The sequence below is a fragment of the Palaemon carinicauda genome, chromosome 10 (genome assembly GCF_036898095.1).
Source record: "Palaemon carinicauda isolate YSFRI2023 chromosome 10, ASM3689809v2, whole genome shotgun sequence".
Taxonomy (NCBI): domain Eukaryota; kingdom Metazoa; phylum Arthropoda; class Malacostraca; order Decapoda; family Palaemonidae; genus Palaemon; species Palaemon carinicauda.
The window spans coordinates 134,993,880-135,116,379 of record NC_090734.1 but is presented as its reverse complement, the minus strand read 5'-3'; the positions used below and the strand labels follow the sequence as shown (position 1 = coordinate 135,116,379).

The 122,500-nt window shown below is 43.1% G+C and overlaps 4 protein-coding genes across 9 annotated transcripts in view; 2 read left to right on the top strand and 2 right to left on the bottom strand.

The window, feature by feature from the left end:
- Positions 1–5,322, top strand: part of LOC137648804 (uncharacterized) — a 17,769-nt gene extending 12,447 nt beyond the window's left edge. Inside the window, exons 3-4 of the mRNA XM_068381958.1 lie at positions 3,566–3,843; positions 4,177–5,322. Coding sequence (XP_068238059.1) covers positions 3,566–3,843; positions 4,177–4,999 — 1,101 coding nt within the window. The 3' untranslated portion in view covers positions 5,000–5,322. The remainder of the gene's footprint in view (positions 1–3,565; positions 3,844–4,176) is intronic.
- A 10,914-nt stretch (positions 5,323–16,236) lies between these two features.
- Positions 16,237–60,843, bottom strand: LOC137648801 (zinc finger protein 845-like). 3 transcript variants are annotated; one of them, XM_068381951.1, is made up of 3 exons: positions 60,742–60,825; positions 42,437–42,481; positions 16,237–22,284 (listed from the first exon to the last, which is right to left on the bottom strand). In XM_068381951.1, the coding sequence occupies exon 3, from the start codon at positions 22,253–22,255 to the stop codon at positions 17,297–17,299; it is 4,959 nt and encodes a 1,652-aa protein (XP_068238052.1). In that variant the 5' UTR covers positions 22,256–22,284; positions 42,437–42,481; positions 60,742–60,825; the 3' UTR covers positions 16,237–17,296. The 3 variants fall into 3 exon arrangements, with proteins under 3 accessions (XP_068238052.1, XP_068238051.1, XP_068238053.1); XM_068381950.1 differs by lacking the exon at positions 42,437–42,481 and having other exon boundaries at positions 60,742–60,843; XM_068381952.1 differs by lacking the exons at positions 42,437–42,481; positions 60,742–60,825 and adding an exon at positions 60,397–60,523.
- Positions 60,844–61,071: 228 nt separating this feature from the next.
- Positions 61,072–80,597, top strand: LOC137648802 (queuosine-tRNA galactosyltransferase-like). Of its 2 annotated transcripts, none has more exons than XM_068381954.1 (8): positions 61,072–61,206; positions 61,436–61,652; positions 66,099–66,163; positions 66,455–66,520; positions 72,797–72,960; positions 75,669–75,785; positions 78,396–78,672; positions 79,446–80,597. In XM_068381954.1, exons 1-8 carry the CDS (start codon positions 61,186–61,188, stop codon positions 79,524–79,526), a joined length of 1,008 nt encoding a protein of 335 aa, XP_068238055.1. In that variant the 5' UTR covers positions 61,072–61,185; the 3' UTR covers positions 79,527–80,597. The 2 variants fall into 2 exon arrangements, with proteins under 2 accessions (XP_068238055.1, XP_068238054.1); XM_068381953.1 differs by having other exon boundaries at positions 75,669–75,821.
- Positions 80,598–81,331: 734 nt separating this feature from the next.
- Positions 81,332–122,500, bottom strand: part of LOC137648803 (esterase OVCA2) — a 162,439-nt gene continuing 121,270 nt past the window's right edge. For all 3 annotated transcript variants that reach the window (XM_068381957.1, XM_068381955.1, XM_068381956.1), the window contains exons 2-5: positions 110,742–110,858; positions 99,073–99,238; positions 97,478–97,723; positions 81,332–86,978 (exon numbers count right to left, since the gene is read on the bottom strand). In XM_068381957.1, the coding sequence (XP_068238058.1) occupies positions 86,814–86,978; positions 97,478–97,723; positions 99,073–99,238; positions 110,742–110,836 (672 nt within the window). In that variant the 5' untranslated portion in view covers positions 110,837–110,858 and the 3' untranslated portion in view covers positions 81,332–86,813. The remainder of the gene's footprint in view (positions 86,979–97,477; positions 97,724–99,072; positions 99,239–110,741; positions 110,859–122,500) is intronic.

Genomic DNA, 122,500 nt, shown 5'->3' with positions numbered 1-122,500 from the left:
TTCATTATCTGCCCATCGGTTTATGAGAAGAAGATTACTCAGTGTTTCAAGCGGTCTTGATTGTAAGGTGACATATCATTCGCAATATGGCTTTTTTTTTTAAATAAAAGAAAGATGATTGCTGTAATATAGCTCTCTTGGATCAAGAGGACAATAGCTATAAAGTTCAATGATTCAGTAACAAAATCTTGAGTTAAATATTTGGTTGCCTGCGACATACCTGAGAAGTTGCAATGAGGACACTGCTTTAAAACTATATGTATGGAGGCCAATCTTCGTCCTACGGGTGAATAACATTTAGTCTCAGGTATCATACTTGTTTCATTCTTGAGGGATGGTCAGGACTCTGGGAGGCTAATCTCTTCCCACACACGTTAGGACTTGCGCGGCGAGTCAGCAAATTGCAACGGGACAGGACAGGATTTTCAACATGCTGAAAGGATGGCGAGCCAAGACAAGCCCGACGAGACTGGCTTTTTTCCCCCCTTACACCATAAAGACTGGACCGATGCGGGACAATCCCTTGAAATTGACGGGCCAGCTTAAGGCCTACTCCTTTAGGGGTCAGATGCTAGACTAAGTGCCAGAGGTAGGCTACTCATCTCTGGGATTCTATAGCAACCTGATACAGAATCTGTTATGAGGTCTAAGACCTGGCCCATTTGAAAGACTTCTGCGAAAGACTTTAAAAAGCTGGAAATTTCCCAAGAAGTTTCTTAAATACTTCAGACCTTCTTACTGTCTCCATAGCCCTAAGGAATGCATACTTCCAAATTCAGTTCACTGAAACTTTGAAGTGCCTTTTTTTATTTTCTTCCTGGGAAGGATCTTTTTTTTTTTTTTATGCTGTTTTGATTGTCTTTAGAGGAAAACTTCTCTTACAGCTTGTTCCATTATTTGTGAGTTTCCTTAGTATCAATGCAAGATCTTTTTTGGCAGTTAAATGTTATTTGTTGTATTGTCTTCAGATTAGGAAAAGTAGACTTCTTCCTTGCGAGAAAGTTTGTCCCCCTTGGAAATTAACCCTCGGATTGCATTTTGACTGAGGTCCTTCAATCTTTTCTATGGAGACCCTTGGTAGAGTTTCTTTAAGAGTCCATGCAAGTTCGATTTAGCTCGAACCAAGAGTATGAGAGCTGCATTTTCTATAATTACTGGAAGAGGCTTATTTTTGTAATTAGTTCCCAATTTTGTGACACTCTTGATCAGTGACAAAATTTGTATACTTACTAGCATCATTGCTAAATGAGACTACTCTTTATCATGACGACTAGGTCCCGTGTCATGTAGGGGCACAGAGGCTCTACCTAAACAAAGATTTTGTAGACCTCTTTACAGAATCTCTAAGGACAAAGAAAATCTTGGATCAAATTTCATTCTTGCATTGTGAAGTGATCGGTAGAGCTTACAGGGAACAAGAGGATGGCTCATCAGTCTCTGCCTCTCCCAGGGCTCATGAAGTTTGAGAAATGGGTACTACTTTAACCTTCAGAAAGAACCATTCGGTTGCTTTAGTTGAAGGCAGGCATATGGAAGACTGTCAACCACTTTACGTAGCACCTTCTTCGATATTGTGACCACAGGTTCCTGGATAAATCTTCATAAGACCAGTGATGGCTACTGTACCTAGGAAGTGGCATAGGAAGCCTCTCCTTTCGGGACATAAGAGCATAGTTTTTTAAATATTCAAATCTTAAGGTTTCAAGAGTAAGAAAGAGTGCAAAACTTTACGGAGCTTGAACAGACACTGATGCAGGGGAGCACGCCAGTGATTTGTAGTAATTTTACTTCATAGGTAGTGTAGAATATCCCCCCACACCTTACAATTCTTTGAAAGGAGCTTTGTTCCTACTGAAGATAGGTATTTATGTAACTCCTGAGCTGTAACGCAGTAGACCGTTCAACCATGGTTCTCTGGATGCAAGGTTCCTTTGCTCTGCGCTCCTTACTAGACTGAGAATCACTATCTTGGATTGCTAGCCAGCCATTTGTAAGAGACTACATCTTTACGATTCTACTAAAAGGTAGTGTTTCTATGTGCATAGAAAGTCACTTTTATGGAATTCTTAATTTTTGTTTCACTTCCTGCCACCATTTTTAAAGTAAATTTAACTTTGTGATAACCTGCAAAGCTGACTGGAGAGAATTATTTTTTTATAATATTGGTTTTATTTATCTGCAGTTAGATTATTCTTCCTCTATAAATCTTATCCATATATAGGGGTTAATGCCGATTGTACACCTTGCCGAGGGTTCAATAGGAATGACCTGGGGCATTGTAAGCCTATAAGGTTTAACGGCCACTCTTAAATGGCAGAGGCAAGGGATAGTGATGTTCCCTTTAAGCAGGACAATCCCAAGAGACTGACCATATAATTGTACAGTACACATGATCAGCACAGAAGCCCCCTCTCAACCCAAGCTAGAACCCAAGGAGGGCCATGCAATGTCTGCTGATGACTTGGCAGATAGACTGAGCTCCCCCCCCTTATCCATAACTTGCAGGATGGTGGGGTTGAATCGGCCAAAGGAACAAATAGATTGAGCAGGACTCTTAATGCCAGTCTAGCGATCACCAGTCTGAGGATGTTGTCACATTGGCCACCACACCGCTTTATATTTTTCCCCGCAGTATATCCTGCATGGTCTCCATAATTCAGTGCAGGCTATTAATTGAAAAGGCTATCACCATTTTCTCCTCAGCTGCTAAATAGCTACAGCATTGGGACACTGCCTCAAATCTTATATCTATTCTCTACTTAGGAATCTTTATATGCAGTACATGCATGTCTACATTCATAAATTTGAAATATTTATATTTTTTATTCTTAGTATTGCGGCTCGGTGAAGAGGTAAATTACCTGCATATCTGAATTTATGGTTTATGTTGGGTTTTACCTCAGTTACTTACTATGTTATTAAAAGTACCAGCACAAGATTTAGCTGAAATTTATAAATTATAAACTGCAGTTGACCAATTAAGGATCTTGTCTTAAAAAATTTATAAATGGTATGGAAGTCTTATCCTTCTGCGGGAGCTCATGTTATGTATCTAGATAAATTTGTTGGTGACAAGTTTTCACTTAGTCTTGAATATTAACTGGTGCTGAGCAACCTTAAGATTTTTCCAGTGTCAGGTATCTAGATCACAATTCTATTAGGCAAACTAATCCTTAATGTGAAAGTTTTTGTCTAGCTTTTACCCACTTGAAGGAATAATTTTTATTTTAGGGTAAAAAAGTAATTTTTATTTTAGGGTAAAAGTAAAGTTTCTAAAAATTCCACTATAGTCAATTTCTTTTATAGAGGCAGATTTGCACCGACTCGCTGCGGTGCCCTTTTATCTCGGGAAAAGGTTCCTGATCGCTTATTGGTTAGAATTATCTCGTCCAACCAATCAGCGATCTGGGAAACTTTTCATCGCTAAAGGGGCACCCCTGCGAGTCGGTGCTAATCTGCATCGCTAAAAGAAATTGACTATAGTAGCCTATTCTAAAAACCTGCATGAAAGTACTAGATTAATTGTACATTATTGCTAAGCCTTCGAAATTTCCAAATTGATCAGGCTGCAAGATTAAAGGTAGCAGAGATGGGACAATACCAATCCATGGGGCAGGAAACTTATGATGACGATGAAGCTTCAGTGTCTGATGAAGATAACTTGGAAATGGATGATCACCACGTTAACCTTGGAGATGGAATGGATGCCTCATCTTTATATGGTTTAGAAATGAGTGATAGTGAGGGTGTGACTAGTGATTTCTACCAAAGTTTTATGGTGGCAGAAATGGCAGATATTCTAATGGATTCTCCTCTAAACACGGAGGATGATGTCGAGGGACGGTAAGTATTTTCTCATTTTTACTAGTTTAGTAAAGTATTCCACTTAGCACATGAGGAATTAGCTTTTGTAATTTCAATATTTACTAGTCTGTTCATTGGAGAATAATTACATAGAACATTATTGGATAAGTGAAGAAACTGTAGATACTGATTGGAAAGTTTCTTAATTTTTTTAAGTCATTCTTTTGTATTAATTAAAATCAGAACATTTGAGAAATTAATGTAAGCCAGCGTTTTCTCCAATTTGAAAGTTTCTTATTAGTTATAAAATTTTTGTAAATTTGGATGGCTTATTTTTATTACAATGTAAGACTAATAGTTTGTATTTTTCAGGTTTTTCTTGTGCAAGAAGTGTCTAAAGAAGTATGTGGTGTGCAAGAATATATGTAAATCACTTTCTTCGATTAGTCAACTCACATCGGACATGGTTCCTTGCAGTACTACATGTTTGCAGAGGTTGAGCGCATGCTGCTTTAAAAAGTTTACAGTAACCAAATCTGCTCTTCAAGGTGGATTGTCAAACTTGTTTCAGGGTAAGCAAACTACGGGTCAAAGCTCTTCAACTCATGCCGCGATATCTGCAACTCAGACTGCACCAGATTTAGGTACTAAGTCTACTGTAGCTTACAGAAATCCACTTAACCTAGGTGGTTCTACCAAATTCAGTCAAGGATCTGGGCCCAACCTTTTCCAGAATCTGAAAAATCCATTCAGTCAAGGTTCTGGGCCCAACATTTTTCAGAATCTGAAAAATCCATTCGGTCAAGGATCTGGGCCAAACCTTTTTCAGAATCTGAAAAATCCATTTCAGCAGCCTTTTCCATGGGCAGTACCCAGTTTTCATGAATTAAATCCATTCCAAGGCTTTCCCAAACCTAATTTTTTTGGGAATGAAAATTCGCAAACAGTGGTAATAACTTCAACTGTGCAAGTATTGGTGTCAACTTGCCAATATACAACTGACACCCCAGTAACATCCATCCCTGAAGAATCTGTTAGTTTTCCAGTTTCTCCAGATCCCAGTACTGTTCTTCCAGTACTTTCTCCACATCCAACTACTCCTACCATTGGTTTCATTACAGAAATTCCAGAAATGCCCACTTCGGTTTATGTTCCTGAACAAATTGTTAATACTTATATTCCTCCAAAGCATTAATATATTCTTTCTCTCAAGTGCAGTAGCTTTGTGAAATAAATTAGAAGTATTGGGCATTGTACAGCATTTTAAAGTTAACCATTAGTTTTTGAAATAGACTGAACTAGCTTTTTGTAACCTTTTGAAGGTAGTGTTTTAGGTAACCAATGAAATGTAGCCTAGTGAAGCTAAGTTTAATTTTTTTTTCATAAGTGCTTTTACTTCCACTGTAATACTTGTGAATTGTAAATTCAGTAACAATTGATAATGCAAGATTATAAATACAAAATTTAAATATTGCTAGACCTTGTATAAATAAAGCTGTATATTTGCAGAAGTCTTTATTGCCAGTTTTTTCTCCCCTTAGAACAATATAAATTTGAAACTAAAAAGCTTTATAATGGCTAGTGGTGTGATCTGACTAATATTGCCAACTGTCTAATAGCTGCATTTGGAAGCTGAATATTTTTGTAAGCTTTACCTTGGTATCAGACTATAAAAAATACTTCTAATATAAACTGAAAGAGTACTTGCAAGTCTGAAGGTTGTGTAGTTAAGTTTATTAAAGTTTTTCATAAATTTTAAATAGTGAAAGCTGGAAATATTGCCAAACCGAACTTGTAACTTTAAGCAGGCTGCGTATTGAAGCATTAGCTCTTAAGTTTTAGGTGTTTATGATCACTATACCCTTGTTAATAATTTGAAATTACAGTGAGACTTTGCTTTTAATGATTCAATTGGAGCCACTGTTAATGTATTTTGTACCAGTTGTACTATAGAATGGTTTCTAGTGAGAATTTTTCTTGGATATTAAGTAAAATGTTTTTAGTTGCAATTCTGTCGGCTTAAAGTAGTTTTTCTTAAGTACTGCTTTGAAACCTTTCTTCTGTACAGTGAGGACATTTAGCAAAATACTTTAAACCAAAGTTTTAAAGTTTTGTTCATTGAACCCTAAACGCTGCTTTTGTAAAACTTTCACGAAGTTATGAGCAAGTGTACTAAAATTTAGTATTGCTAATTACTCGATTAACCATGTTTAACACTATAGATTAGTTTGAAAATGTCATTTGATCTTACTCCAATGCACTAACTTTGCAGAAATTATGAACCAAAAATATCTTAACTTACTGGTAAAGTAGATCAAACTCCAAACTAACACTGTCAACCTCCTTATGGTCAGACCATGGTAGTCTTTGGCATCCAAGCTAGGCCCATACTAGGTGGATAGCGCTGAATGGCCTTTGATGCCCCAGTGCTTGGCTTAATGCCTAAAATCTTATTTTCAATTCAACCATACTAGGTGGAATTGGTATGTTGTCACAGGAGAACCTATATAGATATCAGATTTATGTATTGTCAATGTATTAGTTTTTAAGAATTTTTTGCATAAGAAATGATTGTTCCTACGCAGATATAAACCTGCTTCCTTTTAAAAGTTAGTCGGGTGACTGATAGTAACAATCTAGATTATAAAGGTTCTGGCAACTGCCACCCAATATCCCTGATGGTCCTGGTCTGGCAATTGTTGAAGAGACTATTTTTCTAAACTCTGAACCAGCTTTTTAAGTTTTTATGCATTTCTGAGCGTGCCCTTCCCTCTTGATATTCTCCCTTTTTCTCGTTGCAGAATGAGTGGTCTTGCTAAAATGCCAATGTCAAGGTCTGCCGTATAGTCCTTGGAACCTTCATGGGTAAGATTGATCCTCGGTTATTAGTGCAGAAGGCACAACTGCACTTAGGATTCCCCATGTGATGGGTGCAAGGAGTAGTCTCCTTCAGTGAGAGATTTTCAGCATGGAAAAAGACAAAGCGTGACAATTCTCCCTTGGTTTAATTAAGAATTTGCCTTAAGAATACAGAAACACTACTCTGTATCTACGGCAACCTTGGTTCTCTAGGCCAATTGTCAAAGGTAGACCACCCTCCTAGAGAAGTCAGGAAGCCTATGCTCAAACAGGATTTCAGATCTCTAGTTTTTGGTATACGGTTTAGCTAGCTCCGATCAAAGCTCTCCAAATGTCTGGGAAGCACCCTGTTACACAATCTCCCTCTGCTGCTCTTGAGTATTGACTCCTATGACGAGGACTTACTCTGGGTTCTCTGCATGCTCCTCGGAGCTAGTAGTAGTAGTTTCTTGGGCTATAGCATAGTTGATCATCCAGCTTTGGCTATAAAATTTAAGGGTAAGGTTCAATCAGAGGCACATTGCCACAGAAATAGACCAAAGAACCATTGCCTATCTTGTCAGGACCTAGTCCTCGGATGAGAGGGACCCTCATCCTGACAATGCCCAGTGACCCCTTACCCCTCACTTTAATGGAGAGGGAGAGCACTTTTTACTCCGTTGGCGCTCTCGATAGGCTTGGCACCAAAGAGGGCATGACTTCCTCCTGAGACTACAGACTTTCCATATTGCCAATTCACCAGGCCTTGGTGATGAGTGACTCTTGGTCTTCCAACAAGCCTGTCCAAATTAATTCTTCCTGTCTCGTCTAAACAAAGACGAAGTAAGAGTACATGATGGAGGGAGTACTAACTTCTAGTCTAACCTTAGACCATGAGGAGCAATCCTAACTGCAGGGATACCAGCGGAAAGGCAATTGCAACGACCATTGGTGTAATTGGCCTCTTGAGGTGGTAGCAATGTAAAGTTCTACAGGCCTCTTCTTGGTTGGTTGGATCATTGGTCTGGTAAGCTATGTATATATGTTGTGGTGTCCCAAAATCTTGCATATTCGTATACATAAGTAGTGTTCACCTATTCAGGTGTGAGGGCACTGGAGTACTTGGTACAACCGGCCACATAAGTGTAGAGTAACATAATACTGAAGCGTAGGGATCCAATGGCCAACAATTTCGTTGAGCATATGGCTTATGAGATGCCGAGAAACGCTCCTCCAGATGGAGTAGATGTGGTAACTTGAAAAGGCTTTACTTTTCTTTCTTAAAGAGGGCAGCAACTTTTAAACCAGAACCCCATGCAGTGCTGCCTAAACTTATGGACTCTTCCCATAGTGAGTCGCCCATCAGAGGCAAAACATACAGTTGTTAGATAAAGAGCTTGACTAACCAGAACCAGTCCTTTCACCAAAGACCATCAAGCGGACAGTTAAGGGTGACAACCCCAATGCCACCACCTGTTGGGGGATACCTTTAGTCTGTGGAGAGGTGGCAATATCACAGGGGAGAGCCTTGGATGGTGGTGGCTCTTTGCATCTGATAAACATCACATGTACAAACACACTCCCTTGAAGAGGTCAAACGTGGGACAACCAAGCAGTTGAGAAGGTATAAAGACTTCTCCAGGGTTCAACAGCAACCTGTTTCTAGTGCAGGTGTTGTCAGGAGGTTGGAGACCAGTCATTGTTCTGACCAACCTGAAATTTTTCTTATGCAAACCTACTTGTAAGATTAGAAACCCACGTCACGGTCATACAAGCAATAAAAATCTATGTAATTGTCTACAGATCTGAAGGATGCATACTTCAAAATTCAGCATAGCAATTCCAGACAGTTCTGGGAACAAAGAGGTCTTTAATTCAGGTTCTCTGCTAAGGAGACACCTATAGTGTTTACACTGGTCTTATGAGAATCGGACTCTGCTACCTCGACAACTATTGTTGGCAGTGTCTCGACTCATGTTCCTAAAGGACGTCTTCCAAGAGTTTGTTGGGATCTAGATATATTTTTCAAGTCTGTTCTCGCCCCAAATCAAAATCTTCGTCTTCTTGGGAATGAGTATATTCTGTACAAGGAAATTTTCCCAGGACAGGATAGAGGTTGAGGAAAGTCCCAACCCCCTTCTTGTCACAGGAATCACTCGCAGTGAAGAACTGGTGCAGACACTGCTCTGGCATCTGTCATACCTGGAATGTGTGTTTCCATACACAAGGTTCCACCTTCATTCCATACAGTGGAATCTGCAGTCCAGTTAAAAGCAGAGATCACTCTCCAAAAGATCTAGTCAAGATAATTAAGTCCAAAAGGACAGGTTGGTGACTAGAGAGGAACCTGGTGGAAGGATCCGTTACAGGTTCTTTCACCTGGGAACTAATGTTCTCTGACATGTCGAGGGAAGGGTGGGGAGCCCACATCATAACTCATCACATCAGGTCTATGGACAGAGGATGTAGAGATTTTGTATAATTATTTTTTGAGCTGAAAGAGGCTTAACTGGCGCTGACCCATCTCGGGACGCAGTCAAAGGTCGCTGTAAGAGTTGAGGGACAACATAACACAAGCGACTTGCATCAACAAGCAAAGGTGCCAGTTTCTCTCCTCCTTTGCCAATGAGCATGCACTAAGTCTGAGAACAACTGAGTAACCCTGTCCGCTGGATTTATCCCAAGGAAACTTAATGTTGTCAGAGAATCTAGTGTCTTTGCAATAAAGTTGCGAGCTTAGAATGGTCTTTAGGGAACTCCCGACATTGTGGGGTTCCCTGATAGACATGTTTGCTACTCGGCTCTCAACAGCAAATTCTGTGTACAGTACTGCTCGCCAGTGGCAGACCAAGCAGCAGCAATGGACGTATTTAATCGCCCATGGGACAGTGTCTACGTTTATGCCTTTCGCCGTTCAAGGAAAGATATCAGCAGAGCCATCATTATGCCCTATCTCCAGATCACACTGGCAGCACCGAAATGTCCTCTTGCAGTACTTTGTCTTAGGACGGCCACATTTGAAGTATCCAGCATTTTGGAGAATAAAAGCTTAACCAAATGCAAAACTACTCTTGGATACCGAAAGTCTTGAACAGCAGTCTACCAAGAAAATTGGCCGGTCTTCACTGGTTGGTGTTGTAGGATGAAAGATTCTGTTCTTGAAGCCTATGTTCCACTGGTTGCAAACATTGTGTACTTGCAGGATGAGAAGCTCCTCTCAGTTTGAGCCAAGTCTTCTAAAATGGGGAGACTTGCTAATCAGCTTTGACTAGTTTGGAGCAATCTTGTCCTCCTTTGAAAATCAAACCCCCAGCTTGGAATGTGACCAGGGTCCTTCAATAATTTTGTAAGGACAGTTACGAAAGCCACTGACACGGATCTCGCTTAAAGACAAGGGTATCGGTTAGCTCTAGCTTTCTCCTAAAGTAGAACTGCATGTCCTATCATCCAGTATGACATTCTTGGCAGTAGAGCAAGAATCATGACAACCTGCTTCTGTATTCTGTAAAGGCAGTGAGGTTCTACATTAAAAGAGCTACTGTATGTCATGTTGGGTGGGTCAACTCATAACCTACCAACTCTTTTGAGTGCAGGCAGGATAGGCAGACTGAATCTCTGGATTTATGGATACTGGAGGTACTAAATGTCTGACTGAAGGATGGGTGGGTATCTAGATGTACATATCCATCAGGGTCACCGAGCATAAAGTTTTAACTGATGGCAGACCATACTGTGGTTGCAGTCTTTGTCTCGAATAGTTAAGGAAGTGGAAGGTCTGTTCTTGGGCCCCAAAAGGAACTTTTGAGCAGAAATAGTAGTGTACAAATCTGGCTTAAGTGTCGAAGGTCCCTGATTGAGAAGACTTTGAGACTGAATCATTCTGCATTTGGATTTGTCATATTCAGTCAAGCCGAAGCATACATTTGCATGCAACCAGTGGTCGAAAACTGGAAGCTGTTCAGGTTGGTTCTGGAAGCGATCTCTGGGTTGACAAGGTAAACTAGTGTCCAAGTTTTCCCTCAGTGAATCTGGTGTCAATGCTGCAATTGCTGAATCTATGGACAAAAGTTCCATTTCTGCTATAAATTCAATCAGCCTGGCCATAAGGTGTCCCTCGGGTTGGTGAAATAGGACTTGGTCTAAGCCAAACAACCGAGAGGAAGAAGCAATGACAGCATTGTGGACTGGTTGAACCTTTGAGGGACAGCAAAGCACCAATCCATAGGTGTATATGCTCCCAACAGGCATTACGGGTACCTCCGGAGGTCAATGCACTTACAATTGAGCGCTAAACAACTATTGTAATTATAGACAATGTCCTGAGGTTCTGCCTTTGTAGGTGAACAAACTACAGTATAGCCAGGAGCTGTAGGGTTAAGGATTCTTTAAATTATTTTAAGAGTCCCTCCTCCCCACAAGGCATTCGCCAGTCAACAGAACAGGGCAAGACCCAGTAGAGGATGGAGTAAACAAGCATTGGTTGTCATTCGAAGGCTCAACTACTAATGGCTCTCATGCTTATGAGGCTAAGGGGAACAGTTCCTTAGTCTTTCGTCGAGCAGATAGAAGGGCATGGTACCTCACAGCGAGAATCGTAGCACGAGGTTATCCTTAAGCCCCTTCCACACAAGGGACAAATGCAAGGAGGGGCCCACTCTGATATGCTTGCAATTCTCTCGCTTTGTAACAGCGTTACCAGACCAAACAGTCCAAGGCAGGCGAACCTACGACTTGAACCACAAGCCGAACAGAGGGGTAGAGTACAGAGTAATATCTGACAGCTTGGACAAGAGTCAGGCATTCATCCAGTGCCTCGACAACAGTACGGGGACTTCGATAGTTTGCTTGTGGTTTCCTCATAATGACAATCGTCTACACTTGTAATTGCCATCCGTGACAAAATTGGTAAGTGTCTGCCTGCTGTGCATTTGCCCCTTGTATGGAAGGGGTTTTAGTTCAGGAGGATCCTTGCCAACAACAGTAAGAATACAATGTGGCACCTGTTCTTATACGATTGCTGAGATCGGTCCTGAAAAGTACCCTGTAATGCATGAAAGAGTTGGCAAGATCTTGGCATCTGGAAAATTCAAGGAGCATGGGAAGGTCTTAGGTACTGGACCACTCTGAGCAAGGGAAGTTAGGTGATCTCAAGTGTTGGAAGATCTCTGGGCTGGAAACTCTTGGAAAGAACCGAGACAAGTGTAATGATCGCCTAAAAAGGAGCACAAGTTCAGATAATGTGGTTCTTGAAAGCCTGGTTCCCAAACACATGGTTTTGGATTGCGCACACGGGCGATCCCAAAAGAAAACTATTAATGTGGATAATGGTATAAGGTGACTTGACTTGTAGCGAGACAAAGCAATCCGATTGTTCCCGTTTAGATGAAATCTAAATGGAAGACCACTAAGAACCTCTGTGCCCGTACAAGCGATGAGAACAGTCGGATTCCTCTTCCACCATAATCATAGACTGGAAAGGCTGAAGTGAAGCACATGCCAGAAGTTCTGTGATCCAAAATCACTGAAGAACAGAAGCAAGGGGACCAATCAGTATCTAAGCGAATAGAAGACTGATCACTTAGTGATTGGCCACTATGGAGCCTGAATTTTCTATAGCTAGCATAGTTTTGTCTTCACAGGACAGAAGCAAGTCATCCTGATCCCTTGCTAGTTGCTCTTGTAGAGAGTAGATGGGGTGGGTGCCGAAGCTCCGATCAGTGGACATCATCTTTTCCCGGATGGGCGACATAGTGACCCACAGATGTCAACGAACTTAAGTTTGCAGGAACTTTGTCAATTGCAGACTTTGTCTGGATTCTCGACGTCTGGTGAGACTAGACCGGAATAGAGTTCTATTGGGTAGACAACGTCCTGAGACACTTTTCCCTCTCTCAAAACGGAGGGTGTCTCAATGTAACTAGGAAGTTCCTCCTCTAAGAGTATCCGTGGACCAAACTGAGAACAAAACAAGGCAATGCTATGCAGAGGAATAAGGGACAATTGAACAGTGATTAGGGCCCTTTGCCCATAGTTCTTGTGTCCTATAAAGGTAAAGGAGCACTAGGTGAATAAGCCTCTGCACAGTGACGGGAAAGAGTGGCACCGAGTGGTACGCAGTTATGTCGAGCGAGTGCCTGTCCCTAGGTAGAGAGGAGCCTTGCCAACAATCTCGAGTACGTTATGTGGCATCCCGGTCCTTGTATGAGCACTGAGAAGTTATCCGTTCCAATTCCCTATTGCGGGAAGACGTGGGAAGGTCTCGGCGAGTAGAAAAGGCTTATGTCAAGGAACAGACTTGGTGCATGGAAGGATCCCAGTGGATTGCAAGATCTTGGAGTGGAATGCGAACACAGTGATGTGATGTGATATGAGTTCACTGGTGAATCGGTAGTTATGATCACAAAAAGTACAAGCGAAACTTTTCCGAACGAGCACTGATGAACCATGTGGAGATGGAGCATGTAGAGCCCAATCTCATGGTGACTGATAAAGGTATTGATCACGGGGTGCTCCTGGATCACCTTCCTGCCCGAGCTAGCGTGAGGAAAAATCTCATTGCTTATACAGCAATAAGACCAAACATGGGTTCCTCTTCCACCACGGTTGAATACTCTGTTCTTCGGGGCTGATATCTGCGGGGAAGACCCTGACGTGTCCTTTGAACGTGCAGGAGAAGGTTCATCCTTCATGCCGACAATCAATGTGTTCTTGGTAACAGGCACGGAAGCGCCTGCATCGCATACTGATCTACCTTCCCAGTATGTACCATTTCTCCCTTGCGTACATGGGGAGAGCATACTGTATTATGCCCCCTTCCCAGTGTGGTTGCATTCTTGGTATGCACCATTCCTAACTCGCATACGAGGGGAGAGATCAGTGGGAGTCAAACTAAATTCTGGCTGATCAGTCTTATTGGACATGGACAACGATTTCCTCTACGGACCAAAAGGAGCAGCGTTGACAGGTCGAGTCAAGGCCATTCTGTAAAGTACGATACCGAGAGCAGTGCGTGCTCATATTTATTCCCACCGTGCAATAGCCTTTTGCAGGTACTGCTTCTCTCTTTCCATGAGACAGATCGGATGATTGCAAAGGAAAGGGGAAGTAAGGCAGTGCCCTTCATCGTGACCAAGGGTGCACACGAGCACCTGTACCATGTACCGAGACACCTTCTCGGGAGGGGTTGGTTCTTAGTAATGTACTGTACACTTGAAGTTTGCCTTCACGGAATTGTGCAAGTCGATGACAATGTTCCCACAGGCAAATATACCGCAGAGGTCCTAGAAGCGTCTGTACCACTAAGTGATACACCCTTAGCTTCTTTCCAGGGTTGGGAAGACACTACAAGGAAGATGATGGCACCCTTCCTCTCAATACACTGAGTCAAACCCCCTTCCTTTGACGGAGCATTAGCCATATACATGTTCTTATGAACTTCCTTAAGATCATTCAGTCGCCAACATCGTAATGTCGCACTAGTGAGGGAATGAACAGCAAGAGACACGTGTTGTGAATAATGGTAGGTTTGCAAAGAAATAGTCATCACAGTTTATTGAGAAATAAACTGCATATCCTTGTCTTCCTGTAATATCCAACACCATGGTCATGCCAAAATCACAAATTTTAAAAATAATTCATACCTCTCCTAGCAATACAAACCTTCATTATTCAATATGGATATACTGTACAGCATTTAGGCACGTTAGCGGGTATGGCTGATGAGGAATCGTCGAGGATCTGGCACCCAATGTAGCATATCCTACTCGGCCCTGTATTGGGACGACAGGCTGTGGCTTGAAGCAGGGAATCACCAACTCCGGCCGTGCTTACGTTCAGATGTCCATCGTTGCCCTTTTGATGTTTATTTCTTTTATGCTAATTGTTTTTCTATTTCAGAATGAGTGCGGAGCAAGTGGAGGACTTGTCCTGGTGTGGAAGTACGTCCGTGTGGGAATTTCATGAGTCGTGTGGAAGTTGTTCCTCATTCTTTGTGTCTGTGCAGGGACATTGATGCTCCTCAGAAACTCCTTGTGCTGTTTGTAGAGGAAGTGGTTGTCCTCCAAATTGGAGAAATTTCACATATAAAAAGAAGAAATCACTGAACACTGATTATGCGAAAATGTTTATTCAATTAAAAGGCAAAAGATTAAAACAGCCAGGCTATGAAGCAGCAGAAAAGTATGCACTGTGACCAAAACCAAGGCTGTCATGTGGGTGAGGACTACCCTCCACCTTCCAGCAACTACAACCACCTGGATAAGTTTAAAGGTCATTCTCAGCTTCACCAAAATCATACTCCTACATAGGACAGTGGTTTGTATTCATATAGGACCAAAATATTTTCCTTATTGTTACAGTATTACATATATCTTGACTATTATATTTATAAATTTAGGGTTTAGATATAACATACAGTATATAAAATATGAAATTTGCATAGAGTTAATTATGGAAACTTGTGGCAATGATAGACTGCTATATAACAAGCAGCAGATGACCCAAATTCTGCATTCATGAGACTTCTAACTCCAGCTACGGAATAATGAGGGAGTACCCAAATTTACATTATCAACTGAAAACTAAATTTAATTGTAAAAGGAGTTTGTTTTTTGGGGGTTAGCATCGGGAAGGGTAGATTGATTATTACAGTATTGGGGACACTATAGCTACCATGATTGTACCTAATTGTATCTCACTCATGTTGATAAAGCAAGGTCTCGTGAAATTTGATACGGATATTTTGTAACAAAGTTCCTACCTTTTGTACAGAATAATCATTAAGTAGAACCCTGTAGTTCTGAGATAATGGCTCAACTTGTTATAGCTAAGTCTTCCATACATAAGACAAAGATTTTTAATAAATAACTCTAACTAACAATGTCTATTATGCAAACCTTGTAATGTCTAAAATTTTATCATTAATCTTTACTGTATTTGTTCCTACAGCTGAGGGGAAAAAAGAAGAGCCTTGAGCCCCGTGAGCAGTGAGGAACCCCTCCCAAAATACACACACCATTTACACCTGTATCTATCTTCTACAGTCTCAAAGGCTAAAACAGCTTCACATGTGAAGAACATTCTTCACTTTTATGCATATATTTTTGATTGGCTGTCTAAATGGGCAAATCTATTTTTTATATAAAATAGCATTATTAAGAAGGGATTTTGATAAAGAATAGGTAATAAGCTAAAACTCCATTTCAAGATGATCGAGGACTGTTGCTCAATTTTTTAAATGTAATTTTCAACAAATTCTTTCCACAAGTTGTTAGAGCGAGAAAAATGCTTGGCTACCAGATATTACAATTCATACAAAATGGTTCCTTAAACTTAATTTGCAATGAAACAGTAATAATTCTTAATTATCCATATAATCAGAGAATCCATATTTACATTGTAACAATGCATTACTTTTTTCTATTTAAATCCCTTGCACACAGTTATGACACTCATGACTTTGACCATCTAACAAAAGAGGAACAAGTTATAATTAAGTAATTTTCAGAAATATTCCTTTGGATTTTCCCAGTATTCAGTCCATTAATGCAAACTAGGTAACACACAAACTATGACAGCCTTTGAAGAAATAAAAAGTAAGGATTAAACAATGTATTCACATACCACAGAAAATTTATAAATTTTGTCTTGAATATCTGCTTAACATCATGAGAAAAGAACAGTTTGAAGGAAGACCTTTCTTTACAGTTGTCCTTTTACACTTAGGACAACTTTAATCACAGTATTTTAAAACTAAAGCTTCTTGTAGTACCTCACCAAGTGATTAACAAAGTTAAATAACTTAAAATATGTAACAGTAACCTAAATTTATCCACCTGAATAAGAACCGGTATTTAATGCCATTACAAAATATCAAAATTAATGATCCGGCCTAACTTGCCCTTTCGCTACATGGAAGTTTTTTTTTTAATAATTCAAGGAACCTTACAAACTTGACCCTTCACTACCATAAAGCTTTTCATAATTGAGTTATAAACTCCAAACTTTACAAGCACAAATGCTTTGCTGTTTTAAGTTTTTATATAAAGGCATTGATATCAAAATGTGCAAATATATATGCACTGTATATGCATGTTTTGTTTAAAAAGCTACTGTATTCAAATTCTGTTCAAGATGCATATGATGATAAAAATCTATACAACAGGAATCTCACTCTTGCTAAGTATGACCGACATACTGACAATTACGGTAGCCTTCAAAAATACGTTACTCCACTGAGCAAAATGACTAAAAAAAAATTAACAATATTTCTATTGTTGATAACTTAACTATTCATTTAATAAATATGTAAAGTTTTTACATGGTATAATATTTACCATCACTTTTATACATAAAGAAAGATATGACATAAGTATATACAATATAAATAGATCCATCTAGTCAATACTTTTTGAAGAATGACTGATACAGATTTCAGAAAGGTAAAATAATATAGATATTTCAATTATTACTCTCAACAAAATCTATTACTGTAACAAAATTTGAAATATTAAAAATATAGGTTGAATAGTGTAACACAAATTTTTTAAATACAGTACATATAATGTACTACGCTTGATACTTTTAATAGCACACTAATGGCTTGCAAATTTGTAAGCAATCTTCATTACAATGATCATTTGAGATCTATGAAATTTTACATGCACTGTGACTGCAATTCTTCTATGAACTCACCAGCAGGAAGAGTGGTTGGTGATGACTGGATAAGAGTTAGAGAGGATTCTTCCTCTTCAGAGCCTGTAGGAACTCCTTCAACTAACTGGTATTGGGTCACGCCACCAACGGTCTGTTGGAGTAGCAACTGACCATCAGCAGTCTGCAGTAATACCTCGGATCCATTAAGTATAGTTGTGGAATCGGGAAGGTTATCTTGAACTATGCTACTTGAAGCATGTACTACTCCATCATTTTGTTCATCCTGGTCTTGACTGTCCTCCAAAAGATGTTTCAGTGGGGTAGAGTTCTCCACAACAATCTGAATATCCCCATGCCCTGGCTGCTGAAGTAGTTGTTGAATGCTTTCATCCATATTCACCAGAATGGGCATACTTTCCCCTTCTTCATTTTCTTCATGCTCTACTTTTATCATTTCTTTAGAAAGCTTTGCAGTACTTTCCTCTTCTTGAACTATGACATACTGCAGTTCACCTTCATTGCTTGTCAACTGTAAAACATTCCCATTACCTACTCTCTCTCCGCTTGAACCTTGCTCACCAGGATTATTCTCTTCCACCTCATCAGCATTCTGCAGTCCATCAGCCATTTGTAAAATAACAGCTTCCTGGCACAAAGGGGTGGATATCAAGTGGTCCCTCATTTCATCTTCTCTCTGTGTTGCTAAAAGACAACCAGGACATTGCCATACATCTGCTGCAGCTAAAGTTTTCCCATCAGCAGCTGCTTTATCAGTGAAAATATGCAAACGCAACAATGTTGTAATATCGTCCCAACTTAGAGTTGACATTTGGTCAATAAAGGCACTAGTAGTTGCAGCAGATTCTGAACTAATAACAGTTGTGCCATCAGCTCCAGCTGATGCTGATGAAGTGGTCTTTACTGCAAATCCCTCGGCATTAACGCCATGGGCAGCATGCTCCTCTAAATGACGTAGCAATGAAGTACGTACCACAAACATCTTGCCACATCCTGAACATCGCCAACGTTTAACCACAATGTGCGAGAGATAATCCAATATTCCATGCTCTGAATGTATATGGCGTATAATCTGCTGACGAGAGAAAGATGTGTGCTGACAAATTCCACATTCATATGGTTTTTCTTGAGTGTGAATTAACACGTGTCGATCTAATGATGCCTCTGTCTTAAAATTATTTCCACAAATCAAACATGGGAATGATGTCCCTTTAGTGTGAGTAGTCATATGGCGAATCTGATCGGATTCTAAACCAAATTTACGATCACATATCGGGCACAAGTACGAAAGTTCATTATGACGACGAGCAACGTGGTTGCGTAATATGGCCTCTGTACGAAACATCTTATGACAATCATCCACGGGGCAAATATTAGGCGTATTTGCATTATGAGTAACCATGTGAGCTTTCAAGTTAGCTTGTTTAACAAATGACTGTCCACAAATATTACAACTATGGGGATTTGTTTCACAATGGTTCACCATTAAGTGATTTGTTAAAGATTCCTTCGACATATACACATGACCACAAGAATTGCAAGGGTACTCTCTGCGATGAGTCTTCTTGTGTGCAACAAGTTCCTGCTGGGTTGAAAATTGTTTCCGACAGTACGAACATGTAAGCTGATTCCCTGAATGACACCGAAGTATGTGATCATTCAAAGGCCGCTGACGTTTAAATTGTTTTTCACATATGAGGCATGAATAAGCTCTTTCGGAGGAATGAGTGATTAAGTGGTCATCATAGCGATGACGCTCGATAAAAGACTTCTCACACAGATTACACTGATAACGAACGGTATTCTCGCCACCGTGCTCTGCTCTTTGATGTTTTTTATAATAACCCTGAGAAAAACATTCTAAACCACACTGCTCGCATTTCCAACGATTCTGACACTTCTCTACATGTTCATTGTAATATCCAATAGACTTGAATTCCCTTTTGCAAATGGGACAAAACTGTCCTTCTTTAAAATAATGACTCTTGTAATGTTCTCGTAAATTGCTTTCCATGCCAAACTTTATCTTACAATCGGCACACTCATAAGTTTTAACACTTATGTGTTTCCATAAATGATCTTCTAATGCATATATATCATCATATATACTATCACAATACTCACAACTCACTTTATGTTTCTTTGGGTTTTTGTTTCCCATTTTCAAAAATTCTTCATAATGGCGATTCTTCATGTGTTTCCGCAGAAGAGTTCCTTGAGCGTAAGCTTTCCCACATACATTGCACTTATGGGGTAATTCCCCTTTGTGACTAAGCATGTGTGTCTTCAGGAACTTTGTGGTTAAAACTTTATTGCAAACAGGACAGTTCATCTTTTTGGGCAAATCTTTTACCTTGTGCCCCCTGAGAGGGTTGAGCATATCCATTTCCTCGAGACCACCTTCCCTCGTCTGCTGCAAATGTAATGTGACATCTTCTGAAGGAATGATAGTACTCTCACTCTCCACCTTACTTTCTTCTTTAACATTAACTGTCCCATCGCAGCCTATCTCCAAAACTCTGGAATCAACACCAGAATTATCATTCTGACTTTCTGGGTCAGATTCTTTGCCAGATTTGAGGGTGCCCTTCTTATTTTCTTTTCCTGCATCCCTGGAAGAAACATCTGCTGAACTAAAAGTGTGATCAGAAGTATGAACATTCTTAGTGTGCTCTTCCAAAGCCTCTTCTTTCATGAAACCTAAATGACACACTTCACAAGAAAAAGCAACATGAGTTTTGCTGTGAAATCTCAACATAGGCACACAAGTAAAAGCTTCTCCACAAAACCGACACCTGAATGTTTTCTCTGCATGATGAAACAATAGATGGTGTTCCTCTAAGTCCGTGGGATCCTGGAAACCTTTCTTACATTTTAGACAATGATATAGTACAACAGTGGAAGCCTTGTGAACTTTAACCATGTGACGATCATAAGTACTTAAACAATGACTCTTGTACTTACAAAACTTACAAGTGTATTCCTGATTATCATGAACTTTCTTATGATGAGTTTTAATAGCTCTTATCCCAAAAATCTTTTCCTGACACAATGGACACTCAAATAACCTATTACTCTTTATCTTATCAACTAATCTATATTTTTTGGCTTTACGAATGGGACCTAATTTACGACTAACATTATTCATTAATTTACGACTGTGAACATTACTCGCAAGTCTGGTATTTTTCTTGTTGGATGACTGGTGTGCTATCTCTACATGAAGCTTTAGGGAACTTCCTAATACAAATTCCTCTTCACATTGGTTACAATGCAACGTTGGATCTTTATCGTGCTCGTTACGTAAATGTCGCTCTAGGGGACGATAACTGTTAAATGCAAGACTACACTCTTCGCACTGTACTGGATTGTATCGGAGATGCATTAGCACGTGACTGTCCCGACCTTTTGCCGTTGGAAATTTTCTATTGCATTCGCCACAACCGTAAGGTTTATCATTAGCGGATGGAATACTCTCCTTGTGATCTGCCTGAGCATGCAACCGTGCCAACTCCTTGTTTGGAAATACTTTTTGACAAAGCTTGCATCTAAACTTTTCTAGATGTTCTTGAATTTCCTCTTTTGATTTGCCTCGAACTAAACTATCAAAGGACAAAGAATTTTCCACAACTCCCAAATCATCATGAGTGCTCACTACATAATGAAGAGTGTCATCGTTACTGTGTGTTATGGTGACCTCCAAGTTTGGCACAACAGAATTCAGGACTTCAATGTCTGCTACTTCTATGGATGGTTTTGAAGTTAATGGCTCTCTGCATTTCTTAATTTGGTTCACCGGTAAATCTTTTTTATTCTGATCTGATTTTTTATCATTCACCATTATTAATTCTCTCTTAATTGCCTGACGGTCTCCAATGTCATCTAGGGACCAGTCAATTTGTTCTTCCTTAATATCAAGTTCATCTTCATTCAAGTTAAATTCCTTCAAATCTATATCATCTTCAGTTCTTCCAACATTATTTGTATCCATAAAGTCAATCACTTTGATGAGATCATCTTCAACATGACCCATTGGATCAATGTTATTAATCAAAGATGTTTCATCATTAGAATCTATCCCTAAAATTTCCTCCACAACTTCGGCCAAGTTAAGTTTACCATTATCCTTAACTGTAGTTTGAAGCAGATTTTCTTGACCTGCTGTATCTGTTAGCTGGATAATGCACATTCTATTCAATGCATCCTCACTCTTATAACTTCCTACATAGGTTATGTTGGGATCAAGGATGCGTTTCTTCCTTCCTCCTCTTCTCTTGGCAGTCTTAGGCTCTTCTTTATCCTCATCTATAATGTAAAAATCCCTCTCCCCTTTCAAAACCTCTAGAAAAGTATTAAATTTCTCCGAACGTTTTCTCTTCTGACGTTCATGTACCATTAGTGGTGGGCGATCAGAATTTTCTTCATTGTGCCGACCATTGACCTTTTTTGATTGACCTGAATTTTCTCCAATCTGACGATTGACTGACTTTCTCGGTCGACCTCTTTTCCTCTTAATAATCACTTGTGAAGAATCTAAGGTTTCCTTCATATTTAGAATACCAGAGCTCAAATCTCTTAATTCTCCTAAACTGATATTTTTATACTGTCTTTCCAACTCTTCCCTGATACTTTCATTTGCTGAAGTTTCTCCAACTGTGATGGAAATAGTTGCTGGTCCATTAGGAACAATTTTTGATGAATCCTTGATTTTATTCAAAACATGACTATTGATATCTGTTGCCATTTTCTGTAACCTATCCTTTTCATCAAACAAATTCAAACACTGCTTACACATTATATCAGTAGCTCGAAGCTCTCGATTCAGTGCTGATTCCACAATTTCTTTTAAAGGGGTTAGTTGTGTGATGCTCGCTTGGATGAAAATTTGCTGATCTTCACTACGGAACTTCTCCCTACATACAACACACTTCAAGGGCTCCATACTCCTCCTCCTCCTATTAGAAAAAAGTCCTGCAAAGTAGATACTCAATATAAATTGAAACTCCCAAATATGTTATTTTCATTAGTAAAATAAATTTTTGAATATACTTACCCGATAATCATGTAGCTGTCAACTCCGTTGCCCGACAGAATTCTACGGAAGGGATACGCCAGCGATCGCTATACAAGAGGGGGGTGTACTCACAAGCGCCACCTGTGGCCAGGTACTGCAGTACTTCTTGTTGACACCACCTCAATTTTTCCTCGGTCCACTGGTTCTATGGGGAGGAAGGGTGGGTCAATTAAATCATGATTATCGGGTAAGTATATTCAAAAATTTATTTTACTAATGAAAATAAAATTTTTCAATATTAATCTTACCCGATAATCATGTAGCTGATTCACACCCAGGGAGGTGGGTGAAAACCAGTGTACATGTATATCAAGAAGCTAAGTATCCCGTATTTCATATTATCAGTTATTCAAAATAACAATGAAATTACAAGTACCTGGTAAGGAAGTCGACTTGAGCCATTACTCTGCCTTAAATAAGTTCGTCTTCCTTACTAAGCGCAGCGTTCCTCTTAGGAGGCTGAACAACTCTAAGGTGCTGAAGTATCAAGGGCTGCAACCCATACTAAAGGACCTCATCACAACCTTTAACCTCGGCGCTTCTCAAGAAAGAATTGACCACCCGCCAAATCAACAAGGATGTGGAAGGCTTCTTAGCCGACCGTACAACCCATAAAAAGTATTCAAGAGAAAGGTTAAAAGGTTATGGGATTATGGGAATGTAGTGGCTGAGCCCTCGCCTACTACTGCATTCGTTGCTACGAATGGTCCCAGGGTGTAGCAGTACTCGTAAAGAGACTGGACATCTTTGAGATAGAATGATGCGAACACTGACTTGCTTCTCCAATAGGTTGCATCCATAACACTCTGCAGAGAACGGTTCTGTTTGAAGGCCACTGAAGTAGCCACAGCTCCCACTTCATGTGTCCTTACCTTCAGCAAAGCAAGGTCTTCTTCCTTCAGATGAGAATGTGCTTCCCTAATCAGAAGCCTGAATAGTAAGAAACTGAGTTCTTAGACCTTGGAAAAGAAGGTTTCTTGAAAGCACACCATAAGGCTTCTGATTGTCCTCGTAAAGGTTAAGACCTTTTAAGATAGTACCTAAGAGCTCTAACTGGGCAAAGTACTCTCTCCAGTTCATTCCCCACCAAGTTGGACAGGCTTGGGATCTCGAACGACTTAGGCCAAGGACGTGAAGGAAGCTCGTTTAGCAAAAACCGAGCTGCAAGGAACATGTAGCCGTTTCAGATGTGAAAACAATGATCCTGCTGAAGGCGTGGATCTCACTTACTCTTTTAGCTGTTGTCAAGCACACGAGGAAAAGAGTTTTTAATGTGAGGTCCTAAAAAGAGGCTGATTGGAGAGGTTCAAATCTTGATGACATAAGGAACCTTAGGACCACGTCTAGATTCCAGCTTGGAGTGGACAACCGACGTTCCTTTGAGGTCTCAAAAGACCTAGGGAGGTCCTGTAGATCTTTGTTGGTGGAAAGATCCAAGCCTCTGTGGCGGAAAACCGCTGCCAACATACTTCTGTAACCCTTGAGAGTAGGAGCTGAAAGGGATCTTACTTTCCTTAGATGTAACAGGAAGTCAGCAATCTGGGTTACAGTGGTACTGGTTGAGGAAACTGCATTGGTCTTGTACCAGCTACGGAAGACTTCCCCTTGAGACTGATAGATTCTGAGAGTGGATGTTCTCCTTGCTCTGGCAATCGCTCTGGCTGCCTCCTTCGAAAAGCCCCTAGCTCTTGAGAGTCTTTCGAAAGTCTGAAGGCAGTCAGACAAAGAGCGTGGAGGTTTGGGTGTACCTTCTTTACGTGAGGTTGACGTAGAAGGTTCACTCCTAGAGGAAGAGTCCTGGGAATGTCGACCAGCCATTGCAGTACCTCTATGAACCATTCTCTCGCGGGCCAGAGCGGAGCCAACCAACGTCAGCCGTGTCCCTTTGCGAGAGGAGAACTTCTGAAGTACCCTGTTGACAATCTTGAACGGCGGGAATGCATACAGGTCGAGATGGGACCAATCCAGCAGAAAAGCATCCACGTGAACTGCTGCTGGGTCTGGAATCGGAGAACAATACAACAGGAGTCTCTAGGTTATCGAGGTAGCGAACAGATCTATGGTTGGCTGACCCCACAGGGCCCAAAGTCTGCTGCAAACATTCTTGTGAAGGGTCCACTCTGTGGGGATGACCTGACCCTTCCGGCTGAGGTGATCTGCCATGACATTCATACCGCCCTGAATGAACCTCGTTACCAGCGTGAGCTTTCGATCTTTTGACCAGATGAGGAGGTCCCTTGCGATCTAGAACAACTTCCACGAAAGAGTCCCTTCCTGCTTGAAGATGTAAGCCAGGGCTGTGGTGTTGTCAGTGTCCACCTCCACCACCTTGTTAAGCTGGAGGGACTTGAAGTTTATCAAGGCCAGAAGAACCGCCAACAACTCCTTGCAATTGATGTGAAGTGTCCTTTGTTCCTGATTCCATGTTCCCGAGCATTCTGTCCGTCCAAAGTCGCACCCCAGTCCGTGTCTGATGCGTCCGAGAGGAGACGGCGGTCGGGTTTCTGAACAGCCAGAGGTAGACTTCCTTGAGAAGAAAGCTGTTCTTACACCACGCGAGAGAAGACCTCCTCTCTTCGGAAACAGGAACTGAGACCGTCTCTAGCGTCATGTCCTTTATCCAGTGAGCAGCTAGATGATACTGAAGGGGGGGGGAGGTGGAGTCTCCCTAACACGATGAACAGGGCCAGCGATGAAAGTGTCCCTGTTAGACTCATCCACTACCTGACTGAGCATCGGTTCCTTCTCAGCATGCTCTGGATGCATTCTAGGGCTTGGAAGATCCTTGGGGCCGACGGAAAAGCCCGAAAAGCTCGACTCTGAAGATCCATACCCAGGTAGACAATGGTCTGGGATGGGACGAGCTGAGACTCCTCAAAATTGACCAGGAGGCCCAGTTCCTTGGTCAGATCCATAGTCCATCTGAGAATCTCCAGACAGAGACGACTTGTGGGAGCTCTTAAAAGCCAGTCGTCTGACGGAGCCGGACACAAGATCATGGTACTGCTGCACAGTCTGTGAACTGTCAACCATGGGGAAGCGAGGAAGTACAGTGACAACCCGAAGCTGTCTAGACTGTCTGGGTCGTACAGACAACTCCTTATCGGGTTGCTGAGGTTGCCGCACTGCGTCACAACAAGTCACTTCTGCTGGTTGTTGAACGTCTTCCCAGTGACACACTGACTCCGTAAACAAAAAATCCTCTAACAAGGACTAAGCTTGGACTGCATGTCTTGCAACACAGATCAAGGTCTATGGGAGCAGGTGTGGTAACAGACGGGGTTAGCGACTGAAGTGGAACCATTACCTTCCCTGGAAGCATGTTATTCTTAAATAAAAGTCCATAGGGGGCTACGCAGCTAAAGGCTCCTCTCCAAATGATAGAGTCCTCAAGGGAATATCAGAAGGAGGGAGAAAAGCACTTTCTCATCTACAGGGACCATATCCGAGAAAAGCTAAGTTCTCTCAGTGAGGGTTTCACTGGTGCAAAAGCAGCAGACTAGAAGGCAACGTTATGAAACTGCTTGACAGTCTAGTGAGTTGGCAACAACCAAAGAAGTGTGACTGAGAAGCATGCGGTAAGGTATGCAGAGCATGCTGTATGCAGAGCATGCTGTATGCAGAGCATGCTGTATGTAGAGCATGCTGTAAGGTAAGCAGAGCATGTTGCATGGCGTGTAACATTTCTCAGAAATTCCATGACCAGTGCTAGATTGAGAAATATCGCATTACTGTCTATTGAAAGTGCACGTGCCGAGGGAATTGATTTAGACTGTTTTGTTGATGAATTTGATAGCCGGCTAATCGTAGAATTAAGCTGCACTAAATATACGTACTATAATCTACTTCACCTCAGGAAGGGGAAACTCGCCCTGTTGGCAACACTGCATTACTTCATGCATGCTTGCATGGGGTTTTAATATCAACATAAAATTTACATTACATTCATAACTCATGATTCATTTTTGTTTTGAAGATATTTTTGCCATATTTTGCGATTTTGTTAAAAATATATTGCAAGGAAAACATATATATTTTTTTATTTAAGTAATACGAATAACCTCCATTATCATAATGTTTGTGTAGGCATACATGTATATGATTACAAAAGCAAGTTATGAAAGTAATGAGGTGTTATTATTGTCATTAGTTATTTCAAAGTTGAATGGGAAGAGGCTCAAGTTGAGGAGAAAGTGGCAGATGCATGCGTTGAGGTGGCTGACTCATAGCATGAGGTTCCTGCCTCAAGAGTTGCGCTTGCCTCAAGGGTTGAGGTGGCTGCGCAGAGAGAGGCTCTTGACTCACGAGTTGAGGTTCTTGAGGTGTGAGCTGCGAGAGTTGAGGTAGCGGCTGCGCAGAACGCAGTTCCTGTCTCACGAGTTGAGGTTCCTGAGGAGCTAGCCTCAAGAGTTGAGGCTCTCGCCTGAGGAAAGTTGAGGTAGCAGCTGCGAGAGCTGAGGTGGCTGCCTCAAGGATGGTAGAGGTTGTCATACCTCAAGAGGTTGTTGCCTCGAAGATGGTCTAACTGCAAGAAAATCCTGTCTCAAGGCATAAGACTCCTGCTCCCATTGTTGAGGTTGCCTTAAGGAAGGTTGAGGTTGCTGCACAACGCTGGTAATTGGCAACTCCGAACGCGGTAAGGTAGCTTGAGGAACCTCAACTTCGTACGCCTGACAGACTGGACTGCGGTGAGGCGGAGCGCTCGCAGGAGAAGGTGTAACCTTCTCAGCCTGAAACTCACGCATTAAGACCGCAAGCTGCGACTACATGGACTGCAGCAAAGTCATCTTGGGATCAACAGACGATAAGGTCTGTTGAGGCAAAGCCTTAACAGAAGATGAGGTCTGTTGAGGCATCGCCTTACCTCTCTTAGGAGGTGTGCAGTCACCTGATGACTGCGGAGAGTCAGAGCTAACCCAATGACTGCATCCGGGTTGTTGAACTCTAGAGGTCTGGACTTTACGTTTAAGAGGTCTTAAGACCTGAGTCCAGCGTTTTCTCCCCGAAATTTCTTCTGCAGACGAGCAAAATAAGGGCTCAATCGTCTGCGGGTGGGAGTGACGGTCTCTGTAAGACACGCCCGCAACCACCGAGGATACTTCTGTGCGCCGATCAAGGCCTGCCGAACCCTTTTGCCCTTCGACATTGCTTCTACCCTGGGCTTGGGAGCTTGCAAGAGGTCCCGGACTGGGAGGACGACTGGCACGCACAGAAGAACCCTCACGCACAACACTGACACACTTTGCGCTAATCACTTATCACTTTTGATTTTCTGTTTGCACTTATTTCACTGAACTCGAAACTTTAAGTGGTTTGTACCTGAAACACGCAATTCTATCCTTCCTTAAAAGTTAGTAATTGCGAAAACAGAATTACAATGTAACAGAAAAATCTAATGAAAGATAAATAATTCAGTGGCTGGAAAGAGACTAAACACTAGATCAAATAAACAACGTTTAAAATCTCTCACCGCATAAAGCTTGAGAACAAGAATAAAACTCTAGAAACGTTTACCTTCTTCCCCTAAAGAGACTAGGGAGAAGAGCAAAAACGATAACCACGTTACTCGCTTGAACGAAACGTTTATCCAGCTCTCTCTCCCTCCGTCTCTATCTCTCTCTCTCTCTCTCTCTCTAGACTTAGAACCTGAGAGAAGAGCCCAATCATATATATCGTTAAAACATATTATTGTTAAAGGAAAAAAACTGAAAAATTTCCCAAATAAAAAGTTCCTTTATTAGAATTAAAACCATTAATCTAAGAAAGAATGAACAAAACGCTAGAAACGGTTACTCTTACTGCAACGTGACACCGTGAAAATTCTCTCTCTATCGTAACGATAGAGCGCAAGTTGAACGTTCTGAACGTCAACAACTGCAGAGACAATACAAAACGTTAGTTCAACTTTGAAAACAGTACGAGACTATCAAAGAAATTCTTTCAAAAACATTAAAATAGCATAATATGTTAACAGGTAAAACCGAAATGACGGGCTCAATGTTAATTAACTTCGATACCAAGAAAAGACCGCCTACTATTAGGAAAGGTCGAATATAAACAAATATAAAAATTAATTTTAATAAGTTTATAATAAAAGGAAGTTAATCGAAGAGGCCTATAAAAGGCGGAGAGATATAAAATAAATCTAAAACTTTTGTTAAGCAAAATTAAGAAAGAGAGTCTATACTCTCTTAGACACCAACACTTCCGTCTAAGGGAAGGGTCGGCCATTTAAAAGTGAAAGAGAGTTCATACTCTCTTCGTCACCATAATTAATCAAATTAATTCCAAAAGCTAGCTAAGTTAATGATAAAACTTCCTGAATAGCGAAAGCTAAATTCTAGAGCAAATACATCACCAAATCGTGAGCAAAAAACTCCAAAATTATAAGCGTATCCATGAACGTCTTGCCGGAAGCACGACAGAGGAAAAATTGAGGTGGTGTCAACAAGAAGTACTGCAGTACCTGGCCACAGGTGGCGCTTGTGAGTACACCCCCCTCTTGTATAGCGATCGCTGGCGTATCCCTTCCGTAGAATTCTGTCGGGCAACGGAGTTGACAGCTACATGATTATCGGGTAAGATTAATATTGAAAATCAAACCATAAATAGAATCAATAAAATTTATCTCAATCAAGCATATCTTTTTAGAAACCTTGCTCATTACACTACTGAAAATTAGCTACAATACAAGTAACTTACAACAATAATTCTGCATGCAAAATCTAAATTTTTTTTTAGTAATTTGTATCTTTCCTGACCACAAATAAAAAAAATTTAAAAAGTAATTTGTATTTTCCCCGAGTCCTTTAATATGAGTATGCTTTCAGCATAGGTGGAATTCTGCTGTTAAAAATTTATTGGTCAGTAGATACTGGCAGACCACTGCCAAAGGGACTCCAGTTTGTAAACTGTAGTTGTTGTTTAAATTACTAACAATAGAAAAGTGACCCAGTAGTGAAGCTTACCTGCAACAACATCCATACCAGCAACATAACAGTATGACTGTTGCACCCCAAAAAAGGAAAGGAAGATGAAGAAAAGGCGGGCATTTTCACTTTCATACTAGACTGACTTCGGAATCACTATCTTAGATGTAATGCTTCTTGTCCTGTGAGGGAGCTAGGACTACCTGTTTAGTAGCATCCAGGGGTCCTATGCTAAAGGTATCTAGTGACTTATGGGTGCATTCAAGTAAATAGTGGGCCATGAAGGTGGTCATTTTGTACCCCTGTGAGACCGCACGTATGATTTTTTCACGAAGATATAGCGTTTCCCCTGTAAGAAAAAGGAAGGTAAGCCGGTCTGGTCCCAGCTAGGCACCTTTATAAGGAAGAGCTAAAGAAGCACTGGATTCATGGCTGCTTGCATTCAACATACTGCTCACTAACTCCTGAACCCAGCCAATGGAGATCTTCTATTGTGCAGAATGACTAGCGACACTGGAAAAGATACAGTATTTAGTTTCCTAGTCGAAGGCTTCGCCTGTGCTATCCTGTGCCGTTAAAGACCCATTGTTCTCTCGAGGGAGAGTCCCACCATCAAAAAAATGTTATTTTTATTAATAAAATAAATTTTTGAATATACTTACCCGGTGATCATATAAGCTGCAACTCTGTTGCTCGACAGAAAAACCTACGGTCAAAATACGCCAGCGATCGCTATGCAGGTGGGGGTGTACATCAACAGCGCCATCTGTCGAGCAGGTACTTAGTACTCCAAGTAAACAAAGAACCAATTTTCTCCTCGGTCCACTGGGTCTCTATTGGAGAGGAAGGGAGGGTCCTTTAATATATGATCACCGGGTAAGTATATTCAAAAATTTATTTTATTAATAAAAATAACATTTTTCAATATTAAACTTAGCCGGTGATCATATAAGCTGATTCACACCCAGGGGGGTGGGTAGAGACCAGCATTACATGTTTACATTATTATGAGCTAAGTATTTTGTATTTCATTTTAGCAGTTATTCAAAATAACAAACATAAAATAAATAAGTACCTGGTAAGGAAGTCGACTTGAACAATTACTCTGCCTTTTTAAGTACGTCTTCCTTACGGAGCCTCGCGATCCTCTTAGGATGCTGAGCGACCCCTAGGATCTGAAGTATCAAGGGTTGCAACCCATACAACAGGACCTCATCAAAACCTCTAATCTAGGCGCTTCTCAAGAAATGACTTTGACCACCCGCCAAATCAAGTAGGATGCGAAAGGCTTCTTAGCCTTCCGGACAACCCAAAAACAATAATAAAACATTTCAAGAGAAAGATTAAAAAAGTTATGGAATTAGGGAATTGTAGTGGTTGAGCCCTCACCCACTACTGCACTCGTTGCTACGAATGGTCCCAGTGTGTAGCAGTTCTCGTAAAGAGACTGGACATTCTTAAGATAAAAAGACGCGAACACTGATTTGCTTTTCCAATAGGTTGCGTCGATTATACTTTGCAGAGATCTATTTTGTTTAAAGGCCACGGAAGTTGAGACAGCTCTAACTTCGTGTGTCCTTACCTTCAGCAAAGCTTGGTCTTCCTCATTCAGATGGGAATGAGCTTCTCGTATTAACAGTCTGATAAAATAGGATAAAGCATTCTTTGACATAGGCAAAGATGGATTCTTAACTGAACACCATAAAGCTTCAGACGGGCCTCGTAAAGGTTTTTAAATAGAACTTAAGAGCTCTTACAGGACATAAGACTCTTTCTAGTTCATTTCCAACCATACGATAAGTTGGAATATCGAACGATATTGGCCAAGGCCGAGAAGGCAGCTCGTGTTTGGCTAGAAAACCAAGTTGTAGAACATGTAGCCGTTTCGGATGAGAATCCAATGTTCTTGCTGAAGGCATGAATCTCACTGACTCTTTTAGCTGTGGCTAAGCATACCAGGAAAAGAGTCTTTAAGGTGAGATCTTTCAGGGAGGCTGATTGTAGCGGTTCGAACCTGTCTGACATAAGGAATCTTAGTACCACGTCTAAATTCCAACCAGGTGTAACCAAACGACGCTCCTTCGTGGTCTCAAAAGACTTAAGGAGGTCCTGTAGATCTTTATTGTTAGAAAGATCTAAGCCTCTGTGACGGAAGACTGATGCCAACATGCTTCTGTAACCCTTGATAGTGGGAGCTGAAAGAGATCGTTCTTTCCTCAGATATAAGAGGAAGTCAGCTATTTGAGTTACAGAGGTACTGGTCGAGGATACGGATACTGACTTGCACCAGTTTCGGAAGATTTCCCACTTCGATTGGTAGACTCTAAGGGTGGATGTTCTCCTTGCTCTAGCAATCGCTCTGGCTGCCTCCTTCGAAAAGCCTCTAGCTCTCGAGAGTCTTTCGATAGTCTGAAGGCAGTCAGACGAAGAGCGTGGAGGCCTTGGTGTACCTTCTTTACGCGTGGCTGACGTAGAAGGTCCACCCTTAGGGGAAGTGTTCTGGGAACGTCTACTAGCCATCGAAGTACCTCGGTGAACCATTCTCTCGCGGGCCAGAGGGAAGCAACTAGCGTCAACCTTGTCCCTTCGTGAGAGGCGAACTTCTGCAGTACCTTGTTGACAATCTTGAACGGAGGGAATGCATATAGATCTAGATGTGACCAATCTAGTAGAAAGGCATCTATATGAACTGCTGCTGGGTCCGGGATTGGTGAGCAAAATATTGGGAGCCTCTTGGTCATCGAGGTTGCGAAGAGATCTATGGTTGGCTGGCCCCAGGTGGCCCAAAGTCTCTTGCATACATCCTTGTGGAGGGTCCATTCTGTTGGAATTATTTGTCCCTTCCGACTGAGACAATCTGCCATGACATTCAAGTTGCCTTGGATGAACCTCGTTACTAGTGATATGTCTAGACCTTTTGACCAGGTGAGGAGGTCCCTTGCGATCTCGTACAATGTCAGAGAGTAGGTCCCTCCTTGCTTGGAGATGTACGCCAAAGCCGTGGTGTTGTCCGAGTTCACCTCCACCACTTTGCCTTGAAGGAGAGACCTGAAGCTTTTCCAGGTCAGACGTACTGCCAGTAGCTCCTTGCAGTTGAAATGCATTGTCCTTTGACTCGAGTTCCATAATCCCGAGCATTCCCTACCGTCTAATGTCGCACCCCAGCCTACGTCCGATGCGTCCGAGAAGAGAACGTGGTTGGGAGTCTGAACAGTCAGGGGAAGACCCTCTCTAAGGTTGATATAGTCCTTTCACCAAGTCAGACAAGACTTTATCTTTCCGGAAACCGGGATCGAGACCGCTTCTAGCGTCTTGTCCTTTTTCCAGTGAAAAGCTAGATGGTATAGAAGAGGACGGAGGTGTAGTCTTCCTAGTGACACAAATTGATCCACGGATGACAGTGTCCCTACCAGACTCATCCACAGCCTGCCTGGGCAGCGTTCCTTCTTCAGCATCTTCTGGATGGATAGCAGGGCTGGGGGCTGATCGTCTTGTTCAGCAACGTCCTCATCAGAGGGTTCCTCATCCGAAACTGATGAGGAAACGGCAACGGAGTGGCAACGTCTGACTCGCTGAATCCGGTCGCACTGGTGGATGCGTGACGGAGCCGGACGCAATATCATGGAACTGCTGCACAGTCTGTGAACTGTCAACAACCATGGGTGCGCGAGGAAGTACAGCGTCAACCCGAAACTGTCTAGACTGTCTGGGTTGTGCAGTCAACACCCTACCGGGTTGCTGAGGTTGACGCACTGCATCACAACAAGTCACCTCTGCTGGTTGTTGAACGTCCTGAACGTCAACAACCACCTCCGAGCGTCGCTTAACGTCAACGTGCGACTGGCAACCCACACTGGGTCGCATCGGTGGAGGAACCACCTCAACTGGCAGACGCGAGTAGGTTACCTCAGCGTCAACAGGGCGCACAACCGACCGGTTGGAAGGTTGTTGGCCAGAAGGAGGAACCACCTCAACTGGCAGACGCGAGTAGGTTACCTCAGCGTCAACAGGGCGCACAACCAACCGGTTGGAAGGTTGTTGGCCAGAAGGTTCTTCTCCGCATTTAAGTCCTCTATCAAGGACGCAAGCTTGGACTGCATGTCTTGCAGCAAAGCCCATTTAGGGTCTACGGGAGCAGGTGTGGCAACAGACGGGGTTAGCGACTGAGGCGGAACCATTTACCATCCCTGAAAGCCTTGTTATGTGTGACATAATAGTACAGCAAAACTTCAAAGGCTCGACAAAAGTTGAGAAGTTGACCTGTAAACAACTTGGAGCGTCTCCTGGCTAGGCGCCAGGGCGAGTCTACCAGAATTGAGAAGTCTATCTGGGCAGAGGCATGAACTCCCAAGCCGAGAACTTCTCTCGTGTCCTATCAGACTCTCGCTCTATAAGCCAGTTTAAAAGAAGGGAAATCAAAGGCTGTATCCCTAAAACTCCTCCTGGTGCAAAAAACCAGTCGCCTAGCCAACGTAACGCTCTCTAGGAGAGCGAGAGAGCACTAGCTTAAAAACAACGGCTTCGAAGTAGCTAGGCCTAGAGTAAGTTCTGACGTTTAGGCGAACGAGGAGCAGCAGTTACAAGATCCGGACGAAGATCCTTAAAAAATCATCATGATTTAATTAAAGTCCATAGGAGGCTAAGCAGCTTAAGGCTCCTCTCCAAATGACAGAGTCCTCAAGGGATTATCTCAGTGAGTCTCTCACTGGTGCATTAGTAGCAGACCAGAAGGCAACGTCATGTAACTGCTTGACAGTCTGTGAACTGTCAACAACTGAACTGTCAACCACAACAGGTGCGTGAGGACATACAGTGTTCACTCGAGACTGCTTTGACTGTCTATACTGAGCAGTCAAAACAACTCTAGAATGCGGAGGTTGACGCACCGCGTCAAAACAAAACAACTTAGACTGTTGTTGTACCTCGCGAACGTCAACGGAAGGTTCCGTGCGTTACTGAACGTCAACATGCGGCTGGCAGGGTACACTGGAACGCATGGGTGGCGGGACTCTCTCAGCTGGAGTGCTGGTTGTAGGCTAGAGGTTGGTGCAGTGTCAACCTTCTCCGCACGAAAGTCCCGCATCAATGACGTTAACTGAGACTGCATGGTCTGCAGCAAAGACCACTTAGGGTCTACAGGAGCAGGTGCGGCAACAGACGGTGTGACTGCCTGATGCGGTACCGCTTTGCCTCTCTTAGGAGGTGAGCAGTCGTCGGAAGACTGCAGCGAGTCCGAACTGACCCAGTGGCTACAACTGGGCCGTTGGACTTGCGCGGAAGGGACCGACTTGCGCTTAATAAGCTGCGAGACCTTGGTCCATGGTTTCTTACGAGAAACCTCTTCCGCAGACGAGAAATAAATGGGCTCTCTCGTCTTTGTGTGGGTGGGGCGATCTTGGGTAGATACGCCCGAAACCACGGAGGGAAACGTCTGTTCGTTGATCAAGGCCTGACGAACCCATAAGTCGTTCGACATTACTTCTCCCCTGGGCTTGGGAGCTTGCAAGAGGTCCCGGACTAGTTGAACGACAGGCACGAACAGACGAACCCTCGGACGCAACACTGTAACACTTTGCGCATATCACTTTATCACTTCGATTTTCTGTTTTGCACTTATTTCACTGAAATCGAAACTTTTACTGATTTCTACCTGAAACACGCAATTCTACCCTCATTAAAAGGTAGTAATTGCGAAATCAGTCGTATAATGCAGCTCATTAATACTAGCAAAAAACAGAAAACATATATAAAGATAAAAAAAAATCAGTGGCTGGGAAAGAGACTAAACACTAGTTCAAATAAACTACGTTTACAATCTCTCACCGCACATAGCCTGGGGACAAGAATAAAACCCTAGAAACGTTTTACCTTCTTCCCCGTACAGCGACTAGGGACGAGAGTAACACGAGAAAAACGTTACCCGCTTGAACGGAACGTTTTCTCTCCTCTCTCTCCCTCCGTCTCTATCTCTCTCTCTCTTTCTCTATTGATTTTGCACCTAGGAGAAGAGCCCAATTATATATCGTCAAAAAAAACATGTTATTTGACTAAAGGAAAAAACTGAAAGGTTTTCCAAATAAAAAGTTCCTTTAAATTAGAATTTAAAACATTTAAGCTAAGAAAGAATGAACGAAACGTCAGAATCGATTTACTCTTACTGCAAAGTGAAACCGTGATACACTCTCTCTCTATCGTAACGATAGAGCGCATGTTGAACGTCCTGAACGTCAACAACTGCGTAGCATAAAAAACTAAACGTTAGTTCATCTTTGAAAACAGTACGAAGACTATCAAAGAAATTCTTTCATAAAACATTAAATTTAAAAAGTTTTAAATTCTTTAAAGGCTAAATACGATATAACGGGCTCAACGTTGATTAACTTTGGTTCCAAGTTAGGACCGCCTACTATCAGGAAAGGTCGCATATAAACAAAACATAAAAATTATCTTTATATGTTTATAATAAATGGAAAGTTAATCGAAGAGGCCTAATAAAGGCGGAGAGATATAAAATATATAGATCTATAACGTGTTAAGCAAAATTACTAAAAACCTAAACACACTTCCGTCTAAGGGAAGGGTCGGCCATTTAAAAGTGAAAGAGAGTCCATACTCTCTTTGTCACCCTAATTAAATCTATCCAAAACGAGTTCAAGTTTTGAGATGAAGATAAAACACCTGCATAGCGAAAGCTCAAAACTAGAATAGTGTACTTCACCAAATAGTTGTGAAAACAAATCCAGTTAGTAACAGCGTATTAGTAGGTCTTGCCGGTAGCCCGACAGAGAGAAAATTGGTTCTTTGTTTACTTGGAGTACTAAGTACCTGCTCGACAGATGGCGCTGTTGATGTACACCCCCACCTGCATAGTGATCGCTGGCGTATTTTGACCGTAGGTTTTTCTGTCGAGCAACAGAGTTGCAGCTTATATGATCACCGGCTAAGTTTAATATTGAAAAAGGTGAAGCATGCCATTACATCCGACCCGCGGTCCAGCCAGTACATCGGGAGGAGGCTCGTCCTGGAAGCTGCTTCCATGTTGGAAGACTTGGAAGTTGTGATGATGGTGGGCTCCCAGAGTCTTTCCATCGATTTTCCTAGAGTCAGGGTCATACCCTTGGTATCAATAGGCGAAGGAGGAGGGTTAGCTTCCACGAGTGCATAAAATCTCTTCTGTCAAGAGGTTGCCGGTATCAGATCAGATCTCGCAAATAACATTTTGACCGTTTTGTCCACAGAGAGGGGCAGAAAGAATGAAGGAGACGAGCCACTAATTTTACCTTCATTGCAGACTCGCATCTATTGTTACCTAGACAAGATGCTTACTGTCACACATGGGAGCTGGGCTTGCTCCATTACTAGTTGAACAGCCATCCAAAGACCAAGCAAAAAGGTGTCAAGGGACTTGTGGGTATAATCCCGTAGATTTAAGGCCGTGTTATGGTCTGGTGTTAACACATACAAACTTTCAACACCTGGATGATACAGTAGCAAGATTCCTCTTTGCGAGCTCCGGTCCCTGTTGGTACCTCGACCCTCTCGACGACTGAGGCGCATGCTATACGGATCGTCTCACAAAGTCCCTCTTTCTTTGTCCCGACAGTGCTAAGGAAGAGTTGCTTACACTATGGTCTAAGGTGTTGTCTTCTTCAGATAGCACTGCAAAGCCCTCATGGGACACCAAAGCATATCCTCTTGATTGTCACCCAATTCTTCTCATAGAAAGGGGATGGAGAAGGACTTGAACCTGAGATCGTTCCCCAACAGGTTCTGAGCACAAAACTATAGAAGACCTTATTCAACCCCCTCAGCATATGAGACTAAGGCAGAGACTGTGCAACTTGCTTACTCTCTTCGTCAATGCTAAGGCAGCAAAATACAGTCTTGAGAGTCAGAACTCTGACTGACAACCTCAAATTTTCTCAAAGGTTTGAACAGGTAAGTGTAAGGGCCTTAGCATCCAGGTCATGTCCCACTCCGGGGGCCTGAGGTCCCGGGGTGCGCAAGACTGCTCAAAGCTCCTCACAAGAATAAACAATTCCCATGAGAAGTCTACAGTATACCCTTCAGTCAAAGACCACACTCAAGACTGTGTTGTAGCGTATGACAGAAGCAACTTAGAGGAACTTCTTTCGGTGAAGGAAGACTAGAAAATCTGCGATCTGCGCTAGAGATGTTCCAAAGTATTCATTCTACGACACTAATTGCAGAAGATACCTCACTTACCCTGGTAGAGAGCTGTAAAGGACTATCACAGGCACCCAGACATCTGAAATACCTTGCGAAAAGTCTTTCACTCCCGCGACTTCACGGATTGGTGGTACCTCTGAAGGTGAAGCTAACAGAGAAGCGAGTGCCACTAGGGTAGTTCTCGAGACCTTAACGAAGTAGAGCTAACAGATCTGGACACCACTTGGTATGTGGGCATCTGAGAGCCACTAGGGTCACCCTGAATCCTGGTGCAATCAACACTCAGTTGATTAGCGATGGATCAAACTGAACAGAGGAAAGACGTAAGCATCCAGGTGATTTCATGGGTATTGGAAGACGACTTCTTACACAGCCGATGGGTGTGGAACAAGGAAGAAAAAACATGGGGAGCTTCCTGTTCAGCTGCATGGCAAACATTAATCCCTCGGAAAACCCCACAGAACCAGAAGCCTCTCTGCTACGCAGGAATGTATGGACCACTCTGACCTTACACCCTGCCCATGGTGACTGAGTGCGTCTTTTAGTAAATTCCTCTTGCCCAGAATGTACCTGGCTGATAACACTTCATTGTGGATTGCCACCACATGCTTCTACTTCGTCAGCTCAGAGTGGGTGCGTCCCTCTTAATGAGAGAATGCCTTGACGAAGTCATTGTGCTTCAACAGGGAATATCGTATCCATGTTGAAGCATTGTGACTGGCAAGAGGGCTCTCGAACTTGGGGAAATTGCTCCCCCCGTTTGAATCTAACTTTCCCTCTCTCATCTATTTCTTCTCATTTTACTTTGACCTCCTAATTTTATGAACTTTCTTTTGTCTTGCTGTCCTAACTCTGAGTAATAGTTCCCTTATCTCATGTACGTGTATATGTATATAAGTATATATTTTTTTTTTCTTTTTATTTATTAATTTATTATTTTTCTTTAAATAATGTGGATATTTCCACATTCGATATTACATATACTGCCTGCTTAGATGAATGGGAGAAGGGATCACAGTTGGGAGGTATTTGCATTCAAAGCTATATGTAGCAGAACCATTCTCAAGGGTTGGGTCATCAGAATCCGGGGGAGGATCCAATCCTTGAGGTAGGACTCGCAGCTTCTAGCTGGAAGCCCATCATTACAGATATGGGGAGGATGAATTTCATGCTGTATTTTCTTTGTCTCAGTTCTAATGAGCAGGTTTAGCTTACACCTGTGCATCTAAATCTGTTTTGGTGCTATCCCACTAGTATGGTATGAAGTGAACCATCTAAGAAGTACCGGTATACTCGGAGTCAATAGTGGAGAATGCAAATTGCCTCTCCGACATATGATACTTTCTTAATATTCTCAAGCAGGTAAAAAAAATAAAACTTGACTATGGACCCTTCAAAAGCTGACTCCCAATCCCCTGGCTACTTTGACTCCCCCTTCCTGCCCCCCCACTGTTGACAACCGCTGCTAATTTAATTATAGAAAATTCTGTTGATGACCTTGGTACTAGAAAGGACCATTCTACTGATATTCCAAAATCGAGTAACCTGGGTAACACAAGGTAACTTCAAATTCTTCAAGTTACCCAAATTCCAATAGAGACAATGATAAACTATATAAAGAATTTGAGTGTTATGGATAAATAAAAGAAATAAAAATGACACTTCAAGATACAAAATGAGATTCATGGATATCTTACAATAGTCACTACGAAGCACTTAATACAATATGTAATACAGTACCAATAACATTAAAATTAACAACTTGAATATAATGGCTGCTCTTAACAATAAGGTACCAAAGGATATGGATGTTTATAGACCTGCCGACTGGTTTAATTATGCCTTCGATAAAGCCAAAACTACCAATGTGGATTGTAGCTATGGGGGTATCAAGGAATTAAAGTATGTCAAAATATGACAAATTCGGAGATAATTTGTATTTTTTCTAACCATACAAACCTTAGCTATTTACATTGGGTTTACTTTCGGCGTAGCTGAAATTGACGAGCCAATAGATTTTAACGAGGGTTAACTACCCCCGCGCTAGTTAGCGGGGGTAGGGGAAGCTCCCCCCCCCACACACCGGTGATTTGTCTCACTTCACTTAGAGGTAGGACTTGACTTGGGGGACAGGGCTGGCGGGCAAATATGTGTAAATAGCTAAGGATTGTATGGTTAGGAAAAATACAAATTATCTCCGAATTTGTCATTTGTTCCGTAACCGAAATACAAACCACGCCATTTACATTGGGTGACTTACCCCTTAGGAAGGATGGAAAGTCCCCAGCCTTACTGGCTTTGGCTTTACCCGGGGACTCCGACTCCGAGTGAGTAGCACTCGAGAAAAGGAGTCCCTGCACCTCACAAGTTCCTTGCGGAGGAACGTGTGGCCTACGTAAGTTGTGTGTGGAGGAAAGAACTGACTCGTCCTAGGAAGTTGACCTTGAGTCCTTTAGATAGGAATCTAGGCTAGGACGTTCCCAATACCACCTCGTCAGGGTATGGGGGATGCGACAGTATTAAGCTTAATACTAGGAACACAAGGGAGCATGGTTTACCTGGAGAGTTTGAGGTCAGCTATGCGGAGACCAGGATGCTGCTTTCCCCAAGAGAGGGGAGGATGAAGAAAGAAGTAAGGGCGGCCAGGAGATCGCCGGGACTCAGGGGAGCGCTGACGCGCTGGAGATCGCTGACGCGCAGGAGATCGCTGACGCGCTGGAGATCGCTGACGCACTGGAGATCGCTGACGCGCTGGAGATCGCTGACGCGTTGGAGATCGCTGATGCGCTGGAGATCGCTGGCGCAGGAGGACGACGTGTAGACTGCTGCGCAGGAGCAGGTGGCGCGATGCGCAAAGGCAAACGCTCGCGAACGGGCTCAGGAAGAGAAGGCGCGTGGGCGTGCCGAAACTCTGGATGTACGCGCAGGAGACCGTGTGCGTTGCTGCGCAGGAGAAGGATGACGAGCAGGAACGTGTGGGCGAGGAGGAGTTAAATCCTTGCCCGCGTCTAGATCCGGAGATCTAAGGCGCGTGGGCGAGCGTGGCCGCGTGTCAGGAACTGGATGCGCAGGTACGCGCTGACGAGCAGGAGATCTTGTGCGCTTAAGTGACCGTTGGCGCTCTGGGCGCGTAACAGGAACAGGAGGTTGTATGTTGTCCAAAGGAGAGCGCTGGCGACCAGGGGGGCGTTGACCATCAGGAGAGCGCTGGAAAGCGGGGGGCGTTGACCATCAGGAGAGCGCTGGCGACCAGGGGGGCGTTGACCATCAGGAGAGCGCTGGCAAGCGGGGGGCGTTGACCATCAGGAGAGCGCTGGCGATCAGGAGAGCGCTGGCGAGCAGGAGAGCGCTGACGAACAGGAGAGCGCTGGCTAGGTGAGTCAGGAGACTGCAAAGATGGAGAGCGCTTACGCGCTACTGCGCGTGTACGCGCAAGGGAACCCTAACGCGCGAGGGAAGCTCCCACACCGTGGGAGACATCCCTTTGCCCCGAAGGAACCGATGCCCGTCGGCTGACGAGTTCAGGAGTCTGCTAGCCATCTGCGCAGGAGGTGGAAGGTCTGGCAGGTGTAGGAGATCGCGAACGATCACCGGAAAGGTCTAAGGACATGGCTGCTACAGTCTGCTCCCGGCGAGGAGGCTCCTTATCGGAGGACGGAGGAGGAGATGACTCGAAGAGGCGCCTCTTGACTCCCTTATAGGGAGACGGGAGGCCCCTGCGACGAAGAGGACGACGAGGCTTACGGCGAAGGCGGCCACGAGGGAGGTCATCAGGATCGTCGGTCCTCCAAAGAGGAGTCTCAGTCAGAGCGCTCCCCCGAGGGGGAGATGTAGCCGCAGGAGAGACCGTGGGACCCACCTTCCCCTTCGAAGGATGTTCGGAAGGGGGAGGAGAGCCTTCAGCAACGTCCGCAACATCAGGAGCCGCAGAGGTTTGACCAGACCCGTCGGAAGCCCCTGCCACCACGACGTCGACAATAGACAGAGGATCTACCTCTGCTATCACCGGCGACTGCTTGACAGCGGCCCCCAACTGGATAAGGTCAAACAGGGCTTCCTTGGAGGGCAGGCCCTTAAGCCCCAAGGAAGCCCAAAGCTGAAAAAGATCATCGTTAGAAACAGAGTTATCAACGTTATCAAAATCCTCTCCCGGGGGAGGAGGGGGAGCCGCCCCGCTATGGGAGGCGACGCCCTCTCCCGCACCCCGAGTTCGGGAAACAGAACAAGGGTCTGCGCTACCACTCGGAGGCCTCTCACGAGAGGCCGGTCGAGTGGGAGCTTCGGAGGAGGTTTCGGCGGCGGAAGAAGAGTCCCTGGAGCTTTCCTCCTTCAAGGCAACCCCTGAAGGAGAACGGTCTCTCTTGGACTTCTTCTTACGCCGGCGGGCAAACCTCTCCCACTGGGAGGCAGACCACTCCCTACACTCACTGCACGAATTTTCCCTGTCACACCGTTGGCCTTGACACTGCGGGCAAAGGGTGTGAGGATCGGTATCCACCGCCGACATGAAGGTACCGCAGGGGCGGCCGGCAATTCCAGGGCAGTTGCGCATGATGAATACCAAAGGGCGAGGCCAACTTCCAAACACACAGCTAAGGAAAAGCAAAGAAAAAGATTAAGGCTGTCAACAACGAGGACAATAGACAGACACCGTCTGCACATCGTCCGAGCCAAAAGTGAAGTGAGACAAATCACCGTGTGTGGGGGGGAGGGGTAGCAAGCTACCCCTTCCCCTAGCCCCGCTAACTAGCGCGGGGGTAGTTAACCCTCGTTAAAATCTATTAGCTCGTCAATTTCAGCTACGCCGAAAGTAAACCCAATGTAAATAGCGTGGTTTGTATTTCGGTTACGGAACAAATACAAATTAATTCAGAAAAAAGTAGGAACTACTGCACTGGAGATATATCACGTTTTGGAAAAAAATAGTTACCTTATCCATACCAAATCATGCACACAATCCATAATACTGTCCAATCTGAAAACAAGTAATGATGAAATTACATTAGATGTAGTAGCTATGGAAGGGGAGTAGTTTTCAACAAAGATCTGTATGAATTTACAGAAGATACTGGCCATGTAACCAATAAATGTGTGGAAAGTACTCAAAGTCCCAGGTACAGGAATGATTATCCTTACTTTCCAGGATGCTGATGTACCTTTCCAAGTTATTATTGAAAATGAAATGATTAAAAGTTCGACCATTCAAACAGAAGCCAATGCAATGATTTAATAGTTTTAAATTTGGACATCCGTCTAAAGTTTGCAAAAATTAAAAAATATGTGGTATCTACTCCAAATTTTACCATGGAGAATGTACACTTGGGGCTAGGTGTTAAGTTGCAACGTGAATCATAAATCCACTGATAGGAACTGTGAGTTGTATAAGTTGGAAGAAGCTGCCCTCAACAAATCCAGTTTAGAACATACAGTATAAGTCTAGGACATGCCAAAAGACTATAAAATAAATCAAATAGCTATGCAAAGGCACCAAAATCAAACCCACCTAGTACTGCCAATAGTTCTAGAAAAAGAAATATTCCATATAATGATAAAATGCTGCATAACGTGGTAAGTATATTGCCTCCTGAGGCTTTGCCATGGTGTAATTAACACAATAAAACCTTTGTACCCCATTACAAAAAATAGCACAAACTCTCTACGGCTATGTACTTGCCTGATTTGATGGAGGTTCCACTTAAAACCAACTTACCTAGTGCACCTGTAAATGGGGAAGATGCAAAAACCTAGAAACTCGCCACCTATTAATCGAAAAAGAGAGAAACCTTCATCTCCCCCCCCATAAGAAACAAAGTTATGACATCAAATAAATTTGATGTTTTGTCTGTTGATGTTTCTGATCAACTGGAAGATAACTTGAATAATCAGAAATTCAAGTTGAGGTACACCATTTGCCTAAACAAATAGATCAAAAGGAAACACAGAAAAAGACAAATATAAAACCCAATGTATCAAGACCCTCTCTAAAGAAACCTCTGGGAAATAGTGTTAGATCAAAAATTGCCAATGGGGAGACTTCATCCAAAGGGTCTGCCAGAAAATAAACCGTAGTTTTTGTCCTCCATTTTGCAATGGAATTGTCAGGGTTTAAGGGCGAACAATGAAGAACTTAAGCTTCTTATTCATGAGCACTCCCCATAATTATGTCTACAGGTGGGTAGTAGGTTGGCCAGGGTACCAGCCACCGTTGAGATACTACCGCTAGAGAGTTATAGGGTCTTTTGACTGGCCAAACAGTACAGTACTACATTGGATCCTTCTCTCTGGTTATGGTTCATTTTTCCTTTGCTTAAACATACACACACACAAAGAATAGTCTGGCCTATTCTTTACATATTCTCCTCTGTCCTCATACACCTGACAACACAGATTACCAAACAATTCTTCTTCACCCAAGGGGTTACTGCACTTTAATTGTTCAGTGGTCACTTTCCTCTAGGTAAGGGTAGAAAAGACTCTTTAGCTATAGTAAACAACTCTTCTAGGAGAGGGACACTCCAAAATCAAACCTTTGTTCTCTAGTCTTGGGTAGTGCCATAGCCTCTGTCCCATGGTCTTCCGCTGTCTTGGGTTAGAGTTCTCTTGCTTGAGGGTACACTTGGGCACACTATTCTACCTTATTTCTCTTCCTCTTGTTTGGTTAAAGTTTTTAGTTTAAACAGGAGATATGACAAATTCTTAGATAATTTGTATTTTTCCTAACCATACAAACCTTAGCTATTCAAATAGGGTATTACTTTCGGCGTAGCTGAAATGACGAGCCATTAGAATTTTAGCTACCCCTCCCCCCTCACACACCGGTGAACTAGTTCACTTTGCTTAGAGGTAGGACTTATCCCGGGGGACAGGGCTGGCAGGCCAGTTTGATTAAATAGCTAAGGTTTGTATGGTTAGGAAAAATACAAATTATCTACGAATATGTCATTTGTTCCGTAACCGAAATACAAACCACGCTATTTAAATAGGGTGACTTAACCCTTAGGAAGGGTGGTAAGTCCCAGCCGTACTGGCTTTGGCTTTTTGCCCGGGGACTCAGTATCTGAGTATGTAGAGTCCCTGCACCTCGCAAGTACCTTGCTCTGCAAGGATCGCGGTCTACGTAAGCTTGTGTGTAAAGGAATGAAGTGTGACTCGTCCTAGGAAGTTGACCTGGAGTCCTTTAGATGGAATTTTAGGTTAGGACGTTCCCAATACCACCTCGTAAGGGTATGGGGGATGCGACAGTATCATCTTAATACTAGGAACACAAGGAAGCATGGTTTACCTGCAGTGGTTTGAGGTCAGCTGTGCAGAGAACCTAGGATGCTGCTTTCCCCAAGAGAGGGGAGGATGAAGAAAAGAATAAGGGCCAGGCATACCTTTTCATTCATGCAGACTAAAACCGGGTAACAATGCCCTCAACCTTCTGCTATCTGTCCATTAAGGAGCCTGAGGTTTAGACCAGCTGTTGTGCAGCCACCACAGGGCCGATAGAGAATGTATCGAGCCTCCTGTGGGTCACGTCTTGCAGGTAGTGGGCTATGAAGGTCGTTTGACGCTTCCAAACCCCTGCTTGTAGAACCTGCATCAATGAGTAGTTTCTCTTGAATGCCAGGGATGTAGCAATGCCCCTGACATCATATGCTCTAGGGCGACGTGACGGAGGAGGGTCTGGATTCAGGGAATGGTGGATGACCCTGCAAATCCATGCTATATAGTATTCTTAGTGACCCTCCTCTTCGTCCTTCCTGTGCTCACAAACAATGCTTGCAATCGAGGACGAACTGCAACTGTTCTTTTAAGATAGAGCCTCAGACTCCTTACTCGGCACAGTAGGAGATGGTCTGGGTCATCTGTTACAGAACGGAGACTCGAAATCCGGAAGGAGTCGAACCGGGGGTCTGGCACTCCTGGATTTTGAGTCTTAGCTACAAACTCAGGGACGAACCTGAACATTACCTCCCCTCATCCCCTTGAATGGGCGATGTCATACGAGAGACCATGAAGTTCGCTGACTCGCTTGGCCGAGGCCAAAGCAAGTAGGAACACCGTCTTCCAAGTCAAGTGGTGATCTGAAGCCTGGCGTAATGGTTCGAACGGAGGTCTCTTAAGAGACCTGAGGACTCGAACCACGTTCCATGGAGGAGGTCTCACTTCCGACTGAGGGCAGGTAAGTTCATAACTTCGTATGAGTAGAGAAAGTTCCAGCGAGGAGGAAATGTCCATTCCTTTTAGCCTGAAGGCAAGATTTAAGGCTTAGCGATAGCCTTTCACTGCCGAGACTGAAAGGCGCATTTCTTCCCGCAAATACACAAGAAACTCCGCTATTGCTGGAATAGTGGCATCGAGTGGAGAGATACCCCTTCCACGACACCAACAACAGAAGACTATCCACATCGCCTGATAGACTCCTGCAGATGACTTTCGGAGGTGTCGAGACATCCTTTCCGCAACTTGTTGCGAAAAGCCTCTCTCTGTGAGGAGATGCTGGATAGTCTCTAGGCGTGAAGCCGCAGCAATGCTACGGCTTTGAGGAAGATGTTGGTGTGTGGTTGCTTGAGTAGCTCGTGTCGAGGAGGGAGTTCTCTCGGGAATTCCGTCAGGAGCTGCAGAAGGTCCGGGAACCACTCTGCGTGATGCCATAGCGGAGCTATTAAGGTCATTAACAGGTTGACCGATATTCTGGTCTTGTTGAGCACCCTTCTCATCAGACAGAACGGGGGAAAGGCGTACACGTCGATGTTGTCCCACCGTTGTTGGAAGGCATCTTGCCAGAGTGCCTTGGGGTCCGGGACTGGGGAGCAGTACAGCGGAAGATTGAAATTCAAGGCTGTCGCGAACAGATCCACCGTCGGGGAACCCCACAAAGTCAGGACTTTGTTGGCTACTAGAGGATCCAAAGACCACTCGGTACTCACTATCTGGGATGCTCTGCTCAGACTGTCGGCGAGCACATTCCTTTTGCCCAGAATGAAGCGAGCCGATAGTGGAATCAAATGGACTTCAGTCCATCTCAGTATCTCTACTGCAAGATGGGATAGCTGTTGTGAAAAGGTACCTCCCTGCTTGTTGATGTAAGCCACTGCCGTGGTGTTGTCGCTCATCACCACCACGGAGTGACCCGCCAGGTACTGTCGGAACTGTTGAAGTGCCAGATAGAAGGCCTTCATCTCTAGCAGGTTTATGTGGAGGCACTTTTCTGATTCTGACCATAGGCCTGAGGTCCTGTGGTTCAGAATGTGGGCCCCCACCCTTCTTTTGAGGCGTCCGAGAACAGCATCAAATCCGGGGGGAGGACGAAAAGAGCCACTCCCTTTCGGAGGTTTTCGTCTGTCACCCACCATTGAAGGTCCGTCCGTTCCGCAGGATCCATAGGGACCAAAATGTCCGGGGAATCGGATCCTTGATTCCACCAAGACTTGAACCGCCATTGCAGGGATCTCATCCTGAGGCGCCAATTTGAAACTAGACGGGCCAGAGAGGAAAGGTGACCGAGGAGACATAACCACGATTGGGCTGGGAGTTCTTCTCGTCTGAGGAAAGGATCTGCGACCCTCCTCAGCCTTGCTATACTGTCGTCTGATGGAAAGGTTTTGTGGAGATTGGTGTCCAAGATTATGCCTAGATATACCAGTTGTTGAGATGGAAGCAGAGAAGACTTCTCGAGATTTACCATGATCCCTAGATCTTGGCAAAGTCCCAGAATCTTGTCCCGGTGTCGAAGAAGGGTCAACTCCGAGTCTGCCAGGATCAGCCAGTCGTCCAGATAACGCAGATCAGGGTGAACACTCTGGTGAAAACCTGAGGTGCTGTGGAGAGACCGAAACACAGCACCTTGAACTGGTAGATCTTGTTGTCTAGGCTGAATCTTAAGTACTTCCTTGAAGGCGGATGGATTGGGATCTGGAAGTACGCGTCCTTCAGATCCAGTGTACACATGAAGTCTCGCGGTCTCACTGCAAGTCTGACCGTGTCTGCTGTCTCCATGCTGAACGGAGTTTGTTTGACAAACTAGTTCAGAGCTGAGAGGTCGATGACTGGTCTCCAGCCTCCAGATGCCTTCTTTACAAGAAAAGAGTCAACTGAAGAAGCCTGGGGACCTGTTGACGAACTCTTGGAGAGCATCCTTCTTTAGCATGGTCTCGACTTCTGCCCGTAGGGCTAGCCCCTTTGCCGATCCCATGGCTTAGGAGCTCAACGACACTAGATTCACTGTCAGGGGAGGTAGAGATGTTATGAACGAGACAGGATATCCTTGACTGATTACAGAAACCGTCCAGGAATCGGCCCCGAGTTGCTGCCACCTGATTGCGCAACTCTGCAGGCATCCCCCCACTGGTGGACATGCAGGGGGATTGACAATCCTAGTGTTTGCGGCCTCGGCCGCTCCCCCTAGGATTCATGCCTCCCCTGGAGGACTTTTTGCCTCTCTTGTCTTTGACAGGAAAGGCCTGCTGTTTAGAAAAGGTGATTCATCAACTCCCTCAACCTTCCCTTTTATTTGGAGATTTGAATGGTAGATATCCTTTATGGGGTGATATTTTAGCAAATACACGGGGCAGTATTATATCATCAATTGTGGAAAATGATGTGGGACTCCTTAATACAGGAGAGCCCACACACTTTCATGTTCAGACGAGTGCTCTGTCATGTATTGACCTTTCAATTGTACGCTCCAACTGCTTTCTCGATTTTGAATGAAGAACGTTAGATGATTGGCATACTAGTGATAATGCTCCAATTATTACAGTATAAATACGAACAATAATCCACCTTTACAAAGATTGTCATGATGGAACTTTAACAAGGCAGACTGGAACAAATTTTGGGAGCTATGTGAAATTGATGGAAATGCCGAACAGTTTTAAAGTGTAGATGATGCCACAGATTTACTGAATGGAACTCTACATACTGCAGGAGTCAATTCAATTCCCAAAACCACAGGGTTATTCAAATGGCGACCAGTCCCCTGGTGGTTTTCAGAACTAACTGCCTTGCACAGAGCCACAAGAAAATCTTTCTTTCGGTTGAGTAGACACCATACAGAGAACTTAATAATATATAACAAATGTAGAGCACAATTCCATTGTGTAATGAAAGAAGCTAGGCACCAGTCTTGCAGATCATTTGTTTCCCCTGTCAATAGTAGAACACTACAGTCTTCTACATAGAGGAAAGGGAAAAAGATAGCTGGCAAATTTACCCCCAACTCATTATCTGTGATGAAGGTAAATAGTCAGTATGTGACTGGAGCAATTGAGGTTAGCAATGCTTTGGCTGAACATTTCTCCACTATATCATGCAAGTGTGGAACAGCTTCTGGTTATCACTACAGAAGCATTGAAGAATGGAAACTGCTAAATTTTACAACAGAAAAGGAGGAATCTTGCAATGCTCTGTTTACCAAAAGGGAATTTGATTTTGAATGCTACATGCAATGATACAGCCTCTGGACCCAATGGAATTCCATATGCAATGATTAAACATGTACCTGTTAATACTAAGTTATTTATTTTAAGCACTATTAACAGACTATGGCATGACCTTAATTACTCAAGTATTTGGGAACTAGTAATTATTTTAGCCATTTTTAAAACCTCGTAAGGATAAGTTCTTAGCAGCAAACTATGGACCAATTGCATTGACATCTTGTTTATGTAAGATCATGGAGAATACGGTTAATGCAAGACTGGCGAGGTACCTGGAGAAGAAAGGCATTTTATCACCTATCCAGTGTGGATTTAGAAAATGCACTCAAGGACTGATGTGTTGGTACAACCTAAGTCCTCTATTTGTGAAGCCTTTGCATCCAAACAGCACCATGTAACAGTCTTTTTTTTATCTTAAAAAGGCATATGATACTGCATGGAGATATAGAATACATAAAACCATTCATGAAATGGAACTGAGAGGAGAGCTACCATTGCTTATTCAAGCATTTGTTCCCCATAAATGTTTTCAAGTTAACGTGTGCTAAATGTAACCATATTTTCATTAGCCATTAATGGGATATCCTCTGTTATTCCCAAAGATATTCTCTCAAGTCTTTGTAGATGATCTCTCCATATCATTTGCTGGAACTAGAATGTCGATAGTTGAGAGAAAACTACTACACTCAATTGACAAAATTATTCAGTGGGCTGATATGAATGGATTCAAGTTTTCGAAAAGCGAAACTGTTGTTATCTATTTCTGTCGTATTTGTGGAGTACAACCAAACCCGGATATATACATCAGAGGTCAACGGATCACATGTGTAAGTGAAGCTAGATTTCTAGGGTTGATCTTTGAATGTAGGCTTACATGAGTTCTTAACTTAAAGGCATTAAAAGTTAAGTGTCTTGAGGCTCTGAATATTTTAAAAGTTTTGTCCCATACATCATGGGGAGTAGATTTTAAAATTATAAAAGGCCTTAATGTTTCCAAAAATTAGTTATGGGTGTGAAATATACTCCTCAGCCACCCAAGCTAAAGATACTAGATTTTATAGACCATGCTGGTATCAGATTGCCCACAGGAGGTTTAGAATTTTGCTTAACCAAAGTCTCCTTGTTGATTCTGGAGAATTACCTTTAAACCTTTACCGAAATTCTTCTATTGTTTGGTATTATTATTATTATTATCAAGATGCTATAAGCCCAAGGGCTTCAACAGGAAAAATAGCCCAGTGAGGAAAGGAAATAAGGAAATATTAAGCAATGTGAAAAATATTGAAGAATTAAAATAATATATTTTTAAAACAGCAACATCAACACAGATATTGCATATATAAACTATAATAAGGCTTATGTCAGCCTGTTCAACAAAAACATTTGCTGCAAGTTTGAACCTTTGAAGTTCTACCAATTCAACTACTCGATTAGGAAGATCATTCCACAACTTGGTCACAGCTAGAATAAAACTTCTAGAATACAGTGTGGTATTGAGCCTGACTATTAAAATTAACTGCATACCTAGTATTATGAACAGGATGGAACTGTTCAGGAAGATCTGAATGTAAAGGATGGTCAGAATTATAAAAATCTTATGCAACTGCATAATGAACTAATTGAACGACAGTGACAGATTAATATCTAGATCAGCGATAAGAAATTAATGGACCGTAGTTCCTGTCCAACAAATTAAGATGAGAATCAGCAGCTGAAGACTAGACAGGAGAACAATACTTGAAACAAGATAAAATGAAAGAATTAAAACACTTCTTCAGAATTTATTGATCACCGAAAATCTTAAAAGACTTTCTCAATTAATTGACCGTAGTTCCTGTCCAACAAATTAAGATGAGAATCAGCAGCTGAAGACCAGACAGGAGAACAATACTTGAAACAAGATAAAATGAAAGAATTAAAACACTTCTTCAGAATTTATTGATCACCGAAAATCTTAAAAGACTTTCTCAATAAGACAATTTTTTGTGCAATTGAAGATGATACAGACCTAATGTGTTTCTCAAAAGTAAATTTGCTGTAAAGAATCACACCTGAAATCTTAAAAGTTATACAGTGTTAAAGAAACATTATCAATGCTGAGATCCAGATGTTGAGGGGCCCCTGTCCTTGTCCTATTTAAAATTATACTTTGAGTTTTGTTAGGATTCAACTGCATGCCCCATAATCTGCACCATGCAATAATTTTAGCTAGATATCTATTAAGAGATTCAGCAACTGCAGATCTACATTCAGGAGATGGAATTGATGCAAAAAGTGTAGCATCATAGGCTTAAGCAACAAGCTTGTTTTCTATGCCCAATCACATGTCATGTGCATAGAGTATGAAAAGAAATGGGCCAAAAACACGATATCATATTCCTATACTCACTATGATGCCCATCAACCACTCTTTGTGATCTATTACTTAAAAATTCAATAATGCTAAGAAATGACCCAAACTCTCCCAACTGTTTGAGTTTGAAAACAAGGCCCTCTTGATTAACACGGTCAAAGGCAGCAATAAAATCAAGACCAATCATACGAACTTCCTGACCACTATCAAAGATTTCTGTAAAGCATTGGAGATTGTAAGAAGGGTATCACATGCTAGTTATTTGCTTTCTTTTAAAAAGATGGGAGTTCTCATGGAGATTGCCGGGATAATTTCTAGTCGTTTTATCCCGAATGAGGAAAACCCCCAACGGTTGACTCATGTCGGAAAAACTTCACTGAGTCAGCTAGAATTTTACCACTCATCTAAGGAACGAGGAGGGAACCCAGTTGCAACCGAGTGAATGTTCTTGTAAACACTTGCGGGTTGAGCGTAGGTTAGAGCCTTGCACTCTGTACTGGAAAACCAATTCTGAAAGGATACCTTTACGTACATCCCTGGAGGATAACTTCAGTGATAACCAGTGGTCAAAGTCACTGAATGACTAGTCAATGGAAGGAGAAAAGAGGCTTGACATGTTACTACACATAGTGGATTTAGGGCCGCCTGGCGATTGGATTTTAGGGTCTTCTTCTTATCCCTTTATTTTATGACATCCTCCCCCAGTAAATGACAAATTCAGAGATAATTCGTATTTTTCCTAACCATACAAACCTTAGCTTATATACATAGGGTTTACTTTCGACGTAGGTGAAAATGACGAGCCAATAGATTTTTAACAAGGGTTACCTACCCCCCCGCTAGTTAGCAAGGGGGTAGGGGAAGGGGTAGCTTGCTACCCCTCCCCCCCACACACCGGTGAATTGTCTCACTTCACTTAGAGGTAGGACTTGTCTTGGGGGACAGGGCTGGCGGGCAAATATGTGTAAATAGCTAAGGTTTGTATGGTTGGGAAAAATACAAATTATCTCCGAATTTGTCATTTGTTCCGTAAAAGAAATACAAACCACGCTATTTACATAGGGTGACTTACCCCCATAGGAAGGGTGGAAAGTCCCCAGCCTTACTGGCTTTGGCTTTACCCGGGGACTCAGAATCCGAGTGAGTAGCACTCGAGAAAAAGAGTCCCTGCACCTCACAAGTTCCTTGCTCCGCAAGGAACGTGTGGCCTACATAAGTTTGTGCATGGAGGAAGAGTGTGACTCGTCCTAGGAAGTTGACCTGGAGTCCTTTAGATGGAATTCTAGGCTAGGACGTTCCCAATACCACCTCGTCAGGGTATGGGGGACGCGACAGTATTAACTTAATACTAGGAACACAAGGGAGCATGGTTTACCTGCAGAGGTTGAGGTCAGCTATGCAGAGACCAGGATACTGCTTTCCCCAAGAGAGGGGAGGATGAAGAAAGTAGTAAGGCCCAGACATACTCTTTCATTCACGCAGACTAAGACCGGGTAACAATGCCCTCAACCTTCTGCTACTTGTCCACTAAGGAGCCTGAGGTTAGACCAGCTGTTGTGCAGCCACCACGGGGCCGATAGAAAAGGTATCAAGGCTCCTGTGGGTCACGTCCTGCAGGTAGTGGGCTGTGAAGGTCATTTGACGCTTCCAGACCCCAGCTTGTAGCACCTGCGTCACAGAGAAGTTTCTCTTAAAGGCCAGGGATGTAGCGATGCCCCTAACGTTGTGTGCCCTAGGGCGACGTGATGGAGGAGGGTCAGGATTCAAGGCGTGATGAATAACCCTTCGAATCCAAGCCGAGATGGTGTTCTTGGTGACCCTCCTCTTAGTCCTTCCCGTGCTTACAAACAACGCTTGCACGCGGGGACGAACTGCAGCTGTCCTCTTCAAGTAATGCCTCAGACTCCTCACTGGGCATATTAGCAGATGGTCTGGGTCACTTGTTACAGAATGGAGACTTGTGACCCTGAAGGAGTCAAACCGTGGGTCCGGCACTCCAGGGTTCTGAGTCTTGGCAACAAACTCAGGGACGAACTTGAACGTTACCTCCCACCATCCCCTTGAATGGGCGATGTCGTATGAGAGACAATGAAGTTCACTAACTCGTTTAGCAGAGGCCAACGCAAGTAGGAAAGCCGTCTTCCAAGTCAGGTGGCGATCAGAGGCCTGGCGTAATGGTTCGAAGGGAGGTCTCTTCAGAGCCCTGAGAACCTGAACCACGTTCCATGGAGGAGGTCTCACTTCCGACTGAGGGCAGGTACAGGTAAGCTCATAGCTACGTATGAGTAAAGAGAGTTCTAGCGAGGAAGAAATGTCCACTCCTTTCAGCCTAAAGGCCAGACTTAAGGCTGAGCGATAGCCTTTCACCGCCGAGACCGAAAGGCGCATTTCTTCCCGCAAATACACTAGGAACTCCGCTATTGCTGGAATAGTGGCATCGAGTGGAGAGATACCCCTCCCAGGACACCAACCACAGATGACTCTCCACTTCGCCTGGTAGACTCCCACGGAGGACTTTCGCAAGTGACGAGACATTCTTTCCGCAACCTGTTGCGAAAAGCCTCTCTCCATGAGGAGATGCTGGATAGTCTCCAGGCGTGAAGCCGAAGCGAGGCTACGGCTTTGTGGAAGATGTTGCAATGTGGCTGTCTGAGTAGCTCGTGTCGTGGGGGAAGTTCTCTCGGAAGTTCCGTCAGGAGTTGCAGAGCTATCAGGGTCATAGACAGGTTGACTGATAGTCTGGTCCTGTTGAGCACCCTCCTCATCAGACAAAACGGTGGGAAGGCGTACACGTCGATGTTGTCCCACCGCTGTTGGAAAGCATCTTGCCAGAGAGCCTTGTGGTCCGGGACTGGGGAGCAGTACAGAGGCCGCTTGAAATTCAAGGCTGTCGCGAACAGGTCCACCGTCGGGGAACCCCACAAAGTCAGGACTTTGTTGGCTATCTGAGGATCCAAAGACCACTCGGTGCTCACTATCTGCGAAGCTCTGCTCAGACTGTCGGCGAGCACATTCCTCTTGCCAGGAATGAAGCGAGCTGATAGTGTTATCGAGTGGACTTCGGACCACCTCAGAATCTCTACTGCAAGATGGGATAGCTGTTGTGAAAAGGTACCTCTCTGCTTGTTGATATACAGTAAGCCACTACCGTGGTGTTGTCGCTCATCACCACCACGGAGTGGCCCGCCAGGGTCCGCTGGAACTGTTGAAGAGCCAGATACACGGCTTTCATCTCTAGCAGGTTGATGTGTAGGTACTTTTCTGATTCTGACCAAAGGCCTGAGACCCTCTGGTTCAGAATGTGGGACCCCCACCCTTCTTTTGACGCGTCCGAAAACAGTGTCAAATCCGGGGGAAGGACGAGAAGATGTACTCTCTTTCGTAGGTTTTCGTCTATCAGCCACCACCGCAGGTCCGCCTGTTCCATGGGTCCTATAGGGACCAGAGAGTTCGGGGAATCGGAGCCCTGACTCCACCGGGACTTGAGCCGCCATTGCAGGGATCTCATCCTGAGACGGCCGTTCGGGACCAGACGGGCCAGGGAGACTAGGTGACCTAAAAGACGTAACCATGACTGGGCTGGAAGCTCTTCCCGCCTGAGGAAGGGCTCTGCCACCCTCCTCAGCCTTGCTATCCTGTTGTCTGATGGAAAGGCTTTGTGGAGATTGGTGTCTAATAACATGCCTAGATAAACCAGTCGCTGGGACGGCTGCAGAGAGGACTTCTCGAGATTTACCATGATCCCCAGATCTTGGCAAAGTCCCAGAAGCCTGTCTCGGTGTCGAAGAAGGGTCGACTCCGAGTCTGCCAGGATTAGCCAGTCGTCCAGATATCGGAGGAGACGGATGCTGTTCCTGTGCGCCCATGACGAAATCAGGGTGAACACTCTGGTGAACACCTGAGGTGCTGTGGAGAGACTGAAGCACAGTACCTTGAACTGGTAGGTCTTGCTGTCTAGGCTGAATCTCAAGTACTTCCTGGAAGACGGAGGATTGGGATCTGGAAGTACGTGTCCTTCAGATCCAGTATGCCCATGAAGTCTTGTGGTCTCGCTGCAAGTCTGACCATGTTCGCTGTCTCCATGCTGAACGAAGTTTGCTTGACAAACTTGTTCAGAGCTTAGAGATCGATGACGGGTCTCCAGCCTCCAGACGCCTTCTTTACAAGAAAGAGTCGACTGAAGAAGCCTGGGGAGCCGTCGACGACCTCTTGGAGAGCATCCTTCTTGAGCATGGTCTCGACTTCCGCCCGAAGAGCCAGCCCCTTTGCCGATCCCATGGCATAGGAGCTCAACGACACTGGATTCACTGTCAGGGGAGGTTGAGATGTTGTGAATGGGACGCGATAACCTTGGCCGATCAAAGAGACCGTCCAAGAATCGGCCCCATGTTGCTGCCACCTGCGCACGCAACTTTGTAGGCATCCCCCCACAGGTGGACACGCGGGGGGACTGCCACTCCTAGCGTTTACGGCCACGGCCGCTCCCTCTAGGAGTCTGCCTCCCCTGGAGGACTTACCCCCCCTCTTGTCCTTGACAGGAAAGGGCTGAGGCTTAGACACCTTCGTCTTAGCTGCCGGAGCCTGCTTCGGTGTCCTGCGAGGCTGCTGTTGATGTTGTTGTGGAGCTGGAGGCTTGTAGGGCCGAGATAAGAGAGCCCTTTGGAGGAGCGAATCCTGGTTCGACTTTCTCCACCTCTCAGCTGTGCGTTCCACGTCCTTGGGCTCAAACAAGCTTCCTCCAAGGATGGAGGAGTGTCTGAGCCTGCAGACATCCACGGCGGGGACCTTCGGAAGGAACTTCTCGGTCACCGCATCACGTCGCTTCAAGATCGAGTTGGCCCACAGGTTGGTAACCTGGTGGGCCAGGAACTCGATGGAGATAGTGCCCGAGAGGAGGAAGGTCTCCAGGGCCTTCCTATTGCTCTCCTTAGACAAGTCCTCAGAGCGCAATAGGATGCCCAGAGAACCCAGCCAGACGTCCAGCCACTAAGTGGCCTGCATGGCACACTTCGCAACCTTCTCCTGTCTCAGGATCTCCGAAGCCGAGAATGTCACCTGCCGGGAGGAGAGCTTCTCAAGCGGAGTTCCCCTTGTGAGCTCTTCCACCGAGTGGTGGAGGGGAAGAGCTAATCTGGACTCCCCCATGATCTCAAAACACCACCTCTGCTGTAAACAAGGAGGGAGGAGTCTGTTCCCGGCAGAGGAACGGCTGGAAGAGGCGAGGTCCGCGAGCTGAGCTTCAACCTTGTCTCTGGCACTCTTCACCCCCTGGGACCAAGGCAAAGCCGCGCTGGCCCTTGGGGGTTTCTGGGTACCATAGACTTGGTCTAGGCCCATATCCTTGCCTTCGTGAGGGGCGATCTCCGGGTCCTTGAATCTGTTGAGTTGCCTCATCAGATCCAATACCTGCCAGAAGGCATGCTCAGACTCATGCTGCTCTCCTTCCTGTGGACTGGCAGCTAAGTCTCCCGTCCCGAGAGGCTCTTCTTGGGAAGACACGTGGACGTTCTCCCGGGGTCTGGTTGGCTCTGGACGAATCTGCGAAGACGACTTAGGAATCGTCTTCGAGTCCTTGGGTTCCCTCCTGGGCGGGATACAGGACTCCAGCAAAGATGTCTGGAAGGTACCTTCCACGCGAGATGTTTCTCTTTCTTGAGGAGGGGTTCCTCCCATTGGTGCCGTGGGAGAGGCCCCCGCCTCGCTGGACTCTCCTGAGGACGGAAAGGCTTCGTCCACAGGAGAAGGAGAAACGACCGCAAAGGGGATGGAGCCTTCCTGACGGACCTCTTAGAAGCCAACTTCTCCCTGGGAGAAGTCACCACGAAGTCCACTCCTCTCCTTCACTTCAGCGGGGACGAGTCTGTCCTTGGCTTGAGTCCCAGATCAGCGAGGGCTGGCTTCACAGCCTGCACCACCACTTGCATCAGGTGACCAAACCAAGACTGACGGGTGAAGGACGCATTGTCCGTAATCCCCGCTGGAGGGAAGGGGATCACCTGATCCTTCGAAGTGGACGCAAAGGGGCCTACTTGGAAAGAAGAAAGGGAAGAATGTTGCCTAGACCTCTCCTAAGACTCTTCCTAGTCCTGGGTGAGAGACCTGCGCTTGCGCGGGGGCGATCCTGATGGCGATCTGGAAGTACGCGTCCCTGTCGTAGGCACGAGCTGCGGAACCCGGCAAGAACAGGGGTCGTGCTGGCTCTCGCGCGATGGAGCATCCAAGGACTTGCGAGCGGGTGGCTGCTGGAGAGCGGGCGCGCAGTCGCGCAGGGATAAACGTGCGCGGGCGCGCAGGGATAAACGTGCGCGGGCGCGCAGGTGAATAAGCGCGCGAGGGTAGAGGAGATCGCTGTCGGTCAGCAGAATGGTGACGCGCAGGAGATCTATGGCGCGTGGGCGAGCGATGGCGCGTAGTACGCGCAGGCGATCGACCGCGCACAGGCGATTTGGCGTGTGTGCGCGTCGGAGACCTATGGCGATCCAAGTCATGGGCGTGCTGGCGCGTTGGCGAGCGCTTGTGCGCAGGCGAAGGATCGCGCGGGTGCTCGGGAGATTGTTGGCGTGCAGGAGATCGTTGGCGCACAGGAGGGTGTCGACGCGTAGACATCTGGGGCGCAGGATCAGGTGGCGAGGAAACGCGCAAGGGCGAACGCTCATGGACGGGCTCAGGAGATGAAGGCTCATGGGCGCGCAGGAACTCTTGAAGTGCGCACCGGGGAGCGTGAGAGCTGATGCGCAGGCGAAGATGGGCACACAGGAGCGCGAGGGCGAGGTCCAAGGAGTAAGGTCCTTGCCTGTGTCCAGATCCGAAGATCTAAGGCGCGTGGGCGAGCGTTGGCGCGCATCAGGAACAAGGTGCGCAGGTGCGCGCTGACAAGCAGGAGATCGTGTGCGCTCAGGAGACCGATGGTGTGCCTGGCGCGCAGCAGGGACAGAAGGGCGCTGACTGCTAACAGGAGAGCGCTGGCAAGCAGGAGAGAGCTGACGATCAGGAGAGCGCTGGCGAGCAGGCGAGCGTTGGCGAGCAGGAGAGCGCTGGCGAGGCGAGTCTGGTGGCTGCAACTCAGGAAAGCGCTTGTGCGCTACTGCGCGCAAACGCGCAGGGGAACCCTGACGCGCAAGGGAAGTACCCACACCGTGGAAGACAACCCTTTACCCCGAAGGGACCAGTGCCCGTCGGGTGACGAGGTGAGAAGGCGCCTGCTGCGCATCTGCGCCGCAGGTGGAAGGTCTGGTAGGGTGTGAGGATCCGTCTCGACCACCGACAAGAAGGTACCACAGGGGCGACCGGAGAGTCCAGGGCATTTGCGCATAATTGCGATGAAGGTAGAGGCCAACTTCCAAACACACAAAGTCTGAGAAAAAGAAAAAACAGATTAAGGCTGTCAAAAGCGCGGATGAAAGACAGACACGTCTGCTCATCGTCCGAGCCAAAAGTGAAGTGAGACAATTCACCGGTGTGTGGGGGGGAGAGGTAGCAAGCTACCACTTCCCCTACCCCCTTGCTAACTAGCGCGGGGGTGGTTAACCCTCGTTAAAAATCTATTGGCTCGTCATTTTCAGCTACGCCGAAAGTAAACCCTATGTAAAGAGCATGGTTTGTATTTCGGTTATGGAACAAAGAGGTTTTTTGTAGAACTGTACGATGAACAGAGCTATGAACAACTCCATAGAAAAAGGGACTGAAGTCATATTTTCTATGCGTCCTTAGTCTTTGCAAACAAAAGCTCCAGTACTTTCATTTATCATTACTATTAATGGGTTTTGATTATGCTAACTGTTCTTTTTTAATACAATGTCTTGGTTTTAATGATGATGACTACAGGAAACTGGAAATTTTTAAAAATTTGAGCCTTTGTACTTCATTGGGACACGCCAAGTGTACAATTTCAAAAGTTATGACTGAAAAACTACATTCTAAAACAGAAACAAACACGAGAACATCACCTAACCTAACCTAGGAACCACATCCTTAGGAACAGGTGGGCTACGGGCCCCTGCAACATGCCATAACTGCCGTATCCTTAGCTTACCCTAGGAATTAAGTTTCAACCCTGTGTTTACTTCCCAACCGAGTTCACTCCTGGCAAGGTGACACTAAATCATATTTCGGAGCCTTTGTAGGGTGACGGCCAGATCTGTTTTCATTCATAGAAAATGGGAATATTATAAAGTGGGGTGGACTGTGGCCGTCATTCTAAAATCGAGTTCGTAGAAAACTGGAATATCCTGAACTGTGGCCGTCGTTCTAAAACCGATTTTGGCGGGAGAAGCTAACTTAAAAAACCCACCTAACCTATGCTAAAAGCCGTATCCTTACCCAGGGGGGCTTCGTCCCCCCGGACCCCCCCCCCCTTACCTACTACGGGAGCGAGAAGATTCGTGGCCGGAGTAAGAACTCGAGCCACAAATTTTCAGGTAATTTAGGGTTTTCGGCAAAAAACATAAAAGTGTGCGTTTAAGCACATATTTAAGATCCGTAGACCATTTCCAAACGTTTTTATTCTATACAAGATAACAGTCAGAGCGATAATAAGCAAATTAGGACGCTTGGCCATAGCGCTACAAACTACCCCATATTTCTTAAATTGTAAAACAAGCCTCATCATATTTCAGACCAAGATATACAATAACTTCATATTTCAAATCGATCTGACAAATATAAAGCAAATTTACACCTCTCCCCCAAGAAACTACATTCGCCACAAAAAATTTATTCATATATAAAATGAGACGTATACTTTCAGGTGTTTCGAACGTCAATGATAACATTACCTAGCGCAAAGCCATAGCTCTGCAATTATGGTAGTCACCCCACCATAACTCAAAATCTATGGATTTCCGCCAGAAATCGTTATAAATAACCTTCAAATCACAACAAAATACACTGTAAGAAAGTTCTATTTTCTGCAAAAAGTTTATTGCACTATTCTACAACTTTACTGGACATAGTAACTTGGGCTTCTAATAATCTTTGTTAATTAATAAACTAAGTAAAGGTTAAGCATTTAATCCTGGATTTAAATGGTCTGATAAGAAGACAGTTAACATTGTCTGCACAGGCATTTTAATGTTGATAACCTTAAATAATAAGAAATAAATTTAGAACTACCGGAAATTCTCTAGTCTCGTCTAGGACAGTCCTTTAAGTGCATCATCAATAGTGGCGAACCAAGACATTTCCAGCTACTCTGAAGAAACTTAAGGCTAATAATCATTCCTACCAGCTTCAGAGTTAAACACAAACAAGTCTGTAACCTGACATTTTAATCATCCAGAAGAAATACGAGCGGGAAACTTGGAAAATCTTCCATCACACAAGACCTTCATCAAATGTAAACAAAATCATCAGGGGGACCATCGGCCATGCTCTCTTTATTTCTCTCACCTACTTTAAATAATAATAACCAAATGGTATAAAACGTTACTCGTTTTGTGATTGACATTTAATACTCACCGAAATTACAAGAGATGGACCATCGGACGATTTAACAAGGTGAAAAGATTCCGCCAGCTATCAGTCTACCTCTGGGAAAAGAACCGTCCTCCATTTTGCAAGATGGCGAAGTGCTGAGTGTGGCGGGGTGTTTGAATTCGCGCTGAGCGACAATTTCTCGCTTTTATTATTTCCAAGATATTTCTTTAATGTTAAAAAGTGTAATGGATAAAATCTGATGGTGGGATTATATATATATTGAGTCAGTAATGTTATTTCGAATACGGACCTTGTAAAATTTGAATTCGCACTGAGCGACAATTTCTCGCTTTTATTATTTCCAAGATATTTCTTTAATGTACAAAGTGTAGTGGATAAAATCTGATGGTGGGATTATAAATATCTTGAGTCAGTAATGTTATTTCGAATACGGACCTTGTAAAATTACATGAAAGTGTGTTTAAGATGAGTGAAGATATTGATGTGGTAAGTAAATGAACACAAGAGTTTTAATAAACAGGGTAATTTCACGGATGTAATTATAATCTGTAGTTGTACTTTGTATATTTGCACTACATGAGCATTAACATATACATAAGTGATTACGTGACATAATGTATGTTGACAACATGCTTCCTCAACATAGTTTGACAATGAATCGCATTATGGTGGTATTTTCGAAATTTACAGTTCTTTTTATTATCTCTTTCTCCAGTCTGTTATTATACCAATTCACAACGCTGGACTGTGGCTTGACGAATGCTTGGATTCTCTCTACCGACAGAAACATACCCTTAATGTGGAGGTATCGATTTTCCTTGATTCTTGTACTGACAATTCATTGGCCATCGTGGATGGCTGGGCTCCCAGACTGAAAGATACAGGGTACATTGTAAATGTGAGCAAAGAAGATAATGAGACGCCAAAAGGAGGTATGTATCGGTGGATTATCTTCATAATTTATAATTCTGAACTGCCTGTATTAGCAAAAGGTCTGTTTTACCCCTTTCTGTGTGGATTTGTATTGTAGAGAGGTTAACAAAACGAAATAGCATTTACTATTACCACTGCAATTGAAAATTATGATAAAAATGGAAATGATAACACAAGTCTGTCTAACATAAGGCAAAGCGCTCTACAACGAACGAACGAACGAATTTAATAATAATAGACCAAGTAGTAGTAGTAACAGGTTTCTGATTTCTAACAGCTCACAACACAAAACATGTTCACGGACGCTCTATCACCTGCTGTAATAGATAGAGGGAAAGCTTTCAGCTTAAAATTAGTGGTTGGATTATTTTCCTGTAACATTAAACAATCTTGTTGAGAAACTTGAGTTTTACTTTAATCACGTTTTACCTTAATAATAATAATATCAGTTTTGGTAGCATACTGCATTATTTTAAAATTCTACTAGAATTACGTAGTCTGTCAGGATTTTGCAGCATATCCATCTATAAATGACTTTTTTTCATTCCTTTTCATATGTTCTTAATTGTATCGTTTTCTTTCGGTTTAAACTATAAAGTTCTCCAATGCTGCTACTCCAGCATTTATCCATGGGAATTCTCCTATTTATAATTTATCTCCTGTTTATTCTTTTTTTATCAGTTTGTTTTGGAACATCATATTTTATCATATTTTACAAGGCACTATCCATATTCTTATTTTTTTTTCTATGATGCTTTAGAGTATGAAGTACTATAGTCAATTCTTTTTAGTGAGGCAGATTTGCACGGACTCGCAGGGGTGCCCTTTTAGCTCGGAAAAGTTTCCTGATCGCTGATTGGTTAGACAAGATAATTCTAACCAATCAGGTAGCAGGAAACTTTTCTGAGCTAAATGGGCACCGCTGCGAGTCGGTGCAAATGCGCCCCATTAAGAAAAATTGAGTATAGTTGGCTGTTGATTCTCATTTTCATTTATTCTGTATCGTTGTAGTACCCATATTTACTATTTTCCTATCTTCATATTTATGTAATCTTTATAAAGGCAAACATTTTCTTAATCCAAAAGTGCTCAAACTCAAGATAGATTTAGTGAAAATTGACAATACATTCAGTGTCACTGATAAATGTTATGCTCTTTGTTTTTGTAGGAAAGGAAAGTTATAATTTAGAATTTTTGTTCTACCATTATATACCTGCGTCTAAATGTAATTTTAGTAATAATAAAATCAATGACAATGATACAATTAGACCCTTATATGATTTACTTTGTAATATTTTAAGACCATATAAAACGAAATAAAAGTACTAAATTTTTCTTGATCTTTAAAGAACACCATTGTTCTTATCAATCAAAAGCATAGTTTTAAAGTATACAAGGGAAAGATGAAATGGTAATGGAGGGGCTTGGCTAGAATATCTATTACTACAGAGAAGAGTTGAAAGACCCAGGCTTACATGGCTGAGGAATACGAAGGGTGAAGTAAGAGAGGATGAATGGGAGAAGTATTGAATTAAAAGCTCAAGATAGAGACGACTGGTGAAATCTAACTTAGGGTCTTTTGCGTCAATAGGTGTGGGAGATGATGATAATGATGTGGAGAGGTGCTGAAGGTATATTTGCTAATTATTTAGCAAAAGCAAATGCTGCAATAAACATAGGTTCCAGCTGCAGAGGAATGGTTGCAAATGTGGCAGAAGATACAATTAAGCCAAATGAGTTCGATAAAAAGTAGGTGGCTGGCACAAAGAGAAAATGCATGGAAAATTGGAAAATTGGCAAAAAATTTGATTAAATGTCATAGAGTCAGCAGTCTTTAAAGGTTTAGCAGCATAAGGAGACATAATATCATCAGTAAGTGGTGGTTGGATAAGGAAATGAGAAGTTCAATGAAGAAAAGGATAGATTACCTAAGGAGTAACTGCACGACAAGAGAAGATCATGTAAGTGAAAGTAAAAAAATTAAGTAATGAAAAAAGAAAAGTACCCGGTAATCATAAGCAAGGGATCTAGGGATATAAAGCTTTTCTACGTGGAAGGCAATGTAGAGATGCAAATGGTGATATGTTGTCTAAATTCAATGCAGCCTTGAGTATTTTGCATATTTATTGAATGCAGAAGATAGTAGAGAGGCAGGTGAATGTACATACATACATAAATATACCATGGCACTTCCCCCAATTTTGGGGGGTAGCCGACATCAACAAAGAAACAAAAACAAAAAGGGGACCTCTACTCTCTACGTTCCTCCCAGCCTAACAAGGGACTCAACCGAGTTCAGCTGGTACTACTAGGGTGTCACAGCCCACCCTCCCACATTATCCACCACAGATGAAGCTTCATAATGCTGAATCCCCTACTGCTGCTACCTCCGCGGTGAATGTACCAAGAGTAAAAGAGGCTCGGGTAAGTTTCAGAATGGTTTTGAAAGTGATTGTTGAGGGCACATGGAAGGTAATTTAAGAGGGCGGAGAATGAAAAGGCGAGTATTTTGTGGGATTACGTATGTGATATAATCAAGATATATGTATACCGTAGGTTCTAGAGGTTTCAGATATGCAGCCCCAAGACTATACAATACGCTCCCACAAGACATCCAAAAAACAAAGATATGAAAGATATCAAGAAGGCACTGAGGATTTTCTTGTTTTCTAAGTGCTTCGATAATGTGGATTTGATAATAAACACACGATATGCGCTGTGAAATGCTGAATGCCTAGGAATGTAAAGTATATAATAAACTGAATGTGAAGGTCCTGTAGGGAGTAGGGTTCCCGTGTAGTAAAGGACCAAGAAATAAGCCCTTATAGTACATTAAAGTACAGTATATGATTGAGTTCATAATTGGTTGGCTGACTGATCTGCACGAGGAAAACATTCTGAAGGAATAGGAAATGAGAGTAACTGTTCCTTTGTTTTTGGTTAAAGTTATTAGAAGAGACTTAAGAATCTCAGTGGTAGAACATTACTCAGCGTAAAATGAAAGATGTACAGTAGGATTTTCATCGATATAAATGGTTGACAGATGTATTAATAGTTGAGGAACAGTTTGGGTGTATGGATGAAACACTAGATATAGCAAAGTTACAAGTTTTGTATGGCATACATGGACCAATAAAAAGCTTATGAAAGAATTGGAGAGGCAACATGAAAGGTGTTAAGAATGTGTGGTATCAAATATAAGTTAAGTAAATAAAAAACTATTTCATAACAGACGCTAAGTGTGTGTTAGCATAGTAGACAACAGTGTGACTGGCTTACTGCAAAAGAGTGTCTGATGTAAGGGTATGCTAGTTCTCCATGACTGATTAATATCTTCATAAATCAGAGCAAGAACATTTTGTACTAGCATAAAATTGTAGGATGAGAAAATGCGTGAAACAGCCAGTGTTTGTAGATAATACACTACTGATTAGAGTTAGTGAAAACAAATGCAAGCACTAGTGAAACAGTCTGCATGTGTTATCTAGTATACCCCGAAAGATGTACAGTACAGTAAGGTTTTAATTGATAACGTAAGACTATAGACGAACAATCTGAGCTTAGACAAGGAAGAGGGTATATGGATCAAGAGTTAGTTATGAAAAATTAAGTGCAAATTTTCTAAGGTTAACAGCTCAATTTGACACATGTGGACCACGCAAAACCTTACACAGTACAGTATTTTAGTTAATAAAGGAGCGCTGGGGAGGGTATTAGGATAAGGTAAAAGAGCTAAGGTGTTGAGAGTGATTAAAGAAAGAATTTTATATGTACTTTCCTGAACTGGACGGAAATAATGTATCATCATCATCTCCTCTTACGCGTCTTCATGCAACGGGCCTTGGTTAGATTTCGCCAGTCGTCTCTATCTTGAGCTTTTAATTCAAAACTTCTCCATTCATCATCTGCTACTTCACGCTTCATAGTCCTCAACCATGTAGGCCTGGGTTTTCCAACTCTTCTAGTGCCTTGTGGAGACCAGTTGAAAGTTTGGTGAACTAATCTCTCTTGGGGAGTGTGAAGAGCATGCCAAAACAATCTCCATCTACCCTTCTCCATGATCTCATCCACATATGGTACTCGAGTAATCTCTTATATTTTCATTTCTAATCCTGTCCTGCCATTTAACTCCCAATAGTATATAAATAGAAAAAAATACTTTTGAAATTTGCTGATGCCGTGAGAAATTTAAAGAACAGTCTTCTAAAATAGTAAGAAATAAAATAGATATCAACTTATCCTGTCTGGTATTCAGAAAACCTGTCTTCTAACTTAAAAACAATAAATCACAAGACTACTGATCCTACCAAATGTTTTGAAGGTCTGTCTTTTGTAATAATAATAATAATTATTACTGGTATTTATGCATCATGATCTACCCATGAATAAAAAAGTTCAGCCTTAATAAATAATATTGAAAACAAAAATATTCTATTTCCTTCCAGTTGGATACGCTAAGAACAAGGCTGTTGTGCAGAGTCACGGAAAATACCTTTGTTTTTTGGATTCTGTAAGTATGAATGGAAAAAAAATTTTCTATAATTATTTACACTTCCAAAACTATAAGTTATCAAGAAAACTTGCCTCTACTGTGTTTCTATTACTTTTGGCTGTCATGTACATAAGAATATAATCACCTTTCAAATTATTGATACAAGACATTTTTGGAAAGAAGTGAAAAGGCACTGTTTATAGAAGGGAAAGAATGTTTAAAATTATGCTTAAATTTCATGCTATTTTCTGATAAGACTTTGTGAAATATTGCAAATTACAGTACAGTACTGTATTACTTTACTTACAGGATGATACTATGATGCCTGAGAGAATACAGAAGCAGTATGACTTAGCGTACTTGAATAACAATGCGGTAAGTGTTACCCACAATGTCCATTTAGAATTCCTTATGTATACTTGTAGAATTTTGCCCAGAAAAATAACTATCAATTGTTTTGTAACAACTCATATTCTTAGAGATACTATACTTTAACCTCCACTCACTGTTAGCTGTGCTGGTGTCCAGATATTTGGATATAGTGTACTTCAGAAGCTTGTTAGCTTGTAATTTCCCAGGTATACAAACCCTAGTACACTGTATTTATACTTGCCTCCCACCTCTGACTACCCATAACTTATCATCATAGGCAAAGAAAGGTTTAGTTGCCTGTCTAGTAACTAGGTACTCCTCACTCACCTAGTATCTGGTCATAGTTAACTGTTGCAAGCCTTGAATGACTAACCAACTGTCATTGGAGGATAATTTTTTTTTCTAAATGAATAGCCTCGTTTACATATCTATCTACCATGGCACTTCCCCTAATTTTGGGAGGTAGATGACATAAAAAATGAAATGAAAGTTTTTTTCCCCTCATTGTTCTTCTTTTCCTGACGAGGGATGCAGCTGAATTTGGTTGATACAACTAGGGTGCCACAGCCCACTCTCACCCGTTTTTCACCACAAATGAAGCTTCATATTCTGACTACTCTACTTCCGCTACCTCAACGGTCACCAAGGTGACCCGCGGTAGCAGCAGGGCCTATTGGAATGCATCACAATCACTCTCCATTCATTCCTATTTCTAGCATGCTCTTTTACCTCTCTCACCTCCGTCCTCTTGTCACCTAGGGCTTTCTTCACTCCATCTATCCACCCAAACCTTGGCCTTCCTCTTGCACTTCTCCCATCAATTGTTACATAGGAGGAAAAATATAAATCAACCTTGATATTTAAGCCTTTTTTTCATTTCTCATGTAATGAAATGGAAACTCAGATGGATGAAGGAAGCAAGTGTAATGAATTTTATGCTTGATAAAAAATATGTAGCTAGTAAGGGTATAAACAGAGGGTCTTGTTCCTGACAGATTTTGGATTGGCATTTCAGTCATATTTTATCATCCCATTTGTGAATATTCAGTATCTAGTTTTAGATACTGCAGACCAGAATAGTACAAACATTTGCTCACATTGGTACAATACATAGATTTTTATTATAAAGCCTTCGCATCTATTATTGTAATTCAAAATTACTGATTCCAAGAGTAATTATTAAGTTGTGTACTATAAAAAGCCTTTGATAGTGTGCACCGTCCAATTCTGTGTAGAGTCCTGCGTTATTATGGAGTTCCTCTTAAATATGTAAATTTGATCAAGTCTGTTCATGAGCATAGAAAGTGGAAAGTTAATGTTAGTGGAGTCCTATCAAATGAATATCCAGTGAACAGTGGAGTACTCCAGGGATTGTGTTGTCACCTAGGTAGTAGGTTGGCCAGGGCACCAGCCGCCCGTTGAGATACTACCACTAGAGAGGTATTGGATCCTTTGACTGGCCAGACAGTAATGCATTGGATCCCTCTCTCTGGTCACGGCTTATTTTTCTTTGCCTACACTTACACAGAATAGTTTGGCCTATTCTTTACATATTCTCGTCTTTCCTCATACACCTGACAACAATGAGATACTTAACACTTCTTCACCCAAGGGGTTAATTACTCTACTGCAATTTGTTCAGTGTACTTTCCTCTTGGTAAGGGTAGAAGAGACTCTTTAGCTGTGGTAAGCAGCTCTTCTAGGAGAAGGACACTCCAATATTAAACCACTGTTCTCTAGTCTTGGGTAGTGCCATAGCCTCTGTACCATGGTCTTCCACTGTCTTGGGTTGGAGTTCTCTTGCTTGAGGGTACACTCAGGCACACTATTCTATCTTATTTTTTTTTCTTCCTCTTGTTTTTTTGAAATGGTGTGTTGGGCAGGCTTAATAGAAGGGCCATGGATGCCTGGTGGTTTATCAAGAGGTTGTCTTTTCCTTTTTCTGATTCTTTTTCTTCTCAAAACCATCCTTACTGTCCTCCCTTCAGTTGAAGTGGCTATCCTGGAGGGTATTTAGCCTTGCATGGTGTATCGGCTCCTCCATGTTGACCAGTTTTTCCGACTTTTTACTATAGTCTATGGGTATCATCAATCACTTTGTTTATAATTCTGTACGTATTGTTTTTGTTATAATTCTTGTTAATCTAGTTTTTAAGTATGATGTCTCTTTTTTATTTCTATTAATTCTTATGCTGTCTGGAGACATTGAGCGAAATCCGGGACCAGTACGTCCTAGATTTCGTCAATGTCGTCTTCTGTATTGCAATATTCGTGGTCTTCATGCAAATATCCAAGACCTTACAGTTGCGTCCAGACAGTATGATATTCTTTTGTGCTCAGAAACTTTGGTTTCTAATATGAGGCACTCATCTGAGCTCCTTATAACTGGTTTTAAGAAGCCAATAATGTTGAAACGTGATGCCATCCCTAGGGCCAGGGGAATGGCGGTGTATATTAGGACCGAGTACCCTGCTTCTCATAAGTCCTGCTATCAATGTGGATGTCATGAGATTCAGGTAATAAAAGTTTGTGGCAGGCATAACAACTTTTATTTATGTTCGATCTACCGGAATCCAGACATGGATGATTCTATCTTCGATTGTCTTCTTACCATTATGGCTAAGATACAAGAAGATGATAGAAAGGCTTCTTTTGTCTTTGTTGGTGATTTTAATGCTCACCATAGGGAGTGGTTAAGTTCTATCTCTCCTACCGATCGCCATGGCTTAAGAGCTTTAGACTTTGCCTCTGAATCAGGCTGTGAGCAAATCATAAATGAAGCTACTCACAGGTCTGGTAATTGCTTGGACCTTGTATACACTGACTCCCCTGGCGTTATAACTGGTAAGGTTGGTTCTCCAGTCGGGACATCTGATCATGCCTTGATTTCATTATTAGTGAAGACTGAGCAGCCTGTCCCTGATATATCATATTCTTGTAAAATTTATATGAAATCCCAAGCAGACTGGAATGGGATTTTACATGATCTTTTGTTCTTGAATTGGTCACAATTATAGTGTAGATCCTGTTGTCCCTTTGAATGAGAATCTAGTCAACATAATTGATAGGCGTATCCCTTCTCGTGTGCTAAGGTACCGAGTGAAGGACAAACCGTGGTTCAATGATGATTGTAGACGTGCTTTTTTGGAGAAGCAGGAGGCCTATCAACTTTGGAAGGGTAACAGATCAGATTTGACCTGGAACAACTATACTCAGCTTCGAGCTTTTGCTCAGAGAGTTTATGCCTCAACTGAAAAGGAGTACAATTTAACCATAAAAGAAACCCTTTCTGGTACAACTCAGGAACATAAATGGTGGTCTACCCTTAAATCTGCACTCTTTGGTGTAGATGCAACAGTTCCTCCTTTACTTAAACCAGATGGCTCAGTCACTCACTGTCCAAAGGAAAAGGCAACCCTTTTGGCTGATGTTTTTGACAGTAAACAGAGTAATGAAAAACTTGAACTTCCTCATTCCTGTTTTCCTGAGGCTAAACTAACTAGTTTAGCTTTTCGATCTCGTGAGATTAAAGCTCTGTTGATGGACCTTGATGCTTATGGAGGTGTAGACCCAAATGGTATTTTTCCTTTGTTTTTTATAAAGACAGCAGATTTCTTAGCTCCAAAGTTATCTGTTATTTTGCGCAAGTTAGCAAGAAGAGGAGCTTTTAGCACTAGTTGGAGAATTGGTAATGTTACTCCTCTATGTAAATGTGTTTGTGGTAGCTCAAGTCCCACTGATTACCGCCCAATTTCCATAACTCCCATATTATCTAAAGTTTTTGAACGTCTTCTGGCAAAACGTCTTAATAGGTTTGCTGAAGGTAATCATCTCTTCCCTAGTTTGCAATTTGGTTTTCGTAAAGGCCTTGGAGCATGTGATGCCCTTCTTACAATCTCCAATGCTGTACAGAAATCCCTTGATTGTGGTCGGGAAGTTCGTATGATTGGCCTTGATTTTAGTGCTGCCTTTGACCGTGTTAATCATGAGGCCCTTGTTTTCAAACTGAAACAGTTGGGAGTGGGTGGGTCGTTTCTTAGCATTATTATTGATTTTTTAAGTAATAGATCTCAAAGAGTTGTTGTTGATGGGCACCATAGTGATTATAGGAATGTGATATCCGGTGTTCCACAGGGTAGTGTTCTTGGCCCATTACTTTTCATACTATATACACATGACATGTGGTTTGGCCTAGAAAACAAGCTTGTTGCATATGCAGATGATGCTACTCTCTTTGCATCAATTCCATCCCCTGAATGTAGATCTAGGGTTGGTGAATCCCTTAATAGAGATTTAGCTAGAATTAGTGCATGGTGCAAATTATGGGGTATGAAGTTGAATCCTAACAAAACTCAAAGTATGATTGTAAGTAGGTCAAGGACGGTGGTTCCTCAACATCCGGATCTCAGTATTGATAATGTTTCTTTAAATATGTATGACTCTTTCAAAATTTTAGGTGTGATTCTCGACAGTAAATTTACTTTTGAGAAACATATAAGGTCTGTGTCTTCTTCAATTTCACAAAAAATAGGCTTATTGAGAAAGTCTTTCAAGATTTTCGGTGATCAATCTATTCTGAAGAAGTGTTTTAATTCTTTCATTCTACCTTGTTTTGAGTATTGTTCTCCTGTCTGGTCTTCAGCTGCTGATTCTCATCTTAATTTGTTGGACAGAAACTTACGGTCTATTAAATTTCTTATTCCTGATCTAGATATTAATCTCTGGCACCGTCGTTCAATTAGTTCATTATGTATGTTGCATAAGATTTTTCACAACTCTGACCATCCTTTACATTCAGATCTCCCTGGACAATTCTATCCTGTTCGTAATACTAGGCAGGCAGTTAATTCTAATAGCCAGGCCTTCTCCATCACGAGGCTCAATACTACGCAGTACTCTAGAAGTTTTATTCCAGCTGTGACCAAGTTGTGGAATGATCTTCCTAATCGGGTGGTTGAATCAGTAGAACTTCAAAAGTTCAAAGTTGGAGCAAACGCTTTTTTGTTGACCAGGCGGACATAGTCTTTTTATAGTTTATTTATGACATATTTGTTTTTGATGTTGTTGATAGTTTATTATATGACATGTCTGTTTTGACGTTGTTTCTTATTTTAGAATGATTTATTGTTAATTTGTTCTCTTCATTTATTTATTTCCTTATTTCCTTTCCTCACTGGGCTATTTTCCCCTGTTGGAGCCCCTGGGCTTATAGCATCTTGCTTTTCCAACTAGGGTTGTAGCTTGGATAGTAATAATAATAATAATATGCTGTTTATCCTCATCATGAATTTTGTAATGCGTAGAACAGTTGGGGATGGGAGAAGGATTGAACTGGATTGATGACAGGAAATTAGCTGACCTAGAGTATGCTGATGACACTGTCCTTATTAGCAAAACACCACAGGACTTCCAAAGGTTGCTTACCAGAAAGCATGAAATATTACATGAGGTTGGAGTCAAGATAAATAGAAGAAAGATGATGAGAACAGAGTATACAATGGAAAATAAAATATCATTGGAAGGAGAAAGGATTAATGAAGTGAAATCATTTAAAATATTTAGGAACTATGATCTCTAATACAGGATCTTTAGAATTTGAGTATAATGAAAGATTTAAAAAAAAGCAAATCAGACAATGGCTAGGTTAAGTAAGATTTGGAAATCAAACTGCCCCAAATTACAGTACATATAAAAATAGGTACTGTATATCAGTTGAGTCCAGGTATGACAATGAAACAATATCCAACAGATTTTGTAGATCTGAGAACAATTGACTGATTGATATGAGGTTGTCTGGCATCCTGACATCTAAGGTCATTGATGCCAAATTTGAGATCAAAGCTCTAAGAAGAATATTGGGAGTTGGATGACAGGATAGGATTAGAAATGAAACTATCATAGAGATTACACAAGTGCCATACGTGGATGAGATCATGGTGAGGGGTAGATGGAGATGGTTTTGGCATGCTCTTCACACTCCCCAAGAGATTTTGGTTCACTAAACTTTCAATGGGGCTCCAAAAGGCACTAGATGAGTTGGAAAAGCCAGGCCTACATGGCTGAGGACTGAAGCGTAAAGTCGGAGATGATGAATGGAGTAGTATTGATTTAAAAGCTCAAGATAGAGACGACTGGCGAAATCTAACCGAGGCCCTTTACGTCAATAAGCATAAGAGATGATGATGAGGACTATAAAACAAGAATATGTTGCATATGCTATTCATAAAATAATATTGTAACCTTTAATAATGTAATGACGCTCTTTTCTGATGATTGCAGATTGTTGGGTGTAGATTCAAACGTGATCCACCTGATTCAACAGCGAGATACACAAAATGGGCAAATGAAATGAGCAAAAAGCAGTTGAACATTCAAATCTATACTTCACATGGTCCTACCGTTATAATGCCAACCTGGTTTTGCCACAGGAACATTTTTGACAGGTAAGCTATTGACTTTTATTCATAAAAACTGAGAAACAACAGAAATATTTAATGCAGAATACATACTGTACAATGGTTTACTAAGGTTGCACAATTTCAATTCTCAGTTACACTGCCATCCAAATTACTGTATGTGCTATTACAGTAGTTGGTTTACAAAATATAAAAAGTTAAATGAACTTTTGAATGCTATTGCAGAAGTGAATAAGTCACTTACACAGCATTAAGCTCTTCTCATGAGAACTTGACCTGTATATAATTATATGCTATACATTAACTAATTAGATGAAATAGAATTTTGATACTACAGAGAACAAGATTCGACCCACCCTTTCATGAGATACATGCGAGGGCAAGAAACACCTGCCATCTCTCGTGTTTCCTATTCAGTATGATGCTTTGCTCTCAAACTGGTGCATGAGGAACCAATATGAGATTGGTAGGGATGATTATTGTAAAAGCGGTTTTCTTATGAAACTAAATATTATAAAACATTATGCCGTTAAACAGTACTGCATACTATACAAATGACTGTCTTTTGCACTTATGAAGAAACAAATTGTTTTTATGTAAAGAATATTCCCAAAGCAAGCTGGAAAACAGTCGTTGAAGCTGGGAAAAAGGTAATTAATAAATGTAAACAGGTAAGTAGGGATTACCATCCACCCATTTTGAAAATAAATTGGAGTAGCACACCTTCCCGTGATAGAACGCAGCAGTACATTGTCAGCAATATGGACTGTAACTTTTTAAAAAGAATTCACCTCCTAACCAGTTTTCAAACCTTTAATATAACAAACTTTATCAATGATTTATATTAGGCAAAGAAACAGAAATACTGTCAATGATTTATATTAGGCAAAGAAACAGAAATACTGTCAATGATTTATATTAGGCAAAGAAACAGTAATGTAGTGTATCCAAACCCTGACATTTGTAAGGGATAGGTAACAGGACATCTGGCCATAAATCCATGAACTACTGCAATCTCCACCAGGTAAACAATACTCACCACCTTTACTCAGACACCACTGTAATGTAAACAGTCGACTCCTCGCTGCAAAGTAGACTTAAAAACAGCAGTAAGTTGATAAAAGATTTGTTTGCCAACTCACTATCATTTTGAGATCTACTATAGAACCGTGAGTTTACCACACTGTATAATACCTTGGTTAGTAATACAGTACAGTAGTGAATTACTGAATCTGGACAGTACATGTATTACTATCAAAAATTAATAAAGGGTTACAATGGAAGCAATATGTAAGGGGTATTAAACTTATACTGTACAACCCTACAGTATCATTCTAAAGAAAAAACATTAGCACAGTGTATGGGTACTTTACCAATTATCCTATGAACAGATTACCTTCATTCTTGATGACGGTTATCCCATGAACAGGTTTCCTTCATTCTTTATGATATTGGTAAATGGGAAATCTGTGCAGTTACCCATGGATGAGCAATGAAGGGGACATAAGTGCGGCATAACAGGTCTAAGTAGACTCCTCATCCCTGATGTAAAAAAAAAAAAATAATAACAATAAGTTACAATTCTGCCACCCTCTGGATTTTATGGACCACGGATATGAACATTATACTATACCGTACTAACTAGAGCTGTAAAAATACTAAAAGCAATACCTTACCTGTTCTTTGCAAGGGATGGAGGATTGTCTATAAAATCATCCTCACTGCTGTAAATTTACACCAGGGTGTCAGAGAAGGGGTCGTAGGTTGAGCGGCTTTAGTAGCCGAAGAGAGAAGTTTCCTTTGCAGGCTGAACATCATGATGGGGAGCTGTTTTCTCTTAGCGTTTATTTCCTCTTGGTGTACAGGACAGGTGGCAATATAGTGGTCCCACACAGCGGGGTGGAGGGAATGGCAAAGAGAGTTTTTTTTATCAAGGCCATCAAAGCCTTTTCTCTTTGAAGGTAAAATTTATGAAAATAATACCGTGAAATGCATCTCTTTCTTTGAAGAATAGGTCTCTATCTCACTTGATCATCATATGGCAAGTGAATGAAATGAGAGGTACAAAAGGTTTTCAACTTACAAACATAATTGGTTCTAAGAAGCTGTTTGTAAATCGATTTTGTTAACTGTTACCATAGGATAAGCCTAACCTGAATCCCATGCCTATGATTTCCAGCTACAAAAGTCTACAAACAGTGTTTTCATTTGGAATAGATATCTGGTTATCACCTATGTCATTTTGCTTAATGTATTAAATGATATATTGTTTTATTACAGTATTTATTTATCTCATCCTTGTTATTTTCAACCGGTGATGAAGTGTGAGACAGAGGTAGATGGAGAACACTGGCCAGAAACATCAACCCCACAAAAAAATGGGAAAAGATGCAGACGAAGAAGAAGAATCCTTGTTATTTTCAATATGATTTATGTTTGTATCTCTGAAGGTTTGAAAGTTGGGACCTTTTGATATATCAAAAGAAGGAATCTATTAAGTAGGAAGCTTGGGAAGTATGGGTCTCTTACTTCATTAGAGTGGTTTCTCTCATTCTCTCAAGTACTATATCTTTTAATTTCACTTAATAAAGTATGCACAGCGTAAGATCTCTTACTTTAAACTAAGCCATTATGTACAAACATAGTATCAATCCTTTACTCTCTGCATTTTTTATTATTGACAAGATTATATAGTGTATTAAAATTACTTATGAATACCATCTTATTGCTTTCAGTGTTGGTGGATTTAGTGAAGATGGGAAAGGAACACCAGAGGATCTCATATTTTTCCATAAGCACATAAGTAATGGTGGGAAAATAATCCGGCATGACGATGAGCTTCTCATTTACAGGTACCATCCTCATGCCACAACTTTTTCAATCCACGAGTAAGTATACATTCGAGAATACCTCCGGCACAATGATATAATGCTCTCCTTTCAGTATTCTGAATTACTTGAGAGATTGCCGTTTTATTAGTCCAAACCCTAAATTTATAACTCTTTTACTTAGGTGTATGTTCCTCTCTTTTGTTATATCCTTTCATCTTACTTATGTTTTTATGGGTCCTACTCATCAGTCCTCCTGTATAGGCAGGAGGCAAATCAGTCATGCCTTAGCTTTACTGCTGCACTTTATTCTTCCTCTAGATATGATATAAGGAACATAATATTGTGATTGTGTAACAGGGTGATTGGTACCCTGGAGAAAAGGCATGTTATTTAACTAGTGCTTATGTAAAGAAGAAAGATGCTACCACCAAATTAGTTATGAAGTGACAATAACCATAAGTGAGACTGGTTCCTTGTCTGATTTTCATGCAGTCAAGCAAAGCAGGTTTTCTACAGTTTTCACTTAAATGAATGATGCAAACCCATTGGTGCATAGTCCTATTTCTCCCAATAGTAGAATTTGAATCATTTAAAAGTTATGTCTTTATCTGGTTTAAAAATAATGGAGCAAATTTCTTCGATAAACATATGGCAGAAGTTGAGTTGTACTACAAGAGTTAGTGATAAGACAAGTGGATTGGTAAAAAGAAGGAAAAAGACAATTATATTGTTAATAGGGTAGTTGGTTAGTGGCATATGGTAAGAAGAGGGAAGCCCCTACCCTTTACCTATCACAGACTGCGTAGGTACTTACACTGATGAGTACAGGATTAAAACACAGTCCCAGATATTAAGGCAGGTTTTCATAAATTGCACTTGAGCAATCTTGCTTGATAGAGCAATGTCACTATCTCTTGCCTCTGCCATTTATGAGCGGCCTTTAAACCGTAAACCTTTGTTTACAATGTGGCATAGTGCATTATGCCTACAGTGTCAGGCATACAGCTTTTGGAGTGTTTTAGGAAGTTGGGTCCCAGTTCAAAAGAATGTAAACATTTCCTAACCTAACATAACCAACTTTACTTAATCTAAGGTAATCTGACTAATAAAGAAATTATATCACGTACCCAACCTGCTACAAATTACACCAAATTTTTAATAAGCCTTTAGCAGCATCTGATCAAGCTGACAATGGTTGCATCAGCATATAGACATATATTTTAAATTTTCTATTCCTGAATTGTCATTAATAATCATAAAATACTAGCATTCCTTATCTCTTTTATATAGCTAGGAAAGATACATATTTATCAACTGTTCCTACTCGTATACAAACCTTTTGTCCTTTAAAAAAGGGAGGCCCACTTATTTGGGGGGTATATGAAAATAACTGCAGCAACCTCCTATCAGCCTATAATAATGATGGGTATGTTGATAGGACCTGGACAGTACTTTGTTGTCGATGAATAGGTATTCAATCCATTATCTTCACCCTCATAAAGAGAGCCGCAATAATTCAATATATTAATGTAACCTTTGCAGACGAAGCTCCCCCAAGGGTAGAACCTCACGCGTCACAACACAGGAGCAGGGGTCACAGACACAAAAAGAGATGGATCTATGGGGCCCAGTCACAGTCACAGTCATCGGTGACAGGCACTGGGACCTGACAAGCACAGGGGTGACAGAGGAGGGTGGCCACCAGGATGTTCTACTGGTTTATTGGTTCCAGAGCCTTCTACGTTCTACACTTTAGCACTAATCCCACAGGGGCAGAGCCCCTGCGTTATCACTGGGGTTACTGACACTGGTGAAACTGGGGACACTGGATCAAAGTAGCTTTACCTACCAGCTCCCTCAAGACATCAAGGTCTTACCAGCAAGACCAAATGTCATCAGAGATCATCTCGCGCTCTTCAAACCCATAAAAGCTCCTGATGTAGATCCAAGTTCTACCTGCTCCTAAAGTATACTCCTCCGTACTAAACCCAGAAGCTTCAGCTATGGAGCACTCAATGAGGAGCGCAAAGTGGCAAACAAATTCCGCCTTCTTGCTCCTCAACGCAAACGTCTGCCTACGGGATGCCACGATCTACAACCCTCAGTAAAAAGTGGATAATTGTAAACTATCATGTCCCTTAGTAGTGATTGGATCTAATGTCAGCTTATCATAAAGCAAAGCTGTGTCCAAAACACACTTAGAATCCTACTTCGTTCAATTTTTATACATGAAGCCAATATCACCATTCAAACTAAAAAGTATAAGAAAAATATTAAACAACCTTGGACGTGACGCTACAGCACGTCCGTACTCGTTACAACTGAAGACAAAATTGGAGTCTTTGACAGAGGGGTGGGTGGGACTTCTCGCCCGCGCTTACTCCCTGTCGTTAACTACATTGTTTACGATTTCTATGGCCGTTCTAGCTCTGCTAAAGACATTTCCTATTTTAAAGGATGAAAGTTTAGTATATGCTAAGGAACAAAATAATATCTCATTACCCTTAACTTTTCCTTTTGAAATATCAATAGCTACCCATCTATACTGATATATAATTTCAAATATTTCCTTTTTGTATTTCAAGTTAAGGTAATTCAATAAAACTAAACAGCATAATTTGTGTTGAAAAGGCAAACAATCTGGGACATACGTATTCAAGAACTGCAGAGGAAGGTGTTGAAGAACTGGAATACATTTACTATCTGGAATGCTGGGAAGCAAGGAAGGAAATTTTACAGATCCCTGACAAGAGAAAACCAGAAGAAGGTCAGTGCTTTCTGTGATGTTGATGTCAAGAAGGTTGGGTCCTACTACACTTACGAAGAAACAAAGGAAATACCAAAGCCAAAAGTACCAATCATCCATTTCAGTGAAGCAAAGGCTCCACTGATTATTTGCATGAAAATGGTAAGGGTAGTCTACATGATGAACAGCATCAATACTTTCTTTGAAATAATATATAATTTGTAGCGGTAGAATTACAGTGCTTAATCTTTTCAAGAAAGGGATTATTTGAATTACAAATGTGTACAAATACAAAATGGATGAATAATGGTAAAAACACAGTTATGTAAAATTTTCTTTGCAGACATATGATAACTGGAGATGACTAAATAAATGTCAAGTGATAATTTCCATCTAATGTACTTTTAGAGAACTCAAATAGCCTTCATTACACCAAAGTTCAAATGCTTTCATATGATAAGTTCATATTTCTAAATGTGCTTGAAATTACAGAAACGCATGATATTATGATGCAAAGAATTAGTGAAATGAAACGGTGTAAATACTTAACGGGTTTTCCTTGTATAATTTGAAAATGTACAAGCTAAAACTAGCCTGAATTTATATCCCTTCTTTTTCTCAGAGGTTCTTTGCACTTCTAAATTTAATAACTCATTAGTTTTACAATTAGTTAAGAATGATTGTAATTTAATATCCAACTTTATATTAGTAATTGGTTCCAAGAGAACGACGTAAGGCAATTTTTGACATAGGTTGGATTTTATCCCTATAGAGGGATGTACAGTAGGTTGCGGTATTACTGTACTCATATACAGTGTAGTTTAAAATAATGACCACAAAATATTAACAGAAATTTTTCATTTATGAGATAATTTTATAAAGACTTATGAATGTAACTCTCCTATGCTATATCAGTTTTCATTTCTACTTTTCAGGAATTAACTGGAGGGCAGTTTGAAGAGAACCTCAAAAGTCTTCAGTTGGAAGAAGGAAAAGATTACCATCATTTCAATTAAAACTAAAATCAAAATTTTTTTTTACTAAAAACCTTATACTGTGATAATGATCTTGCAAATAAAAATATAATTATAATTTGGGAATTACCAAATATTTTTGTGCCAAAATTTTCAATACCATAGCCTTTATATTAAAGTGTAATTCATCCTGATGAAGAGCCACAAAGTGATTCAAAACACATGTTTACATCAAGGAATAAATGGAGAATGTGAATGCAGTTTTTCTGTTATTCTGAAAACTATCTGGAGGACAGTTTGTCTAGAGAGATGTCATCTTTGCTTTTTAGATGCCACTAAGACATTCTGTTCATTATATATATGTAACATGAAATATGAAACACATGCTCAACTGAAAAGCATTTGCAACCAGTCTGAACTTCTAAAGTCCCCCCCGATTCATCCGCTTAATTTGAAAGATCATTCTATAACATGGTTACAATCAGAATTAAACTTCTAAAATGCTACGTGTACTATTGAGCCTTAAGAAGGAAAAGGAAAGATGTTAGAATTAACTGCATATCTTTTACTATGCAGTGGATGGTACAGCTTGGGAAGAGATGAATGCAAAGGATGCCAGAATTATGAAAAGTCTTTAAAACCATGCACAAAGAGCTAATTTGACTACAGTGCCATGGATTAATACCCAGATCAAGGATAAACAGTATAATAGACACTACAATGAACTATTAAGCTTAAATGGGTCTCAAACCCTGGTCAGGCAGATCACCAGGGAAAGGATGTTTCCAACAGACTACCAATACAGGAAAGGAAGGCTGCAACTTTGAAATAGTAGCTGTCTTCATACACGGTACATATAAAAAAAAGAAATACAGGAAATAATCAGTCATTATCTCATATCGTAGTTAAGAGTGTAATGTGCGTGCAGCAAGCAACGCACATGTACATACACACAAAGGAGTATGCCCTACCTAAACATTCATCTACACTACAACCGCCATCGGACTACACGTCAGAAATCCGTCAAAGTAACAAGCTAATTTCAACTCTCATAATTCCGTTATTATGTATATTTTCATGCCAATGTCAACTTTATTGACAAAATCTGTTGAATATACACATGCTATTGTCCCACTTAAAAACCTGTTAGTTGTTAGGGGGCTGTCTTCGTATTAATGCCTTCTCTACTCCTGTCATATTGGGGGACGCTACTCCTACCACAAAAGTTGGAATTAAACAAAATATTGTTTAACAAATGTAAAGATTGATTATGCATGACCATATATAGGTATCTATAATAAATAAGGCACTCAGGATATTGTGGACATTATCATTGGTATTCAAAACGAGCAAACATTTACAGGAAACTAGTAAAATAATGTCAAAACATGGAAAGAAAATTTCACAGAAGTTCATAAGTGAAAAAAGAGAACATGAGAGAATAAAATACCAAACAACTAGAGCTAAGTTAACGAAAACAATATTTACATACAAAAATATAAATACAAGTCTGAAAATCAAGGCAATAATACACAGTACTTAAAGAATTATTACAACTCTTAAAGGGACCAGCTGCCATGATTTTTTTGTGAATATTTTTTCAGTCATCATAAAATGAGTTACTTTGTGTATTGGGAGGAAAACACTGTATGACATCCCAGATATTTCATTTGATTATCTTGTTAAATAACAGAGATATGGCTTTTTTTTCATTATGACATCATCTTCATTACGTTACAGTATCTGTATTCGCAAGTTTGACAGAGATGTATCATTTGTATGGCCACTTCAGTATTCCCGTAATGATTAAGTTTTTCCTCATATGTCTGACAGTAACACACTTAAAGGAGAGTTATCAAACTTCACAAAATTACGATACACCTGTGACAGGCCGACAGTTCACTTGAGTGAGTCGCTCCGCAGATAATTGAGAGTAATTATGTCGCTTTGTTTACTATTGTGAACATAGTCGTTCTGCATGTTTTTATAATTCTAATAAACTTGACAAAATAAATAAACACACCATGTAACAGTAGATGTTTACAGTTAGCATGAAAAGAAGAAAGAGAATCTAATTATGATGCGTCATGGTGTCCTGGATAGAACATCAGCTGATTAATTCTGGGGGGGGGGGGTGTCAGGAGCCACAGTTCAAGAATCCGCAATAGAACAGATGGAATATGTAAACCAGTTAGAATTAAACCACAAGAAGGGTAATTTGGATATTACAGTATTACCTTAATTTTTCAAAAATGAAAACTATGATTATCAGTACATTAAAAATCTTTGAAGGCTCCTATATAGAAAACATATTCATCCTCATATAATTAAATAAATCACCGTTATTTATAATCCAATTCTAAAAGTAAATCTATTATTCGAAAGGGGAAAAAAAAGGTTTTTCGACAGACCAATTTTGTTAATTGGTGAATTCTATTTTTTTATGAAACATTTAGGTTTTCAAATTTTAGAAGAAAAACTTCTAAAAATAAAAATGAAAAAAAAAAATAAAATGTAAAATTTCTGAATACCTCATGCCGGAAAACTGTATTTACAGTTATCATGTAACAATTTTAAAAACAACTGATATTTCCAAAGTTAAGAAAAAAATTTTAATCCTACACAAACAATTTTATTGAAAATATAAAAAATAATTGGTCTGAATGATGCAAACTTTTAGCATGAAGAGCGCATAATATACATCTAAACCTTCTGAAGAAACTAAGAATTTTGAAGCAAATCTCAATACATGGTGGCTGGTTCCCTTAAGTTTATGAGTACAGTATCAGTAACAATAATAGTTTTATGGAAAAGGGAATGTATGATTTATGATAATAAAATGTGATAATGTAATACCTCCTGAGGGGAGCCGGCAAATTCATCGACAACAATTCACCGACATACACAATTCATCGAATATACATTACACCGAAACCTGAGTGTCTTATGTTAATTGGTGGTTAACGGAAACATTCTTACTTTTCCCTTTTTTTCTCTCGGGTTTTGGTGAAATGTATATTCGATGAATTGTGTATGTCGGTGAATTGTTGTCGGTAAATTGTTGTCGGTGAATTGTTGTCGATGAATTTGCCTAGACCCCCTCCTGAGAATGTGGATGATAATGTTACACAAATCAAGTAATTTTGGGTATGCACACCCTAATGGCACTTGCCCGTTAATATACAGAATAATGCAGGCATTGTTAACAACCTTACACTTAAGTTTCTCCAAATTAAATGAAAGAGCAGAGTAATCTAATAGATGGTGACCTTCTAACCAACTCTCATCAAGAATGGTGGATGTGTAAAGGGACTCCCCCCAGATATTTGAACAAAATGCAATCAGATGATGGATTATATAACTCTGAAGAACTTGTCAGAAAGTACATATGGCATCCAAAGAGGTAACCCAGATTCTTAGATGAATATTCTGACAGGCCTCTCAAGATGCTTTATACAGTATTACTATTTACTTCTGAGCTGAATAAAATAAGTTTAAAAGGGTAAAATTTCCGAATTAAGAGAGTGAGATAAACTCTGGAAGGAAATTTGTCTGGGTATCGACCATACTGACAGGCCTATAATGGCACCCTCTAAAGCAGTGATTCTTAAACTGGGGGGCGCGCCCACCTAGGGGGGCACCAGGAGCTTTCAAGGGGGGCGCGAGTAGTTAAAATAGTAACAATGAAAATAAAAATGTAGTAATTATGATGGCTTTTGTTTTACAATACTACATAAATATGGATAAATCAATTACTAAGGAGGATGTGTAATATTTTTGGATGTGTCATGATCCATGAATGATTGTATTAAGAGTAAAAATTATGTTTATTTTTGTAGTAATTTGTATTTTTTTCCAGTATTTTCTATCAATGTAATAACTGTAATCTGTATAATGCTAAAACAGTTTGAAAAAAGATTATGATAAACTTTTGTTTCATCATAATATATTTATTTTACCCATTTTCTATGAACAATGTTTATTTTATTGAAATAATACTTTCTACTTTGGCAGAAATTTCAAGGGTGGGGAGGGGGGGCATGGGATCTATGCTTAATGCAGAAGGGGGGCGCAAGGCAAAAAAGTTTAAGAACCACTGCTCTAAAGATACTGTAGACAGTAGAAGTATTTACTTCTAAAGTGAATAAACTTTGTTTACAAAGGTCAAATTTCTGAATAAAGAGCGGGAGATAAACTCTTGAAGGAAATTTGTCTGGGTATCGACTTTATATTAAGAGTATTACAAAAGATTAAGCATAATTGAGTTACAGGAAAATGTTTTATGAAGAGTTGAGTTCTCAGCAGACGAAAAGTTTGAGAAAATGGGATTTGAAGGTGGTAACTGATGAAAAATAAATTTTCTTTTTAAGTACCGTTAATTTTAATTTTCCTAGCTATACAAACTGGAATAATTTAATAGGGGGATACCTCTTCAGAAGTGCTGGAACATAAATTGAAATGTTAAGAAGGTTGCTGGTAATGACAGCTGGCACGAGAGGAAGGCTATGCTCACCTTATTTCACAGAATAGCCACTTTTTTCCCTACACCTAGCACTAAAAGGAGTGGTTGAGGTGGAAAGTTTAATCTAAAGCGTTTGGGTTTGTATAACTATGAAAAATACAAATTACCTATAAAATTTTTTATTTATTCTTATGTGCATACAAACTTTGTCTTTTAAAATAGAGAAACTCCTCACTGGAGGGAGGAGGTACCCTAGAACCAAACAGAAAGGTTCTTTTCTTTCTTGGACATGTCATCATTTAAAGTTCCGTTTGGGAGTGAGGAACGTGATTTCAACAACCTCATAATAGCTCATCATAGGAATGTAGATGCTGATAGGGCCTCAGCCAGTAAGATACTGGCTTAAAAGGAAACCGGTTCTAGGACATGAAAAACCTATCTTCTTAACACTGAGATAACATTGACAAGCAGAAGAATGAAGGAGTTGCTTCTTGACAGATGCAGTCTGCAAGAAAGCTGCTTTAGACATTCAACCAGTGAGTAATGGTTGCAGCTGCTGTATTCCCTAAGAGAGGAACAAGAGAGATGTAGAAGCACCATTCTATCTCTCTTGAAACTTATGTCGAACTCATTACCTTTTGACGAGATGCACACTAAGTCCTGTGAGGGAGCTGGAAGTGTTACACAACTTCTGAACAGCTACCTCAGGGTGCTAGGAATGGTGTCTAAGGGTCAACATTCATAAGGTAGAGAAAGGCAAAGGTGGTCCGAACCTTCAATTCAAAGTACACTGAAAGGTAAACCGGAGGGCTATTGTCAAGCCTAGGATTGTGATTTATTCCCTGAGATGGCAAGGAAGTCACATCTACAAGTAAGCACCCACACCAAGTTTGAAGATACAGGGTATGGACAATTCCTTCTTGTTCCTGCTTGGGCTAATGAGAAGGCTACAATAAGTCCTCCTCAAGTAGCATTGCAGTTGCCTTACGTGACACCAAACATCTTTGAGTCAACCTAAACAGAGGGATAAGATCGAGAAGGTCCCCAACTCATGAAGAGCCCACAGGAGAAGACCGGAGAAAATTCTACAGGACTTGCTGTAGAAATATCCAGGATGTTCCACCTCTGTCCCATGTCTAGAGATGGAACATGGAAGGTAGGTCTGGAACAGATTCAGAAAGAAGATGGAGAGATAATATGCAAGGGAAGGCATCCCCATACTGACTGCAGGGTACATACCTTTGTGTGGCTGGTCCCTTCTACTTTCGCCTAACAAGCCTCCTGGACTGAGCCTGGGAGGAGCAAGAATGGGTGGAGCAGGATTCAACACCATCAGGAGGAAGAAGCTGCTGGTGCCTTTATGGGATTTGGAGAAACCCAGGACCTTCCCCATATCAGAGCCAGATGAAATATACGATCCTGAAGGCTTGGTAGAGGTCTTCCTCGAAAGACCAGAATCTTTGATGGATACTTCACAGTAGATGGAGGAGAACCGAGATGCGTTACGATCCGAGTTAATCATCTTCCTGATCGGAACAGTGAGAACCACACTCGAAAGGGGGGGAGGGTGCTGCTTACAGTCATACTCCTCGTGCTTACCTTTCAGTGAGCTTTCACTTACAAATGAGAGCTCCTGCACTTATAAACAAATGTAATTAAAGACCCAACAGTTGAGAGAGCAGTGCAACAGTACATTCATTTCTGATGGAGCCAAGACAAAGATGGCTATTCTGTGACAAGAGGGTGGGCTGGGGTTCCCCCCTCATACTACCTGTTGTTACGATCCCCCAAGTTAATGATTCTGATTCGATGACTGTTTTAGCACCACTGAAGACATATCCCCTATTTTAAAGGACGAAAGGTTAGTAGAATATGCGTGTAGGAATGAAAAGGAAAAAGGAGACAGAACATATCACTGAAGGACATTGATGCATATGAAACAAGGGATGTAGAATTTACCGTAAACTAAAAAAGAAAAAAAAAAAAAAAAAAAAAAAAAAAAAAAAAAAAAAAAAAAAAAAACTGATAACGTTAGAAATTTGAAAATAGTTTGCAAAATTGAATGAATTCTTAATCATTCACTGGTATTTAATTGCAGGAAGCATATTTTATATGTAATCCCTATGTGGAGTCTAAATAAAATAAAGGCACTAAAAACTAAAAGTAGATATTTAAGAAGTATTTCTACTGACACGGAGCATGGTAGATATTTTAGAAATACAACGGTGAAATATCCACTACCACAGAAATAGTATACAGGCAAGGTCATCAGATAAGGAAGACATGTATTGATGTTTATAGAGTCTCATCATAAAGGCTATTGTAAATAAACCCTTTAGTAGGCCTGCATTAATTGAGCAAAGACAGATTTACCATACAATATTTCCTTACCTTTATATATTCATAAACACCTGGAATCCTACATCATTGCCAACTGATCAACTTCGAATCTGCAATAACAAAAACATTTTCCCAGGCAGCAGCTAGTATCTTGAGTTTATGTAAAACAAGTCTAAAAGACTTAAGCATCAAGCTTTGATAAATTACCCATTACTTCGCAACATAAAAACATTGTCCAGTGATATAAAACATTCAGAATAAAAAAATTTGAATATAAAATAACAAAACAATTACAATAAAATCAAGATTACACATGCCACTATCCTCTAACGATATGATATTCTCATTCGCCAGTGGCCAATACAGATCAGACTCAATGAGCGATATAAAGGCATAAAATATGTGTCAATATAACACTGGAAATACTTGACAGTAAAAATTATCTTTGGAAATGGAAGTGCACTTTCACTTAGAAGTTTTCTAGGAACTGTCTCATTTCAACTGCTAAGATGCCCATATTAAAATAATTAGCAGGGCTCTTCCTTACAAATTTCACACATATTTTCTACAAACTTCAAGTAAGCAGCTTTCTGCGCTGCTGTTGTAGGAATGAAATGACCTCCAGGGTGCATCAAAACTTGGGGATCATGGAAGCACTCAAGGAATTCCTCACTCATTGGCTTCTGAATCACCTAGAAGATCAGAAGAACTTGTATGTAGATAATTATTCACTGCAAAGCCTGGTATAATCATGGTAAAGAATTTTTCTAGAAATGCCATCAACAAAATACAATTTGGGAAAAAAGTAGTGTGGGATATTGTTTCTTCCATCCATTTGTTTTCTTGTCTGAAATTTTTTTGATATAAAAAGACTTTAAGCCCTTTTGAAAAACTTTCCATTAAGAAAAAATAGGTGAATTGGGAGAATACTTTAGCCTTAGCTTCTCTGATTTATGAATTTCAATGACAAAGCCAGTGAAACAATATGGCGGGGTTATAGGAATCATACTCCTTTTTATTTGTATTTTCAATTTATATCTCACTATGAGAGCACAAAGAGTAACTGGATAATACAGTATTACTATAATGATTGAATCAATTTTCCCAATTTTCAAATTCAATAATAGATTATCTTAAAAGTAATGTACATAGTCCAAATTCAAGTATGATAGATAACTGTGCATGCTATAGTGTTAGAATGCATGAAATCTTTAAAGTATTCTTAATATCTATGTCAATATTAGTTTGGATTGGGGCTAATAATGTAATAAATAAAGGGATTTTGACATGACGAAACCCTTATTCTTAGGAGGTACTGCTTAGTCTTTAAGGACTTCCTGTTTTACTAAAAGAGGGAATCCAATATAACTAGTTATACCAAAGAACTATCATCTTCCCTGCCCTAGGACCAATGCATCATCAAGGCAGAACACACTCAAGAGTGTACTGAACAGTATTATAAGGAAGACCCAACGGATTCCAGGCTCTCTAGAAACCAACCACAGCATCTCTAATATGACAAATTCGAAGATAATTTGTATTTTTCCTAACCATACAAACCTTAGCTATTTACAAAGGGTATTACTTTTAGCGTAGCTGAAATGGCGAGCCATTAGAATTTAACGAGGGTGTATTACCCCCGCGCTAGTTAGCGGGGGGGTAGGGGAGTGGTAGCTAGCTACCCCTCCTCCCCCTCACACACAGGTGAATACTCACTTTCACTTAGAGGTAAGACTTGTCTTGGGGGACAGGGCTGGCGGGCAAATATGTGTAAATAGCTAAGGTTTGTATGGTTAGGAAAAATACAAATTATCTTCGAATTTGTCATTTGTTCCGTAACCGAAATACAAACCACGCTATTTACAAAGGGTGACTTATCCCTTAGGAAGGGTGGAAAGTCCCCAGCCATACTGGCTTTGGCTTTACCCGGGGACTCAGAATCCGAGTGAGTCGCACTAGAGAAAAGGAGTCCCTGCACCTCACAAGTTCCTTGCTCCGCAAGGAACCATGTGGCCTACGTAAGCTTGTGTGTGAAGGAAGAAGTGTGACTCGTCCTAGGCAATTGACCTGGAGTTCCAGAAGGAACTCTGGGTTAGGACGTTCCCAATACCACCTCGTCAGGGTATGGGGGACGCGACAGTATTGACTCAATACTCGGAACACAAGGAAGCATGGTTTACCTGCAGAGGTTCGAGGTCAGCTATGCAGAGACCAGGATGCTGCTTCCCCGTAGAGGGGATGATGAAGAAAGTAGTAAGGCCAGACATACTTCTTTCGTTCATGCAGACTAAAACCTGATAACAATGCCCTCAACCTTCTGCTACTTGTCCAAAAAGGAGCCTGAGGTTAGACCAGCTGTTGTGTAGCCACCACAGAGCGATAGAAAACGTATCGAGACTCCTGTGGGTCACGCCCTGCAGGAAGCGGGCTGCGAAGGTCATCAGACGCTTCCAGACTCCAGCTTGTAGCACCTGCGTCACAGAGTAGTATTACTCGAAGGCGAGGGACGTTGCGATGTATCCAACATCGTGCTGTAGGGCGACGTGACGGGGAAGGGTCTGAAGACAGGTCGAGATGAATGTCCTTGAGTCCGGGCTGAAGAGGTATACTGGTGACTCTTCCCCCATGTCCTCCTTGTGTTCCCAAATCGGCTGCAACTGAGGACAAACTGCAGCTGTTCCCAGCGCTAACCTCTCGATTCCTTACTGGCAAGAAAGAGAAGGTCTTGGGACATCAGACACAGAATGGAGACTCGAAATCTTGAATGAATCGGACCGAAGGGCCGGGACCCTCAGATTCTGAGTCTAGCCAACAACTCAGGAGCGAGCCTGAATGTTGCCTTCCCCTCTTCCTTAGAAAGGGGGGAGTAGTAAGAGACCAAGAAGATTGCTTACACACTGGCCGTGGCCAGAGTGAGCAGAAGACCCAAGGCGGAATACAATCCGAGGCCTGTCGTAAAAGGGTCTTGAGAAGATCTTTTAAAGGACTAAAAGTCCGAGCCATGCTCCAAGTTGGAGGTCTTCCTCCGACTAGGGCAGGGACGATCGTAGCTTCGCATGAGCGAGGATAGATCCAGCGGGCAGGAAAAAGTTATTCCTTTAAGCCTGAAGGTCAGGGAAAGGCTGAGCGACAGGCTTCATTGCCGAGAGCGGAAGGGAGTTTCCTCCCGCCGAAAGGCAATAAGACCGTTATTGCTGGAGAAGAGGCCTCAAGGGAAGAGGTATATCTCCCACGGCACCAACCACCTTAGACTCTTCACTTTGCCTGGGAGACCCCTGTGGATGACTATCGCAGATGACGCGACCTCCGTACCGCGACTGTAGCGGGTTGTCTCTTCTAGAGGAGGAAGCGTAGTGTCTCCAGGCATGAAGCCGAAGCGACGCCCCGGTTCGGGAGAGATGTCGCAGTGTGGTTGCTTGAGTAGTCTGCGCCGTGGGAGAAGCTCTCCCGGGAGTTCCGTCAGGGGAAGCAGAGGGTCCAGAAACCGTTCTGCGCATAGTCCCAGTGGAGCTCTCCCATTGAGAGGTTGACAGACAACCTGGTCTTGTTGAGGCCCATTGTCCGCAGACAAAAAGGAGGGAAGACGCAGGCGTCGAAGTTGTCCCACCATCACCGGAATGCATCTTGCCAGAGTCTCGGGGTCTGAGACTGGGGGGAAGACTAGCGGAAGCTTGAGGTTCCAAGGTGTCGCGATCAGGTCCCCCAGACCAGCACTTGCTGGTTACCCAAGGTCAAAGACCCCTAGGTACACTCTCTCTATGAGGCTCTGCTCGGATAGTCTGAGAGAAACATTCCCCTGCCTGGAATGAGAGAGCCGATGGTGGTATTGAGAGAATCTCAATCATCCCGGTATCTCTACTGCAAGATGTGAAGGTGTGAAAATGCGTCCCCTGCTGGTTAGAATGAAGTCGACGCGCAACGGGGCGACTCGGCAGGAGCTGTAGGATCTGAAGAGGGGCCAGACTAAGGCCCCTAAGCCTGCCTGAATGATGGAGAGGTATCCTTCAGGTCTTGACCATAGGCCTGGACCGGAACATGCCCCCCCCCCCCCCTTTCCTTTGACGAGTCCGAGAACCGCATCAAGAATGTGGGGAAAGGACGAGAATATCCACTACCATCAAGAGGCTCCATAGGTCAACACCCATTGCAGGTCTAATAGTTCCGCTGGTCCCATAGGGCCAGGGAGTCCGGTTAAACATTGCCTGAAGCCACCGGAACTTGGATCGCCCCACATGGAACTTATCCTGAGGTGACCGTTCGGACTATAGACGGGTCAATGAGGAAAGAAGAACTAGGAAACGTTCCAAGGTAGGGCTGAAAGCTCTGCTTGACTGAGAACAGGTACTGTGACTCTCCTCAGTCTTGCCACAGTCAACCGACAGGAAGGCTCGGAGGATGTGGTAACAGAATCTGGCGTCCCCAGGTGGTCACCCATCCAAGTACCGACGTTGCTTAACCTCGCTGGACGGACGAGAAGCGGGGTTTCCAATGTGGTAAGGTGGTTGACTCAATATCATGGCCAGATACTCCAGATGTTGAGGCAGAGGAAGAGAAGGCTCCAAGCAAAATACCATGAGCCCACACTCATGGTAAGCATCCGGAAGCTTGTCCCGGCGCTGAAGAAGGTCGAAACCCGAGTCTACCGGAGTTGACCAGCCCTCCAAACAGCAGAGGAGGCGGAAGCCTGCACCTGAGCGGCCAAGAGGAAGGCAGGGAGAGTTCTCTGGGGAAACAAACCTGCTATGCCACGGCGGGATAGCCACACTGCATCATAAGCAGGAATACTTGCAGTCTAGGCTGAATTCGACGAGCACCCTGGAAGATGGATGGAATGGAAACTGAAAGTACCCGTCCTTCCGATCCAGGGTTTAAGGAGTCCTGTCGCCTCGTTACCAGTCTGATCGATTCTGCTGGTCTACGCTGGCCGAAGTTTGTTCGACAAACTTGATCGGGGCTGAGAGGTCGACTATGGACATCCCCTCTCAGATCCTTCCTTACAAGAAAGGATCAACTGAGGGGGCCGGGGGTGAAGCCGTCGATGATCCTAAGGAAGACCTTCGCCTAAGGTATGGATCATTCTGCCCAACCGGGCAACTCTGCTGACGCTATGGCATAGAGGTTCAGATACACTGAATTCGCTGACAGAGACGGCAGGCGCGATATCCTTGGCTACTCACAGAGATTGTGCGGGAATGGGCATCGGGAAGCTGTCATTCGGATGAGTAACCTTAAGCATCCTCCCAGCAAAAAACCTGCAATCCTAGAGTTCGTGAACTCCTTTTAGGACTATGCCCCCCGGGGGAGGCTCCCGTGCCATCTATTCCTGACAGGAGGAAACTGCAATTGGACACCTTGTCCCAGTTGTCGTAGCCGATAACTTAGGCCGACGTGGTTGAAAGAAAAGGGCGCTGGAGCCCTGCAGAGTCTGGAAGAAAGCGCCTTGGAGGAGTGAAACCGGAAGTCGATTTACTCCGCACAGCAGCTGTCTAAGTCTCTGTCCTTGGGCACAAACAAACTCTTCTCAAGGATGGAAGGGTGTCTGAGGTCGTCGACCTCCACAGATGAGACACCCGAAGGAAGCCCTCAGTCAGCGCGTCCAGATGGTACAACATCGAGCTTGTCCGCAAATTAGATACTTAACGACGAAAGGCCAAGGTGCCTGAGCTCGAGAGGAGGAAAGTACACTTGATCTTCCTTGAACCAAACCTCGGGCCGTAACCGAGGAGGGAAAGAACCTGGTAAGCTCCCAGAGGAAGAGGTAAGCAGTCACCCCTTGTCCGATGGAGAAATCTCGAACGGAAAGCCCCCCCCGCCAAAAATCCTTCCAGGGAATGACGGGGAAGGGCTAACCCAGGTTCAGGAATAGAGGAGTGTTGCTCAGATCTCCCTTAAGTTTCTCCTATTCTTGCAAGTGCCATGCTCTGTGTTTACGGGGTAAGACAGTGTTCTGGAAATACGTTCCAGAAGAACTCGCCAGACTGGTCATGCTGCGAAAACCCCATTGGGAATCGTGGTCGCAATTGCCCTGGAGCTCGCGCGACGGGAATTCCTGGTGGTCGGCGAGCGATAACCCATAGACGAGCAATGGATACTGCAAGAAATAAGCCGACATTTGTGCGAAGAAACACTGTAGGTTCGCGCGACGGAACACCATCCGTCTGCGCGATGGAAAAAACCGTTGGTTCGCGCGTGGGCGAACATTGGAGAGCATGAGCGTAGACGTGCAGGCACGTGGGCGTGTGGGCGCGCAGGCGAGTGGTCGCGCAGTTGCACGGCCGAGCGGTCGCGCGGTTGCACGGGCGAGCGGTCGCGCGGTTGCACGGGCGAGCGGGCGCGCAGGCGAGCGGTCGTGAGGGTGGGCAGGTGGATGAGCGCGAGTCCGAGGCGGCGAACGCAAGCGTTAGCGCGATGGCGAGGAAACGCGCTGCCGCGTAGGCGAGGAGGACCGCTGGCGATATGGATCAACAAGCGATCGGTGGTGAGCTGGTGAGCGCTTATGCGAAGGTGAGCGATCGCGAGCAGTGATCAGCATGCGCAGGGTCGCGCGATGGTGATCAGTATGCGCAGGGTCGCGTGATGGTGATCAGCATGCCAGGGTCGCGCGATGGCGATCAGCATGCGCAGGTTGGCGGTCGCGCGATGGCGAACAGCATCTGCAGGTGGGCTATCGCGTGATGGCGAACAGCATACGCAGTTGAGGGTCGCGCGTTGGTGATCAGCATGCGCAGGGTTGAGCGATGGTGATCAGCATCCGCAGGTGTGCGGTCGCGCGATGGCGATCAGCATCCGCAGTTGAGGGTCGTGCAATGGCGATCAGCATCCGCAGTTGAGGGTCGCGCGATGGTGATCAGCATCCGCAGGTGAGGGTCGCGCGATGGCGATCAGCATCCGCCGTTGAGGGTCGCGCGATGGCGATCAGCATCCGCAGTTGAGGGTCGCGCGATGGCGATCAGCATCCGCCGTTGAGGGTCGCGCGATGGCGATCAGCATCCGCAGTTGAGGGTCGCGCGATGGCGATCAGCATCCGCAGTTGAGGGTCGCGCGATGGCGATCAGCATGCGCAGGTGAGCTAGTAGCTGGCGAACCATGTTCCTTCAGAAGTGTTGGAGAACGTTGGCGTGCCGGCTGTAACACACGTGGGCGATCCGGAGATCGCTGGCGAGCTGATGATCGCTGGCGGGCTGATGATCGCTGACGAGCTGATGATCGCTGGCGAGCTGATGATCGCTGGCGAGCTGATGATCGCTGACGAACTGATGATCGCTGACGAGCATAAGGCTACGCGTGGAAGCCTGCGCAAAGAAGAAGAGTCCTTGACCCCGACCTGAACCGAAGTTCTAGATCGCGAGGGCGAACGTGGGCGCACAGGGCGCGTAACAGGAACCAACAGGAACCGCAGGGAAGATCATCTTGAAAGCGCTGACGAACAGGAAAGCGTTGACGAACAGGAGAGCGCTGATGAGCAGAAGGGCGCGCAGGGAAACCCTGACACGCAAGGGAAGAACCCCCGTGGGGGCAACCCTTTGCCCCGAAGGGATCGTTGTCCGCCGGGAGACTGATGTCCGTCGGAAGACCGCTGTCCGTCGGGCAGACCGTTGTCCGTCGGGAAGACCGTTGCCCGTCGGAAGACGAGATCAGACTGCTGTCCATCTGCACCAAGGCGGAAGATCGAGAAAAAGGAGTTGTAGGCTGCAAACGGAGATCCAAAAAGGCGCCTCAAGCACCCTTATAGGGAGATGAGAGGCCCTTACGACGAGGTGGACGGTGGGCCTTATGGCGAGGGAGGCCAACAGCAACAGCAACAGCAACAGAAGAAACCTCCGAAGAGGAGTCTCTATGAGTGTACTCTCTCGCGAACGAAAGAGAAACACTTCGTGGAAGAGACTGGTCAGCCAGTGACCTAAAGGAGCAATCCTCCGAAGAGGAGCTCCTGCAGTTGCCCAGCCCCTTGAGCGAAACTGCAGGTGCGACCGCTCAGCACCAAGAGCATAGTCGCACGAAAAAAAAGGCAAGAGAAGAACCCCCCAAAAGGGGAAAAACTCAAGCCTGGACAGGAAAAACTTCCCTCGGAAGGAAAGTTATCCGCCCAAGGAGGCAAGCCTCCTGACTGTTCTAAAATGAACTGGAGAGCTGTCCGTCGACACGGGAGTACTACCAGTAGAAGGAGACACGCCCCTGACGAAAATACAAGGGGGGAGGCAGCAACAGCCGAATCCCCAGGACTCAACCAGACAGCTCACACCGTTGCTATATTACAGAAACGAACTAGATCGGTAACTGTAAAAAAATAAAACAAATAATATTAGTACACATTCATTCCCCCGGGAAGGCTCCAAAGAGGAATCCCGAGGGAAAGGAACAAGAATTACACAACAGGCACGTGCCCTCACAACCACTTACACTCGCGGAAGGAGAGCTGTAACCAAAACAGAATTATAACAATTATAATTATGTAACTATGTAATTATGTAATTTAAAAATGAATGAACACTAAAGAAAGAACGAAAACCCCGAAAGGAATCGTTCTACAAGCTGAAAAACAAAAAACAACTACAATTAGATTCATAACTAATTGATACAAACGTACGGCGTAGCAACCCCCCACACGGAAAGGAAGCTAGGCTACAAGGGCGTAGTAACACGTAGTAAAAGGGTGAACGACCTCAAGAGAGAGAGAGAGAGAGAGAAAGACATAAGTCAAACTCGATCGCCACCCATAAAATACGCCGTGGTGGCCTAACTGCCGAGGCCTCCACGTAGATATCGTACACTACACACACACATCTGAAAAGGAAACTTACTTATTTCTATACTCAAATATATATACAAACATGAAAACATGTTTACATATATATTGAGTAAATGAAAAGTAAGCGATTAAGTAAAGACAAAACAGACAATGGCTGCCAAGCGAGGACCAAGACAGAGACGTCTGTCACAGTCCGAGCCAAAAGTGAAAGTGAGTATTCACCTGTGTGTGAGGGGGAGGAGGGGTAGCTAGCTACCACTCCCCTAACCCCCCGCTAACTAGCGCGGGGGTAATACACCCTCGTTAAATTCTAATGGCTCGCCATTTCAGCTACGCTAAAAGTAATACCCTTTGTAAATAGCGTGGTTTGTATTTCGGTTACGGAACAAACTGTATTTGTCTGCTAGCAGATGACACACCATCAACTGAGAAATTTTACTCGTCACTGGAATGACAGCATTACCTACTAAGCAGCTGTTTACCACCAGAAGCCATTTCGTTTTCTCATGATAAAAGTAGGCAACTCCCTCTATGAATCTAGGGAAACGGGATAGCCATGAGGACGACACAGAATCTCCAACAAAATGAGGCTTTCCTTTCATCAAAACCCCATTTTGGGATCATGATCTGTGTGCTCCACAAGGGCAAGTACCTCGTGAGTCCAGTTACCTACTTGGTACCAAATGAAAGAACAGCTAGAACTCTCATCACATGAGTTGACAGCACTAATAAAAACACTAATCTGAAGATGGGGTATCTCGGCGAGAAGGCTAGACGACTCTTACAGTGTACCTGCTGATCAGAATGATTAAGAATACCCCCATCTCTGGCAACCTTCCCCCTCTATAATTATTATCATTGTTACTAGCCAAGCTATAACACCTGTTGGAAAAGCTAAATACTACAAGCTCTGGGGATCCAACATGGAAATCAGCCCAGTGAAGAAAAGAAATTGCAAATAAACCATATATAAGAAGTAATGAAATATGTACAAGATTTTGAGATCAGTATTGTTAAAATAGATCAGTCATATATAAACTATAAAAACGAAATTTAAGATAACCTGTTCATCAAAAAAAAAAAAAACCTTTGCAAAAAGTTTGAACTTCTGAGGTGCCAATGATTCAACCACCAGATTAGGAAGATCATTCCACAATCTGGTCACAACTGGAATAAAACATCTAGAATATACTGTGCAGTATTGAGCCTTATATTGAAGAAGGCATTACTTTGAGTTAACTGGACACTTAGTACTACATACAGGATGGCATAGTCTAAGTAGATCTAAATGCAGAGGATGGTCTGAATTGCGAAGAATCTTATGCAACATGCATAAAGAATTATCGCTAGAACGGTGCGAGATTAATATCTAGATCTGTAATAAGAATTTAATAAACTTTTCCATTTCTAATACCACCAATAATGCCTCAATTACTTCTTCCTACTTTTCAATAACCACAAATACACATTGCTGTCACTTTCAAATGATCATGAAATTTACACCTGCTTTCCCTAATTACTGATCATCAAATCTTATATCTGTTGTTCCTATTACTAAACCATGAAAAAAAAACTCCAAATCTACAGTCAGCCCTTACCATTCAAGACAGGGGCCATGAAGAATACAGTAGTTCTCTGGATTTAGCTATAGGATCGCTAGTCTTACAAACCCACTTGTAATCTTCTAATCTTTTAGTTTGTTAACTAACTAAGCTGTGCTTGCAAAACTTATATATACATAATATTGAACTGCCGAACATTATTGGGGGATTATGAATAATTTTTACTGACAAGAGACACGTGACAAAATGAGCGAGTTAGTTCCTTCCAACCAATGGCTCACTGGTGCAAATTTTCAGCCAGCAGAATGAGTGTGCTTGAGGCTATCACCAGCAAGAATTTTGCTCATTATGATTGATGGATCTGCTATAATGTTTATAATTTGAAATATCTTTAATTTTCAGATTTAAGGAATCTCACATTCTAGGATGTACGTTTTGTATGAATCCACGTTCTACATCTCCATGGCTTATCATCAAAACTTTTTACCATTAACCCTTTTACCCCCAAAGGACGTACTGGTACGTTTCACAAAAGCCATCCCTTTACCCCCATGGACGTACCGGTACGTCCTTGCAAAAAAATGCTATAATTTTTTTTTTTTCATATTTTTGATAATTTTTTGAGAAAATTCAGGCATTTTCCAAGAGAATGAGACCAACCTGACCTCTCTATGACAAAAATTAACGCTGTTAGAGCAATTTAAAAAAAATATACTGCAAATTGTGCTGGGAAAAAATAACCCCTGGGGGTTAAGGGTTGGAAATTTCCAAATAGCCTGGGGGTAAAAGGGTTAATAAAATACTTCACTATAACTACAAGTAGATGCAAAATAAAATTTATCAATCAATAAACACAAAAGAAAACTGTACCATCCCTTACCTGGTCTGTTTCGCCAAAAACATGTAGGGTCGGAATTGTAATTTTTTCCCCGTATAAATACTGATGGGGAACTGATCTCGACTTGAATGCAGATATAAATATTGCAAACTTGAAAGAATAACTCAGCTTCCCTTGTTGTTGAAGACCACATATGAGACCAAGCATAGCTGCACCTTGGCTAAATCCTAAAATTCCATCAAATGGTCCATTTTCCTGAAACTGTTTGTCAACAGCAGCAAGAGATTCCTGCGAATGATAGATTATATCATTTTAAGATTAAAATATTTTCAGCATATTTTTGCTTCTTTGGACAACTACTGTATACAGTAATAAGAAAGAATGAAAAAAAAAGGATAGATTAATATCATTTAAGATTTATCGTAAAACATTAACATGTCAGTCCATGAGAAGCAAGGGAATTTATTCAATGCTCAAACTATCTCTAACTTTCAATTACTGTATTTACTTTGAAAATAAACTAATTCTACACACGCTTTACATTATGCAGTACTTGTTTTTCTCCAGTCATGCGACAGGCATCCTACTCAGCTAATATTAAGAGCTCACTAATAAGATACCTATCCATCTGATTTCGCGATGGGGACACTTAAAAACTTTGTAAGATAGAATGAGTTTTTATTCTGGAAGTTGTCCTAAAAGAATATTCTTTTCATGCTTTTATTTTTCAAAGTGAATAGGTGGGTCTGTGATTATATTTGAGTTTTAAATGTAGTGAATACAGTATTGCAAAAACCTAAACTAAATTCTGTATATCGTATGTAAGGTAGAAGTGAGTAAAAGTGTGAAGTTCATGTAAGATATCATTAGTATGGCAACTTTCAGGACTTTGGGATTGCCCAATTAAGTGTAACTACAATCCAGGAAAAGAAGCACGCCATTTGTGAAGTGGGATAGACAGCATCATCTTTGGTTGGTAGTTAAAATGACTCAATACCGTTTTAATGGCTGTTCTGGCTTCGCTGAACTCATACTCCTATGGTTCTCATTCATATAGAAACAAATAATCACTTAATCTAAGACAGAATTTAGATACAACTCTGAAGCTTCGTTTACGTAGTTTGCCGGATAAAGCGGATCGTCATTCACTTCTCAGAAACTAGGGGGTGTTTTAGCCGGTTAATATAGCCGTTTAACCCTTTTACCCCCAGGCTATTTGGAAATTTCCAACCCTTAACCCCCAGGGGGTTATTTTTTTCCCAGCACATTTTGCAGTATATTTTTTTTAAATTGCTCTAAAAGCCTTAATTTTTGTCATAGAGAGGTCAGGTTGGTCTCATTCTCTTGGAAAATGCCTGGATTTTCTCAAAAAATTATCAAAAATATGAAAAAAAAAAAAATTTTATATCATTTTTTAGCAAGGACGTACCAGTACGTCCATGGGGGTAAAGGGATGGCTTTTATGAAACGTACCAGTACGTCCTTTGGGGGTAAAAGGGTTAATATATTCAGATGCTGTCAAGCTGGCAATTAAGTTTATAGCTTGCTCCATTCAGAAGATTCATAGCAATAATAATACTGTACAGGTAAAACACTTTAAACGGCTCCATTCTAGATGGATACATCATCCTTCTTACCTCAAAACCTTTAATGCAATCTGATTCATCTTGGGCTCTAAAATAGTCATTAGGCTGACTGAACCACCAACCCGATCCACCATCTTCCTTTTCATTTTCTTCAAACGGAGGTACTACTAAGGGTGAAGTCATGAAAACAAATTCCACACTTTTTTTCAGTAACTTTCTGAAATAAAAAGGAATCATAAATTTCAAGCACAGAGGTCTATAAAATGCAACTTCACTTAGCTATAAAGAAATTAATTTACAGAAACAGTTTAAGCTGTGCAAGTATTAGTAATTTAGGGACTGTAATTAATTCAGTTTTATGCTGTGCAAGTGTTAGTAATTTAGGGACTGTAATTCAGTTTTATGCTGTGCAAGTGTTAGTGATTTAGGGACTGTAATTCAGTTTTATGCTGTGCAAGTGTTAGTGATTTAGGAACTGTAATTCAGTTTTATGCTGTGCAAGTGTTAGTGATTTAGGGACTGTAATTCAGTTTTATGCTGTGCAAGTGTTAGTAATTTAGGGACTGTAATTCAGTTTTATGCTGTGCAAGTGTTAGTAATTTAGGGACTGTAATTCAGTTTTATGCTGTGCAAGTGTTAGTAATTTAGGGACTGTAATTCAGTTTTATGCTGTGCAAGTGTTAGTGATTTAGGGACTGTAATTCAGTTTTATGCTGTGCAAGTGTTAGTGATTTAGGGACTGTAATTCAGTTTTATGCTGTGCAAGTGTTAGTGATTTAGGGACTGTAATTCAGTTTTATGCTGTGCAAGTGTTAGTGATTTAGGAACTGTAATTCAGTTTTATGCTGTGCAAGTGTTAGTGATTTAGGGACTGTAATTCAGTTTTATGCTGTGCAAGTGTTAGTAATTTAGGGACTGTAATTCAGTTTTATGCTGTGCAAGTGTTAGTAATTTAGGGACTGTAATTCAGTTTTATGCTGTGCAAGTGTTAGTAATTTAGGAACTGTAATTCAGGCAACAGTCTAGTACGCAGTGAAAAGTTTGGCTAAAACCTCATATAGTACATACAAACAATCCTAATTATAATGATATGTCACACTATTACAGCCAGTTACTACCTGTACATCTAGATGCTGTTCAAATATAGCAAGCCAAGCCTTATTACTTCCAAGGTGGAAATTGCACCTTCTACTTCAAAACACTTGTCATTTTTATACTTATCAAAAACTCTAAATAATTTCAGTGCTTCCAAACTTTGTTCTATTAGTGCTTAATATCTGATAAATGTGGAAGGATCCTATGATGATGATTTGACTACATACAAAAGACTGTATTATAGATTATTTTAAGGGACAAGTCAGTATGGAAGCTGACATGTGATATATCAAAGAATGGACATTGTTATAATTTCTGCAACCTTATTCTATGCATTTATTTAATTTTGGTTAAATTCTCCATACAATTGGTTCATTGACAGATTAATTGTCTCAGACTCAAATAGTACGGACTCAAATTCAATTTCTGGTTCGAATAGCATGGACTCCTTATTTTGACTAAGAGATAGGGAGTTCACTACACCATGGATGCAAACCTGTTACTTATAAGACAGCCTATTTCACATGTCATACAAAGTACCATATGCATCAGTCTTCTGAAAAAGGAAAGAATCCTTCCCTATACAGTGGAACCTCTACATCCGAACGTATCTACATCCGAATTTTCCAACATCCGAAGTAAAATTCGAGCAAATTTTTGACTCTACACCCGAATTTTATTTCGACACACTAAGTAAACATTACGCCATTGAGTGTCGAGTGTTCAGTTCTCTGTTCTTGTGTGTATCATGTGGTTGTCCTCTGTTTGGTCTGTTATTAACAGTGCTTATTTTCTTCCTTTTCTCACATTTCCTTTGTGATTTTACCTATAATCATGGTGCCTAAGAAGCTAAGTTTCAGTACAGGAAGAAGGCAATTCTTTTATTAAAATTGAAGCAAGAAATTATAGAAAAACATGAGAGCAGTGTGCATGTGAGTGATACTGTATGGCTAAACAATATGGCCGGAATAGGCCTATGATCTCGAGGATCATCAAGCTGAAGGCAGCCATTAAAGCAAATAACCATCGAAGGGGATCACCATTATTACAAGACATCGTAGCAATACCCTGGAAGAGATAGAGCGCCTTTTATTGATAGGGATAAAGGACAAAGAGATTGTTGGCAACGATCATTTGTGAGAAGGGCCAGCGTGATGAATAGAAAGAAAGAAAAAAGTGAAGCAAAGAAAACCAAGATAGCGTTAACAAGCTCTTTTAAATAAGACTTCTCTCTTTTTCTGTTTCTCTCTAAACATAGCATTAACATGTTCTTTAAATAAAATCTCTCTCTCTCTCTCTCTCTCTCTCTCTCTCTCTTCTTCTTCTTCTTCTTCTTCTTCTTCTTCTTCTTCTTCTTCTTCTTCTTCTTCTTCTTCTTCTTCTTCTTCTTCTTCGCTGTTGTAGTGTTAGATACGTCTACGTCTATTATTTTTTTTTCCGAGAGAGAGAGAGAGAGAGAGAGAGAGAGAGAGAGAGAGAGAGAGAGAGAGAGAGAGAGAGAGAGAGAGAGATATTAAACAAAAATGTGTTTAGAGTACATATGATTTTTAACTGCGTCAACGAGTTGAAAAACAATTAAATGAAATTAAGAAAGTAATAACAGCTAATCTGAATTCCTTAATTAACTAAAACAAATATTGATTCAAACACACTCGTGTGCGTATGCACAAACACACACACACACAGGTGCAAGAATTTTGCTACGCAGTAAGAGAGACGGTCAGGGAGGAGTTAGAGATGGTGACTGCGATAACATACCGTAACTCGTCACTGAAAGTGATGAAAATAAAAAAATCAAAAGAAAAAAATGTGAAAAATATGAAATATAAAAATAAAATAAAAAAATAAATAAGCTTAGTTAGATTAAAATTTCCGTAGTGTAAGTTACGGTATGTTATCGCAGTCACCATCTCTACCTCCTCACCGATCGTGTCTCCTTGTGCGTGTGTGTGTGTGTTTGCGAATACGCACACGAGTGTGTTTGTATAAATATTTGTTTTAGTTAATAAAGGAATTCAGATTCGCTGATATTGTTTTTTTAGTTACATTTAACTGTCTTTCAACTCGTTAACGCTGGTAAAAATCATATGTACACAACACATTTTTGTTTAATCTCATTTTTGTTTAATCTCTCTCTCTCTCTCTCTCTCTCTCTCTCTCTCTCTCTCTCTCTCAGAAAAAAAATTAATAGACGTCTCTAACACTAACAGTGAAGAAGAACAAGAGAGAGAGAGAGAGAGAGAGAGAGAGAGAGAGAGAGAGAGAGAGAGAGAGAGAGAGAGAGAGAGAGAGAGATTATTTATTTAAAGAACATATTAACACCATGTCTACCGTCTCGCCGATCGTCCGTCTCCTCCTGGGTAGCAAATCCTACACCTGCGTTGGCCTGTCTCTAAGGTAAAGTGACAATAAAACACATTTTTTATTCATTATTTCTTTATATTTATCTTTTTTACATGCTTCTTTCATATTATGCAGTTATGTTATTGTTGTGCGTAATTATGTGTAGCCATTTATTAAGGATTTATTATGGGTTTTTAGGCTGAGGAATGAATTAAATGAATTACCATGTATTCTTATGGGAAAATTCGTTTCGACATCCGAACATTTTCTACATCCGAAGTTGGTTCTGGAACGGATTAAATTCGTATGTAGAGGTTCCACTGTATAGTAAAGGGCAAGTGTCTGGCTATATATGCTGTACAAAGTATATATTTCTTTTCTGTCGTGCTGAGTGGCAGGGTAGAGAGGAAGTAGTCATACCCAGGTGAGAGAGGTACTCAGAGAGGTACAATCAGAAGCCACAATCTTCCACAAATTGCCAACCAGCGGGTTGCAGTTAAGAAAGGGCGAGGGGGTGGGATGGGTTAAATCTGTCTCTGTGTGTGTATTTCTATCTAAATATTTAGCCGTCATTTTTGACGGGTTGCATAAATTGGTATTGGTAGAATATCTGCAACACCCAAGAGAGCTATTTCTTGTGTTAGTCTAAACAATTCCTTGTGGAAGGGACAAGGTCTAAAGAAGTGAACTTTGACCATACTGTACGCAAATTTTCTACACTTACACTCAGCCAAATTATAATGTATAATAATGGAAAGTACAGCTGTAAATGTGAGTACTTAAACTTGATATATACTATTCTAATTAACCATTAATTGAATTACACATGCAAACTAATACTGTGCTCTCCTACCCAAAGTTTCCCTTTTTGTTATTTTTACTCAGAGAATCAAGGAGTTCAAGTGCTTGAAACTACCTTTCCAGTAACTTCCACCAGCCACCCATTGAGTTAGTGAGTCCTTTGACTGGCCAGGCAGTACTACTGTACATTGGATCCTTCTCTCTGGTTAGGGTTCATTTTCTCTTTGCTTACACAAACTGAAGAGTCTGGCCTATTCTTTACATATTCTCCTCTGACCTCACACCTGATAACACAGATTACCAAAAAATTCTTCACTCAAGAGGTTACCGCACTGCAATTGTTCAGTGGCCACTTTCCTCTTGGTAAGGGTAGAAGAGACTCTTTAGCTATGGTAAGCAGCTCTTCTAGGAGAAGGATATTCCAAAATCAAACCATTGTTCTTTAATCTTGAGTACTGTAGTGCCACAGCCTCTGTACCATGGTCTTCCACTGCCTTGGGTTAGAGTTCTCTTGCTTGAGGGTACACTCGAGCCCACTATTCTATCTTATTTCTCTTCCTCTTGTTTTGTTAAAGTTTTTATAGATTATATAGGAAATATGTTATTTTTATTAATAAAATAAATTTTTGAATATACTTACCCGGTGATCATATAAGCTGCAACTCTGTTGCTCGACAGAAAAACCTACGGTCAAAATACGCCAGCGATCGCTATGCAGGTGGGGGTGTACATCAACAGCGCCATCTGTCGAGCAGGTACTTAGTACTCCAAGTAAACAAAGAACCAATTTTCTCCTCGGTCCACTGGGTCTCTATTGGGGAGGAAGGGAGGGTCCTTTAATATATGATCACCGGGTAAGTATATTCAAAAATTTATTTTATTAATAAAAATAACATTTTTCAATATTAAACTTAGCCGGTGATCATATAAGCTGATTCACACCCAGGGGGGTGGGTAGAGACCAGCATTACATGTTTACATTATTATGAGCTAAGTATTTTGTATTTCATTTTAGCAGTTATTCAAAATAACAAACATAAAATAAATAAGTACCTGGTAAGGAAGTCGACTTGAACAATTACTCTGCCTTTTTAAGTACGTCTTCCTTACTGAGCCTCGCGATCCTCTTAGGATGCTGAGCGACCCCTAGGATCTGAAGTATGAAGGGTTGCAACCCATACAACAGGACCTCATCAAAACCTCTAATCTAGGCGCTTCTCAAGAAATGACTTTGACCACCCGCCAAATCAAGTAGGATGCGAAAGGCTTCTTAGCCTTCCGGACAACCCAAAAAACAATAATAAAACATTTCAAGAGAAAGATTAAAAAGGTTATGGAATTAGGGAATTGTAGTGGTTGAGCCCTCACCCACTACTGCACTCGTTGCTACGAATGGTCCCAAAGTGTAGCAGTTCTCGTAAAGAGACTGGACATTCTTAAGATAAAAAGACGCGAACACTGACTTGCTTTTCCAATAGGTTGCGTCGATTATACTTTGCAGAGATCTATTTTGTTTAAAGGCCACGGAAGTTGCGACAGCTCTAACTTCGTGTGTCCTTACCTTCAGCTAAGCTTGGTCTTCCTCATTCAGATGGGAATGAGTTTCTCATATTAACAGTCTGATAAAATAGGATAAAGCATTCTTTGACATAGGCAAAGATGGTTTCTTAACTGAGCACCATAAAGCTTCAGACGGGCCTCGTAAAGGTTTAGTTCATTTTAAATAGAACTTAAGAGCTCTTACAGGACATAAGACTCTTTCTAGTTCATTTCCAACCATACGATAAGTTTGGAATATCGAACGATATTGGCCAAGGCCGAGAAGGCAGCTCGTTTTTGGCTAGAAAACCAAGTTGTAGAACATGTAGCCGTTTCGGATGAGAATCCGATGTTCTTGCTGAAGGCATGAATCTCACTGACTCTTTTAGCTGTGGCTAAGCATACCAGGAAAAGAGTCTTTAAGGTGAGATCTTTCAGGGAGGCTGATTGTAGCGGTTCGAACCTGTCTGACATAAGGAATCTTAGTACCACGTCTAAATTCCAACCAGGTGTAACCAAACGACGCTCCTTCGTGGTCTCAAAAGACTTAAGGAGGTCCTGTAGATCTTTATTGTTGGAAAGATCTAAGCCTCTGTGACAGAAGACTGATGCCAACATGTTTCTGTAACCCTTGATAGAGGGAGCTGAAAGAGATCGTTCTTTCCTCAGATATAAGAGGAAGTCAGCTATTTGAGTTACAGAGGTACTGGTCGAGGATACGGATACTGACTTGCACCAGTTTCGGAAGATTTCCCACTTCGATTGGTAGACTCTAAGGGTGGATGTTCTCCTTTCTCTAGCAATCGCTCTGGCTGCCTCCTACGAAAAGCCTCTAGCTCTCGAGAGTCTTTCGATAGTCTGAAGGCAGTCAGACGAAGAGCGTGGAGGCCTTGGTGTACCTTCTTTATGCGTGGCTGACGTAGAAGGTCCACCCTTAGAGGAAGAGTTCTGGGAACGTCCACTAGCCATCGAAGTACCTCGGTGAACCATTCTCTCGCGGGCCAGAGGGAAGCAACTAGAGTCAACCTTGTCCCTTCGTGAGAGGCGAACTTCTGCAGTACCTTGTTGACAATCTTGAACGGTGGGAATGCGTAGAGATCCAGATGTGACCAATCTAGTAGAAAAGCATCTATATGAACTGCTGCTGGGTCCGGGATTGGTGAGCAAAATATTGGGAGCCTCTTGGTCATCGAGGTTGCGAAGAGATCTATGGTTGGCTGGCCCCAGGTGGGCCAAAGTCTCTTGCATACATCCTTGTGGAGGGTCCATTCTGTTGGAATTATTTGTCCCTTCCGACTGAGACAATCTGCCATGACATTCAAGTTGCCTTGGATGAACCTCGTTACTAGTGATATGTCTAGACCTTTTGACCAGGTGAGGAGGTCCCTTGCGATCTCGTACAATGTCAGAGAGTAGGTCCCTCCTTGCTTGGAGATGTATGCCAAAGCCGTGGTGTTGTCCGAGTTCACCTCCACCACTTTGCCTTGAAGGAGAGACCTGAAGCTTTTCCAGGTCAGACGTACTGCCAGTAGCTCCTTGCAGTTGAAATGCATTGTCCTTTGACTCGAGTTCCATAATCCCGAGCATTCCCTACCGTCTAATGTCGCACCCCAGCCTACGTCCGATGCGTCCGAGAAGAGAACGTGGTTGGGAGTCTGAACAGTCAGGGGAAGACCCTCTCTAAGGTTGATATAGTCCTTTCACCAAGTCGGACAAGACTTTATCTTTCCGGAAACCGGGATCGAGACCGCTTCTAGCGTCTTGTCCTTTTCCAGTGAAAAGCTAGATGGTATAGAAGAGGACGGAGGTGTAGTCTTCCTAGTGACACAAATTGATCCACGGATGACAGTGTCCCTACCAGACTCATCCACAGCCTGACTGGGCAGCGTTCCTTCTTCAGCATCTTCTGGATGGATAGCAGGGCTGGGGGCTGATCGTCTTGTTCAGCAACGTCCTCATCAGAGGGTTCCTCATCCGAAAACTGATGAGGAAACGGCAACGGAGTGGGCAACGTCTGACTCGCTGAATCCGGTCGCACTGGTGGATGCGTGACGGAGCCGGACGCAATATCATGGAACTGCTGCACAGTCTGTGAACTGTCAACAACCATGGGTGCGCGAGGAAGTACAGCGTCAACCCGAAACTGTCTAGACTGTCTGGGTTGTGCAGTCAACACCCTACCGGGTTGCTGAGGTTGACGCACTGCGTCACAACAAGTCACCTCTGCTGGTTGTTGAACGTCCTGAACGTCAACAACCACCTCCGAGCGTCGCTTAACGTCAACGTGCGACTGGCAACCCACACTGGGTCGCATCGGTGGAGGAACCACCTCAACTGGCAGACGCGAGTAGGTTACCTCAGCGTCAACAGGGCGCACAACCGACCGGTTGGAAGGTTGTTGGCCAGAAGGAGGAACCACCTCAACTGGCAGACGCGAGTAGGTTACCTCAGCGTCAACAGGGCGCACAACCAACCGGTTGGAAGGTTGTTGGTCAGAAGGTTCTTCTCCGCATTTAAGTCCTCTATCAAGGACGCAAGCTTGGACTGCATGTCTTGCAGCAAAGCCCATTTAGGGTCTACGGGAGCAGGTGTGGCAACAGACGGGGTTAGCGACTGAGGCGGAACCATTTACCATCCCTGAAAGCCTTGTTATGTGTGACATAAAAGTACAGCAAAACTTCAAAGGCTCGACAAAAGTTGAGAAGTTGACCTGTAAACAACTTGGAGCGTCTCCTGGCTAGGCGCCAGGGCGAGTCTACCAGAATTGAGAAGTCTATCTGGGCAGAGGCATGAACTCTCAAGCCGAGAACTTCTCTCGTGTCCTATCAGACTCTCGCTCTATAAGCCAGTTTAAAAGAAGGGAAATCAAAGGCTGTATCCCTAAAACTCCTCCTGGTGCAAAACCAGTCGCCTAGCCAACGTAACGCTCTCTAGGAGAGCGAGAGAGCACTAGCTAAAAACAACGGCTTCGAAGTAGCTAGGCCTAGTGTAAGTTCTGACGTTTAGGCGAACGAGGAGCAGCAGTTACAAGATCCGGACGAAGATCCTTAAAAAATCATCATGATTTAATTAAAGTCCATAGGAGGCTAAGCAGCTTAAGGCTCCTCTCCAAATGACAGAGTCCTCAAGGGAATATCAGTAGGAGGGAGAACAGCACTTTCTCATCTACAGGAACCTTGTCCGATAAAAGCTAGGTTATCTCAGTGAGTCTCTCACTGGTGCATTAGTAGCAGACCAGAAGGCAACGTCATGTAACTGCTTGACAGTCTGTGAACTGTCAACAACTGAACTGTCAACCACAACAGGTGTGTGAGGACATACAGCACTGGTGCATTAGTAGCAGACCAGAAGGCAACGTCATGTAACTGCTTGACAGTCTGTGAACTGTCAACAACTGAACTGTCAACCACAACAGGTGCGTGAGGACATACAGTGTTCACTCGAGACTGCTTTGACTGTCTATACTGAGCAGTCAAAACAACTCTAGAATGCGGAGGTTGACGCACCGCGTCAAAACAAAACAACTTAGACTGTTGTTGTACCTCGCGAACGTCAACGGAAGGTTCCGTGCGTTACTGAACGTCAACATGCGGCTGGCAGGGTACACTGGAACGCATGGGTGGCGGGACTCTCTCAGCTGGAGTGCGGCAGAAGGTCGCCTCAGCGTCCACAGGACGCACAACCGTGTTGGTTGTAGGCTAGAGGTTGGTGCAGTGTCAACCTTCTCCGCACGAAAGTCCCGCATCAATGACGTTAACTGAGACTGCATGGTCTGCAGCAAAGACCACTTAGGGTCTACAGGAGCAGGTGCGGCAACAGACGGTGTGACTGCCTGATGCGGTACCGCTTTGCCTCTCTTAGGAGGTGAGCAGTCGTCGGAAGACTGCAGCGAGTCCGAACTGACCCAGTGGCTACAACTGGGCCGTTGGACTTGCGCGGAAGGGACCGACTTGCGCTTAATAAGCTGCGAGACCTTGGTCCATGGTTTCTTACGAGAAACCTCGTCCGCAGACGAGAAATAAATGGGCTCTCTCGTCTTTGTGTGGGTGGGGCGATCTTGGGTAGATACGCCCGAAACCACGGAGGGAAACGTCTGTTCGTTGATCAAGGCCTGACGAACCCATAAGTCGTTCGACATTACTTCTCCCCTGGGCTTGGGAGCTTGCAAGAGGTCCCGGACTAGGTGAACGACAGGCACGAACAGACGAACCCTCGGATGCAACACTGTAACACTTTGCGCATATCACTTTATCACTTCGATTTTCTGTTTTGCACTTATTTCACTGAAATCGAAACTTTTACTGATTTCTACCTGAAACACGCAATTCTACCCTTCATTAAAAGGTAGTAATTGCGAAAACAGTCGTATAATGCAGCTCATTAATACTAGCAAAAAACAGAAAACATATATAAAGATAAAGAATTCAGTGGCTGGGAAAGAGACTAAACACTAGTTCAAATAAACTACGTTTACAATCTCTCACCGCACATAGCCTGGGGACAAGAATAAAACCCTAGAAACGTTTTACCTTCTTCCCCGTACAGCGACTAGGGAGGAGAGTAACACGAGAACAACGTTACCCGCTTGAACGGAACGTTTTTTCTCCTCTCTCTCCCTCCGTCTCTATCTCTCTCTCTCTCTTTCTCTCTTGATTTCGCACCTAAGAGAAGAGCCCAATTATATATCGTCAAAAAAACATGTTATTTGACTAAAGGAAAAAACTGAAAGGTTTTCCAAATAAAAAGTTCCTTTAATTTAGAATTTAAAACATTTAAGCTAAGAAAGAATGAACAAAACGTCAGAATCGATTTACTCTTACTGCAAAGTGAAACCGTGGTACACTCTCTCTCTATCGTAACGATAGAGCGCATGTTGAACGTCCTGAACGTCAACAACTGCGTAGTCTAAAAAACTAAAATTTAGTTCATCTTTGAAAACAGTACGAAGACTATCAAAGAAATTCTTTCATAAAACATTAAATTTAAAATGTTTTAAATTCTTTAAAGGCTAAATACGATATAATGGGCTCAACGTTGATTAACTTCGGTTCCAAGTTAGGACCGCCTACTATCAGGAAAGGTCGCATATAAACAAAACATAAAAATTTATTTTTATATGTTTATAATAAATGGAAAGTTAATCGAAGAGGCCTAATAAAGGCGGAGAGATATAAAATATATAGATCTATAACGTGTTAAGCAAAATTACTAAAAACCTAAACACACTTCCATCTAAGGGAAGGGTCGGCCATTTAAAAGTGAAAGAGAGGCCATACTCTCTTTGTCACCATAATTAAATCTATCCAAAACGAGTTCAAGTTTTGAGATGAAGATAAAACACCTGCATAGCGAAAGCTCAAAACTAGAATAGTGTACTTCACCAAATAGTTGTGAAAACAAATCCAGTTAGTAACAGCGTATTAGTAGGTCTTGCCGGTAGCCCGACAGAGAGAAAATTGGTTCTTTGTTTACTTGGAGTACTAAGTACCTGCTCGACAGATGGCGCTGTTGATGTACACCCCCACCTGCATAGCGATCGCTGGCGTATTTTGACCGTAGGTTTTTCTGTCGAGCAACAGAGTTGCAGCTTATATGATCACCGGCTAAGTTTAATATTGAAAAATTTATTTTAATGATGTTACTGTTCTCAAAATAGTTTTTTTTTCCTTTTTTCCTATCCTCACTGGGCTATTTTCCCTGTTGGAGCCCCTGGGCTTATAGCATCCTGCTTTTCCAACAAGGGTTATCGCTTAGCAAGTAATAATAATAATAATACTAGGATAAATATCACCTGCTCTAACTTCCTAGTTTTAGGTTATCTAGCTCGCACCATTGCTAAAGCAGAATAAATCTTAAAATATAAAAGCAAAACAAATTGTAATTTAATCAAATAACAAGTGTTATATATATGCAACAATAAAGCACAATTCAGATTAATTTACCTGAATGCTCCTGTCTTTTCACGAAAGCTATCACCTGTCTGTCTATAACCATGAAGACAGAGTACTCGCAAAGTTTTCTTCTGAGTTCCAGTCATGTTTGTGATGCAAGAAAACGTTCTGTGAAAGGAAAAAGAATGAATAATATGCAATTCATAAGTGCTACTAAATATTGGGCATACTCTACAAAAGTTCCTTCATAAAAGTATCTAGACTACTGTATATATGTACATAACAGTATTAATATGATTTACCTGTAATGTTGTTATACCACGGAGTAATTTTTAGTTTTCCTAACTATACAAACCAGAGTCCTTTAATAGGAGTAGGACTCTAGCAAAGCTAAAACAGCCATTTAAACCTCTAACGATTGTACGGTTCCAAATCGCAGTGTACAGTCGATCCCGTGGGACAACTGTCGGCCCTTATTCCTCCTGCCATGAGACCGAGCATAGGGATAAGGTGTGTGAACACACATACCGAGTACCCTGATACCTTCCTAGAGTTGTATGGACCAATTTTTCTTTCTGCTATGGGACAATTCTCAGCAATTACTCAAGAAGGGAAATTGCATGCACCACACTGTCTCTTCTACGTGGAGAGAAACGGTAGGAGTCCTGCATACGCAGCACTATCAACTGGTCTTCCTCTACTTCTCCGAGGATATATCCGACTTGTTCTTCTTCTCGAAGTTGCAGAGAAGACTCTAAACGAATATAATGTAGGGGAGAAGGAAGAACTTAAAAGTTTGTCCTTTCAGAAGTTGTGCAGGATGAAAACAACATTCTCACCGGAAAAGAGACCACAAGAGAACAACCATGTGTTACATCCTTAGGGCCTAAATGAATTGACATACACTGTAGGATAGAAGAAAGTGGGTGCCCTTTCCCTTAATGGTCAGCGACAGCAGAACTCTTCCTCTGACAGGAGCACCAGCAAGTTAAGGGTCCCACCATGTAGTTTCCTGGGTTGTAACAGAAACGGTTTCTTTTAGTCAAATTGTATTCCTTTTCCATTGAAGCATAAACATGACAAATTCGAAGATAATTTGTATTTTTCCTAACCATACAAACCTTAGCTATTTACAAAGGGTGTTACTTTTAGCGCAGCTGAAATGACGAGCCAATAGTTTTTAACGAGGGTTAATTACCCCCGCGCTAGTTAGCGGGGGGTGGGGAAGGGTAGCTTGCTACCCCTCCCCCCTCCACACACCGGTGACTTGCTTCACTTCACTTAGAGGTAGGACTTGACTTGGGGGTCAGGGATGGCGGGCACATATGTGTAAATAGCTAAGGTTTGTATGGTTAGGAAAAATACAAATTATCTTCGAATTTGTCATTTGTTCCGTAACCGAAATACAAACCACGCTATTTACAAAGGGTGACTTACCCCTTAGGAAGGGTGGAAAGTCCCCAGCCTTACTGACTTCGGCTTGCCCGGGGGCTCGATCCCTCAGTGAGCAGCACTAGAGAGAGGGAGCCCCTGTACCTCACAGGTTCCTAGTATCGCTAGGAACGAGTGGCCTACATAAGTAGTGTGAGGAGGAGAGTGTGACTCATCCTATGAAGTTGACCTTGAGACCTTCAGATAGGAATTCTAGGATAGGACATTCCCCATACCACCTCGTCAGGGTATGGGAGACGCAACAGTATTAAGCTTAATACTAGGAGCACAAAGAAGCATGGGTTACCTGCAGAGGTCGAGGTCAGCTATGCGAGGACCAGGATGCTGCTTCCCCAAGAGAGGGGAGAATGAAGAAAGAAGTAAGGGTCAGACATACTCTTTCATTCACACAGACTAAGACCGGGTAACAACGCCCTCAACCTACTGCTACTTGTCCAAAAAGGAGCCTGAGGTTAGACCAGCTGTTGTGCAGCCACCACAGGGCCAATAGAGAACGTATCGAGGCTCCTGTGGGTCACGTCTTGCAGGTAGTGGGCTGTGAAGGTCGTTTGACGCTTCCAGACCCCAGCTTGAAGTACCTGCGTTACAGAGAAGTTTCTCTTGAAGGCCAGGGATGTAGCAATACCCCTGACATTGTGGGCCCGAGGGCGACGTGACGGAGGAGGGTCAGGATTCAGGGCATGGTGGATAACCCTTCGAATCCAAGCAGAGATGGTGTTCCTGGTGACCCTCCTCTTTGTCCTGCCTGTGCTCACAAACAAAGCTCGCACATGAGGACGGACTGCAGCCGTTCTCTTCAAGTAGTACCTCAAACACCTCACTGGGCATAGTAGCAGCTGGTCTGGGTTGTTTGTTACAGAACGGAGACTCGGGATACTGAAAGAGTCGAACCGAGGATCCGGCACTCCAGGATTCTGAGTCTTGGCCACAAACTCAGGGACGAACCTGAACGTTACCTCCCCCCATCCCCTTGAATGGGCGATGTCGTACGAGAGACCATGAAGTTCACTAACTCGCTTGGCCGAGGCCAAGGCGAGTAGGAAAGCCGTCTTCCAAGACAGGTGGCGATCGGAGGCCTGGCGTAATGGCTCGAAGGGAGGTCTCTTGAGAGACCTGAGGACTCGAACCACGTTCCAAGGAGGGGGTCTCACTTCCGACTGGGGGCAGGTAAGCTCATAGCTACGTATGAGTAAAGAGAGTTCTAGCGATGAAGAAATATCCACGCCCTTCAATCTGAAGGCCAAGCTTAAGGCTGAGCGATAGCCTTTCACTGCCGAGACAGAAAGGCGCATTTCTTCTCGCAGATACACAAGGAAGTCCGCTATTGCTGGAATAGTGGCATCGAGTGGAGAGATACCCCTTCCACGACACCAACCACAAAAGACTCTCCACTTCGCTTGGTAGACTCCCTCAGAGGACCTTCGCAGGTGCCGAGACATTCTCTCTGCAACCTGTTGCGAAAAGCCTCTCTCCGCGAGGAGACGCTGGATAGTCTTCACGCGTGAAGCCGAAGCGAGGCTACGGCCCTGTGAGGGACACCGGAGTGGGGTTGTCTGAGAAGCTCGTGTCGTGGAGGAAGCTCCCTTGGGAGTTCCGTCAGGAGTTGCAGAAGGTCCGGAAACCATTCCGCGTGATGCCATAGCGGAGCTACTAGAGTCATGGAACAGTTGACCGATAGTCTGGTCCTGTTGAGCACCCTTCTCATCAGACAGAATGGTGGGAAGGCGTACACGTCGATGTTGTCCCACCGTTGCTGGAAAGCATCTTGCCAGAGTGCCTTGGGGTCCGTGACTGGTGAGCCGTACAGGGGCAGCTTGAAGTTCAAGGCTGTCGCGAACAAGTCCACCGTCGGGGAACCCCACAAAGTCAGGACTTTGTTGGCTATCTGAGGATCCAAAGACCACTCGGTACTCACTATCTGCGAAGCCCTGCTCAGACTGTCGGCGAGCACATTCCTCTTGCCAGGAATGAAGCGAGCTGATAGTGTTATCGAGTGGGTTTCGGTCCACCTCAGAGTCTCTACTGCAAGATGGGATAGCTGTTGCGAAAAAGTGCCTCCCTGCTTGTTGATATAAGCCACTACCGTGGTGTTGTCGCTCATCACCACCACGGAGTGACCCGCCAGGAACCGTTGGAACTGTTGAAGGGCCAGAAAGACGGCCTTCAATTCTAGCAGGTTGATGTGCAGGCACTTTTCTGATTCTGACCAAAGACCTGAGGCCCTCTGGTTCAGAACGTGCGCCCCCCACCCTTCTTTTGACGCGTCCGAAAACAGAGTCAATTCCGGGGGGAGGACGAGAAGACTCACTCCCTTTCACAGGTTCTCGTCGGCCAGTCACCACCGCAAGTCCGTCTGTTCCAGAGACCCCATTGGGATCAGAATGTCCGGTGAATCGGATCCTTGATTCCACCGGGACTTGAGCCGCCATTGAAGGGATCTCATCCTGAGGCGGCTGTTTGGAACCAGACGGGCCAGGGAGGATAGGTGGCCTAAGAGACGCAACCACGATTGGGCGGGGAGTTCTTTTCGCCTGAGGAAAGGTTCCGCCACCCTCCTCAGCCTTGCTATCCGGTCGTCTGATGGAAAGGCTTTGTGGAGATTGGTGTCTATTAGCATGCCTAGATAAACCAGTCGTTGGGACGGCTGCAGAGAGGACTTCTCGAGGTTTACCACGATCCCCAGATCCTGGCAAAGATCTAGAAGCCTGTCTCGGTGTCGAAGAAGGGTCGACTCCGAGTCTGCTAGGATCAGCCAATCGTCTAGGTAACGAAGGAGACGAATGCCGTTCCTGTGCGCCCAAGTCGAAATCAGGGTGAACACTCTGGTGAACACCTGAGGAGCTGTGGAGAGACCGAAACACAGCACCTTGAACTGGTAGATCTTGTTGTCTAGGCAGAATCTCAGGTACTTCCTGGAAGACGGATGGATTGGGATCTGGAAGTACGCATCCTTTAGATCCAGTGTACACATGAAGTCTTGTGGTCTCACTGCAAGTCTGACCGTGTCTGCTGTCTCCATGCTGAACCGGGTTTGTTTGACAAACCTGTTCAGAGCCGAGAGATCGATGACGGGTCTCCAGCCTCCAGTAGCCTTCTTTACAAGAAAGAGTCGACTGAAGAAGCCTGGAGAGCCGTCCACGACCTCCTGGAGAGCACCCTTCTCGAACATGGTCTCGACTTCGGCCTGAAGGGCCAGCCCCTTTGCCGATCCCATGGCATAGGAGCTCAAGGACACTGGATTCGCTGTCAGGGGAGGTTGAGATGACGTGAACAGGACGCGATAACCTTGGCCGATCACTGAGACCGTCCAAGCATCGGCCCCGTGATGTTGCCACCTGCGTACGCAACGCTGAAGGCATCCCCCCACAGGTGGACACGCAGGGGGACTGCCACCCCTAGGGCTTGCGGCCGCGGCCGCCACCCCTAGAAGTCTTGCCTCCCCTGGAGGACTTACCGCCCCTCTTGACCTTGGCTGGAAAGGGCTGGGGCTTAGACACCACTTTCTTAGCTGCCAGTGCCTGTTTGGGAGCCTTACGAGGCTGTTGCTGCTGTTGTGGCGGGGCTGGAGGCTTATAGGGCCGAGTTGTAAGGGCCCTGTGGAGGAGGGAGTCCGTGCTGGATTTCCTCCACCTCTCAGCCGTTCGCTCCAAGTCTTGAGGCTCAAACAGGCTCTCCCCCAGGAGGGAGGCATGTCGGAGCCTACACACATCTACGGCGGGGACCTTCGGATGGAATCTCTCGGACACAGCATCGCGACGCTTCAACACCGAGTTGGCCCACAGGGTGGTAACCTGGTGCGCCAAAAACTCGATGGAGCGGGTGCCCGAGAGCAAGAAGGTCTCTAGGGCCTTCCTATTGGTCTCCTTGGACAAGTCCTGCGATCGCAATAGGATGCCCAGAGATCCTAACCAGAAGTCCTGCCACGAAGTGTACTGCATGGCACACTTAGCGACCTTCTCGTGGTTAAGGATCTCTGCCGCCGAGAACGACACCTGCCGGGCAGAGAGTTTCTCCAAGGGAACTCCCTTCGCCAGCTCCTCCACAGAGTGATGGAGAGGAAGAGCGAGGTTGTGCTCACCGAGTTTGTTCCCGGCAGTGGAACGACTGGAGGAGGCAAGAAGTGCGAGCTGAGCATTGGCCCTAGCTCTGGCACTCTTCAGCCCCCGAGACCAGGGCAGAGCTGCACTGGTCTTAGGGGCCTTCCGAACGTCAAACACTTCATCCAGAATCGTGTCTTTGCCTTCACGGGGGGGGGGGGGGGGGGGGGGGGGGGATGACTGGATCCGTAAGACTGTTAAGTTGCCTTATCAGGCTTAGGACCTGCCAGAAGGCATGTTCGGACTCTTGCTGTTCTCCTCCCTGCGGGCTGGCAGCTAAGTCTCCTGCCCCAGGAATCTCTTCCTGGGGTGATACGTGGACATTCCCCTGGGTAGTCGTGGGTTCCTGACGAATCCTTGCAGAGGATTTAGGGATGGTCTTGGAATCCTTGGGTTCCCTCCTGGGAGGGATACAGGATCCCAACAACGAGGTTCGAGGGGCCCCTTCCTCACGAGACGATTCTCCTGCCTGAAGCGAAGTCTCCCCCCCTGGTGCCGAGGGGAAGACTACCGCCCCACTGGACTCACCTGAGGACGGAAAGGCCTCGTCCACGGGAGAAGGAGAGAGTACTCGTGCAGGAGAGGGGACCCTCGAGACCGACCTCTTGGGAACCAACTTCGCCCTGGGGGAAGTCACCACGAAGTCCACTCCTCTCTTTCTCTTCAGCGTAGGAGAGACACCCGCGGGTTTGTTACCCTGGCAGGCGAGTGCTGGTTTCATAACCCTCACTAACGCCCGTGCCAGCGGACCAAACCAAGTCTGCTGCTCCAAGGACACAGAGTCCGAAATCCTCGCTAAGGTGAAAGGGATCGGGCGATCCTTTGGAGTGGACACGACGGTACCAGCCTGAAAAGAAGGTGGGGAAGAATGCTGTACTGACCTGTCTTCGTCCTGCACTACCAACCTGTGCTTGGATGGAGGTGATCCTGAGTGCCGTCTAGGAGCACGCGTCCCTGCTTCTACCACCGGCTGTGGAATTCGCCGCGAACTATGGTCGCGCGAGGGCGAACGGTCGCGCAAAGGCGAATGGTCGCGCGGGTGATCGCGCGGACGCACAGGCGAGCGGGCGCGCAGGCGAGCGGTGAGCGATCGCGAGGATGGGCAGGTAAATGAACACGTGTCCGAGGCGACGAACGCAAGCGATGGCGCGACGGCGAGGGATCGTGCTGCCGCGTAGGTGAAGAAGATCGCTGGCGATAATGACCGCGTGATGGTAAGTGATGGCGAGCAGCATGTGTAGGTGAATGATCGCGTGATAGGGTGCGATGGTGATCAGCATCCGCAAGAGGGCGATCGTTCAGGGTTGTGCGATGAGGAGCAGCATGCGTAAGCGGGCGATCGTGCAGGGTTGTGCGATGGTGAGCAGCATGCGCAGGTGAATGATCGCGTGAAAGGGTGCGATGGTGATCAGCATCCGCAGGAGGGCGATCGTTCAGGGTTGTGCGATGAGGAGCAGCATGCGTAAGCGGGCGATCGTGCAGGGTTGTGCGATGGCGAGCAGCATGCGCAGGTGAATGACCGCGTGAAAGGGTGCGATGGTGATCAGCATCCGCAGGAGGGCGATCGTTCAGGGTTGTGCGATGAGGAGCAGCATGCGTAAGTGGGCGATCGTGCAGGGTTGTGCGATGGTGAGCAGCATGTGCAGGTGAATGATCGCGTGAAAGGGTGCGATGGTGATCAGCATCCGCAGGAGGGCGATCATTCAGGGTTGTGCGATGAGGAGCAGCATGCGTAAGCGGGCGATCATGCAGGGTCGTGCGATGGCGAGCAGCATGTGTAGGTGATCGCTGGCGAGCTGGTGATCGCTGGCGAGCAGAAGGTCGACGCGTGTCCTGTGAGAGGACAGGTGGTGCGGCGCGTTCACGAGCACGAACGGGAAGATCGCTGGCGCGTTGGCGAACATGTGTTTCTGACACATGCGCAGCACGATGTTGCGTAGCCACAGGACCAGGTGGATGGTGAGCAGGGAGTTCAGCAGGAACTAAAGGGTGGTCAGAGACCGCAGGGCGATGGTCCTCAAATGAGCGCTGACGCTCGGAAGAGAGCTGACGAGCAGGAGAGCGCTGGCGAGGGGGGCGAACATCAGGAGAGAGCCGACGAGCAGGTGAGCGTCGGCGAGCAGGAGAGTCTTGGCGAGCAGGAGATCGTCGACGAGCAGGAGATCGCTGGCGAGCAGGAGATCGCTGGTGAGCAGGAGATCGCTGGCGAGCAGGAGAGCGCTTGTGCGCTAGCCCTGCTCGCGTAAGGGAAGAATCCCTTAGCCCCGAAGGGACCGTTGCCCGTCGGGTGACGAGTTCTCCAGAAGGCGAAGATCCGGCAGGAGATGGTGAGCGGTCTGCAGAGAGGTTCAAGGAGGGCGGAGCAGTCGGTTGAGGCTGACGAGGAGAGTCCCCCCCCCGGAGGACGAAGACCCAAAAAGGCGCCTCTTAGTCCCCCTGTAAGGGGAAGGGAGGCCCTTGTGGCGTAGAGGGCGGTGAGCCTTACGGCAGAGGCGGCCTCGGGGGAGATCGTCGGGACCATCGGTCCTCCGAAGGGGAGTCTCCGTCAAAACACTTCCCTCAGAAGGAAGCTGGGCAGCAGTCGAGACCGAAGGACTCACTTCCCCCTTCGAAGGATGCACGGAAGGAGGAGGAGAGCCTTGAGCACCATCACCAGCAACAGCACCTGCGTCGGAAGGCCCAGCCACGTCGGAGGCCTCTGTCACCACGACGTCGACAATAGACAGAGGGTCTACCTCCGCTACCACCGGCGACTGTTTAACAGCGGCCCCCAACGAGACAAGGTCAATAAGAGCGACCCTGGAGGGCAAGCCCTTAAGCCCCAGGGACGACCAAATCTGTAAAAGATCATCACTGGATAAGGCATTATTATCAATAACCTCCCCCGGAGGAGGAGGGGGAACCGCCTCGCTATGGGAGGCGACGCCCTCTCCCCCCACCGAAGGTAGGGAAACAGAACAAGGGCCTGCGCTCCCACTCGGACGACTCTCCTTAGGAGGCGGACGAGGGGGAGCTTCGGAGGAGGTTTGGGCGGCGGAAGAAGAGTCCCGAGAACCTTCCTCCTTCAAGGCTAACCCCGGAGGAGAACGGTCTCTCTTGGACTTCTTCTTACGCCGACGGCCAAACCTCTCCCACTGGGAGGCAGACCACTCCCTGCACTCACGGCACATGTTATCCTGGTCACACCGTCGGCCCCGACATTGAGGGCAGAGGGTGTGAGGATCCGTAATAACGTCCGACATGAAAGTCCCACAAGGACGGCCGGCAACTCCAGGGCATGTACGCATAGTAAATAAAAGAAAATAACTGAAGGTCAACTTCCAACCAATCACACAAGCTGAAAAGAAAAAGCAGAAAATTAAAGGCTGTCACGAAGGCGATGAACAGACACGTCTGATCACCGCCGAGCCAAAAGTGAAGTGAAGCAAGTCACCGGTGTGTGGAGGGGGGAGGGGTAGCAAGCTACCCTTCCCCACCCCCCGCTAACTAGCGCGGGGGTAATTAACCCTCGTTAAAAACTATTGGCTCGTCATTTCAGCTGCGCTAAAAGTAATACCCTTTGTAAATAGAGTGGTTTGTATTTCGGTTACGGAACAACTAATAAGTAACAGATCTAGCTGAGTACTGTATAATTATTCCAAGTTACAGTATAATATACTCTAAGATACTTAAGCTAAGTAATAATTATGCCAATCCACCTCCTGACAGCTAAGTTACTGCTCCCTGAGTTGGCTTTCGGTGTATCTATGCCCCTCTTTAAAGGTTAAAGGTGTCTGGTTTCAGTTGCAATTTTATCACAATAGAAGCTCACCAGAACGTCCGCCAGGTAAGCCCAACCGGCCACTGTGGTGCCCAGCCACAGTAGTGGCCTCCCCAATAAACAGCTAAAACTCACAGTCCCGGATGGGGATTGATCTGCTACCGTGCGAATGCTAGGCGAACACGTTACCACTGTACTAGTCAAGGTTAAGAGGAGTCTAGGACTTCTGTGGTAAGGCCGTAGCCTGATAAGATGCTAAAACCTAGATTAGGTTATGCTAAGATGTATCCCATAAAGACAGTTGCCACATTTCCAGTTTTTCATTTTAATTTTTCCTATACTGTAGTGATTTTAATGATGCATGCACAAACTACAGTCTATTTCTTTAAGAGCTTCTTTTAATATTTGAGCATATATATTTTGTTATTGCAAATACTTGTTTTAGTTTTCTCACCAGTCCTATAAAAAATATAATCAATGAAGTCCCTCATTGCTTGTCATTTCAGTTTAATTATAGAATAGTGCAATATTAGTTAGGATATTGAAACTTGCATAGTTGAATAGATCTTTGCAAATGCCCTCACTATTTTTAATAGCATATATCTCTATTAACGAAGTTACAGATTTTAATAAAAATAATACAAATTTTGCTCCTTTCATCATCATAGCACATATCATAAGAGCCTCCTTTCACCTCGTAGTTCCGAAAAACACTGATAGGTGGTGCTTTTGCCATAAGTTATTTGTTTGAACAAGATAAAGGCCCCAATGTTTTACAGTTTAAACCTCTTTGTTATTTATTTTTAGCATTGGAATATGCAATGTAATCATAGCTCTTATTTCATTGATCACATAAATATTAGGTTAGGGTAGAAACATGTGCTTGATATATTTAGTCTGATCACTGGAAATGGAAGCTAAGACCACGTTCGGACAGATGCTGAAGTGCGAAGTTACAATTCCCCCCTTTAAGTTTATATAAATCACAAATTATTAGTAATTTGTATTTTTCCTAACATACTTACCGAGAAACACTTTCTTAGGAGTTACCTGGAACCTCCTCTCAAACGACCAGAGTTTTGTGTAGTTTACCCTACTCCCATTTTCTATAATGATAGGCCTAACGGAGGAATACGTGCCCTGAGGGCAATACCATTTAACGCCAAAATACGAGCAGCACTCGGCGTTAACGCGCATGGTGAAACATAGTCCGCTTGCCAGAACATAGGAGCACTGAGATCATTTTTAATCGTGAGTGAAGCGAGCAGACGACAGAGCAAAAACCAATAAATCATTAGCTCAATTAAGTAAAGAAGTATTTGTAATATGATGAACACTGCTACTAAAGACGCCATAGAAAATGGGATGGAAAACCCTGTTTTCTATGCGTCCGGAATACCTGGCAAACAAAAGCTCCAGCGTTTAGACAGTGTTTCATTACTGTTATTTGGTTTTGATTATGGTAACCATTTTCTGGTATTACGATGACTGTTTTTGTATGACGTTGACTGACAGAAACAAAATTTTAAGTTTATTTGAATGTCAACACAATTAGACAAGTACACTATATTTTAAGGCGTTTCGAAGGTAATTAATGACGATAACTAGCACGAAGCCATAGCTTTTCAGTTATGGTAGTCGAGCCACCATAACTCAATAACTATGGATTTCCACAAGGAATTACTATCAAAAACCTTCAAAACACCACAAAATACATAAAAACTTTAGGGGCACTCAGTAGCGCGCAGACCTCAGCCAGGCCAGCTTATTTCTCGACCTTTTGGAATGATTTTGGGCGTTTTGCTTATATGTGACCTTGATCTTTGACCTTCTAAAATTTAATAATTTCCAGGTCTTTACATAACAGTTTAAAATTCCTGCAAGTTTCATTACTTTATGATTAAAATTGTGGCTATATGGTTGTTGACCCAAATATTACCTTTTGCTTGACCTTGACCTTGGACTCGACCTTGACCTTCAAAATTAACATGTATTAATTGGCGTGTATTTTCATACACTCAAATATGAGCCAAGTTTGAAGTCTGTGTGATAACGATCTAAAAACTTATGGCTGATTTCATGATTGGACATTTTGCTTGACCGTGACCTTGACCTTTGATCTTGACCTTCCAAATTTTAATCTTTTCCATATTTCTACATAACAGTTAATCCATGCAAGTTTCATTACTCTACAATTAAAACTGTGGCTAGGAAGCTGTTCAAAACCAAACACACAAAACATAACCTCCCTCCAACCTCGTTGGCGGAGATAACCAGTCTTATTTTCCACAAACCGTTTATTGCACCATTCTATAATTTTACGGACATTTCAAGGTTCGCCTTAAGTTGGCAGATAAAAGGTAATTGGAAACACAAAAGCAAAATTGGCTAAGAGATCGGCTAGGCTATTTTCTTTGTTACATGACTTGCCAAAAAAATAATATAATCTTAGCAATTAACCACTGTGGATTTCTAAAAGTCCCATTTACACAAGCCAAACC

What these genes read in the sequence shown, in the direction of transcription:
- LOC137648801 (XM_068381950.1), bottom strand. Translation starts at nt 22,255, where the DNA reads ATGGAGCCCTTGAAGTGTGTTGTATGTAGGGAGAAGTTCCGTAGTGAA.
- LOC137648802 (XM_068381953.1), top strand. Translation starts at nt 61,186, where the DNA reads ATGAGTGAAGATATTGATGTG. An exon ending in ACAACTTTTTCAATCCACGA is followed by an intron (nt 75,822 to 78,395) that starts GTAAGTATACAT and finishes TGTGTTGAAAAG; the next exon opens with GCAAACAATCTGGGACATAC. An exon ending in TGATTATTTGCATGAAAATG is followed by an intron (nt 78,673 to 79,445) that starts GTAAGGGTAGTC and finishes TCTACTTTTCAG; the next exon opens with GAATTAACTGGAGGGCAGTT.